Genomic DNA, 119,170 nt, shown 5'->3' with positions numbered 1-119,170 from the left:
GAATTTCTTGCACTTTGTTGTACACCATTAATATTTTACCTGGATATCAATAAAAGTTATTTTTGAGCTTATTTCCTTCATTTTTTGAAATATGTTCACACTACGTAAGTCTCCGGACGTAGCGCGTTCCGTGAATAAGCCGACGGAGACTTACGTAGTTTGCGTACAATGGAAAGTATATGATGTACGGCTGCACAGTTCACACTTAGTACGAGCTTACGCCTGGCCGGCCGGGATGATCCGGCTGGGTCACGGAACGGCCGGTCTCTTCACGTAGTGTGAACATAGCCTAAAAGTGAAAGAGTATTTAATTAAAAGCAGTATTGAAACCTGGCCACCAAGCCGACATACATAACTCAGTTACTAACCTCTTCTCTTCTACCCTGAGTTTCGAGATGTAAGCTCAGTTATGTGACCTTGGAGTGTAGCTCTGGGTCACCATAATAACCAGTCATACAAATGAATACTGTATTTTCCGATGTATAAGACGACTGGGCGTATAAGACGACTGGGCGTATAAGACGACCTCCAACTTTTCCAGTTAAAATATAGAGTTTGGGCTTTACTCACCACATAAGACTACCCCTCTTCTCATGCACACCCAATAAAAACATCAGACAGCAGCGAGATCCAAGAAGCAGAGAAGGAGGTACAGTAATACTGGTAGGATGCAAGAGTCTGCCAGACGGGTGAATAAGGTGTGTTTTTCTGGGTACAACGCCACTCTACCATATCTTTTTTTTCCCATACCCCAGACACCTGCAGCTTGCTCTTCCTTTTATATGGTCGCCGCATATGACAGGGATGTGGCCATTTTTAAGCTCCCCTGACCTTATGTGGCAGTCCAGTTCCGAAGTTTTTCAACACCCGCCCTATAAGATGACTTTTGAGAAGAGTTTCCTGGGTTAAATAGTAGTCTTATACGCAGAAAAATGCTGTATTTAATTCTTATAGTGTCCTTGTTATGCCAGATAATACGATTCCCAAAGGGGAAGTTGTTTTGGATGAAACGCCAGGGGCAGATGGCAGAATAAGAAGAGGAGGCATCTTATTGTTGGTGACTCAACAGTAAGAGAAGTTGTTTTAGGACAGAATGAGCATATGCTGAAGGGGGTGAGATGTCTCCCAGGTTAACAGATTGTAAGCTCTTGGAAGCAGGGCTGCAGAATATATATGCTATATAAATAAAATTATTACATGCCACTTTCGGCAAAGATAAGTCGATTTGGTGGTTCATCTTGGCACAAAAAGTTACAGCTGGGAGCTGGGCAAAAATAAAGGCCCAGTTACATTTTCTGAAGGTTTGCCATTCTGCTTTCAGAATACTAAGGGATGTCGCATCCATCACTTACTAAGCCTATATGTGGCTCAATAATCATGCATGAGGACTGCATGGACATCATTAGCAATGTCAGTGCAGCCCTTGTTTTTTATATAAAAAATAATAAAGTGTATACTTAGTTATTCTCACCTGTTTGTCCCACAGCAGGGGTACTCAACAACTTTTAGTGAAGGTTCACTTACTGGGGTCTATTGTCAGGTAAAGTAGACATGTTGTTTTCTTAACTTTTTACAAACGTTGTTGAACTATTTACATACAGAATTGATGCTTATTAGTTGGAAAACTGGCATTTTTTCTCTCTCACTAGCCCTTGTTGCTCCACCAGTAGTATATAGCCCCCTGTGCACTCCCCCAGTAGTATATAGCCCCCCTGTGTGCCGCCCCCAGTAGTATATAGCCTCCCTTGTGCGCTCCCCCAGTAGTATATAGACCCCCGCTTTGTGCTCCCCAGTAGTATATAGACCCCCTGTGTGATCCCACTCCCATATAGCCCCCCTGTGCACTCCCCCAGTAGTATATAGACCCCTGTGCTCCCCCAGTAGTATATAGACCCCTGTGTTCCCCCAGTAGTATATAGCCCCCCTGTCCGCTCCCCCAGTAGTATATAGCCCCTGTGTGCTCCCCAAGTAGTATATAGCCCCCCTGTTGCTACCCCAGTAGTATATAGCCTTCCTGTGGCTCCCCCAGTAGTATATAGCCCCCTGTGCACTCCCCCAGTAGTATACAGCCCCTTGTATGCTGCTTCCAGTAGTATATAGCCTTCCCTGTGTGCTCCCCCTGTAGTATATAGACCCTTGTCTGCTCCTCAGTAGTATATAGTCCCCCTGTGTGCTCCCCCAGTTGGATATAGACCCCTGTGCGCTTCCCCAGTAGTGTATAGCCCCCCTGTGCGCTCCCTCAGTAGTATATAGCCCCCTTGTGCGCTCCCCAGTAGTATATAGACCCCCTGTATGCTCCCCCAGTACTATATAGACCCCCTCTTTGTACACCCCAGTAGTATATAGACCCCCTTTGGTCTTCCCCTCCCATATAGCCCCCTTGTGCACTCCCCCAGTAGTATATAGCCCACTGTGCTCCCCCAGTAGTATATAGCCCCCTGTGTGCTCCCTCAGTAGTATATAGCCCCCTGTGCACTACCCCAGTAGTATATAGACCCCTGTGTGCTCCCCCAGTAGTATATAGCCCCCTGTGTGCCCCCCCAGTAGTATATAGACCCCTGTGAGTTCCCCCAGTAGTATATAGACCCCTGTGAGTTCCCCCAGTAGTATATAGCCCCCTGTGCGCTCCCCCAATAGTATATAGCCCCCATGTGCGCTCCCCAGTAGTATATAGACCCCCGTATGCTCCCCCAGTACTATATAGACCCCCTCTTGGTGCTCCCCCAGAAGTATATAGCTCCCCTGTGTGCTCCTCCTCCGATATAGCCCCCTGTGCGCTCCACCAGTAGTATATAGACCCCCACTTTGTGCTCTCTTAGTAGTATATAGCCACCCTGTGCTGTCCCTCCCATAAAGCATATCACATTAAAAAAAACACTTAAACTCACCTGTGTACGGGCGTCTCCTCTTCCCATTTTGTGGCCGCACTGCAGCGGTCACTAGAGGCTACTTTCCCCTTGTCCTGTCGCCGGCACTCCAGTGACATCACTCGAGCGCCTGCACCAGAGAAAGAAAGCGGCCTCTTGTGACCGGCCACAAGAGTGACTGACAGGGAGGGAGCTAATGGCTCCCTCTCTTTCAGTGCTGCTGCATGGTAACTATGAGCGCTTGTTGCGAGCGCTCATAGTTACTGTGCAGGGTGCAGCAGGGGTCCGTACAGCTAGCCTTCGTGGTCCGCGTTCAGACCGTGGGTCGCCAGTTGAGCAACCCTGTCCTACAGCTTTTTTTTTTAAAATTCTTTATTTAGAAGTCCACAAAAGAGTAGGGGCGGCAACAACGCCTCCCCTCCCACTGCCAAGCACAATACATGATCTAAGAAGGAAAGGCAAACCACTGAACAAATTCTTCGATAGGCAACAAACATTGTCAACATTAAGAAATCATTAGGTAAAGAAAGAAACATGCAAAATGTACACCAGCTCATGGGAGCAGAAAGGCCATCGCCACCCCCCCTCCTGGGACCTCATCCATTTTATTGTAACCGATAGCGTTGGCCTCCCAGATGGGGGGCCAAACCCGTCCACAGAGGGACGGGTGATAGAAAGTAACAGTGTAACGAGGTCACACGGACCCAGGAAGAAAAAAAAAAGTGCGGAACAACAGAAGAGAAGAGGGAGATGTAGGACTACGGAGAGAGAAAGGGAAGAGGGGCGAGACAAAACACACACTCACAGACAAACAAAAAAAAAAGGGGGGGGGGGTGATGGGTGTAGGAGGTCCGGTGTGGGGAGGGACGGTGGGCCTAGCAGCCCTCATCCACCCTCCCGCCAGAGCTCACTTCTCCGGGTGTGGTCACATGTCGTCAACCTGAATCAGCCCCGCTCAGTAGTGTAGGGTGCTCAGGTGACTCTTTAAATTCCATCCAGGGGAGCCAAGTGGCTGTAAATTTGGCGTTAGTGTCGCGGATAGAGGACGTCAAATCCTCCATATGAAGCAGATCGTTTACCCTAGACAGCCAAAGCGAGATGGCAGGTACTGTGTCCCTTTTCCATTCCTAAAGCTTTTTGTCCTACTCACCAGTGAAGCTCCTGGTCCAGGCTGCTCTGCCATTTACTGGCTGAGACAGGACACTGTCACCAGTCATCAGCCAATGATTTTTAAACATGTTTAAAAGACAATGATCAGCCGATGATCGTCCCTTTGGCTGATTGTTATCTTTATTACTTGGAGCAATCATCTGTTGAATCTGTGCTGATCGGGCACATTATCGCTCCGTATAATAGGGCTGAAAGTTTTGGGTATGTTAATCATTACTCTAGGAGGTGGTCTAATAGGGAGTTGTACCAGAGGGATGGTTTGCATCCATTACACAAATCCTATTGTTAAAAGTCAGCCTATAAGAGGTATAAAAAGACTGGAAGTGTAGCCGACAGAGAGATGTACAAAATTAGCCAGAAGGAGGCAAAGCAGATTATAAATGCTGCTAAGACCTTAAGAGAGGAAGAAAGGAGGAGAATAAAACCTTATGCAGATATATTAGTGGCAGAAAGAATAAGAATAAATGTGGCATTACAAAAATAAGTAATGGAGCAAAATCCTTTTATTGATGGAGATAAGGAGGTCACAGACCATTTAAATAGTTACATCTGCTCAATGCCTTTAGTGTTTTCAGAGGCCGATGTTACAGTAATAATTGCCAGTTTAAAGTTAAACCAGACTATGGGTCCAGATGGTGTCAGCACCAGAGTTCTTAAAGAACTCTGATCTGTGATTGTTGCTTCCTGATGGATCTGTATAACCAATCCCTCCTAACAGGAGATGTTCTCGATGATTGGAAAATGGCTGATGTTGTACTCATCAACAAGAAGGGTAGAAGAGTAGAGGTTAGTAACTACGGGCCAGTTAGCTTGACATTTGTAGCACAAATTAAAAAGGCCCTTCTAAAAAATCCAAACCAGCATGACTTTACTAAGTCTTTACAGATCATGTCAGACTAATCGCATTGATTTTTTTTTTTATGTCACAAAAGTGCTGGATGAAGGTGGTGCCATGGATATCAGAACTTTGATACAGTTCTGTATAAATAACTGACAAAGAAGTTAGTGAAAATTGGACATAATACCTGGATAGTTTAGCGGATTTTCGGTTGGCTAAAAAAATAACTATCAGAGGGTTGTTGTTAAAGGGGTTATCCAGTGGTACAAAAACATGGCCACTTTTGCTACACTCTTGTCTCCAGATTGGGTGGGGTTCAAACTCAGTTCCATTGAAGTAAATGGGGCTTAATTGCAAACCACTCCTGAACTGGAGAAAAGAGCGGGGCAAAAGTGGCCATGTTTTTGTAGCGCTGGATAATCCCTTTAATGGATAGTATTCTGAGCAGAGACTGGTTGCAAGTAGTGTGTCACAAGGGTCTATTCTGGGTCCAGTTCATTTTATTATGTTAGTATGTGTCTTAGAAGAAGGTTTGATATTTTGTCTGTTACTGATGACACAAAAGTACGCAATAGGGTTGATATTTATGTAGGCGTCAGTAATATAAAAAATAATTTCGTTTCTTTTCCAGATTAGTTGACAAAACAAGTGCATTTCAATGTTTCCAAATGTAACATAATGCACTTAGTTAGGAAAAATCCTATAGACAGTATGCTGAGCGGTCATTTCCTGTTCGCACGACATGTCAGTAGCAGAAGTTCTGAAGAAGAGGATAGCGGACAACAGGCAGCCTGGGAACCGGCAGCTGTGTTGTAGCTGGACAGGTATACAGCTTTGTTATGTCCCTTGCAAGCTTATAAAATAACAGTTTACACCAGACACCCCATATGAACATGCCTGGGATAAAACGAATAACCACCTATTGTAAATATAACAACAGACAGGTTTGGTAAATTATATGGTATATCACGTAGACAATTAGATATGTGCATAGCTTACCTTGTGAAGAAGTGCAAAAGGCAAAAGAATGCACATTGGAAAGAAGGCAAACAATTATAAGCAGTGTGATGTTCTTTGTAATGTTCTGTGAAACTTTGTATCCTGGCTTAATGTGGATGTTACTTTAACCCTTAGAGGACCGGGACAATTTCAATTTTTGCGTTGTTTTTCCCTCCTTGTGCTTAAAAGGCCATAGCACTTCGCATTTTTTCACCTAGAAACCCACATGAGCCCGTACTTTTTGCGTCACTAATTGTACTTTGCAATGACAGGCTGAATTTTTTCATAAAGTACACTGTGAAACCAGAAAAAAATTCAATGTGTGGTGAAATTGAAAAAAAAAAACGGATTTCTTTTATTTGGGGTTTTTTCGTTGTTACGCTATTCGCCCTGGGGTAAAACTGACTTGTTATATATGTTCCTCAAGTCGTTATGATTACAACGATATGTAACATGTATAACTTTTATTGTATCTGATGGCTTGTAAAAAATTCAAACCATTGTTAACAAATATATGTTCCTTAAAATCGCTCCATTCCCAGGCTTATAGCGCTTTTATCCTTTGGTCTATGGGGCTGTGTGAGGTGTCATTTTTTGCGCCATGATGTGTTCTTTCTATCGGTACCTTCATTGCGCATATGCAACTTTGTGATCGCCTTTTATTACAATTTTTCTGGATTTGATGCGACCAAAAATGCGCAATTTTACACTTTGGGATTTTTTTACGCTTACACCGTTTACCGTGCGAGATCAGTAATGTGATAAATTAATAGTTCGGGCAATTACGCACGCGGCGATAGCAAACATGTTTATTTATTTTTATTTATAACATGGGAAAAGGGGGGTGATTCACACTTTTATTAGGGCAGGGGGATTTTTATTAATAACAACACTTTTTTTTAACTTTTACACTTAGGCTAGGTTCACACTGCGTTTTCAGCATCCGTTTAACTGATCAGTTTTTTGCAAAAAACGGATGCATTTGTGTGCATCCGTTTTTCCATTAACTTCCATTATAAAAAAACGGATCAAAACAGATGCGTTCTTTTTGACGCACAATAAAGTACTGTTGACACTACTTTTTTGACCGTTAAAAAAAACGCAGTGTGAACCCACCCTTATACTAGAAGCCCCCCTGGGCACTTCCTGTTTTCTGACTCTTTTTTTTTTCTCTCAGAGTCATAAAACAGGAAGTCCTGTGTATCCCAGGCCATCTGAGCGCTCACATAGAGAAGGCAGTCATGTTACTGATGGACACATTGAGCTGTGACTTTCTGTTCTGGCCGGTATTCCTGTCTGTGTTTTGTCAACCAGCACAGTCAGAAAATCTGCCTTCAGGAGACTGGACCTGGATTTCTGGTAAGTTCAGTTTTGTATTACAGCATGATAACAACAAAAATAATGAATGTAAATTGCAGACTTGCTTTATTTCACATCTACTGTTGATTTAGATTTTGAAAGTTTTAACGACAGGGACACTTTAACCCCTTAGTGAACGCCATGCTGCCTTTTCACGGCGGCCACTAATGGGCTTTATTCCGATGCGTACGCCTTTTAACGGCGTACGCATCGGAACGAGTAGCCGCCCGGCGGCGGCTGCAGGACAGGGGATCAGCGGTCAGTGTGACCGCTGACACCCTCCTGTAACTGCCCGGAGCGGAGGATTCTCCGCTCCGGGCAGTTTAACCCGTTAAATGCCGCTGTCAAACCACGACAGCGGCATCTAACGGGTTCCGGTCGGCGCTGTGGGTCACTTACGTGATCGCGATGTCCCGTGGCGCCGTCCGGTCCTCCGATGTCTCCATGGTGATCCCGGGGTCTTAATGAAGGTCCCCGGGTTCACCATGGAGATGCCTCATGCTGACAGGGGTGGCTGCGGCTATTGACTGTCAGCATGAGGCATGGTACAATACATTGCAGTACATAAGGTACTGCAATGTATTGTATCAGTGATCTAAGTATTTTACACTAGTGTACAGTAATGTACACTAGTGTAAAAGTAAAAAAAAAGTAAAAAAAATGTGCACCAAACACAACACAGCCCCCCCCCATTACATTACAGATGCATTACATTCCCTATACCCAATAAAACGTGACTAGAAGTGATCAAAAATACAAATCCTATACATATTTGATATTGTTACGTCCGTAACGACCCAATCTATAAAACTATATCAATAATTATACCACACGCTGTAAAAAATAAATAAAAAAACCAGTACCAGAATAGCTGTATTTTATCAATCCACTTTAGAAAATATGTCATAAAAGAGATCAAAAGGTCATATACATATAAAACTTGGTATCAATAGAAACTACAGATCTTCCCGCAAAAAATATGCCCAAAACCAGCTCTGTCGCGCAAAAGATGTGAACGCTATGGATCTTGCAATGCGGTGACAGCTTTTGTGGGTTTTTGCTAGGAAGATAGTTTCTATTGCGCCAAAGTGATAATAGTTAAAAAATCCTATACAAATGTGGTATCGCCGTAACCGTAGTGACCCAGAGAATACATGTATTATGTTATTAGTGACCGGCGATAGAGATTTTTATGGCGATCACTAATGGGCTCTATTCTGCTGCCATCAGCTCTTTATGGTGATGGTGCAGAATAGTGCAGCAGCGCCGGTAATGCCCGCAGCCCCCTCCTCTAAGCTACCGGAGGTAGCTGAGGGGTTGGGGCAGAGTGTGGGGTCAGTCCCGGCAAGTCCCCTCACCGGCGATCACGGTTATTACCAGTATAACGGCGTCCACCGGTAAGTGACATTGCCAGTGCAGCTGAACGCTTTCATCTCTTCTCACCGTAAATCCACAGTGAGAGGAGATGAGAACATGTCCCCCCCCTGTCCCCAGAATTAACCCTAGTGACCTGGTCACTGACCCTCCCCTCCCAGAGCGACCATCTGATCCAAGATGGCCGCCGCCATCTCTGTGAAGAGACTCTGTTCACAGTGATGGATTCCTAAAAATGATCAAAGCTTCATTCTCTCCACCACCGGAGGTGGGGGAGAGCATGGGGCAATGATCGGTGACCACCCGGTGTGGTCCCAGTACAAGTGATCAGCGGTATATACTATATACCACTGATCGCTTGTTCCAAATGGTGCCGTCACTTTTTTACGCCTGTCACCAAAGTCAAGTGCCCTGGATTACTTGTAACCACCCTGGATTACTTGTAACCACCCCAGATTACCTGTAACCACTGCAGATTACCTGTAACCACCCCAGATTGCCAGTCACCGCCCCCAGATTGCCCGTCACTACCCCAGATTGCCCGGAATCTCCCCAGATTGCCCATAATCTCCCCAGATTGCCCGTATCCCCCCAGATAGCCCATAGCCATTCCAGACAGCCCGTAACCACCACAGATTGCCCATAACCACCCCAGATTGCCACAGACTGCCTGTAACTACCCCAAATTGCCTGTAACCACCTCAGATTGCCCGTCATCACTCCAGATTTCCCGTCACCACCCCAGATTGCCCGTTGCAACCCCAGATAGTCAGTGAACACCACCAGATTGCCCGTCACCACCCCAGATTGCCCGTCACTACCCCAGATTGCCTGTCATTACCCCAGATTGCCCGGAATCTCCCCAGATTGCCCATAATCTCCCCAGATTGCCCGTATCTCCCCCAGATAGCCCATAACCATTCCAGACAGCCCGTAACCACCACAGATTGCCCATACCCACCCCAGATTGCCACAGACTGCCTGTAACTACCCCAAATTGCCTGTAACCACCTCAGATTGCCCGTCACCACTCCAGATTTCCCGTCACCACCCCAGATTGCCCGTTGCAACCCCAGATAGTCAGTGAACACCACCAGATTGCCCGTCACCACCCCAGATAGCCAGTGAACACCCCCAGATTGCCCATCACCACCCCAGATAGCCAGTAACCACCACTAGATAGCCAGTAAACACCCCAAGATTGCCCATAACCACCCCATATAGCCAGTAAACACCCCAAGATTGCCCATAACCACCCCATACAGCCAGTAAACACCCCCAGATTGCTCGTAACCACCCCAGATTGCCCGTGACCACCCCAGATTAACCGTAACCACCCCAGATTGACCGTAACCACCCCAGATTGGCACAGACTGCTCGTAACCACCCCAGATTGCCCATAACCCCACCAGATTGCCTGTAACTAAAATGACACTCCTTCTCTTCTGAGCCCTGCTGTGTGCCCATACAGTGGTTTATGCCCACATATGGGGTACCATTGTACTCAGGAGATACAAATTTTGGGGTGCTTTTTCTCCCCTGTTCCTAGTGAAATTTCAAACTAAACAAACATGTTATTGGAAAAATTCAATTTTTTTAATTTTTACGGTTTAGTTTTGAATACTTTACTCCAATACCTGTGGGGTCAAAATGGTCACCACACCCCAAGATGAATTCCTTGAGGGGTGTACTTTCCAAAATGGGGTGACTTTTTTTGGGGGGGGGGGAGGTTTCTATTCTGTAGACATTACAGGGGCACTGCAAACGCACCTGGCTCTCAGAAACCTCTTCAGAAAAATCATGCACTGAAAATGCTAATTGGCGCTCCCTTCCTTCTGAGCCTCGTTGTGTGCCCACACAGTGGTTTATGCCCACATATGGGGTACCGTTCTACTCAGGAGTACCTGCGTTACATATATTGGGGTGAGTTTTCTCCCCTGTTCCTCGTGAAATTGAGAAATTTCAAACTAAACAAACATGTTATTGGAAAAATTCTATTTTTTCATTTTTACTGTCTTCTTTTGAATACTTTCCTCTAATACCTGTGGGGTCAAAATGGTCACCACACCCCAAGATGTATTCTTTGAGGGGTGTACTTTCCAAAATGGGGTGACTTTTGGGGGGGTTCTATTCTGCTGACACTACAGGGGCTCTGCAAACGCACCTGGCGCTCAGAAACTTCTTCAGCAAAATCTGAACTGGAAATGCTAATTGGCGCTCCTTCCCTTCTGAGCCCTGCTGTGTGCCCATACAGTGGTTTGCGCCCCCACATATAGGGTACCGTTGTACTCAGAAGAACCTGCGTTACAAAATTTGGGGTGCATTTTCTCTCATGTTTATTATGAAAATTAGATACTTTAATCTTAACAAATATATTATTGGAAAATTTCTATTTTCCATTTTTTTCCGGCCTAATTGTGAATACTTTTCTCCAGCCCCTGTAGGGTTAAAATGCTCATTATACCCCTAGATTAATTCTTTAAGGTGTCTAGTTTCCAAAATGGGGTCACTTATGGGGGTTTCCAGTATACAAGCCTCCTAAATCAACTTAAAAAAAGAACTGGTCCCTAAAAAAATCAGTTTTGGAAATTTCATGAAAATTTGATAATTTGCTGATACATGTCTAAGCCCCGCAACACCCTAAAAAAGTGAAATATGTTTACTAAATGAAGCCAGAATAAAGAGGACATATTGATAATGTGACTTACGAACTAATTTTTGTCATGTGACTTTCTTTTTTTAGAAGCAAAGAGTTCGTAAAGTGCAAAATTTTCAAATTTTTCATTATATTTTGATGTTTTTCACAAAAAACACACAAGACAGTGACCAAATTTTGCCACTACCATAAAGTACCATATGTTATGAAAAAACAATCTCAGAATCGCTAGCATACGTTAAAGCATCACTGAGCTATAAGCGCATAAAGTGAGACAGGTCAGATTTTGAAAAATGAGCCTGGTCATTAAGGCCCAAACAGGCTTGGTCCCTAAGGGGTTAAGGCCCTATTACACTAAACAATTATCGACCGTATTTGGCCGATATGGGCCGTTACGGACGATAATCGTCTGATGTAATAGAAGACAACAATCAGCCAACATGAACGATGTCGGCTGATCATTGCTGTCTTTTGTCTTTTAACATATTGAATGACAAATGACCAGGATAGCAACGATCTGCTGCCATTGCTCCATGGAATCGGAACGCTGCTATCTTCTATGGGCTGCCCGGACGATCTAGCGATCACCTGTGTCCCCCCCCCCAGCTCTCACCCACTCTCTGCCGATGCGAGGTGTAATAGCGGTGGCAGCTCCTCGATATCGCTCTGTGTAATAGGGGCTTTAGAGTTGTCCTCTGGATTCCCCAGATATCAATAAAATTAAGCATCTATGGGGTGTGCTAGATGAACAAGTCATATTAATGAAAGCCTCACCATGTATCAGTTCTAGATACTAGAAGACAACATATAAATCCATGCCTCAATGGGTCAAAGCAGTTTTGTAAGTGGGAGTGGGCTAAAGTATATTAAAGGACAACCATTTGCAGGCAACTATTGTTATCGCTTCGTGTAAACGCAGCATAATAGAAATCAATGGGCAATTGCGAATTTGTAATTTCAGCCTTGATTATGGGATGTGTGCATAAGGCCATAAGCTTTTTCCATGTTCTCCAGGTAGTCCTCAGGCTGTCTCCTCCTTCTCCAGACATGGGTGGTTTAAATGATGAGCATTCGGGTTCGGAGAAGTTGCAAAACCCAGACACTTTCATAAAGTTCGCGCAACACTACTCACAACTAGAGATGAGCAAACCTCGAGCATGCTCGAGTCGATCCGAACCCGAACTTTCGGCATTTGATTAGAAGTTGGATAAAGCCCTAAGGTTATGTGGAAAACATGGATATAGTCATTGGCTGTATCCATGTTTTCCAGACAACCTTAGAGCTTTATCCAAGTTCAGCAGCCCCAGCTAATCAAATACCGAACGTTCGGGTTCGGATCGACTCGAACCCGGTTCGCTCATCTCTACTCACAACACATACTCCTTTCATCTACACCATGACATAGTGCTGGTGAAAATGAAGTGAACTAAACAGGCTGCTCTATACTGGGGGTCGATTTACATAGTACACTACTATAGATGGCATTGGAAGAAGGGGTTACTGATGAACTGTCACTGCAAGGTGCTATGTAAGCAGAAACGAAAGAACTGGCAGCCTCTATACAGAGTGGTCATTGTTATACTGGTTTGCTTCTAGCACAGTGGATGGTGATAATTTTTTTTTTTTGGCTAATACAGTGCTATAATAAAGAACTATATATACACTACCGTTCAAAAGTTTGGGGTCACATTGAAATGTCCTTATTTTTGAAGGAAAAGCACTGTACTTTTCAATGAAGATAACTTTAAACTAGTCCTAACTTTAAACAAATACACTTTATACATTGCTAATGTGGTAAATGACTATTCTAGCTGCAAATGTCTGGTTTTTGGTGCAATATCTACATAGGTGTATAGAGGCCCATTTCCAGCAACTATCACTTCAGTGTTCTAATGGTACAATGTGTTTGCTCATTGGCTCAGAAGGCTAATTGATGATTAGAAAACCCTTGTGCAATCATGTTCACACATCTGAAAACAGTCTAGCTCGTTACAGAAGCTACAAAACTGACCTTCCTTTGAGAAGATTGTGTTTCTGGAGCATCATATTTGTGGGGTCAATTAAACGCTCAAAATGGCCAGAAAAAGAGAACTTTCATCTGAAACTCGACAGTCTATTCTTGTTCTTAGAAATGAAGGCTATTCCATGTGAGAAATTGCTAAGAAATTGAAGATTTCCTACAACGGTACTACTACCTTCAGAGGACAGCACAAACAGGCTCTAACCAGAGTAGAAAAAGAAGTGGGAGGCCGCGTTGCACAACTAAGCAAGAAGATAAGCACATTAGAGTCTCTAGTTTGAGAAACAGATGCCTCACAGGTCCCCAACTGGCATCTTAATTAACCCTTTGAGGTCCAGGCCCAAAATGACCCAGTGGACCGCGCAAATTTTGATCTTAGTGTTTTCGTTTTTACCTCCTCCCCTTCTAAGAGCTCTAGCACTCTCAGTTTTCTATCTACAAGCCATGTAAGTGCTTGTTTTTTACAGGAATAGTTGTACTTTGTAATGGCGTCATTCATTTTACCATAACATGTATGATGGAATTCCAAATATATTATTTATTTATGAAGATATAAATAGGTGAAATCGTAAATAAGAATGCAATATGGTAACTTTTGGGGGGTTCCTGTGTCTACGTAATGCACTATATGGTAACAGCGACATGACACTATTATTCTATAGGTCAGTCCGAACACAACCATATGCAGGTTACACAGATTCTCTAATGTTATATATATATTTTTTTATGAAATCCTTTTTTTTGGCAATTAAATATTAATAAAATGGGCCTATTGTGACGCTTATAACGGTTTTATTTTTTCACCTACGGGGCTGTATGGGGTGTCATTTTTTCCGCCATGATCTCTAGTTTTTATTAATACCATATTTGTGAAGATCGGACGTTTTGATCACTTTTTATAGATTTTTTTTAATATATAATGTAACATAAAATCTTTAATCTGCGCACTTTTTCCCCTCTTTTCGTGTACGCCGTTTACCGATCACAATGACGCTTGTTATATTTTAATAGATCGGACAATTACGCACGCTACGGTATATTATATGTTTATCTATTTATTTATTTTTATATGTTTTATTTATATAATGGGAAAGGGGGGTGATTTAGACTTTTATTGGGGGAGGGGCTTTGGGGTAGTGTAATAGTGTTTTGAACTTTTTTTTTTTTACACTTTTGAAGTCCCTTTGGGGGACTTTTACATACAGTACTTTGATATTTCCACTGACCATTGCTATGCCACAGGCATAGCATTGATCAGTGTTATCGGCGATCTGCTCATTGAGCCTGCCTGTGCAGGCTCAGTGTAGCAGATCGCCGATCGGACCGCACGGAGGCAGGTAAGAGACCTCCGGCAGTCCGTTTCAACGATCGGGACCCCCGCAGTGTGACTCCCCCTGTCACTTACACTTAAACGCCGCGGTCGCGCCGCTGTTTGCAGCCGGCCCCCACCTGCTATGAAGCGCGCTCCGCTCCGGAGCACGCTTCATAGCGGGAGAAACACCCAGGACGTAAGGTTACGTCATGGGTCGTCTGGGGACAGACTTCCATGACGTAACCCTACGTCCAGGGTCGTCTAGGGGTTAAATAGTACCCCCAAAACACCAGTGTCAACATCTACAGTGAAGAGGCGGCTGCGGGATTTTGGCCTTCAGGGCAGAGTGGCAAAGAAAAAGCCATATCTGAGACTGGCCAATAAAAGAAAAAGATTAAGATGGGCAAAAGAACACAGACATTGGACAGAGGAAGACTGGAAAAAAGTGTTGTGGACGGATGAATCCAAGTTTGAGGTGTTTGGATCACAAAGAAGAACGTTTGTGAGATGCAGAACAAATGAAAAGATGCTGGAAGAATGCCTGACGCCATCTGTTAAGCATGGTGGAGGTAATGTGATGGTCTGGGGTTGCTTTGGTGCTGGTAAGGTGGGAGATTTGTACAGGGTAAAAGGGATTCTGAATAAGGAAGGCTATCACTCTGCAACGCCATGCCATACCCAGTGGACAGCGCTTGATTGGAGCCAATTTCATCCTACAACAGGACAATGACCCTAAACACACCTCCAAATTGTGCAAGAACTATTTACAGCAGAAGCAGCAGCTGGTATTCTATCGGTAATAGAGTGTCCAGCGCAGTCACCAGATCACCACCCCATTGAGCTGTTGTGGGAGCAGCTGGACCGTATGGTACGCCAGAAGTGCCCATCCAACCAATCCAACTTGTGGGAGCTGCTTCTAGAAGCGTGGGGTGCAATTTCTCCAGCTTACCTCAACAGATTATTAGCTAGAATGCCAAAGGTGTGCAATGCTGTAATTGCTGCAAAAGGTGGATTTTTGACTAAAGCAAAGTTTGATGTGAAAACAATGTTATTTCAAATACAAATCATTATTTCTAACCTTGTCAATGTCTTGACTCTATTTTCTATTCATTTCACAACGAATGGTGGTGAATAAGTGTGACTTTTCATGGAAAACACAAAATTGTTTGGGTGACCCGAAACTTTTGAACGGTAGTGTATATTTTTTATACAAAATAATATAACTTTTTGTACATTTTTCTTCCGTTTACTGGCAGCAGTAAGGGGCAACATGAATCCCTTAGCTGCCACCGTTTGTCTGCCTTGCAGTTCTCCATCCACTGCTGTGATCTAGCACTGCTGCACAGCGCTGTACCTAGCACACCGCTCACTATGCTAGAAGCGGAGAAACAGCTCCCTCTGCCGAGGCAGATATATTTTTTATTATCCAGAGTACCCCGTGAAAGAACACTACCATAGAAAAGTCCTTGTTCACAAGGTGCATTTGCTTGAGAGATAGTATGTAGGTCACTTGCCCTTTAATGGTAGTACCTCTGTTGTAGCAGGTGAAACTGGAGAATTTTTAATATAGCACTTGAATTGGGAGGCAAAACCCCTTAAGGACGGAGCCAATTTTCACTTTTGCGCTTTCGTTTTTTCCTCCTTGTGTTTAAAAGTCCATAGCGCTTGTAGAAAACATGGATTTAGTCATTGGCTGTATCCATGTTTTCCAGACAACCTTAGAGCTTTATCCAACTTCAGCAGCCACCGCTAATCAAATGCCAGACGATCGGGTTCGGATGGACTTGAGCATGCTTGAGGTTCGCTCGTCTCTAGATGCTACATGTCATTAACCCCTAGATGACCTAGGAAGTACGAGTATGCATTGGCCGCCTGTAACTAGACGACCCTGGGTGTATCCGTATGTGTTGATGTTGATGTGTTGTGAAGCGTGCTCCAGAGCACATTCAGTGCATTCCGCGCTACAGTCAGTGTAAGTGACAGGAGCAGCTCCTGTCACTTACCAATCAGGACCCCCGCAGTTAGAAAAATTGTTATTGCGATCGTTTTTCAGATCGCTTAAAGGGGTACTCCAGCAGGGGGGCACTTTTTTGCTGGGATCGGGGAGGAGGTGGCCGAGGGAAAAGACGTCCACTCACCTCCCCGGTTCCAGCGGCAGGTCCCGCATCGCGGCGCTCCGGTGCCCAGCCGCTTCCGGGCGTCAGACACACAGAAGCGTCCGGGAACCGGAGCGCCGCGATGCAGGACCCGCCGCTGGAACTGGGGAGGTAAATGGACGTCTTTTCCCTCGGCCACCTCCTCCCCGGTCCCAGAAAAAAGTGCTCCCCCCTCGCTGAAGTACCCCTTTAAGCCCATCTCATACATAGGGTGAATCTTTGAAAGACTGTTTACACAAAGCGATCTGCGAATTTTTTGCGAACGACCAACGACGATTTGAAAACATGTTGATAGGTCACAATGAACGATTTCTTGTTCATCGATTGATCGTTCGCTGTGTTTACACAAACTGATTATCGTTTAAAAATTCGAAAATTGTGAAAATTCGAACAATAATCGTTCAGTGTAAACGCACCATAAATAAACATATTATATACTGTAGCATGCATAATTGTCTAATCTATTAAAATATAACAAATCTAAATCTCTAAAAACTAGAGATCATGGCGCAAAAAATGACACTCCATACAGCCTTGTAGGTGAAAAACTAAAACCGTTATAAGAGTCAAAATAGGGTCATTTTATTAATTAGAAATCAGCCGAAGCGCTCATCTAAGCAAATTGTTTCATTTGATCGGCGCTCTGCTGATCACGCCGCCGGGCTTCCCGCACTTCTCCACTCCATGCCACTCCTCCCAGGAGGCAGGAAAAAGCTGGACTCAATCCTGGAAAACTTCTCCCAGTTTCTCAGGAATGGATCCAGCTTTTCCCTGGCACCCGGAGTGGTGCGGCAGGGAGTGGAGCAGTGCGGGAGCGCTGATCCAACCAAGCGATTCGCTTTCCTTAGATGAGCGCTTTGATCATCTCTATTAATAATTAATTGCAACAAAAAAAAAAGATTTCATGAAAAAATTTTTTTATATAACATTAGAGAATCTGTGTAAACCTGCATATGGTTGTGTTCAGACTGACCTATAGAATAATGGTATTATGTCGTATAGTGCATTACATAGACATAGGAACTCCCCAAAATTTATAATATTGCATTCTTTTTTTCCAATTTCTCCAATTTTTATTTTCATAAATGATATTTTGGGGGTTTTGTCATACATGTTATGGTAGAATGAAAAACGACATTACAAAGTACACCTATTACTGAAAAAAAACAAGCCCTTACATGGCCCTGTAGATAGAAATATGAAAGTGCTAGAGCTCTTAGAAGTGGAGGAGGGAAAAACGAAAATGCAAAAATGAAAATTTGCACGGTCCACTGGGTTACTTTGGGCTTGGTCCTCAAAGGGTTAATTAGAAGCAGTGAGACATTGAAATGCAGTAAATAATGAATAAAGCAATCACATGTGCCACCCTAGGACACTGCACAGCAAAGAGGGGTTATAGTAAGAACTGAACTGAGGGCAGATTACACTGCAGCACTGTGGATAATGCAGCAGTGCTGTATGGGTGGGTTAGTTAGTAATAGGTTAGTGCAGCGCTTCTCAAACTTTTTCTACTGGAGCCTCACCCAACAGACCAAGGCAATGCCTGGGCCTCACCAGACTCACCAAGAGGGTGCCTGGGCCTCACCACACTGACCAAGAGGATGCCTGGGCCTCACTATCTGTGGTTAAAGTCCATTTAAGAGCTGAAAATAATGCTAGGGCCACCTTTCACCCATCTCCCAAGCTCTATATACTGATAAAGCAAGAACAAAATAAGTTAATAATGTTGCTAAAATGGAGATTTTTGCAAACAGAAAAAGGACAGTGCAGATCATAGTCACTTTTGTGAAAACTGGCTCCCCAGCTGGGCCTCACCAACAACTAGGGCCCGCCTCACAGTTTGAGAAGCACTGGGTTAGTGGGTGGTTAGTAATGAAAAGGAAGCCTTGATTTACCTTCCAGGAACAGTGTAGATCATCTTCAGGAGAGAGACCGGCTAATGCTGCGTTTACACGGAGTGATAATTCGCCCAATCAATCGTTTAACGATTTTGAAGCAACAATTTGATTTTTATAACAATCAGCGTTAGAAAATTCGTAAGAAAAATCGTTATTGCGATCGTTTTTAAGATTGCTTAAGCCCATCTTTCACATAGGGTGAATCTTTGAAAGACTGTTTACACGAAGCGATCTGCGAATTTTTAGCTAACGACGAACGACGATTTGAGAACATGTTGAAAGATCAAAATGAACGATTTCTCGCTCTTTGCTTGATTGTTTGCTGCGTTTACACAGAACAATTATCGCTCAAATGCGATCATTGGGAATATTCGAACGATAATCGCTCCGTGTAAACGCAGCATAAGGCTTTCTCTCATTGTCCTCTCCACCAAGCACAAGCCAAGCCCCACCTCTATTTTCTATGTTCTGTCCTGATTTAGCTGTTACTAGAGACAGATTTCTTTTAACAACAAGCAATGGACAGCACATAGCAGACAAAGGAGACACCTAGTTGCCCATTTGTAATAAATTAAGTGCTATAAAGATATGTTTAGAATTGCATAGGCCTTGGCATGGAAAGGGATTTTTCACCATTTAACAGTCTCTCTACATAACCCAAATTTAATATCGCAAATAATCTGAATAGTGACTTGATCTGGACACCACTGTCACATAAAGGCAAAGTTACATCAGAGTCAATCTTATGATTTCCGATCCATTATAGTAAATCTGTATTGTGGAGTGTGCACCCATCCTCTGTGAAGTTACATGGAAGCATCGGGGGGTTCCCAGGAATGTACAAGTTGTGCATGGCTTGCAAGAGGGGGACTTTTTTCTTGGCTTCTTCAGTGCTAGGCGGAGGGATACAACAGGCAGTGAGAGCAGCTCTCCCTCTGGCTTGTTGTTTCCTCCTCCCTCCGCCTGGCTTTGCATGGTGGAGAGCGGAGGCTTCTCTTTCTCCTTCCTGCTCCAGACCCTGACAGCTCCAGGGGCAGGGCCCGGGGATCCGCTCCGGCGGCGGCAGCGGGAGGAGGAGGCAGTGCAGGCAAAGTGGTGGAGGAGGAGGGGGGGCATAGCCAGCAACCCCAACATGTCCTCCTCCAGCAGCCAGCACAGCACCGAGCTCAGATCCGGTATGTGCCCCCTCCCAGCCATAAACAATATGTATGCACGTATGATGCAGCCCGCCCGGGGAGAAGCCCGTACGTGTCGCCCTCATCGTGTCTCTTTCTGTGTCTTGCAGAGCTCTATTTCCTCGTTGCCAGATTCCTGGAAGATGGACCCTGCCAGGAGGCAGCTCAGGTACGGGGTAACCCACATGAAAGGGGGTGGTGCCCCCCTCCGATCTCTGGAGCCAGCAGCCCCCCGATATGTGGGTTTAGGGGGACATGAAGCAGTGTGCTGATGCTCTTCTCTCTCTTCCCAGGTCCTGATCCGAGAAGTGGAGAAGAAGGAGGTGAGCGGGGATGCGAAGGAGGATGGGGGGCGGCTGCTGCTGGGATGGTCCCCCCCTAGTAGTGAGGGTCCTGCACCTTCATATCCCCCCTCCAGGATGGTCGGGGACCCCCTGAGATTATATCGAGCGAATTCTCCCAAGAGAGAGAGAAGATGCCGGAGACCCGGGAGCAGCTCCCTCCCCCTTCCATGCCAGGCAGCGCTTAGTAGGGGGCGTGGGGCTCCGTGTGTAGTATTGGGGGGCAGCGGGGTGGTCGGCTCGCTGCCTCGGTGGGGTGTCGGGTCGGGGTGGTCCCCGCCGGGTGTAGCTCAGGGCCCGGGCCTCACAGCTGGGCGGAGAGGAGCGGCCCAGGGCCGGGCGCTGCAGCCACCGCTCTCCGTGTACACACAGAACTATGAGGGCTTCTCCACAAGTGGACGAGGAGGTGCGGGAATCCTCTCAGACCCCTCACTCTGTCTCTCTCCTTCACAGCTGCTGCCCAAGAGGGTGGACTGGACCGGCAAGGAGCACCCCAGGACTTACCACAATCTGGTGAGTCTCCCACCGCCGACCAAAAGTTTTTATTACCTTTTATATTTCGCACTGTGAAATAAAATTGAATTTCCCGCATTTTTCCCCACTTGCCATTGATGTATAGTGCATGTTATCGGCGCTACAATGAGGGGGAGCGGGGACGGGGGTTGTGGGACGACGGGGATGGGGGGTGTCTCGGGGGCTGTCACTCGTGAGGGGAGCCGCGCCGGGATCACGGGACACTCAGGTGAATTCCATTTTTATGTGTGAGAAATAAAAGAGACGTCATGGATGTTGTGTGCGGCGGAGAGCGGGAGGCGGGGCCGGCGGCCTGGAAGCAGAAGCTGGAGGAGGGGCGGGGCTGTGCGCTCAGCGGCCTCACTGCCTCACACACATACTGCCTCAGGCACAACTCACACTGCCTCACACACACACACTCTCCATCAGGCCCAACACACACTGCCACACACACATACTGCCTCAGGCACAACTCACACTGCCTCACACACACATATATACTGCCTCAGGCACAACTCACACACACACACACACTCTGCCTCCTCACACACACTGCCTCAGGCCCAACACACACTGCCTCAGGCACAACTCACACACACTCTCACACTCCATCAGGCCCAACACACACACTGTCTCCTCACACTCTATCAGGCCCAACACACACACTGCCTCCCCACACTCACTGCCTCAGGCACAAATCACACTGACACACACACAGCCTCCTCTAACTCACTTCATCAGGCACAACTCACACACACAGCCTCCTCACACTCACTACCTCAGGCACAACACACACACACACACACACACACACACTGCTTCAGGCACAACTCACACTGCCACACACACATGCTGCCTCAGGCACAACTCACACTGCCTCACACACACTGCCACACACACACACACACTGCCTCAGGCACAACTCACACACACACACACACACACACTCTGCCTCCTCACACACACTGCCTCAGGCCCAACACACACTGCCTCAGGCACAACTCACACTGCCTCACACACACTGCCACACACACACACTGCCTCAGGCACAACTCACACACACACACACACACACACACACACACACACTCTGCCTCCTCACACACACTGCCTCAGGCCCAACACACACTGCCTCAGGCACAACTCACACTGCCTCACACACACTGCCACACACACACACACACTGCCTCAGGCCCAACACACACTGCCTCAGGCACAACTCACACACACTCTGACACTCCATCAGGCCCAACACACACACTGTCTCCTCACACTCTATCAGGCCCAACACACACACTGCCTCCCCACACTCACTGCCTCAGGCACAACTCACACTGACACACACACAGCCTCCTCTAACTCACTTTATCAGGCACAACTCACACACACACACACACACACACACACACACACACACACACACACACACTGCTTCAGGCACAGCTCACACTGCCTCACACACACACACAGACACACCGCCTCAGGCACATACTGCCTCAGGCACAACTCACACTGCCTCAGGCAAAACTCACACTGCCTCACACACACAGCCTCCTTACACTCACTGCATCAGGCACGACACACACACACAGCCTCCTCACACACTGCCTCAGGCACAGCTCACACTGCCTCACACACACTCTGCCTCCTCACACTTGCTGCCTTACACTCACTGCCTCAGGCACAACTCACAGCAGGGAGGCATTCAGCCCCATACCGGGCTCAGCTGACCTGCTGCTCTCCAGTCCTGTGACAGGCCGTGCTGCTCTGTGTGTGGGCACTAGGGACTCCTTGGCGTGTCCCTATTATATAGCACTAGGTCTGAGGAGTTCCTGCTTCCATTAGATAGTGTTTTCTGTTATTATGAAAGCTGGGCCTGTATGGCTTCTCTTTGTGAGCTGTAATCTTTACTATGTTGGTTTATTTCTGCAGTTTGGCTGTATTGTGTATATACTGATGTATAGCGTAGCGTCGGTAACCACACATTTGTATACAGCAAAATTAAACGTGATGAATTGGAAACGGTGAAACATAAATGTGGTGTGAACCTGGCCTACTTTACCTCCTCCAGGCCTTTGTATTTTGTAATTTACATGGCCTACTGACATTTGTCATGGAGACTCGGGAGGCCCCTATACACCTTATACTGGGGGTAGGGAACCTTGGCTCTTAAGCCGTTGCAAAAGTACAACTTCCATCATGCCTGGACAGCTAAAGCTTTGGCTGGCCAGGCATGATGGGAGTTGTAGTTTTGCAGTAGCTGGAGATCCAAGGTTCCCTGCCTTCTACTGATGGACAAGCATGCCGCTGGTGGCAGATTAGGCTGACTTTTGTATAAAGTCTATGAGGACCTTTTTAGAGTTGTTCATTTTCATTCTGCTCCATCATAGGAACATAAGGGCCAGTTCACACGGAGCAAAAGCAGCAGAATCCTACCACCTCAGTCTTACACATTGTATCAGGGCTCGCACGCCTCTCCTTCCGTCGCTCTTCGCTCAATTCTTTGAGCAGAGAGCGATTGAAACGGAGGCATGCAAGGCCTTCCATTGACACACTGTGTGACACTGAGGCAGGCAGATTCCGCGGCAGAGAGTTCCGTTGTGGAATTTCACTGCTAAGGGCCAGTTCACACTGAGGAATCGGTGAGGAAAGTTCCGTGTGGAAATCGCCTCTGAAAAATTTCAAAACAGTAACTCACTGCTCTATTCATTTCAATGGGATTCTGCCAGAAGAATTGACATGTCGCAGATCTGCCCTGGAAAATTCAGCACTGAAATTCCACTGTGTGAACTGGCCCTAACAGTGAAAATGTCTGGGGATGGGGCCATCATATGACAAGAACCAGAGGCACCCCACACAACACATTGCCTACAATTCTGCTAGGTTTCTGTCGCGATGTCTCTCGTTTTTGTTGGAATCTATAACAGAACATGCAATGCAGATGTGAACAGAGGAAATCGGTTATTTTACAGTTTTGGCTGTGGTAGAGTAACTCAGGCCCGTAGGAAGTCCACAAAGGCCACCGTTTTAGGTTCTGCATGGTAAACTACAGATTCCAAAAGACCCCATTGATTCTATTTGGGCATGTCAGGTTTTCCGCTTCTGTCTGTCATTTTGTAGAATCCTAACAGGACAGAAAAAATACCGCGTGCAGCCATTCTTTTGTCCCGTTAATTAAACGACATCTGAAATGGAGGTCCCAGAAGGAGTTCCTGCAGAAGTGTGAGCCCAATGTTAAATGCTCTGTCATTACAAGCTTCTATCTGGTTGCAGCCATGTCTCTCGATATCTCTTAGAAGTGCTCCTTCTAGTTTCGGTGCTAGTAAGGACGTGCTCGATCTTCTGCTTTTAGTAGTTGTTAATGTTGGATATGTTGGTCACTTATTTTCTTAAGAATGTTTCAAATCTAGAATCTGCTTCTTTACATGTTCAGTCATGCTCCCACATTATATAATTATTATTATTTTTTTTTTAAGTCTTATAAACTTGGGGTCTTGTCACTCACTTCTGGTAGAGATGTCATGACATTTTTACTTTTACTTTTCTTTCTGTGTTGTCGATTTGGCAAGGTTATCCGAATAGGGAAATAACAGCATATAATGTTAATCCCATATTGTACTGTGACTCGGTTTTCAATTGAAATAGTTTTAAATGTTCATTGAACTTTTGTATGACTCTTCTCACAGTAGTCTTTTTTTTAGATGTGTGCCTTAGGGTCTGTTTACACACACAGATTATCTGACAGATTTTTGCAGCCAAAGCCAGGAATGGACTATAAACAGGGAACAGGTCATAAAGGAAAGTGACTGAGATTTCTCTTTTTTTCAAATCCATTTCTGGTTTTGGCTGCAAAAATCTGTCAGATAATCTGTGTGTGTGTAAACGGACCCTTATACTGTTTATGTATTGCAAGATTGACCACTAATGATATGTTTTGAACGTTTGTCTAAGGACTTTCATACATATGCCTTTCAGATGGGTCCTTTTACATGTAGCGATAAATCACATAAGTGCACGTTTAGCGAATGATTTGCGAAGCATTATGAATGACTTTGAGGTTAGCTCAAAGGATGCAATCGACGTACAAACAAATGTTTGTTCGCAGTTTGATCGTTGCTACGTTTACACCAAAGATTATTGCTTAAATTCAAACTATTTGTTGTGCGATAATTGGCCAATGTAAAAGGCCCTTTACTTAACGACCCCACGTGACTGAAGAAGTAGGAGATAACCCTAGGAGTCCTAGGAAAGTATAAATACTGCCTATTGGCTGCATCCAACTTCTCCAGCTACCAGGACAAACCTGAATAGGAGTAACTTGGATTAAGAGCGCTTTGGAAGAAGAGCTCACAGTTTTTTAAAACTGTGACTTTGTTTTAGAGCTCCCTGTACTGGGTGGGACAGGGATTTGAGGAGGGGTATGGTCTGCATAGCCGGGTCTACAGTCCTGTACTCCGACCCAGGAACTCTCCCTCACCTTACAAATCATGGCAGATCCACTTCAGGCTGGGGCTTGCATCAGGGGACAGGACTGTGGAGGTAATCTCTCCATAGCTGTAACCCCTCTCTCCCCAAAGAGTGCCGCATGTATGTGTCCTGCTCATTCCTTCATACTCACTGCAGACTCTTTCAGCCCTTGTGTTTCCCATCCTCTCCATTCCTGCTATAATGTGCCTGCACTTACACTCAGCCTTTCACACTGCTGTATAGAAAAGTTTGTCACTGTCCTCCTGCATAGCTCTGTGATTCTCCCTTCCTGATTGGTCCATGCTGAACACACGCCCCTTCACCACTGCTGTCATGTGACCACACAGACCTCTGACAGCAGCCTTGCTTCTCTATTCTAGCCAGTTGTACTACGCTACTGCATTATGGGGATCTGCAGTTTATGCACTTACTATACATTATACACCACATGATGATTGCTTAAAGTGTCACTGTCGTGAAATTTTTTTTTTTTTGCAGAAATCAATAGTCCAGGCGATTTTAAGAAACTTTGTAATTGGGTTTATTATCAGAAAAATGCATTTTTATCATGAAAAAGCAGTTTGAAGCTCTCCCCCCTGTCTTCATTGTTCTCTTATGGAGAGAGCTAAAGAAAAGACCAAAACAGGACAACAAAGAGTTAATCTACAAATCCCTCACCTATTCTCTCCTGTGACAGTCACCACTGGCCTCTCTGAGCTCTGATTACAGCTGTCACCCAGCTCCGTGCCTGTAATCCTCTGTTATCTGCTTTCTGCTGCCGGCTAACTCCCTCCTTCCTCCTCCCCCCTCCCCTCTCCCTAGAACAGACTGGGTACGTCTCCTGCAACAAGTCACAATTTTCAGATTTTTCAGAGTGGATGAAAAAGAGGAAGGAGGGGGGGCCTGGGAAAAGGCTTTTTACATGCAGATAATGGCAGATTTGGCTAATAAACCCAATTACAAAGTTTCTTAAAATCGCCTGGACTATTGATTTCTGCAAAAAAAAAAAAATACGACAGTGACTCTTTAACTGTACATAAACTGATAATATGACCTATTCAGCTGTTTCTAAATGTTTGTTTCATTAGTTCAGAATAAATATAATAATTTTTGGGGTGTGGAACCAATTGTCTACATTACAATGATTTCTTATGGGAAAATTTGCTTTGGTATAAGAGTGGATTTGGATTACAAGCACAGTCCCAGAACGAATTATGCTTGTAATCCAAGGCACCACTGTGTGTGTGTGTGTGTATGTATGTATGTATGTATATATATATATATATATATATATATATATATATGCGCCCATGCATTGAACAGTAGTAATAGGGAGAATTGAAACTCCTTGTTTAGGTTGAAGTACTCTGACAAATGACTCCTGCTGCTTATCCCAAGGTAGATTTATATGAAGATCACATAAATGTGAATTTCAATTGTGGCTTTTCAGCATGGAATATCTGTAAAAGTGCACTGCATCTAAATTAGGATTTACAAAACCTCATTCACATGTGGAGTTACAGATTTTGAGGACATGATGCTGATATTCAAATCTGCCGCCCTGTGGCTGTAAATAGATTGGAGGATATTTCTGAATGCTGGTGTACAGTATGGAGATCAGCTGGGCGCACAGTATGGATGATGCCCTGTACAGTGGTCAGCCAGGTGCACAGTATGGATGATGCCCTGTACAGTGGTCAGCCGGCGCCCAGTATGGATGATGCCCTGTACAGTGGTCAGCTGGGCGCACAGTATGGATGATGCCCTGTACAGTGGTCAGCCGGGCGCACAGTATGGATGATGCTGTGTCTCCTGTACAGTGGTCAGCCGGGCGCACAGTATGGATGATGCTGTGTCCCCTGTACAGAGGTCAGCTGGGCGCACAGTATGGATGATGCGGGGTCCCCTGTACAGTGGTCAGCTGGGCGCACAGTATGGATGATGCTGTGTCCCCTGTACAGTGGTCAGCCGGGCGCACAGTATGGAGATAATGCTGTGTCCCCTGTACAGTGGTCAGCCGGGCGCACAGTATGGATGATGCTGTGTCTCCTGTACAGTGGTCAGCCGGGCGCACAGTATGGATGATGCTGTGTCCCCTGTACAGAGGTCAGCTGGGCGCACAGTATGGATGATGCGGGGTCCCCTGTACAGTGGTCAGCTGGGCGCACAGTATGGATGATGCTGTGTCCCCTGTACAGTGGTCAGCTGGATGCACAGTATGGAGATAATGCTGTGTCCCCTGTACAGTGGTCAGCTGGGCGCACAGTATGGATGATGCTGTGTCCCCTGTACAGTGGTCAGCTGGATGCACAGTATGGAGATAATGCTGTGTCCCCTGTACAGTGGTCAGCCGGGCGCACAGTATGGATGATGCCGTGTCCCCTGTACAGTGGTCAGCCGGATGCATAGTATGGAGATAATGCCGTGTCCCCTGTACAGTGGTCAGCTGGGCGCACAGTATGGATGGTATGTCCCCTGTACAGTGGTCAGCCGGGCGCACAGTATGGATGATGACCTGTCCCCTATACAGTGGGCAGCCGGGTGCACAGTATGGATAATGCTGTGTCCCCTGTACAGTGGTCAGCCGGGCGCACAGTATGGATGATGCCCTGTACAGTGGTCAGCCGGATGCACATTCATGAATGTGGTGTGGGGGGGAAATCTACTGTTAATGCTTGATGCTCTAATATATTTATGCATCTGCTGAGTGCACTTTGTTTCTGTGTCTTCCATCTTCTGAAGGACTTTCACCAGGGTATGTTTGTTGCTTATTCAGCTGTAGATAAAGCGTTTTTCTGCCAATTCCTATGCTTTTTGTTTCGTCTCCTCACGTTCTGTATGTTTTACATGATCTCCACTTACAGTGTACCAGAGATAATCGCCCTTGCGTATGAGAACTGTTTTACTACAGTGACAGTGTTGCTCATAGCAACCAGGTTTCATCCTTTATTTTTTCCACCACAGATGGTTTGCAAATGAATGTAGAGATCTGATTATTTTGTTTGAACAGGTTTTTTTTTTTTTTTTTAAATCAAATCTTTTTTATTGAATGTTTAAACATTTTCTCCCAGTACAAACAAAACCCAGAGAGGGCATACCCTCCCTCCCCCGACCTTCTGTTAAAACAGTGTTTAGTTATGCAGCCCTATGTGCAATTCAAGATGATGTCTGTGATGTTTACTGCAGGACCCTGTCAACATAAACGTTCTCAAGATGCATCCTAGTGTCTTGGTAAGGGGCATGGAATGGGCATCAAGCAAATAATGTTAGTGAATGGTGATACATTGCGACATAACGCAACAAATCCATGTTCTGACTTTTTATTTATTTTTTTATTTATTTTTTTATTATTTAAAGGGTACCAGTCATTAGAATAAACTTTTGATGTGTCACAGAGATATGTCAAAAGTTTTGATCGGTTGGGGTCTGAGTGTTTAGACTGCGAATGATCAGAAGAGTGAGCTGGAAGAAGTCTGTGCTGCCGTGCATTCCTCTCTCTGCTCTCTGGACCTGGAAAACTCCATAGACTTACATTAAGCTGCCGTCCAGGTCACACACAACTGGAAGAGAACACCCTGCATGTACGCCTCTCCTGCCTTGTTTTCAAGATCAGTCGTGGTGTGAGCATTCAGACACCGACCGCTCAAAACTTTTGACATCTGTCACATGTCAAAAGTTTTTTTTTTTTTTCTAATCGGTATGCTTTAATTACTACTTTGCCTCTATATTATTACCTGTATCTCAAAAGTTTTTTTTTTTTTTAATTTCTTGCTAGTTTGTCTGCCATCTTGCTGCTTTTTTTTACCCTTCAGGTTAGTGGTGGAAGTGGCGCCCAGCACATGATAATGCTACATCACATCAGCATTTTTGAAGATGGCTCGCTAAGAGGGGCAAATCAAATTATACTGTGTTAGGCTATGTTCACACACCGTATAATTTCGTAAAACCACGGCCGTTGTACAACGGGTGTGATTTATACGGAAATATACGTCAATTGCCTAGGAATCCCGTCCGGCGCACATACACATAGTATACGCTCCGTCCGGGATATTTCGCGGCGCTGCAAACAACTGACATGTCAGTGAATAGCGGCTGCAGAAAACCATGTCAGTGCACACTGTGGAGCGAGCGGATCCGGCTGCACGCTACATTGTGAGCAGTGAGGATGATCTGTTCAGAGACCGTCTGTTCCGTGTCCCGGCTGGGTCACGGAATGGCCGGTCTCATACGCTATGTGAACATAGCCTTATGCTGTTACTGGGAAGGAGGGTGGGAGCGATGTGGTGGAGGATAGGAGAAGCAGTTAAAAGTTATTCAGGAAAAAACATTGCCACTCTTTTTTTTTTTTTGCCATAACAGCACCACTCCTGTCCCCAGGTTGTGTGTGGTATTACAATTCAGCTCTATTCACTTTTAGGGTATGTTCACGCTGGGTAAATCAGGCGAAACTCTCACGGAATCCTGCCAGTCTCAGTGTGACACTGCTTCTTTGTGGAAGAGTGTGTGCTCCTCCGCTGCCACCGCTCTCCGCTCATAGAAGGGACATGTCGCTTCTTTGAGGGGAGAGAGGCGGCATCGGAGAAGCGTGCACTCTCCCATAGACAGGCTATGGCACACCTAGACAGGCGGGATTCTGCAGTGGAAAGATCCGCTACTGAATTCCGTCTGATTCACTCAGTGTGAACATACCCTTACCCCTTCATGACCAAAGGTCACTTATGTACAGATGTCCAGGTCACATTAAAGCAGCGTTTCTCTGTGCCTTTTAAAAGCATTTTTTTTTTTTGTTTTTCCATCTACAGGGCTGATTGGGGGCTTATTTTGTTCATCTTGAGCTATAGTTTTTATTGGTATTATATTGGTCTAAAAAAATGTTTGATCACTTTTTTTTCTGATATATAATAAAGAAAACAGCATCCTTGGTATTTTTTCTTTCCTCTTTACGTTTACGCTTGTTCACTGTGCCAAAAAACATTATTTCAATATATGCTACCGATACCAAATATGTAATTTTTTTTTACATATTTGTATAAAAATGTGTATTTGTGGGAAAGGGGGTGATTTAAACTTTTATTGGGGAGAGTTTAAAACATTTTTTTTTAAACTTTTTAAAAAAGCTGTAAGATTTATAGCGTTTATTGTATGTATTAAAATTTTAGGGGCTTTCTAGGATTAGCCTGATAAGAATCCACAGAACAAAGAAAACTGGACTGCGCTCTAGTGCGAGACAGCAGCAGATTATTAAAGCGTCTGTCGTTAGAATTAAATTTTTTGACATGTCAAAAGTTTTAATCAGATATGGTCTCAGTGTTTAGACTGAGACTGATCAGGAGAACCAGTCGAGAGGTTTCCTTTAAAAGCGTACCTATCGTTCTGTGACTGCGGCAGGATACGCTGAAAAATCTGCAGGTATGCTTTCTTTTTTGATGCAACTGGGACATAACTCCAGGAAGCACCATAAACTACATTGTAATACACTTACATTGCAGTCAAAAGCGCTCCCAAAAATTAAATGTGATTAGTCTGACATGATCTACCATCAATAAAGCCATGGGGCTGTTGATTTTAGGTGATCAAATATTACACATGTTGTACCCCATTGTTCTGCCGTGCTAAAAAAAGATAATATATCGATTTTACTGCAAAATGAACAGCATAAAAACAAAATCCCTCTAAAGTTGCTGTTTTGCAGTACAATTTATGGTAGAATAAAGGAGGTTTTTAAAAAGTACTATTGGTCTCTCAAAAAAATCTAAGTTGTCATACGGCCTTGTATATGAACCCCCCCCCCCCTTCCCCCGGCTGTGGTTCTGTTTGCAGTTTCGGACAGAACATAGGACCAATAGATTTCATTGGCCCTGTTGACACATCCCTAGCGTCCTATTACACGGAGTGATTTTTAACGACTAACGATGAACTATTGCAAAGGAGATTGTTTATCGTTAACCTAAAATTGTTCACCATATTACACAGAATGATAGTCATTAGTTACGATCGTTACTACGATCATTATTGCGATTGTTACTATGATCCTTTATTCCTTCTGATCCCAGGAAAACAATGAACAATGTGCAATTACACTGAACGATTAGTGAACAAAAACGGAACTTGAGTGAACGAATGTGGAATTACAGCAAACAATTAACAATAATTTTAGGTTCAGATCTAAATCAACAACATACGAACAATTTTTCGATTGTTTGCAATTACACAGAACGATTATCGTTTAAATTAGAACGATTTAACGATTTTTCGCACTATAATTGTCCCGCACTATGGACGTGTGAATGAAGCCTGAGAGTGGTATCACTGGAGATGACGTTTTCCCCTCCTAGGCAAGGAGGGAAATGAATGGGAGAAATACATAAAAACTGTGAAAACTAAGATTGTCTAGTTTTGCCAAGAGCAGCCAATCACAGCATAGCTTTAAAACCTGAGCTCTGATTGGTCGCTATAGACAAATCCAGACCGTTTTGTTTTTAAGTTTTTTATTTATTTCCCTCTTAATGAGGGAGTAATTTTGTTATAAGGTATACTACTAAATGACTGGAAAACTGGATGTTGAGGATATAGTAACATGCAAATGAAGTACATAAGGCATATAAAATGTAGCAATAGTTGACTCCACCCACTTGACTTTGACTTTTTGTTCTGAGATTAGTTATTGATTCCATTTCCTTTTCCCATTTATTTTCTGTGTTGAGAATAACAGAAACAATTAGATTTGATGATAGAGGATCATAACGGGAAATGTGTGCTTCAGTGGTGTTAAGTGTGAGTCATTCTTTCTTGAGAAATAGTTTAAGGAATCCTAACACTTACAATCTCCACATTTCATTGCCTGCATTTAAAAGCCGCATTAGTTAGACAAAAGTCTATGGCAGCAGGGTATACAAGACTATTTGCACATATACATACATACATACATATATATACACACTGTATACCTCTATTATATGTGTATGGTGTTAGGTACTGTTTTATTTTTTTTTGTTTTTGTGTTTGACCTTTTTACCATTGTTTCATTGGTGCAATGAAATGTAATTTCGGCTCTGAGAAGCAGCATATTTCTTCATTGTCCTTTAAACGTGTCTCCAGCATCTAGTTTTGGATGTATTTGGAAGATCTGAAAGCATTCCTTGCATACCTTACTATGTATACTGTGGCTGCCAGACTTTACTTTCTGTGAAAGTGCCCATTCAGACTGCATTGTGAAAAAACTGTTTTTTCAGACAATGTTACGGTCATCAATGTGGAAAGGAAACAAAAGATTAAGGGTGCGTTCACACGTACAGGATCTGCAGCAGATTTGATCTCGCAGATTTGAATCTGCAGCGGATCCACAGCAGATTTGATGGCCCAGAGTTACTTTGCATTGAATCTGCAACTTCAAATCTGCGCCATCAAATCTGCTGCAGATCCTGTACGCGTTAACGCACCCTTAGGGTAAATTCACACGGGCGGATCCGCCAGAAGTCTCACGCACAAAATCCTCAGCTAATCCGCAATACACGTATTTTTCTTATTATTAATACGTGTATTGCGGATTAGCTGCGGATTTTGTGCGTGAGACTCCCAGCAGATCCTCCCTTGTGAATTTAACCTTAAGGGTGGGTTTACGCGTACAGGATTTGCAGCAGATTTGATGACGCAGATTTGAAGCTGCAGATTTGAAGCAAATCAATTCTAGGCCATCAGATCTGCTGCAAATTCAAATCTGCGCCATCAAATCTGCTGCAGATCCTGTACGTGTGAACGCACGCTAAAGATTTAGGCAGGTTGTATGTATTATTTTTACGCCAAAATTATGTATGTACACTTACAGCGCTACAGTGTATGCTTAAATAATGTGCTGCTGGCAAGTAAACAATACTCTGTAACTATTGTAACAATGGTCTGTACAAGCAGTTTAACCCCTAGACGACCCAGGACGTAGAGTTATGTCATGGAAGTCTTTCACCAGACGACCCTGGACGTAACTGTACGTCCTGGGTGGTTCTCCCGCTATGAAGCGCGCTTCATAGGAGGTGGGGGCCGGTTGCAGTAAGCAGCCGGGACCTCACCGGTAATGACACGCTGCAGCGATCGCGCTGCCGCGTGTCATTAACTCCTTAAACGCCGCGGCGTTTAAGTGTAAGTGACAGGGGGAGTCCCCTGTCACTTACCGATCGGGACCCCTGCAGTGTGACTGCGGGGGTCCCGATCGTTGAAACGGACCGCCGGAGGTCTCTCACCTGCTTCTGTGCGGTCCGATTGGCGATCTGCTACACTGAGCCTGCACAGGCAGGCTCAATTAGCAGATTGCCGATCACACTGATCAATGCTATGCCTATGGCATAGCATTGTACAGTGTGAGCAATCAAACTAATGTATGTAAAAGTCCCCCAAAGGGGCTTCAAATGTGTAAAAAAAAAAAAGTTCAAAACACTATTACACTACCCCAAAACCCCTCCCCCAATAAAAGCTGAAATCACCCCCCCATCCCATTATATAAATAAAACATATAAAAATAAATAGATAAACATATAATATACCGTAGGGTGCGTAATTGTCCGATCTATTAAAATATAACAAGCGTCATTGCGAATGGCGTACACGAAAAGAGGAAAAAAAGTGCGTGGATTACCGATTTTATGTTACATTATATATTTTAAAAAATCAATAAAAAGTGATCAAAACGTCCGATCTTCACAAATATGGTGTTAATAAAAACTAAAGATCATGGCGGAAAAAATGACACCCCATACAGCCCCGTAGGTGAAAAAATAAAACCGTTATAAGCGTCACAATAGGCCCATTTTATTAATATTTAATTGCCAAAAAAAGGATTTCATAAAAAAATACATATATAACATTAGAGAATCTGTGTAACCTGCATATGGTTGTGTTCGGACTGACCTATAGAATAATGGTAACATGTCGCTTTTACCATATAGTGCATTACGTAGACACAGGAACCCCCCAAACGTTACCATATTGCATTCTTTTTTACGATTTCACCTATTTATATCTTCATAAATAATATATTTGGGGTTCCATAATACATGGTAAAATGAAAGACGCCATTACAAAGTACAACTATTCCTGTAAAAAACAAGCACTTACATGGCTTGTAGATAGAAAACTGAAAGTGCTAGAGTTCTTTGAAGGGGAGGAGGGAAAAACGGAAACACTAAGATCAAAATTTGCGCGCTCCACTGGGTCATTTTGGGCCTGGTCCTCAAAGGGTTAAGGGTGCTATTACACTGAGCGATTTTTTTTTTATTTTTATTTTTTTGACAACTAACGATAAACTATCTTAAACGACTGCTATCGCAAACGACCCAAAATCGTTCAACCAATTACACGGAACGCTGATTGTTATTTATGATTGTTCTTGCGGTTGTTTAGTCGTCGCTATTGCGTATGTTTCAGCTATGACTTATTATTCCACCTAACAATTTGCGAACGATCAAACAATAAAAATAGGTCCAGGTCCTATCAAACGATCAACTATCAATTTCTCGTTGGTCACTTAATCGTTGCCCACTATTACACGAAACGATTATTATTCAAATGATTTTTTGAACAATAATCGTCCCGTGGAATAGGGCCCTACGTATCCTCTGCAATATATGTCTATATATCCATACAGCTGAATACCTGGTAGTCTTGTGATGTAGTAAGATTGTGGGTTGCATAGATTCCTCGATTCTTCTGTATCTTCTCTGTAGTTGTAGGTATTGAGGTGGTGGGTTGGGAGCGGGCCAACTCTCGGCACGTGGTGAGTAATCTAAAGGGTTTCCACGGAGTAGCAGTGACGTCACCGTAGTAGTTACCATAGCTCATGCAGGTCAAACATCTAACATGTTTTCGTGATCAACGATCGCCCTCATCAGAGATTGTTTTGGCCCTGGTGCAGTCTCCTTATATGCACTACTTTACCCTCCTTCCTCTTTACCTCTACAGTGATATTGGGGAGAGTAGTGCTCAAGATACAAGTTTTGTTGCCTTTGTTGTCTTTCAATGCATTTAACATGTTTTATGTTGTTCAAAGAGTGAAAATTTTAAATTTCAATGTAGTGCATCATTCAGTTACTGTTACTGTTGGTTAAATATGCAGTCTTTGTGATTTACATACTATGCAAATGTTTTAATTAATTCAAAAATGCAAATAATTCTAAATCTGCATTGAGGCCATGGAGCCAGTTGTAACCACTAATGCTACATTTACATGGAGCGATAATTCGTCCAATCGATTGTTAAACGATTTTGAGGCAACGATTTTGATTTTGTAACAATCAGCATTTAGACGGGAAGATAAATTGTTTGAAAAAATCGTTATTGCGATTGGTTTAAGATCGTTTAAGCCCATCTCACACATAGGGTGAATCAGTGAAAGACTGTTTACACAAAGCAATCTGCGAATTTTCAATGAACGACCAACGATGATTTGTGAACATGTTCAAAGATCGAAATGAACGATTTCTCGTTCGCCACTTGATCGTTTGCTGTGTTTACACGAAACGATTATTGCTCAAATGCGATCATTATCACGAAAATTTAAACTATAATCGTTCCGTGTAAACGCAGCATAAGTTCTCTATATTTTGTGCTTTTCTGAAGATGAAGGCTGGTTTGACTGTTAACTTATCACCTATTGTTTTACCGTTTTTTAGTATGTCCCAATATTTATTTACTATTTGTTTGAATAAATGCTTCAAGAATTGTTTTTTTTTTTTAACTAGTTATAATTGGGATTTTTGTACATTCCTCTTCTTTATTTAGTGTTGTTGTTGTTGTTGTTGTTGAATCTTTAGATTTTTCCTTCAATAGGTCCTCCCTGTTATATCTCTAGAGCAGTTTTGTTCATGTTTTCTACCTCATAAGCCTTTGACGCAAACTTCTGTAATTGTATAGCCTCGTTTTCATATTGCTCCTTTAACCCTTTCATGACCTGGGGTCATTGATGCCTCAATGCCCAGGTCATGTTTGGACATCAGATTATGGGATCATAACGATCCCATAAGCTGATGTCCCGATGTCTGCCCTCTCTCCTCTTTCTATCTTGTAACAGCGGCAGGGGAGAGAGGGGAGGGGGCAGATCTCATGTGGACAACGGAGAGCGAATTCTCCCTCTGTAGAGGAAGAATTCTCTATCTGGAGCCCAATAGATACTGCGGTCGTGCTGACCACAGTATCTATAGGGTTAACTCTCAGCATTGGAGCCGCGCAGAGTTGCGGCGGGTCCCCGGCTATCACTGATAGCCGGGACCCGTCACGGATGACACAGACGCAGCTCCTGCGCCTGTGTCATCCAGGATCGTTAATTTGAGTCACTGCAGCATCGGGCATAGGCTGCTGCGACGTTAATTAACAGTAGGGCGGCGGGAAGGGGATTAAGGAACAATTTCTACATAGTCTTATAAATTGACCTTTTGGGATGTTAAGCAACCAGTTAGGTAAATGACAGCTTTCTCAATTGATAAAACTGTTGCTCTCTGTAGGTTTATAAAACGTTTTTGTTAAAATCTGATTATTTTTTGTATGTACATTGTTAGATCTAAAAAAAATTGTATCTCCTTTTGACTGGGGAATTATTTTTACTTCTGCAAATGATATAATAATGAGAAAAAAAAATTCGTTTCTATTAGGGGAATTGAACCCAGAAAAAAACAGTTGTTGGTTTGTAGATGGGTGATTTTACCCCTACACCTCCAGTACAGTTAGAGTCGTATTACACGGGGCGATTATCGTGCGAAAAATCGTTATATCGTTCGAATTTAAACAATAATCGTTCTGTGTAATTGCAGGCAATGATCGCAAAATCGTTTGTATGTCGTTGATTTAGATCTGAACCTAAAATGATCGTTAATCATTCACTGTAATCCCACATTCATTCGCTCAAGTTCCGCATTTTTTTCACTAATCGTTCAGTGTAATTTCACATTGTTCATTGTTTTGCTGGGATCAGAAGGAATAAACGATCGTAGTAACGATTGCAATAATGATCGTGTCTAATGACCATCGTTCTGTGTAATATGGTGAACAATTTCAGGTTATCGCTAAACAAACAATCGTTAATTGTTAAAAATCACTTATCGTTCAGATTATTGTTAAATCGTTCGAATCTAAACTATAATCGTTCGTTTGAATAGCAGTTAACGATTAACGACCGAATGAGAAATCGTTGATCGTTTAATAAGACCTGGACCTATTTTTATCGTTGCTCGTTTGCAAATCGTTCGCATGGAATAAGACGTTGTTTGGTCGTTCGCAGTAGTGAAGAACGCAATAGCGACGACAAGACGACTGCAAGAATGATCATAAGTAGCGATTATCGTTTCATGTAAATGGGTGAACGATTTCAGGTCTTTCGCAATAGCGATTGTTTGGATTGTTTATCATTAACGATTATGCGAACGATAATGGTCCTGTGGAATAGGGCCCTTAGGCTAAGGGATTTAACTATATCTGATTGCAGATCAGACACTGGCTGACAGCGTAAGTGAGCAGGAGGCCAGGCAGCAGAGATTTTTCACGAAGAAGAGGTGGTGGGGTGAGGTGTGGCTTGTAACGCACTCTGGCACAACTCCTCTTTGACTCTTCTGCAGTAGGAGACCTGAGATTGTGCATAATCCACTCTATGGATGAGTTACCAAAAGGTACCATGCTCAATAGGGAACTGCCAACTATAGCACACTGACAGCATTCCCTTATAGAATCCACAGAATTAAGTAGCTGCTTGGATTCTCATCAGATCTGGCGAGACATTTGTGCCGTAATCCATATTATATTCAACATGTGTAAACAGGGCCTCAGGATGTTTCTATTTGGTTCCATTCCACTTTTTTTTCTTTTACCTATCTCTGTACATGATTCCTATCCTTAATACGTGTTAAAATGACTGATTGCACATCTCTGAGTGTTTGTTTCATTGTTCTCTGGGATTGGTTTGTAAAATCTTAAAGGGGTCATCCAGAGAGCAGAAAAGGGCCTACATCTTCTGCTCTCCTGTACTCCACTTCCTCCCTCCGCCCAGCTGAGCTGATAACTTCTGCAGAAGAGAGGGGGTAAAAGCATATTGCAGGTATTGCATGCAGGTGAAACCACACCCGCACCCAATGTCCAATAGTTGCCTGAGGTCCCCATAACATCCGTCAGCTTTGGTCAATGCCTGCAACTCCTCGCACCCCTCATCTGCGGAAGTTATCGGCACAGATGGACAGAGGGAGGAAGTGCAGTGCCGGAGAGCAAAAGAGGTAGGAACACTTTCTGCAGATAACCCTGTTAATGGAGTTTTACTTTTGGAGTAAATTACAATTCATTGTTGCCAGGGACTAAGTTGATTTTCTCATTTAAAATATATGGAGTGTTGGCTGCAAGAATTGTAGAAATCAATACAAGGCGGTGAGGGAATTGTTTCTGTATCTAACATGGTACCTGTTACAAAGACTAGGGTACCTGTTACAAAGGGGTACCTGTTACAAACACTTGCCATACCTGAACGCTGGTAATTTGATTCCCAGTGGCTGAAGATGTTAGATGCAGACCTAGGGGAGTACTGGAAAACATGAATCTTGGCAGCCTTAGGGCTGCATCCATCTGCTGGAAGTCAAATGTCTGTTAGGGCCCTATTCCACTGGACGATTATCGTTCAGATTATCGTTAAATCGTTCGAATCGAAACGATAATCGTTCGGTTGAAATGCAGTTAACGATTAACGACCAAACAAGAAATCGTTGATTGCTTTATAAGACCTTGACCTATTTTTATCGTTGCTCGTTCGCAAATCGTTTGCATTGAATAAGACGTCGTTCGGTCGTTGCAGTAGATACGAACGCAATAGCGAAGAAAAAACTATCGCAAATACGATCATAAGTAACGATTATTGTTCCATGGAAATGAGTGAACGTTTTCAGGTCTTTCGCAATAGCGGTCGTTTGAGATTGTTAATCGTTAAAGTGTCACTGTCGTGAATTTTTTTTTTGCAGAAATCAATAGTCCAGGCGATTTTAAGAAACTTTGTAATTGGGTTTATTATCCGAAAAATGCATTTTTATCATGAAAAATCAGTTTGAAGCTCTCCCCCCTGTCTTCATTGTTCTCCTATGGAGAGAGCTAAAGAAAAGACCAAAACAGGACAACAAAGAGTTAATCTCCAAATCCCTCACGGGATATCTCTACTGACCATCACCAGTGACCTGTCTGAGCTCGGATTACAGCTGTCACCCAGCTCCGTGCCTGTAATCCTCTGTTATCTGCTTTCTGCTGCCGGCTAACTCCCTCCTTCCTCCTCCCCCCTCCCCTCTCCCTAGAACAGACAGGGGACGTCTCCTGCAACAAGTCACAATTTTCAGATTTTTCAGAGTGGATGAAAAAGAGGAAGGAGGGGGGGACCTGGGAAAAGGCTTTTTACATGCAGATAATGGCAGATTTGGCTAATAAACCCAATTACAAAGTTTCTTAAAATCGCCTGGACTATTGATTTCTGCAAAAAAAAAAAAATACGACAGTGACTCTTTAACGATTATGCGAACGATAATCGTCCGGTGGAATACAGCCCTTAGGTTTGGCTTAACTTGAATGTTTGACCGCTTTGCTCATCACTACTGTGCTTTTCTTTGAAGCCAGAACCAGATGTGATAACAAGTGCACCTAATGCACTTATGGTGCGTTTACACGTAACGATTATCGTGCAAATTTGCGCGGTAACGATCGAATTCGAACGATAATCGTACGTGTAAACGCAGCGAACGATCAAACGACGAACGAGAAATCGTTCATTTTGATCTTTCAACATGTTATCAAATCGTCGTTCGCAAAAAATTCGCAGATCGTTCCGTGTGAACAGTCGTTCGCCGATTTAACCAATGTGTGAGATAGGCTTAAGGATCGCGAAACCATCGCAAAACGAATTTTCCGTACGATATATCGTACCGTATAAACGCTGATCGTTATGAAAAAAAAATCGTTACTCCGACATCGTTAATCATACGATCGGGCCAATTATCGTTTCGTGTAAACGCACCATTAGTTCATCTAATGCATAATGATTCACACAGGGTTCTTGCCTCAACTACACAAAACTGCACTGATTTTTTTAGTTGTATTCTTTCCACAAGAGTAGCACTTCTATGTTATCCAGTGTTTTTTTTTTTTTTTTTATAATTATCCAATTATAGCTTGCACTGAATTGGTTTTTAGCTGTACTTTATAAACCAAATGTTTTGATGCAGTACTACACTGTGTAATGGTGCATTTACACAGAGATTTATTTATTAAACAAAAAGGTGTATACTCCGTGGAGTTACACACACGTTGGCGCTGCACTGCAGACAGGTAACTAATGTGCAGCTATGTAGATCTTGAAGACTCCGTATCTTCAAAACATTTTAAAAATCAAATGATAACAATATGATCTAAAGCGCTATAGTGCCCGGAGGATGTATAGTATAGTATGAATATGGTGTGGACAGAAGGATTGAATGCAGGTAATTTTAGGTGGTTCTATAAAGACAGCTGATTGTTCTAAGTATAGAGATCAGCTGTAACGCAGCCTGCAATATAGTGATATACGGCTAGTGAATTGAGTTTGTAAATCGTACCTGTTCAGTGCCGTGGCGTTGTATGGTTCACATGTATATACTTTGCAGTAATGCCCGAGAAGGGATCTTGAAGGCTTGGAGGAGAATGTAAATGTTCTTTCAATCGGGGTCGGGAGCGAGCCCCGGCCGGTGGCTCCGCTACTACCTTACCCTCGACGTGATGGAGTAAACCGAAGGAATCCACAGATCAGTGACGTCACTTTGGTGGATACGGAGGCCGATGTAAGGAAAAAAGACATCTAACGCGTTTCAGCGAGCTTACGGTCGCCCTCGTCAGCCCTCGATGCAACAAACAGCCCGAGAGATAGGGGAGAAAAACCGAGATGCATTTTTGCAAGATAAAAACACAAGGATAGAAGATGTCACAGTGAAAGAAGAAAAAGAGAAAGAAAAAGAAGAAAAAGAAAAAGAAATTGAAGAATTGTTAAAAATTCCTATCATCACCACTTACAGTAAAGATAGTTATAAATTTAAACAAATAGTACAAAAACATTGGGACATTTTAAAGAATGATAAAATAATAGGTGATAAATTATCTAAAAAACCCAACTTTATTTTTAAAAAAGCGCAGAGTTTGGGAAATCTAGTGGCCCCCACGACAAAACGAAATAATAAAGGAGGGGAAAATAAAGGAATAGCACAGGGTCAGTTAGGGGAGAAAAATGGTTTCTTTCCTTGCAAAAATTGCAAACCATGCAGAACAGTAGGGAGACAAACCATAATCACGTCAATCCAGGAAAGGGACACAACAATTCAAATCCGCAAACATATCACTTGTAAAAGTAGAGGAGTTATATATTACATAAAATGCCCATGTGAAAAAATTTATATAGGAAGGACAAAAAGACTATTATATGTACGCATCACAGAACACATATATAATATTGAAAGAAAATTTATGGGCCACCCTCTATCTAAACACTTTGCGGAGCAACACTCAGGATCTTTTAAGAATGCAAAATTTGCAGGAATAGAAGTGGTTGTGCCAAATTGGAGAGGTGGTAATTATGTGGAACAAATGTCTAGGATAGAAACAGAATACATTTTTAAATTCAACAGCCTTATCCCCCATGGTCTAAACGCGGATTTAGAACTTTTTGCGTTTTTAAATTGAATATGCTGTACGGACACTGTGGAAAAGATAATGTTGTATATTTATAGTGTAGATTAAAATGCATGGATTATATTACAGTACTAGATTATTATAGCAGTAGGAGATCAGGATATTAGCTCTATGTATGGAGTATTATGTATATATCTACCTTAGAAATATATAGCAAGAAGCAGAAACTGAAAATCCATCAGAGTATTGCGATCAGTGAGGGAAAAACCAACCTGTTTGACAAATACTACTGACCTCAACATGATTGAAATAGGAGGAGTAATGATAGGTGGAGTAATCAATATAAAGAGGAAGCATTGGAGTCCGCTTCATCTCTGACGAGGGCGACCGTAAGCTCGCTGAAACGCGTTAGATGTCTTTTTTCCTTACATCGGCCTCCGTATCCACCAAAGTGACGTCACTGATCTGTGGATTCCTTCGGTTTACTCCATCACGTCGAGGGTAAGGTAGTAGCGGAGCCACCGGCCGGGGCTCGCTCCCGACCCCGATTGAAAGAACATTTACATTCTCCTCCAAGCCTTCAAGATCCCTTCTCGGGCATTACTGCAAAGTATATACATGTGAACCATACAACGCCACGGCACTGAACAGGTACGATTTACAAACTCAATTCACTAGCCGTATATCACTATATTGCAGGCTGCGTTACAGCTGATCTCTATACTTAGAACAATCAGCTGTCTTTATAGAACCACCTAAAATTACCTGCATTCAATCCTTCTGTCCACACCATATTCATACTATACTATACATCCTCCGGGCACTATAGCGCTTTAGATCATATTGTTATCATGAGATTTATTTATTATTTTTGAAGCTAAAGCCAGGAACAGACTATAAACAGAGAACAGGTCATAAAGGAAAGAGATTTCTCTTCAATTCAAATCCATTCATGGCTTTGGCTTCCGAAATATGTCTGTGTAAACACACCATTAGCGTGGCCTAAGGGCAGCCTTGTGTTTTTCAAAACACATGGGGAGGGGGTGGATGAAAAAAGAAAAACCACTTACCTCCCAAGCTTCAGTGCTGCCGCCCGCATACCGCTGCTCCAGTTCTTGGTGTCCATCCGATTCCTGGTCTTGAGAAGGGACTTGGCTGAGCGGGCCCCGGTTTCTACACGTTCACATTTTCTTGATTTTGTGACCGGAGGGGATATGGTTTCAGATAAGCTAATTTTTTTGCAAAAATTTTGCAAAAATTCTGCCACAGTACTCCATAGAGCAGTACTTTATTAGCCAAGCTGTATTAGGCAAAAATTATCAATGTATGCGTGCCTAATGGTATATTTTGATCAAGGGAGGCAAGAAGATGTGCAATGTGTAGTAATTGACTCCTTCGCAAGAAATGAGCAGCTGCCCCTAAATATTTGTTTACATCCTGTTCTATGTCTTTTATATTTTGTGTTTCTTAGACTTCCTTTAGACACATTTTGCATGACTTTTTTGGCCTATGCATGATGTTTGTTCTGCAATTCTTTTTAATTTAGTGTGTTTATCCCTCGTGATTTTCCCATTGCACGTTGTCATATGTTTTTCTTTTATCTTTTTATTGAATAATTGGTGAAAAAATACCACACTTTTTTTTTTTTTTGCTGCTGTTTTTCTTGTAGAAGTCTATGGGAGGAAAAATTCTACTGTTTCTAGAAGGACAAAAAGGAGCCATGCTGTGATTTAGAATTATTGCCACAGAGCATAAAGTGTGAAATAACACCAAAAACATCATGTGGAAATGGCATTTCACATTTCCCCATTAAAGGGCAACTACAGCAAAAAAAAAAAAAAAAATAATTCTTTTAAATCAGCTGGGGCTAGAAAGCGCCAAAGATTTGTAATTTACTGCTAATAAAAAAAAATCCCAAGTGTTCCAGTACTTATCAGGTGCTGTATGTCATAGTCATAGATATGCAGGACACACAGCAGCTAATAAGTACTGGAAGATGAGATTTTTTAATAAAAGTAAATTACAAATCTCTGGAACTTTATGACACCAGTTGATTTGAAAGGTAAAAAAATCGTCAATCTGCTAAGTACAGCCGATGATAGTTTGGTGTACTAGGGCCTTTGGAAAATGGTCTTAGAAAATGCTTGATACCGACAGCCGTCTACCAAATACTCCTAAAGCGTATCTATCGCAATTTTTTTTATTTTTAGAGAAACCAACAGGGGTTGTGATCACAATGCGTTTTGCAATATAAAAACACAGGAAGTACCAGTCCTTTGCACGTTCATGCAAGAAAAGACACCTGTTCATCATACAGATTGTATTCCAATGCAGGGCAATTAACTTAGGCTAATTATATTAACTTTTACTAAGTATTAACTATGCAGCTAGCCAGGAGACAATGCTCTTTATTATGCAACAGTTCAGTCCGTATAATGTCTGTGTGGTTACAGAGGTTTTGGTGCTGTGCAACAGGAGAGCCAACCATACAATGCGAGCATGTAGGTTTCTGTGCTACTGAATGTGGGCATGCAGCAGCTGTACACATGTGCAGTGAACTCTTGTGAATGGCTGTCAAAGAAATAAAACTGCTTGCGATCAGATCAGAACAACTGTTGATTTGTAAATTTTAGTGACTCTGCCTCTCTAAGGGTATGTTCACACTGAGCAAATCCCGCCTGCCTCAGTGTGCCATGGCCTGTCTATGGGAGAGTGTGCACTCCTCCGCTGCCGCCGCTCTCCACTCACAGGAGTGACATGTCGCTACTTTGAGCGGAGAGTGGCGGCAGCGGAGGAGTGCACACTCTCCCATATACAAGCTATAGCACACTGAGGCAGGCGGGATTCCACCTGATTTACTCAGTGTGAACACACCCTAACACAGGATAGTGGCACTTTACAAACTGGTAGTTGCTTTTCCTTAAAAATTTTTTTTGTACTTATGAAAAACTCCTTGAATTGTTTGAGTAGATGTCACGAAAGGAATATGAATGAGCTCACACAGGGAATCATTTAGCTTCCAATGCGAGCATTTATTCTTATAACACATGGTTCTCTTAGGGCCTGTTCACACTGAGCAAATACGGCGGAATCCTGCCTGCCTGTCAAACAGCGTGTCTATGGGAGGGCTCATGCGCCTCCGCTTAAAGAATTGACATGTCTGCTGAGTTTGCTTAGTGTGAACTTATCCTTAAAGAGGACCTGTCACTCCCGGTGCCAGGCTCCTGACCCCCCACTAGAGCCCCTCATACTTACTTGATCATGCCGGGTCCCGCTTCTTCAGCTGGTCCTGGGACAGAGATATCCCCGCGGTAAGCCCGGCGCGTGCCGCTGAGATGAGTCCGACTGACTCACCATTCATTCTCTGAGTGTCGGACCCATCTCAGCGGTGTGCGCGCCGGGCTTCCCGCGGGTATATCTCCGTACCAGTCCGCCCGAAGAAGCAGGACCCAGCACGATCAAGTATGAGGGGCTCTAGCGGTTGGTCGGGAGCCCGACACCGGTGCTGACAGGTCCTCTTTAAGGTTTAATTGCTATTAACAATCCAGCTACAGTGGTGCTTACAAAAAGTAATCCACTGCTACATTGATTGATATATTGCAGTGTTACCTAAAATACCGTTGTTGCATTGGACAACACCAGCGCACGTTTTCATAAATTCATGTTTTCGTGTTAGTTTATAAAAGCAAGCAGAGGGAAAAACGAAAGATAAAAATGGGCAAATGTTTTGCTTTGCACATGCTGCCTCCTACAGTTTTAGAAACCAGTCTTCATTATTCCTATGTAAACATGTTGCTATTCCCTTGTTAGCCCTTGGAAGCAGCGATTTCATTTTTTTCCATCTAGGCTGCTGCACCACAAACAAGCCCCTTAGGACCAATGGGAAATAAGCACCTGCTACTTGGTTTTGTTAAACAATAAACTGTTCACACTCCTGTGTGATCAATGGAAGAAATATGATAGCCGTAGTTTTGTTCATACTGTCTTCACTCTAGGTTGTCTTGAAATAATTTTATGTAGCAGAGCTACACGTCAGAATAGTGCAGATATATCTGGATAACTACATCAGCATGAGTCTAGGTGTGCAGTAATGAAGTAGTAGTTGTTACTAACGTAAGCCATTGGACTTTTCCAGTAAGGATGTGGCCATATGCTGTATTAGTGTATGCTTACATATACAGTGGTACCTTGGTTTAAGAGTAACTTGGATTAAGAGCGTTTTGCAAGAAGAGCTCACAGTTTTTCAAAATGTTGACTTGGTTTAAGAGCATTGCTTTGGTTTAAGAGCTCCCTGTACTGGGTGGGAGGGGAGTGGGGAGGTGCATGGTCTCCATAGTGGGGTCTACAGCACTGTACTCTGACCCAGGAAGTCTCCCTCACCTTCTAAATCATGGCAGATCCACTTCAGGCTGGGGCTTACATCAGGGGACAGGACCGTGGAGGTAATCTCTTCATAGCTGTAACCCCTCTCTCCCCGGACAGAGAGTGCTGCAGGTATGTGCCCACATCTGTCCTGCTCATTCCTTCTATACTCGTGTACAGAAAAGTTCCTGTCACTGTCCTCCTGCACAGCTCTGTGATTTTCACTTCCCAATTGGTCCATGCTGCACTCACACCCTCCCCATTGCTGTCATGTGACCACACAGATCTCTGACAGCAGCCCTGCCTCTATTCTAGCCTGTTGTACTACACTACTGCATTATGGAGATCTGCGGCTCCATCCTGTATCTACAAACTGCTGCTGTGTTATCAGGTTTATGCAGTTACTATATACTATACTCCACATGCTGATTGCTATATTGTACAGTAACTTATATTATCACGTATTCAGCTGTTTCTCATTGTTTGTGTCATCTGTTTTACATGTTGTTCAGAATAAAAAATCATTTATATATTTGGGGCGTGGAGCCAATTGTCTACATTTCAATGATTTCTGATGGGAAAATTAGCTTTGGTTTAAGAGTGGATTTGGATTACAAGCACGGTCGCAGAACGAATTATGCTCGTAATCCAAGGCACCACTGTATGTGTATGGAGCACATTTTCGGCATGAATGTCGATGATAAAATCTAACGCAAAATCCAAAAACGAAAAAAATTGAATGCAAGACCAATGTAAATATAAATATTTTTTATTATTAGTATATCAAAAAAAGGTTATTAAAAATACATAATGGGGGGGCTGAAGCTAATACAAATCCCCATAAAAACGGTGGATCAAAGAGTTCTTATACATAAAGTGCTATATCATAGGGTAGGAGATAAATAGACAACCTACATATACAAACATATATACTGGGCACTGGGTTGGTACTACATACAGCAAATAAATAACTCCCACAGTGGGTATATGGCAGAAAAACATAAAAACACCATCAACAAATAGTAGATATTACCCATACATGTCCTTCGTATATTAAGTCCACCTCACCGTACACCCGACGCGCGTTTCGCGTGTTGCTTTCTCGAGAATAGTACTAGCCTGCTACCACTGCAGTTCTGAACGAAGCCTGTAAAGTGAGTTACAAATAAAAAGAAAACAACAAAAATCACAATGCTGTAGCAATTTTTATTAATTAACTCCCCCTCTGGAGTAAGGGTTGGTGCACAGTACAGAATCTGTGCGGATAACCCACCACTGATTCCGCTGCTCATGCCCATCTCTGCCCGTGCCATATACTCCATTCTATGGTCAGGCTGATTTCGCTGTCCGCCCGAAGAAGGAATCTGTTCATTCTTTAAACGGACGGCGGAATCCGTCTGACCATAGAATGGAGTCTATGGCACGAGTTATCCGCTCGGATCCCATTGTGTGCACACACCCTAGTGGTGTGTTCACACAGCGTATTTCACACTGCAAGTTTCGCAGCAAATCTGATGTGATAGTTGGTAACTTTACAATCTATGGCCCTTTTCATGCCGCTGTGAGAATGTAGTAGAAGCTGTATTTAAGAAATTAGCCTGCTGGCCTTTTAAAAATAAAAAATGGCAAATACTTACCTGTCCACGCTCCATCGTCATTTTCCCGCTTCAGTCTCCTGGTCCCTGCTCAGTGACAGCCCGCTCAACCAATCACTAGCTGCGGCGGGACAGCTCAGTGATTGGCTGAGCGGGGCCGTCAGTGAGCAGGGACCAGGAGACTGAAGCAGGAGTGCGTGCAGGTAAGCATTTGGTGTTTACTGGCATGGCAGCTAATTGGTTAAATATGGCTTTCACTGCATTCTCGCATTAGATAGAAAATGTGCTGCAAGAATGCCATAGATTGTAATGTTACCGAGCATTGCAGAAACCATGTGAAATCTGTTGCAAACTCCGTGTGAACGCACCTAAAGGCCATGTTCACATTCTGTAAGAACATCGGCCACTTTCTTACATGTTCACCCAGCTCATACTGCAGTATCGGCTGGATCAACATAATTTGATTTTAATTGGAATGCGTCTGGGAGCCATACTTTACACTGTGAGCACAGACTATAGGCCTTGTGCTACCTGGGCGTGGCTTCACGGATGAAGCACCACTTAGCCCCACCCCCTTGATGTCATTGCCCATAGGCCCCGCACCCTCGCCGACCATTGAAACAGGCCAGCCTAAAGGTCTAGGCCCCACCCCCTCTAGGTCGGCCCATACCAATGGCCTCTGAGGGGCCTGGACCTATGTGAAGATGACGTCACAGGTCGATGGTGTGGGGATGTGGGCAGGGCTAAATGGCGCTTCGACCGTGAAACCACAGCCGATAAGAGATCACTTTTTACTAGAACAAGCATTATGACGTATGAAAAAAAAAATTAAGGTATGAAAACTGCAAAATTTACCCTTTACACCTGTGTAGAGACGTCAAGGGGGTGACAGTGTCACTTTAAGGAAATTAATGTCTTAAAGGGGTAATGCGGCGCTAAGAAATTCACAAAACTTTGTAATGTACAACTTTGTAATGTATGTTATGTATGTGAATGGCCCCCTTCCCCGTGTTTTCCCCCTCCCACGCCAGACCCGGAAGTGTGGTGCATTATACTCACCTGATTCGTGTTGGCCCCAGCCGCCATCTTGTGACAATGATGTAATCTTCGGGAGGCTGGCCCCCCTCTGCCGCGTCATCAGCTGCTCAGCCGCGATTGGCTGAGAATAACTAGGCTCAGCCAATCGCGGCTGAGCAGCTGATGAAGTGGCAGAGGGGGGCCGGCTTGAAGAAGGCCGGTGCGGGGTCGACACGAGTCAGGTATGTATAGTGCACTACACTTCCGGGAGGGACACGGACATGGGGAGGGGGACCACTCAATAACATAACATACATTACAAAGTTGTATAACTTTGTAATGTGTGTTATTTAGTGAATAATTTTCTAACGCCGCACTACCCCTTTAAACACATCGTCCATTACTGTTGATTTATCTTTTACAGCAAAAAAAAGAAAATGCTGAAAAGGTAATGCATCTAAAATAGTAGTTATAGTGTTTGATGTAGCATGATAAATACCCGATATGTTGCTGAGAGGTCTGGAAGCTGATGACTAAGGGTATAGAGGTAGGATTGTTACCTGGTAGGGGGCTTTCATGTTGAAGGACGATTTAAAAGCAAGTCGTCTTCTTGTAAATGATTTTCTCAGATGATGGCAAAACGAAAAACGCTCGTGCATGAATGTTCCTGTTCTTGTTGCATAAGGCCTTGGCTTTGGTAATGTTTACCAGACAATATTTGCCATTTTGTGGGAATCTTGTGCTGAACTACATTGCAATATCAGAGATGGTTAAGTACAGCATACTACATCTGTTGCAGCTTTAGACCCTGCCAGTGCTGTGCTGTAGAGGCTGCTGGGGTAGGTTGGAGTATGTAGTGCAGATATTAATTATTCAATAGTAGGCGACCTGCAGGAGACGATCAAAATAATAAAAACATAAAAAATACAATGCACATATGACGAAAACTGTTCTCTAAGGCCCCATTCACACGTCCGTGTCAGTTTTTACTGTCAGGAAATCCTGATCAGGAGACCTCAAATGTCATCAGGAAAGTGTCAGGATTTCCTGACAGTAATCTGTTTTTACCATCAGGAAAAACCTTCAGGATTTCCTGATGAGATAATATGGTCTAGTATGCCAACATAAATCACAGGTACCCATGTACCTGGATGGCCACAGGCTGCAGAACTACAACTCCCATCATGGCCTGTCAGCAAGGCATGATGGGAGTTGTACGTCTGCAACCTGGATGGCCACAGACTGCAGAACTACAACTCCCATCATGGCCTGCCAGCAAGGCATGATGGGAGTTGTACTTCTGCAACCTGGATGGCCGCAGGCTGCAGAACTACAACTCCCATTATGGACTGCCAGCAGAGCGGGTGATTGGACGGCAGCAGTCCTGCAGGGTGGGTGGTGGGGGCAGTCCTGTGTTGAGGTCCGGGTCTGGGGCTGGCTCTCTACCAATCCGGAGTCGCTGGCACTTTCCTGATATACATCAGGAAAATGCCCGTGATTCTGGCGCTCCCATAGACTTCTATGGGGGCGTCCGTGCCGGATTTCCGGACGAAAATAGGACAGGATCTAAAAAATCCGGTCCTATTTTCCGGAACGGACACCCTTCCGGAAAAATCCGGAAGGGTGTCCGTGTCTAATGTTAGCCTATGAGTCCGGAAATCCGGACAGATTTTCCGGACGTGTGAAGGGGGCCTAAGGAAGGCGGCCAAGGTGGGCCCATTTCTTAAAAATGGTTCAAAACATATCCATGTATTATAGCAATAAAACATACCTCCCATCCACACCTGATTGACAGCTCTGTGCAGGGAAGCCATTCATGCAGGAGGCATTATGGGTGAGATTTATCAAACCTGGTGTAAAGTGAAACTGGCTCAGTTGCCCCTAGTAACCAATCAGATTCCACCTTTCATTTTCCAAAGACTCTTTGATAACTGAAAGGTGGAATCTGATTGGTTGCTAGGGGCAACTGAGCCAGTCTCACATTACACCATGTTTGATAAATCTCCCCCTATACGTTTGCCAAACCTAGTTGGGTTGTGGTTGTCCTTGAAACAGAAGGTCCCTTTTTATTTTTCTTCACATTGATCTGTTTTGAAATAAGACAAAAACACAGTAACACTTCAGCTCCATGACATACTACTTCTGAGAAAATCACAGGTCAAGCTTTTTGCAGCACTGTGCACACTTTGTTTTTCTAACGCACATCAGTTTTGAATTCGCTGCTGGAATGTGTTTCTGAGCACCTGTTCTCCCCGTTCCGTCATGTAGCGGCCGTTATTTCAGAACAACGGTCTTTGTTTTAAAATAACAGCAATCATTTGTCATTAAATGAAAACTATCCACTCAATTTCAACAGTGTGTAAACACATAGCCTTTCTGTGTTTTCAATCCACTCCTGGTTTTGGTTGCAAAAATACTGTGTGTGTGTGTGAACATTGCCTAAAGATGCATTCTTTATAGCTGTCTCTCTGCACAGCATACAGAATAGCCCTCTGCCATTAAAACCTTTTTTTTTTCCCTCTTCATTCACAAAACCACATAGGCAGCAGTCATCATTTAAACAAAACTCTTATTAAGATGTTTGGTTTTTTTTTCTCTTTCTCCTAGGTAAAATATTACAGGCACTTGGCACCTGACCATTTACTACAAGTATGTCAAAGAGTAGGACCACTCCTCGAAAACGAGATTCCTCAAAGCGTTCCTGGAGTCCTAACACTATTGGGAGCTGGCCGGCAGTCTCTCCTGCGCACAAACAAAAGTATGACGGCACTGTAGATCCTTCATGCTCTATGGAATTAAATATATGTTTCTTAGTGATATCATCTTACTATCTGTTCTTCCACAGGCTGCAAACATGTTGTATGGAAGGGCTCCGCTCTCGCAGCTTTACACTGCGGAAGGCCTCCAGAGTCGCCGATAAATTATGGAAGCCCACCAAACCTAGGTGAGTGTATGGGGAAAAAAGCACGCCGCTTCACAGCAGTTATAGCTTGTGTGTCAGTCACGTTGTAAGAATGTTATTTAAAAGGGGTACCCTAAGTATCATAATTGATGGGGTGTCTGTGGTTGAACTTCACTGATCAGATACTGGACACCTATCTAGTGTGTTTTAATTAGGTGAAAATTCTTTAAAGGGGATCTGCATTGATGTGTGTGCTAGTGGAACATAGAAGCTTTTCAGATTGAGGTATAGTTTTATGGGAAAAAAATTAATTAGAACTTGTAACCTCCTAACTCATCATCACAAGCAATTGACTAAGGGTCCTATTACACGAATCAATTTCTACCGATTAACGACTAATGATAAACGATCGCAAACTATATTGTTTATCGTTAACCTAAAATCGTTCACCATATTACACAGAACGATGGTTGTTAGTAGGGCTGGGCGATAATGGCCTAAATCAATATCGCGGTTTATCGTACATGTCGTCGCGGTAACAATAAATTAACCAATAATTATGACACGCCCCTTTTAAAAGCCACACCCCTTTTGAAAACCCTATTTTCCAATGGTAATACAAATGTGAATTTATTCCATAAAACGACGTTCAGCAAACTTCACAAGTAATACACAATGTTTTGGCATCTCCTACGGCATTTTCAAGTGGCACTTGAAAATAGCATAGGAGACGCCAAAACGTCATATATTACTTGTGAAGTTTGCTGCACATTGTGATATGGAATAAATTCACGTTTTCACATTTGTATTACCATCGGAGTGCTGCAGAGTATTTTTTTACTAGCTGACTTGGTCCAAGGTCCGGGATTCGTCTGCTGGCACCCACAGTTTGTTTAGTGTGCTGCCTATCTATCTATCTATCTATCTATCTATCTATCTATCTATACAGTGTATATATATATATATATATATATATATATATATATATAAAATTTATATTTATCATATATAGACAGATAGATAGGACTCCTATCTATCTATTATCTACCTGTCTCCTATCTATCTATCTATCTATCTCCTGTCTGTCTGTCTGTGTGTGTGTGTGTGTGTGTGTGTGTGTGTGCGTGTGCGCTGGATAGATAGATAATAGATAGGAGAGAGATAGATAATAAATAGGAGAGAGATAGATGGATGGATAGATAGATAGATGATAGATAAATAACAGATAGGAGATGGATAGATAGGAGATGGATAGATAGGAGATGGATAGATAGGAGATGGATAGATAGGAGATGGATAGATAGGAGATGGATAGATAGATAGATAGATCTATCTCCTTCTATCTATCTCTCTCCTATCTAATATCTGCCCCCAGTCACAAGCTGTTCTGGACCCCTTCCAGAGCCGCCCGGAAGCAGCAGCAGCGCTGAGCACACAGCACGCCTGTGCGCAGCCTGTCCAATCTCCAGCATTCCTCTTCAGGAAGACTAACTGAGGGGAGCAGAGCATGCAGCCGCAGGGTGAGGAGGAGGAGGAGGGAGGGGGGAAATACCGCAGATACCGTCCTGGCAGAGTTGAGGTCGGTTAACCGACGCCAGTGACTGTATCGGTATTTTGACGGTATACCGCCCAGCCCTAGTTGTTAGTTAAGATTGTTACTACGATAGTTATTGTGATCGTTACTTTGATTGTTTCCTCCTTCTGATCCCAGCAAAACAATGAACAATGTGCAATTACACTTAACGATTAGTGAACAAATGCGGAACTTGAGCGAACGAACGTGGAATTACAGCGAACGATTAATGATAATTTTAGGTTCCGATCTAAGGCAACTATCAACGACATACAAACGCTTTTCCAATAGTTGCTTGCAATTACACAGAACGATTACCGTGTAAATTCGAACGATATAACAATTTTTTGCATGATAATCGCCCCTTGTAATAGGGCTCTAACATTACATTATGTTGGTGCTGAGTCAGACTTTTATTAGCAGAGGCACTAAGGGTGCCTTTACACAGAGATTTATCTGACAGTTTTTTGAAGCCAAAGCCAGGAACAGACTATAAACAGAGAATAAGTCATGTAGGAAAGACTGAGACTTCTCCTATTTTCAAATCCATTCCTGGAATTGTCTTCAAAAAAATCTGTTAGATAAATCTCTCTGTGTAAAGGCCTCCCACTGCAGAAGTTTTAACCCCCCCCCCCCCCCCCCCCCCCAAATAAAATCACGTTGCAGGAATGCCAAACAGACAGCCAACAGGTGCGGCACCTGTCATTTGGACATTTAATTGCTTGAGTCATTTAAAATATAGTATAACATAGTAGTAGACCCCTGCTGTGTATGGAACGGGTTCAGCTGCTGAGACCTCTCCACACCAGGGGTTTAAAAAGTACAAATTGTTCTGTGAACAAACAAGCCCTTGCTATGGCTATTAAAGTGCAAGGATGAAAAAAGATAACTTGGCTTGGTCCCTAAAGCGTACCTGTCATTGTGAATTAGCAGCACACACACTGCCCCTTAATCTCCACTCTAAATGTTATGGTTGCAGTTGATGGAATTATAATGGAACCTATGGAACTTCTGATAGATGTGATTGCCGGAAGTTCCATAGGCTCCATTATAATTCCATGTAACATTAGTATTGAGACCAGAGATGAATGGATAGAGTGCATGCTGCTAAACGCTTCTGCTCTTTCATTGTAGTGATCGGTCCCCACTAATGGCTATAAATATAGTTATTTTATGTCTGTCATAAAAATATGCACACAACTATACTATGAGGCCCCGTTCACACCACGAAATCGGCGCAGAGATTCCTGGTGTCTGCTCCCCGGGCCTCTCCGCTCAAAGATTTGACATGTCAATTCTTTGAGCGGAGAGGCGCACGTATGATTCAGAACTTGCCAATTTATAGATGTGAACTTGGCCTTATTGTCCAGAATAGCCACATATTATTTAGATTCTTGTGCTCCTTTCAATGTTCATTGATATTCTGTCACAGAAAACTTAGCGTCACTGTCGTGTGTTTTTTTTTTTTTTTTTTTTTTTGCAGAAATCAATAGTACAGGTGATTTTAAGAAACTTTGTAATTGGGTTTATTAGGCAAATATACCATTATCTGCATTCAAAAAGACTTTCCCCAGGTCCCCCCTCCCTCCCCTCCTCTCTCTCATCCACTGCTCAATATCAGGAAATCACAACTCTTTTTTTTACATAAGTCGAGCCCTGTGTAACCTATGGAGAGGGGAGGGGGGAGGAGGGAGATTGGTCACCAGCAGAGAAAGGGAGCTGTGTGAAAGCCATATTCAGAGGTCAGAGAGGTCAGTGCTGACTTCAGAGGAGATAGCCCGGTGATGTAAGTGTAAATTAACTCTTTGTTGTCCTGTTTTGGTACCTCATCTCCCTCCACCCCTCCCCACTCCATAGAAAACCATGAAGACAGAGGGAGAGCTTCAAACTGCTTTTTCATGATAAAAATGCATTTTTCGGCTAATAAATCAAATTACAAAGTTTCCTAATCGCCTGTACTATTTATTTCTGAAAAAAAGTGACACTTTAATTTAAAATTTTTCTGTTTACTTTTTTTTTTATTACAGTTTTCTTTACAATTTTAATTTGGTATTTCCTATTGCCATACTAATAATGGAATTGTTCTTACAGCAAGTACACTATTTGCAAGGAAGCTAAATGGAAAATACAAGTTTCAGTCACTGGTGCCGACTCCTGTCTATCAGCACATGAAAATGCACAAGCGGATTCTAGGTCACCTTTCCTCAGTTTACTGTGTAACATTTGATCGGACGGGTAGACGGATATTTACAGTAAGTCAGGGTTAAATTTTTTTAAATACTACTATGAATTTAGTTTGGGCTGAGCTTGCAGCACTGACCTGTTTCTGTTTCCAAAAAAAAGTAGAGTTGCTTTCTAGTAGTTCTCAGTACATAGATCAGTCATGTCAAACTCTGGCCCGTGGTGTCATTACTTTTGGCCCGCCACACTTTTCCATTGCTGTGTTAAATTTGGCCCTCCTGATGTTGCAGCAGATTATAATATGGGTGGTCCGGATGGCTGCTCAGACCGCCCATGTTATAATCTCGTAGGCCGCAGCCTACTATATAAGAGACTATATTAGGGACTGGCTTCTATATAAGACACTATTGGGAGGACTGGCTACTTAATAAGACTATTGGAGAGGGCTGGCTACTATATAAGAGACTATGGGAGAGGGCTGGCTAATATATGAGACTATGGGGGAGGGCTGTCTAATATATGAGACTATGGGGAGGGCTGGCTACTATATAAGAGACTATGGGGAGGGCTGGCTACTATATAAGAGACTATGGGGAGGGCTGGCTACTATATAAGAGACTATGGGGGAGGGTTGTCTACTATATTGGGCACTATTGGGAGGGCTGGCTACTATGTAAGACACTTGAGAGGGGGGCTACTATATAAGACATATTGGGGGCTGGCTACTATATGGGACGCTATCAGGGGGCTTGCTACTATATTGGGCACTATTAGGTGTGCTGGCTGCTATATGGGTCACTATTGGGAGGGATGGCTCATATGTGGGGCTCTAATAGTAGGCCAGGCTAGTATGTGGGGCACTATTGGGGGGGGGGGCACTACATGGGGCACAATTATGGGATTACCTACTGCTTGAGGAATATAATGGGTAACTACTATGTGGGGAAAATTACTTTAGGATAGGCAGTGCCAGAAATGCCACATGCACTTTTCATTAAATATCAAGGTTGGCCCATGACTTTGTCCAATTTTTTTATTTTGGCCCACTGTGTATTTGATTTTGACACCACTGGTCTAGATCTTTTACTTTGCATGAGGCACCAGTGGGGAGACAGTACGCTATGTCCAGTTCTGTATAGGGAAACATTTTCTTGTATGTTGCAGGGCTCTGATGACTGCCTTGTTAAAATATGGGCTACAGATGATGGTCGTCTTCTTGCCACACTACGAGGACATGCAGCCGAAATATCCGACATGGCTGTGAACTATGAAAATACAATGATTGCTGCTGGTAGCTGTGACAAAATGATCAGAATATGGTGTTTGAGGACATGTGCACCGCTGGCTATACTACAGGGTCACAGCGCATCCATCACATCACTACAGGTAATATGTTACTGGTGAGAGGACAGTCATGGTGTCAACAATAGTTATGACTCCTCTGTGACCAAGGTCATTGATGCCGGGATGTCGGGGTCAAATTAATGCAATGTTCCATAGCGCTTTTATTTTCCCCCCCTACAGGGCTGGTTGGGGTGTCATTTTTTGCGCCATGATCTTTAAAGGGGTTGTCCAGCAAAAATCTTCTTTCAAATTAACTGGTGTCGGAAAGTTATATAGATTTGTAATTTACTTCTACTAAAAAATCTCAAGTCTTCCCATACTTATTAGCTGCTGCATGTCCTGCAGGAAATGTTTTATTTTCAGTCTGACACAGTGCTCTCTGCTGACATCTCTGGCCAAGACAGGAACTCCGTCTCGGTTTTCTATAAATCCCCAAAGAAAACCTCTCGCTCTGGACAGTTCCTGTCTCAGCCAGAAATGTCAGCAGAGAGCACAGTGTGAAAATAAAACAATATTTCCTGCAGAACATACAGGAGCTAATAAGTATGGGAAATCTTGAGATATTTCTAGAGCACACTACATTCCAATTTGATTTTGCTAGATCCCACGTGACCACTCTCTTCTTTGACTGCTCCTTGTTGTTAGATATGTCAACTTCATTAAAAATGTGATTTGGGGGGGGGGGGGGGGGGGAGTATATTGGTGTAAGCATTCCTGTTGTTTTTTTTTTCTTTGCGTTTACGCCGTTTATTATATTTTTTTTAATGTGACAATTCCACATGCTACCATATGTTAATTTTTTTTTTACATATTTTTATAATGGGCAAGGAGGTACTTTCAATGTTTTTTTTTTTTGGGGGGGGGGGGGGTTTATAAGGGTTTTTTCAATACTTCTAAAAGCCTTTTTTTTATTTTTTTTTTACACTTTTATGTTTAGCATGCAATCATTAGATTGTGTATACTAAAGAACGCTATGCCATAGCATAGATGAGTACGATTGGCGATCTCTACATAGTCTCTGCTCTCAAGCAGACTCTATCTAAAGAACGACAATCCGACAGGATGGTGGCTTACCCCCACCCGTCGGCATTGCTGCGGAGGTCCCGATCAGTCAGTGACAGTGCTTAACCTGCCACTGACTTCGTTAAACACCACAATCGCTACAGATCACAGCGTTTAAGGGGTTAATGACAGGCAGCTGCAGGATCGCAGCTGCCTGTCATTATCCTCTCCTCCAGACACACTCATGTGTACGGGGCCGCTCACACTGCAGTAGACTCACGCACACTCACACAATGACGCAAGTTGGCTCTGTTCACTGTGTAGTGGCTGTGTCTGGATACTGTAGCTCATCTGTTTATTTTATTTTTTAAAATTTTTCAGTTCTCACCCTTGTGCAGTGGGTCTAAGAGGTACCTCTCTTCAACTGGAGCAGATGGAACGATTTGCTTCTGGCTTTGGGATGCAGGGACCCTGAAATTTAAGTAAGTGTTCTCTAAAACTTCATTAGGTTTATTTTAATTTGTCCTGATCAGTTTGCACTAAAAGTGAAGTGTGCAGCACGATTGTGTCTTCACTACTGTGTTAGGAGATCACTATACTTACATTATAAAGTCCCAAGTAAGCAAAGATGTTCCCTGGGTGCAAAACGGAGCAAATATTCTTCATTGAACTGTCCCGTCATTATAAAGATAATTTTATTTTAATTATCTTATTTTAATTAGTCTTAATAAATATAATGAAAGAAGAATCTAACCTGCTGATATGTCGCTATAGGACATGGGGCTCTGAGGATGGAGGTAAGTTTCTTACCTTCATCCTCTGTGCTGTTACCGGGCTATTAGGAGTTTAATCCTCATACTAATTAGGTTACCAGCCCTAATGCATTGATCTGACCCGCTGAATACTTCTAACCTGCTGATAGTTTCCCTTTAATGATTATATATTTACATATATATATATATTTTTTTCCCTCTTCTAGCCCTCGACCTACGAAGTACACAGAGCGCCCCCGCCCTGGAGTTCAGATGATTTGTTCTTCATTTAGCTCTGGTAACCCCTTCCCCCCCTTTTTTTTTTTTTTTTTTTTATTTCTAAGTGCATACTTTTATATTTGCAGTGTTTTTCTTTTGGGGTTTTAGGTATTTTGGCTTTAATATAACAAAACATTCTTTACTAAAAATTAAATGGTTTCTTTTATATTCCCATAGTGCAAGAGTACACAACCTTTTCTGGTCTAAAGGCCACTGCCTGGGTTTTCTTTGGAGTGACAAACCTATTGGACATTTGGCCCCGTTCACACTGAGCAAGAATGGTGGAATTCCGCGGCTCAGTGTGGATGAGAGGGCGCGTGCTCCTTCGCTGCTGCGAAGTGACATGTCATGTTGAGAAGATTCTATCAGTAGTCATTCGTCACTAATTGCTAGCCCATTTTTTAGGGCCAATTATTGGGAACAATAGTCCCAGCAAACACTCACTTGGCCGTTAATAGGCCGGTGTAAAAAGGCCTTAAGGCTGGTTTAACACAAGTTTAAAGATGCAGTTTTATTTTTGCAAATCGTAACTTGATTGCAGATCTACTGTAAACTGTGGATACAGGTCATCAGACTGGCCTTAGTCGTATTACGTTAGCGGTTATGGAAATCCTTCTCATAATCTGATAAACATAGAGGGACTAAAGTTGAGCTCTGTAATGTGTTTCATGTTCTGTAGGCAGAAAAAAAATCTCTTTACAGGTTGACTTTATTTCTGTTTAAAACAAAATTGCTTATTTTTTATTGATTTATGTTTCTTATGCTTTTAGGCGGAATGTTCCTTGCCACTGGGAGTACTGACCATATCATTAGGGTTTATTACTTTGGGTCTGGTCAGCCTGAAAAGTTATCTGAACTTGAGTTTCACACAGTGAGTATTTGTAGCTTGGAACCTGAGCGTATACATCTATAATCCATTTTAGCATTTCTCTTCTTATTATCTTATCTTAGGATAGCTAGTTATCACAGGCAGGTTTACATTCAGTTGTTGTAGTTTTTTATTAAAACACTTCCCTCGTGACCCTTGTTTAGTCCTTAAACATATTTGTCATGTCCCCCCTTTCTCTTCTTTCCTCCAGACTATACAGATTTAGATCCTTAAGTTTTTCCTGATTTGTTTTATGCCTCACTCCCTCCACCATTTTTGTAGCCTGTCTTTGGACCCGCTCTATTTTATTAGTTTCTTTTTGTAGGTGAGGTCTCCAGAACTGGACACAGTATTCCAGATGTGATGTCCCCAGAGCTCTATACAGCGGGATCCCAATCCCCCTGTTCCTACTGGCTATACCTCTAGCTATATAGCCCAGCATACCATTATTTATATATACACACACACTGGCATACCATTAGCTTTCCCCACCGCCTGATTGCACTGGTGACTCATTTTTATTATAACTGCATACATTTTACAAATTTTCTTTTTGTCTAGGATAAAGTGGACAGCATTCAGTTTTCAAACAACAGTAGTCGGTAAGTAGTGGATATGGGTAATTATACAGTAAGTTTGTTGGATATTAATGATCTGAATGCCCGAAGAACCTGCTGATATGCCTCACAAGCTGTTTACCTTGCCACTCGATCACTGTTGATAACTTTTTTTTTTTTTTTTCTTTTTTCCTTCTCTTCATTTTGAAGCAATTCCCTAATTGTCCCTATGCTAATTAGGGGCTTAGGAGCATTTGGGGTGTTGCACTGTGACCCGGAGCACCCGCTCGTCCTGCCCAGCCTGCCCCTTCCTGTCCCCTCTCGTCCACTATACATATTCATATATGCACAGTGGCCTCTTTACCACTCATGTGCAGATAAGGTGTCCCGTTGTGCGGTAAAGAGGCCACTATGAATATATGAATATGCATAGTGGGTGGGACGAGTGGGTGCTACGGGCCATAGTGCGACGCCCCAAATGCTCCTAAGCCCTTAATTAGCATAGGGGCTGTTGGAATCGCTTCAAAATTCGGAGGAAAAGAAAAGAGTTAACAGCAGCGATCAGGTGGCAAGGTAAACAGCTTGTGGGGCATATTAGCAGGTTCTTTGGGCAGAAACTGCTGTAAATATTGCATAAATCTTTAAACTTATGAACTGTTATGACTTACAAATCTTTGTAGTTTACTTAGAAAACATGGTTATATTTGTCCCAGGTCTTGTTTACATTTGTTACTGGGTCCTTCATTTATATGTTAAATGGTACCTACAGGATACCTTCGCCAAACTCTGACAGACACACAGTCCGCTCCTAAAACTGCATGAGGCTCCATGTGGATTGCTATACACTTACAATAGTCTATCACCCCTCCGGCTTTTCCATACACTGCCCGATTTAGGAGCGGACTACGTACCTGTCAGAGTTTGGAGAAGGTGTGCTGCCTTGCTGCCTGCTACCTTGTCCATAGGCATAGTGCTGCACGCCATGCTAATCTTCCCATCAAGTCTGATAGAATTGCAGAGGAGGCTCCAAATGAAGTCTTGGATATAACTTAGTTAAAAGCTTATGTAGTTTAGTTTTTCCTGCAGAGTCTTTAATAACTTATTTTATTTCTTAACAGATTTGTAAGTGGAAGTCGCGATGGGACTGCTCGCATTTGGCAATTTAAGAAAAGGGAGTGGAGAAGCATTTTGCTAGATATGGCTACTCGCCCCTCCGGGTAAGTTTGGATAATGGTTTTGTTTAAAAATTAGACAAATAAGAACATTTTCATTAAATTACATTGCCATGTATGCAGGCATGGTCTCATCAATTTAACTTACTGACACTTTTCCCCCTTCTTCTCTGGAACAGTACTCAAGGTGTAGAAGACAAGGTCACAAAGCTAAAAGTGACGATGGTGGCTTGGGATCGTCACGACACGTGTGTAATCACTGCAGTCAATAACATGACTTTAAAAGTCTGGAACTCGTACACTGGACAGCTCATCCATATCCTCATGGTAACAAGTTAAACTATGAATTATAAACTTGACAGTTTCAGTAAAAAAAACACTTCCAGTATAAAATTGGAAGTTAAAGGGGTATTCCTACTTCAAATATTGGCCCGTATCCACAGTCAATATTCGAAAGCCCCTTAGAGAATGAATGTGCACTCCACTCATTTTGAGGGGGACCAATTGGTTGAACATCCCTTGATCAGCTTGTAATCCCTTATCCTGTTAGGGTTTAACTATTTGATACAGGAATAACCCTTTAAAGACCATGTACACATTTGCACAGATTTTTTTTTTTATTTAGTTCAGATTTTTTTTTTTATAGTTATCTTTTACTGCTTACCTTACACAGTGCCATACATTTAGTAGTGGCTGTTCATGGTATTGCAGCTCATTCCATTAAAGTAAATAGATTGGTGAGAGGTTACGAACTGCAGGCACGATTTTTAGCACACAACCAATCTGATAATCATGGCCTATCCTAGTGAGAGGCCATCAGTATCCAAAAAAAACACCTTAAGGGTACAAACCCACTTGCCGGATCTGCAGCGAGTCCTCTGTACATCCCTGCTGCGAGTTTGTCCCCAGCCCGCCCCGTTAACCCCCCCGGCCGCCGGAGCATATACTTTACCTGATCCCGGCTCTGGCTTGCTTCGGCGGTTCCCGGTGTCTTCAGCAAGCCAGAGCCGGGATCAGGTAAAGTATATGCTCGCTCCAGCCGCCCGCAGCCCCGGCCGCCCGATCGCCCTCCTGCAGCCCCTACCTCCTCCCACCCCCGCAGCCCCGGCCTCCCCCCTGCAGACCTGGCCGCCCGATCGCCCGCAGCCCTGACATCGCCCACATATCGGAGCTTTGTGTGTGTGTGTGTGTGTGTGTGTGTGTGTGTGTGTGTGTGTGTGTGTGTGTGTGTGTGTGTGTGTGTGGGGGGGGGGGTGTTGGACACCGATCAGGTGGCCGGGGCTGTGGGGGAAGGGGGGGGGGGGGGTGATCAGGCGGCTGGGGCTGCGGGTGGGCGGCTGGAGCGAGCATATACTTTACCTGATCCCGGCTCCGGCATGCTGAAGACACCGGGAGCCGCCGAAGCAAGCCTGAGCCGGGATCAGGTAAAGTATATGCTTCGGCGGACGGGGGGTTAACGGGGCGGTCTTGGGACAAACTCGCAGCAGGGATGTACATCCCTGCTGTGATTTTGTCTGCCATTGAAAGAATAGGGCCGGGATCCGCAGCGAGAGGACTCGCTGCGGATCCGGCAAGTGGGTTTGTAGCCTAAAATGATCATAAAGCTCAGCAACACAAAATTTTGTAAACACTGTTTTGTTTGTTCTCAGTTTTATTTTCACTTATTAAAGTGGTTTATTATACCAAATGTTTTTTAGGGTCACGAGGATGAAGTTTTTGTGCTGGAGTCTCATCCATTTGATCCACGAGTGTTGTTTTCGGCAGGCCATGATGGCAATGTCATAGTTTGGGATCTAGCTCGTGGGGTCAAGATCCGGTCTTACTTTAACATGGTAAGCCAATACCTACTTATTGACTCGGTGCAGTTTAATGTTTCTACTTCCTGAGAATACTGACAGAATTAATAATCCTCTATTGCTTCTATATGTTTGACATTTGTATTTCTGGTTTATATGACATGCTCGGCCTCTGTTGCACACAATAGGACACTCTTAAAAGAATGGCATATATTACACAAGTCACATCGCTGAGGGTAGTTGGTGAAGCTAAAAGGCACAGACTACCTAATACATTGGTACAGCTCTGACTGCTAAAAAATAAATCTTATAAGGGAGGGGTCTTAGATTTGTGCCATTTCTCTTCACTCTAATACATTTTGGCAATAATTATGCCTCCTTAATAACCATGAACCCATTTTAAATTAGATGAAAGTCTAAGAAATTGTGAAATCTGAATCATATTGTATTGGAAAAATAGCATACTGTGCAGTACTGTTCTTCCCATGAAAATCACAAACTGGGGTGGGGTGCTGTACTAGGATCACTTCAGCGCCATAGAATTTGAATGGCGCTTAGTATGCATACTCGACCACCACTTCATTTACACAGGAACGTGGATCTCTCCCCCCCCCCATCCTATACTAGTGATTGGTAGGGGTCCCTATGGATGGACCCCTGTCACCTAGCCAGTGGATAAATGAAAACCTATTTTAACCACAATATACCAATAAGTCATAACTCTAAGCTATTATATATTTTTTTCTATCTAGTTTGCTTTTGTGCGAGTCTTTTGTTATTTATGTAGGCATCCCTTACTATGAATTAACAGCAATTTTCTCTGGTGTACTTATTCACACGTTTAGGATATTTTTAACCTTATGTGATATTTTTTACAGATTGAAGGGCAAGGGCATGGAGCAGTATTTGACTGTAAGTGCTCTCCTGATGGACAACACTTCGCATGCACCGACTCTCATGGTCATCTCTTAATTTTTGGCTTTGGATCAAGCAGCAAGTATGACAAGGTATAGTGTTTAAAAAATTAATGTATTTACATGCAGGACCAGTGACTTTTTAGCAGATAGATAAAGTTTTTGCTACAGTTAAAGGGGTAGTGGGGCGCTAAAAAATTATTTACAGAATAACACACATTACAAAGTTATACAACTTTGTAATGTATGTTGTGTCTGTGAATCGCCCCGTTCCCCGTGTCCCACCACCGCCACCCTTGTACCCGGAAGTGTTGGTGCATTATACATTACCTGATCCGTGTCGAGGGCCGTCCGCCATTTTGTGCCAAACGTCATCTTCGGACGGACGGCCGAATCCCTGCCGCCCGTCCCCCCTCTGCCGCGTCACAACTGTGCTCAGCCGCGATTGGCTGAGCATAGTTATGCTCAGCCAATCGCGGCTGAGCATCGGATGACGCTGCAGAGGGCGGCCGGCATTCGGAACAGATGGAGCTGTTCGCCGGCCGGCCGGCCGAAGAAGACATCACCGAATGAAGATCAGAGACTGGTGTCGGCACGTGACAGGTGAGTATAGCGCACCACACTTCCGGGTACACGGGTGGGGGTGGTGGGACACAGGAAGGGGGTGATTCACAGACATAACATACATTACAAAGTTGTATAACTTTGTAATGTGTGTTATTCTGTGAATAATTTTTTAGCGCCGCACTACCCCTTTAAATACAAAAAATTTAAGTTGACACACTGTTGAGGGTTTCCATGGAAGTTTTTTGTTGTTTTACTTAATGTTACATTTTCTGCTGCAGATGTACACATATATGCATTTCATTGTATTTAGGCATGTATAAATATGGATATTGATTTAAAGTGTCACTGTCCTTTATTTATTTTTTTGCAGAAATCAATAGTACAGACGATTTTAAGAAAGTTTGTAATTAGATGTATTAGCTTAAAAATGCATTTTTTATCATGAAAAAGCAGTTTGAAGCTCTCCACTCTGTCTTCATGGTTTTCTATGGAGAGGGGAGGAGGGAGATGAGGCACCAAAACAGGACAACAAAGAGTTAATTTATAGCTACATCACCGGGCTATCTACTCTGAAGTCTGTACTGACCTCTGAATACCGGCTTTCACACAGGTCCCACTGTGTAATCCTTTGTTCTCTGCTGTCTACTGGCAACGAATATCCCTCCTCCCCCCTCCCCTCTCCATAGGTTACACAGAGCTCGACTGATGTAAAAGAGTGAAGATTTCCTAATAATGAGCAGTGAATATGAGAGAGTAGGGAGGGGGGACCTGGGGAAAGTCTTTTTGAATGCAGATAATGGCATATTTGCCTAATAAACCCAATTACAAAGTTTCTTAAAATCACCTGTACTATTGATCTTGCAAAAAAAAAAAAACAACAACAAAAAAACGACAGTGACACTTTAATTAAACTTTATATTTTAATCAAATGTCCTCAATATTTTGTTTTTCAGATAGCGGACCAAATGTTCTTTCACAGTGATTATCGACCTCTTATTCGTGATGCAAACAATTATGTTCTGGATGAACAAACACAGCAGGCGCCTCACCTTATGCCACCGCCATTTTTGGTGGATGTAGATGGTAATCCCCATCCCGCCAGATACCAACGTCTTGTTCCAGGACGTGAAAATTGCAGGGACGAGCAACTCATCCCTCAGATGGGTGTAACCTCATCAGGTATAGTAAGGGCTTGTTCACACAGTAAATAAAATTTTGGCACCAAAATCTGCGTGGAAATCCTTGTGGGTTTTGATGAGGATTTGCAGTTATTACATGCAGGAGGAGACGAAAGTGTTATCTGCCACATTTGTATTAAAGCCAAGTAGAGATGTATTTTAAAGTGGAAACACTCCACTTTGAATGCAGAAATCAGCATGGATACTAACATGTACATGCTCTAAATGGGCAAACCTTACAGTATATGTTATCGCAGATAAGATAATACTGTGTGAGTATATTGTAAATTTACATTTTTGTAGTTGACAGTAGCCAATTGAGATTACCATCTTTTTTTTCTCATGCCTGTAATTTATAATAGTAAAATAATATGCTGTATTGTGTTTTTTGTACAGAACACAATGTATGTGGTTGGGGCTGTAACTGCATTAAAGGGGTTGGCCACTCTATAGTAAAATAGCTCAGTGTACAGAATTAGTAAGTGTATTCACAGCACCCTGTGTACCCCATAGAGCTAAAATCAGGCTGTGCTGTGGTGAGTCTGTCCATAAGGTGGCTGGGCAAAGAGGGGCATGTGACCATTGTCCACCACTAAGCCTGCCTATGTGGGACACAGAGGGCAGGGCATGGTCTCATGCTTCTCTATGCTCGGCCATATTATGGACAGAATCACCACAGAGCAGGAAAGTATCTAAAATAATAACTAAAGATTTAATTGAATATTGTCTAGATCTTTATGGTGCGTTCACACCTACAGGATCTGCAGCTGATTTTCTGCAGCAGATTTCATTTAAATAACTGAACACAGCATCAAATCTGCTGCAGATCCTGTAGGTGTGAACACACCCTTATAAAATTTTAGTTTCAAATATTTAATATGTATTGGAATAAAGTAGACAGGTACAAAGTACAATTGTACAGAAGTATGAAAATAGAACTCTAAACCTTAATTTCATTAAATGTGACCTAAAGCGAATCATAAAGACACAGCTCAAAAATAAGAAAATATCAGTACACAATTAATACCTGCCATCCTATTGGCCGATAAGAATAATTAAATTAAATTAGACCAGTAAATTTAATAAGTCCATTGTGTCTTATAAAATGAATGGCAAAGGAATACCATTTAAGCGGTTGTCCAGGATTGGATTAGAAAAAACACAGCTGCTTTCTTTGAGAAACGGCATCTCTATTTGCATTTGGTTTTGCAGCTCTGTTTCATTAAAGTGAATGGAGCTGAACTGCAATACCTCACAACTCCTTGGGACTAGTGGTGGTGCTGTTTTTGGCAGAAAGTAACTGTTTCTAATCCTGGATAACCCCTTTAAGGAAAGAAGCAGGCTCAGAGTGGCCCATTAGGGAGCTGGGAAATCCCAAGGTGGGTTGTGACATAAGAGTGTGTTTTCATCTTTACAGCTAAAGTATGGCCAATGTTTATAATGTAAAAGTGTTTAGTGGTATTTCTTTGGGGTGATGATTTTGTACTCGTCCCTGTTTCTATGTCTGCTTTTATACACAATTCTGTGACCTGAACCAATGGGAGTGATCAACGGAAAGGAAAACCAGTCCACTGATTGTATGTTCGGTTGTGGTGTCCTGGCTGCTAGAGATGGAGAACACATAGGGAGCCCCCTAGTGGCATACTTAAGTGTTTCAGCTGTAAAATATAAAGGTTTTTGAAAAGTTGTTTCCAGGTGTTTAGCATGGGATGGGCTGTTCATACAGCAAGTGTATGAAAAGTTCCTAATGATTACAATATGTCCTATTCTTGATTTACTGCTATATGTAGGCCTGAATCAAGTTCTCAGTCAGCAGACTAATAATGAAGGAGTGAGTCCCTTGGATAGCCTGATCCAGCGATTACAGCAGGAACAAGACCAGCGAATAAATGCCGAAACTGGGCACAGCAGCAACCGTTCAGCTAGAGGTAACTATTTCAATCTAAAAATTAAAGTAGTTGTGGTTTGTGTTTTTTTCCCCCTGTATGCAGAGGTATGCATTTGTAAACTAATCTTAAACTCACTTTATAAAGTCTAATGAACTTCTTTTGGTAAATGTTTACATAAGCAAGATGAGACATTTTTGTGTACTGCCCAAGGAAGCCTGTGCCAAATATTGTCTATACGTAGCTATGTAATATTAAGTAAGTACATATAGGAAATATTTTAAACGTTTTGACACATCAGGCTGTCAGGATGTGATGTCATGTTTTGACTGTGCTTAATTTATACTTCACAGCTTCAGTGAGTTCAACTTCTGAAGTTCATTCTCCGCCAAATATTGGCTTACGACGAAGTGGTCAAATTGAGGGTGTCCGACAGATGCACAGCAATGCACCAAGAAGCGAAATGGCTACTGAACGTGACCTTGTAGCTTGGAGTCGTAGAGTTGTGGTCCCAGAGCTTCCATCCGGGGTAGCCAGGTAAAAAGCCTGTTGTGTGACTTAAAGGAGTAGTGCGGCGCTAAACAATTATTGACAAAATAACACACATTAAAAAGTTATACAACTTTGTAATGTATGTTATGTATGTGAATGGCCCCCTTCCCCGTGATTCCCCCCACCCACGCCAGACCCGGAAGTGTGAAGCACTATACTCACCTGATTTGTGTCGAACCCCCTTCCGCCATCTTGGGACAATGATGTCATCTTTAGGGTCTGGCGTGGGTGGGGGGAAACACGGGGAAGGGGGCCATTCACATACATAACATACATTACAAAGTTGTATAACTTTGTAATGTGTGTTATTTTGTGAATAATTGTTTCGCGCTGCAATACCCCTTTAAAGGGTTATTCCCACCTCCCCTTTTTACCTTGCACATTGCTTGAAAAGGAGGAGTTTTTACTCACCGTAAACTCTCTTTCTCGTAGTCTTCATTGGGGGACACAGACACCATAGGATTTCTATTCTCCCCCTGCAGCCTGTCACCAGTCTCCGGGTACTCTGCTGGAATCCTTCCACACGACACCTTTTTTTCTTAAGCTGTCTGCCTAGGAGATAAAGAGAAAAAAACACAAGTGCAATCTCCTAGGCAGACAGCTTAAGAAAAAAAGGTGTCGTGTGGAAGGATTCCAGCAGAGTACCCGGAGACTGGTGACAGGCTGCAGGGGGAGAATAGAAATCCTATGGTGTCTGTGTCCCCCAATAAGACGCCCGAGAAATTATTCCACTTCCTGGTTTTATCTGTGGGTGGGCTCCTTCACTGTGATTGGTCTCTCCACCAACAGCACTAGGGCTGGTAATATGAAGGCTGCTGGCCTGTGCTCTGCTCTACTATTCTCTGCTGAGCTCAGCTACACCGACTCATACAGCTCCACAGTGCTGGTGGCAGGCAGAGGAGCCTGTACACACACTGATGCATCCCAACCAGGGAGCGAGTATCAGCCAGGGATCGGGAACCTCGACAACCAGCTGTAAACGGAGCAGACACATTATATCAGGGAGCCAGAGCTAAAAAGGTAAAAAGAACCAATTGCAAACTAATTTTTAATCACCTAGTGCTTTTATATAAAGTTATGGCAATGGGAATACCCCTTTAAATGGAATGTGTTGCCTACATTGTTCACATTTTGTATATAATTTGGTAAATATATATATTTTCTACGCTTGTCACGAAATATCGATTTCATGGTAATTTAATAAATATATATATATTGCTGATGTTCTCCCAATTTTGCCCTTAGCAAACAGGAGGAATGGAGAACAGCAAAAGGAGAAGAGGAAATACATCTTTACAAATCGGAGGAGAAAAGGAAATCCCTTACAAATAACATTGTCCGGGAAAATAAAGCAGTCTCTACCTCAAAGGTGGGTTGCTCCAGTCTAAGAAGCTGAACGTATAAGATTGGGGGTACTGTAGGTGCCCTTTAGCAGGCTGTTTTGTGGATTTGTAGACTTTACATGAGCATTCAAGCATGAGCTTTTAAAGTCCAAAAAAACTAATAGTCGGCCCTGAGCACCACTGCTCCTCCCTTCTAAGTTAAGGGCGAATTAATTTGATCAATCATCCAGCCCTAGTATGTTACAATATTCTTGTATTCATGTGTGCTGTGGTTTTAAAAAAACCTCCATTGTGAAAATTAAATTCCATAAAAGCGATATGTTTAGTTTACTATTAAAGGGAACCGATCATACAAAAATTGGCCATAAAGCTAAGGAAAAGTGCTGGTACATCAGCCAGCACGCTTTATAACCATCCCCCTGTACCCTCCGTCCCATGAACATTCAGGCTGGGTTCACACTACGTATATTTGAGGCTGTATATTTGAGGCTGTATAGCAACCAAAACCAGGAGTGGATTGAAAACACAGAAAGGATCTGTTCACACAATGTTGTAATTGAGTGGATGGCCGCCATTTAATGGCAAATATTTGCTGTTATTTTAAAACAACGGCTGTTATATTGAAATAATGGCCGTTATTTACTGTTATATGACGCCATCCACTCAGTTTCAACATTGTGTGAACAGATCCTTTCTGTGCTTTCAATCCACTCCTGGTTTTCGTTGCTATGAGGACCTGACAAGAGGACCAAATACTGCCTGAAATATACGTAGTGTGAACCCAGCCTCAGCCCGCAAAGTTAGTTTAATCGTGTCCCGCGCTCTATGCAAATTACCATACATATAGTCACGGTGGGCGGGCGGCTGGTCAAGTAGTCACGGTGGGCGGGGGCTTCATCAAGTAGTCACTGGGTCCTGGGCCGGAGCTCTAATCATGCCCCTCCGGGCGTGTTGTAAAGTGGCGCCTGGTGACGTCACCCGGAAGGGTGTGTGGGGGGGGGGGGGGGGGAACACATTGCACGTCGGCAACACCGGCGTCTTTATTCAGCTGCGCATGCGCTGTACAGTGGGTGAAGCCGCTACTGTACTACGCAGTACAGCAGCGTCTTCACAGGCTGCACTGCGCATGCGCAGCTTAGTAAAGACGTCGGCGTGGCCAACGTGCAATATCCGCGGTAACGATAATTGAACTATAATTATGACACTCCCCTTTTTGCAAGCCACACCCACTTGGCCGTGCCAAACTGGCAATATTTTGATTCAATAAATCAAAAAATAAATAAGGAACTCACTGAGCAGCAACACAAGACTGTGCCATTTAGTCTATAGTCATTATTATCTCAGCAGAGACCTGGACGTGTATACAAAGGTATAAAGTTATGTTCACACTACAGGATGTGTATACACAGGTATACAGCGATGTACATACTACAGCTGTAGGAGCAGTGCAGACTTGGAAAGTAATAAACCCTGTTACTGTACAGGACGTCAGCTCTCTAGACCGATAGTAACAATCCTATAACTGTACAGAACAACTGTACAGAGCATTCTCACAAAAGATAATAGTCTGCAGAACATTTTGCTACTCTCCTTCATTGCAGACCATTGTCCCACATCACTGTCTTATATCCTCCCACATGACAGATCTTTGCAGAACATTTCCTCCCTACAAGGGCACCCTGCAGAGCATACCCATGCAGCACATCTCTGCAGAATATGCCCAACCTCCCCCCCCCCCCCAGTACAACTCCCTGCAGAGTATTTATTACTTTGGAGAATTCCCCCACAACACCTCTCTCTAGCGCACTGTACCCTTAACAGCACCTCCTGGCATAACATTCCCCCCATGACACCTCTCTGCAGAAGATTCCCCCTACGACACCTCTCTGCAGATTTTACATGGGACAAATATTACCACCTCTCACTATTATCACTACATACTGAATAATGCTACCACTGCTACGGAATAAAATCCACAGTCCAATATCACCAGTGGCCATATAGTGGCATAAATAAGCTCTACACACCATAAGTGATTACAGTGCAGTTACAGTTGTAATTAACCCCCTCCCCAATGAAGCTATCCTCCTCCTCCCCTTCATGTCTGCATCCTCATGTTAAAACAAAATAAAAAACTTTTACTCACCCAACTGCAGCGTCTCCTTCATCCTGCTCTGAGTATGAGTGACGTCACTCATGCTCCGAAGCGCTGGGGGGGGGGAGAGCGGCCTCTTGTGACTGGAGGCAGAATGCTGTCTCCGGACACAAGGGTGATTGGCAGGGTCAAGAGCCAATGGCTCCTGACCTTGTCAATCAAAGCCCAGCATTTAACTGCAAACGTTCATCAGGAGCGCACGCAGATACTGCAAATGATGTGATGTCAGGGGGGCTGCGTCACCCGGGCCCCCTGATGCCGCCAGGCCCCGCAGAGCATTCCCCCACCTGACACCTCTTGCCCGCTTTCACGTGGAGCCCGGGGGGATCCATATCGTGCAGGAATCCCTAACTCCCAGCATCATCTATGGGACAGCATGAAGTGCTGGGGGTCCCGGGCTGCGCTCCCTTCCCTCCATCCTGTCACAGAGGAGGCTGGTGGTGACTTGGGCAGGTTATCCTCCTACCCGACTCAGCTCGCGCAAACACACTCCCCTCCCGGCGGCTTGCATGTGGATTTCCTCGGTCACTGAAGAAGCAGGGGCCGCGGGAGCGGGTGATAGTGTCGCTGCAAGTGCTGCAGCTGTACAGCGTGATCGGGGGCGTATCGACGCTATCACCCGCTCCCGCGGCCCCTGCTTCTTCAGTGACCGAGGAAATCCACATGCAAGCCGCCGGGAGGGGAGTGTGTTTGCGCGGGCTGAGTCGGGTAGGAGGATAACCTGCCCAAGTCACCACCAGCTGCCTCCTCTGTGACAGGATGGAGGGAAGGGAGCGCAGCCCGGGACCCCCAGCACTTCATGCTGTCCCATAGATGATGCTGGGAGTTAGGGATTCCTGCACGATATGGATCCCCCCGGTCTCTGCTGTCTATGCCACCTGCTCCTTCAGACACCGAGGAGCTCTGTGTGTGAGTGGCCGGAGCGGCTGTCAGTGTTCGTCTGACGGGGAAGGGGGAGGGGTGAAAATACCGCAGATACCGTCGGGCAAAGTTCAGGTCGGTTAACTGACGCCAGTGACTGTATCGGTATTTTCACGGTATACCGCCCAGCCCTACTTTATGCCCAATTTTTGTGTGATTGGTTCTCTTTAAGTGACAACAGTTTGTTTCCCCACACAGTTTTACAGCTACAGAACCATTCATTTTTGTTATGTTGTTACAGAACCTTGAGCCATTATTGGAACCTGTGGATGCAAAGAAGCAGCAAGGCGGACAGCACAACTATCGAACAAGGGCGACTCTAGAAGAACAAGCTGGACCTTCAGAAGATCTAGAGAATGAAAATAGCTCATCAGATGTAAGATCAATTGGTATTCTGTTGTCCATGGTATCTAGCAATTGCATAAGCCTTTAACTTTTTGCGTACTTGGCTACTGTTGTGTGGGTTTGGCACTTGACTTTTAATTTATATAATGCTGGATGACTGATCAACACGATTTGTCTATCCGGCCACTATGAGGTTCACAATCTGCTCTTCCAAGCTTGCATGATCTAGTTCTTTATAGAATAGCAGCTATTATTAACATGTCCTATTGTTGAAAGGAACACTTCAGCACTAAGCAACTTGCAGGCTCCCTGCTGATGTCACCCTAAACTAGCTTTTTATTTATTTATTTAATTTTGATATGTCTTTTTTTTAAACTAGGAAGCAGATGCTGAAAGTGAGGCAGTGGCAGCTAGTGGTGCTACATCCGAGGATGAAGACAAACCTAACTGGAACAGTGATGACAGCAGTTCAAGGTAAACTTAACCTTAGATTGACATTGTCTGTAGATTTTTTTTCCAGTTGTTAGGCAGAAAATAAGCCAACTTACAAGTTGAGGGAAGACAAAGTATAGCACGTGAGGGAAGAAAGACCTTAAAGGGAATGTAATGCCTGGATTTATTTTTACACATTAGAGCCATATACCATATTTTTATAATATGTTTCTGTTTTCTCATTGTAATTTTTTTTTATATTGTTAGGCTTGGTAACACTATCATTTTTTTTTAATGGTCTGTTTGCATTTTGGCTTTAAAAACTTTTGTACATCAGTTTGCTTCGGTCGTCATACCTTTGCATATTAGTTTATTTTTCTTCTTTTGGTTTCTCGTTTCTGAGCATGCTCAGTGTAAAAACTGATGAAAGCTGATAACTAGCAAACAGATGTGAATGTAAATACCTTCTGTTTAGATCCATCCTCGTTGACAATAATGCAAAAAAGAAAAACCATAAGTGCATTTATCATTTGTGTGACGTTTTCTTTTCCGTTCATAAAAATGGAACACTGACGGAATACATGCAAATGGAGCACAATAAAAAAAATAAAGGGAAATATGCCGTTGGATGGATAAGTCAGATTCCGTTAGAGGCTGCCATTTTGCCTGAGCTGTTTTTAACAGCATTTAATGACATGCTTTACAGCAGGGATGGGGAGCCTTTGGCCCTCCAGCTGTTGCAAAACTACAATTCCCATCATGCCTGGACAGCCAAAGCGAGGGCCGAAGGTTCCCCATCCCTGCGTTACAGGAAGCCTCATGGACATAGAGTACAATAAGAGGATTTTTTACTCACCGTAAAATCTCTTTCTCGTAGTCTTCATTGGGGGACACAGATACCATGGGTATAGGCTGCTGCCACTAGGAGGCGCTGACACTAAGAGAAACAAAGAAAGTGACTCCTCCTGAGCAGGATATACCCGCCCACAGGCACTGAGCTAAACCAGTTTGTACAAGAGCAGTAGGAGAAGTCAAGAACAGGTAAAGTAGAAATAACACCAAAAACGGAGAAAACTACCATACCGAGGAAAAACCCCAAAAGAAAATGGGTGGGTGCTGTGTCCCCCAATGAAGACTACGAGAAAGAGATTTTACGGTGAGTAAAAAATCCTCTTTTCTCGTGCGTCTTATTGGGGGACACAGATACCATGGGACGTCCAAAAGCAGTCCATGGGGTGGGAAAGATAACCGCTAGACAAGAGCGCTTGGCGAGAAGGCACAGAATAGCACCAACACAACCATCAACTAGGAAGAGAGCAAGGGATGATGCTGAATGCATCAGAGAAAACCCCTACAGGTCCGCAGCAAAGGAAAAAAAGAGTGTCTATTCCCTGGAGCAATGTGCTGCACAGCAGACAAGAGTGGGTTGTGTCCATCCTGGAAGCCAGCGACATGATGTAACATTGAGTCCAACAGAACTAGTAGGCTAGATGTGGGGGGAAAAAAAATAAGCAGACGCCCAGCCAAGTGGGTGACCACAGGCAGCAGGGACTTACTCTGAGGTAAAACAGAATAAAAGGCAAATACAACCAAGACGGGAGAGACTGGAAAATGTTTCATGGCACATAGAGGTCTAAGGCGTCAAATAAAGGAGAGAGGACTGAGCGTCTCTCATAGAAGGTGCCACATGAGATGCAGGAGAAGCTGCGTCCTTGACTATGGAGCTGGCAAGAATGGCCAGGCTGGAAACTCCATAGGCCTAGGAGTACAGTCTTCACTGAGAAGACAAAACTTGAGCACAAGAGAAGCCATGGCCTATGATATGAGTTATCCCATCTGAGAAACACATGTTAATAAGAAGAATAAAGCTGTCCAAGCATAAAGCAGTCCAGGGAAGGAAGGAGCTGGAGGAAGGAAAAACCGCGATCAGAATCTTGAGTAAGTTGTCCTGGAAGGAGTACAGTAGTACCTGGTATCCCGCAGTGCCCAACAGAAAAGAGGAGCAGAGAAAAGCTGGTAAGCCAGGGAAAAAACAACTCCATGGGCTGTTAGAGCCTTAGAAGGGAGGTCGATCATATAAAACACTCTGCTCCAAGAAGCCTAGAGGTACTCGAGAGCCTGGAGTCCCAGAAGAAAACTGTGAAGGGAGGTCAAGGTAAGGCTGATGGGCATGGGAGTTGTCACAGGACAATGGGCACAACAGGTAATACATAGACTAGAGTCCATATGTAAACTAGATCCAGAAACCAACGCCTCAAAGGGTGAGCGGAGACGTTGCTTGGTAAGAGCAGAACAGCAAATGTAAGTCCTGCCAGAATGCGATAGGTTTGGAGACGATAAAAGGTAGGGCCAGACATGGGCCAGTGAACAACCCTGTTTCCAAGGAGAGGAAACCTTTAAGGGAATAAGTTCTCAAGGAATCCACATGGGAGACAAGATAAGGGAGGGGGACTGGGAGCCCCGTCTGGAGAGCATGGCCGGTCAACAAGAAGACCAAGGACAAGGAAGTCAAGCAGGAGTGCTCATAGAGGCCAGTGAGGGTCGGAAACCCACACCCACCTGTTGGAAGAAGCAATTACGGAATAACAGTCGTCTGGAGGATACTTATACTAAATATTCCATCCTCCTGGAGGAGGGAAGGGCTGCTTGAAGATCTTCTGACTGAGTGGTAAAAACCCAAACCCAGGATAGGGGGGGTCATGCACAACAGTGCATTACTCCAGGGAGAAGGAGTAATGGTGTAAGCGGGAGCACTGCAAAACCCTGAACTGAGAACAATGCTTCATAGTCCGTATGGCCAAGCAAGGACACCTGGAGAAGCTAGACCACGAAGAGACCATACACCTATGCTTAGGACGGTAGAGAAACCGTATAGGCAGTAAACAGGAAATCCTCACCCTGTGAGACTGCAGCTGCCTAAGAGAGAAGACTAAATACTTGCCATGTTGGCCATAGGCAGATGCAGAAGGAGAAGTCCTAAAGTAGCACTGTGATAGACATGTAGGCAATTGATGTCATACACACACCAGGGGTAAAAGAAACCCTTTACTGTTTTACCTGAGGAGCCGAGAGGCCTCACTTCACCCAGATCAAAGAGGGGACGGCCTAAGCAATACAAGCCATACTACTGGGGAACAGCCAGCGAGACAAATGCCAGAACATGGTAGTTATGCCCAGACCAAGGACAGAAGAACCACCCTGACAGTACCAGGATGAAAGTGACCGGATCTGTATGCTGCCGGCCACTCAGAGGACCAGAAAGAACCACCCTGTATGAGAGGCCAACAGTCCGGGGGCAGGTAAAATGAGGGGTCCTGTACCTTGTGTAGTGGGACACGTAGCAGGATGCTTGGGCTTTAGAAAGGATACAGCCCAAGAGGAATACAACAAGGTTACGCTGCCTGAGAGCAGGTAATGAGACTTGTTAGTGGAAACATATAGAAGACAACATGGTGTAGTAACAAGTTACCCTATGATGATCCCCTGAAGTGACAGGCACAGATCATGGAAGTCCTACGAGGATGAAAGGTAATATACAGGGTAACACGAGCAGAGTAGCTGCAAGCAGTAAGTAACAGAGGACCAGCATTCAAGAGATACAAATACCTGGACTGGAAGCAGGTAACGTGCCTGGTCAGACCTGTAAACAGAAGCCTACAGTGTGTGCTCTGGGAGCAGGGAAGAGAACAGGACTGTGTCCCTATGTAAATGAGGACTGGATACGAGAACTGCCCAGCATCACCAGGATAGTGAGCAGACCTGAAGGTGGTGTATTACATCGTGTAACAGGTTACCACAATCTGCGCACACAGAACTACAGGTAATGTAGTTGGAGCTATATCGTGCAGCAGAGGGCAGAGCTCTGAATAACCTTGTACCACCACCTGGGAGGGGGTAACATGTCCAGTTCTATGTCCGTGACATCATGTAGTAAAGGTATCTATGTCATGAAGATGAGAGGCAGGTCTGAAGCACCGCCCGCTAATGGGTGATGTGAGTGACAGGACTGGAAGCTCTGAGTAACACCGGAACAACGACTGGCAATGGGTGATGAGTCTGGTCCCATAACCTGTCTGACAAACCATGTAGCAGACTGTTCTGTTGTGAGAGCCCAGGAACACAGCATTGTAATAGGTAATGTGTCTGGTTCCATGTCCTGCTTGCGATACCATTTAGCAAAGGATTCTGCCTCGAGAATACATTAGTCCCCTTAGGAACGGTAATGTGTCTGGTCTCATGTCCTGCTTGTGAAACCATGTAGCAGAGTGTTCTGCTCAAAGATCGTTTGTCAGCGAGTAACATGTCTGGTTCCATGTACTTACCGTGACACTGTGTAGCAGAGGGTTCTGCTCAGGGCACAGATACACTGTCTGGAAACAGGTAACGTGTCTGGATCAGTGTCCTCACCGTGACACTGTATAGCAGAGGGTTCTGCTCAGAGCACAGATACACTGTCTGGAAACAGGTAACGTGTCTGGTTCCGTGTCCTCACCGTGACACTGTATAGCAGAGGGTTCTGCTCAGGGCACAGATACACTGTCTGGAAACAGGTAACGTGTCTGGATCAGTGTCCTCACCGTGACACTGTGTAGCAGAGGGTTCTGCTCAGGGCACAGATACACTGTCTGGAAACAGGTAACGTGTCTGGATCAGTGTCCTCACCGTGACACTGTATAGCAGAGGGTTCTGCTCAGAGCACAGATACACTGTCTGGAAACAGGTAACGTGTCTGGTTCCGTGTCCTCACCGTGACACTGTATAGCAGAGGGTTCTGCTCAGAGCACAGATACACTGTCTGGAAACAGGTAACGTGTCTGGTTCCGTGTACTTACCGTGACACCGTGTAGCAGAGGGTTCTGCTCAGAGCACATACACCACCCTGATAACGTGTAACGTGTCTGGGTTTATGTACTCCTCGTGACACCATGTAGCAGAGGGTTCTGCTCAGAGCACAGATACACCACCTAGATAGCGGGTAACGTGTCTGGTTCCATGTACTTCTCGTGACACCATGTAGCAGAGGGTTCTGCTCAGAGCACTGATACGCCGCCTGGATAGCGGGTAACGTGTCTGGTTCCATGTACTTCTCGTGACACCATGTAGCAGAGGGTTCTCAGAGTACAGATACACCACCTAGATAGCGGGTAACGTGTCTGGTTCCATGTACTTCTCGTGACACCATGTAGCAGAGGGTTCTGCTCAGAGCACTGATACACCGCCTGGATAGCGGGTAACGTGTCTGGTTCCATGTACTTCTCGTGACACCATGTAGCAGAGGGTTCTCAGAGTACAGATACACCACCTAGATAGCGGGTAACGTGTCTGGTTCCATGTACTTCTCGTGACACCATGTAGCAGAGGGTTCTGCTCAGAGCACTGATACACCGCCTGGATAGCGGGTAACGTGTCTGGTTCCATGAACTTCTCGTGACACCATGTAGCAGAGGGTTCTGCTCAGAGCACAGTAAACTCCGTCTAGTAGCAAGTAACGTGTCTGGTGCAGTGTCCTACTTGTGACACCATGGAGCAGAAGGATCTGAGGGCACAGAAACACTGTATGGTGATGGGGAATGTGTCTGTGCGTATGTGGTTGAAGGGGAACCAGAGTGTCTGTATATAAGTATTAATGTAATCTTATATATATATATAAAATCTGACACAGAGGGGTCAACCAGCACCAAAAATGCTGGATCTGCAGACCAAGGGTTGCTGGAACATTATATGGAACATTGGCCATAATAAAACATGATGCAAGCCATTCTCATATATGTAATGGTGTAATAACACACTTCCACACACACATGGCAGGGGGAGGGGGAAGCAGCATCCCTCAGTGCAGGCTCTGGAGAGAGCCAAAAGGGGGGATGCCACGGTCTGCGCTGCACCCGAAAAGGGGCGGGGCCTACCGGGAGGGGGCGGAGCATCTTACTGTGAAGGCTCCACATAGAGCCACAGGTAAGATTAAGGTGGGATGCCCACCCGACTCCCGAAGGGGGCGGGGCCTACCGGGAGGGGGCGGAGCATTCCAGTGCAGGCTCCACAGTTGAAAAAAGGCGCAATTCTCCGGGCCGTGCGGCACCCGGAAGGGGCGGGGCCTATAGAAGGCGGGGCATCCTCAGAGCAGGCTCCAGTGAGAGCCAAACATAAGTAGAAATGAGGCGGGCCGCGCAGCGCCCGAAAGGGGGCGGGGCATATCGGGAGGGGGCGGAGGTAGCCCTGTGTGTACTCTGGAGAGCCACAATATAGGGAAAAAAAGGCGGGATGCCGCGGCACCCGGTAAGGGGCGGGGCTTAGGGAAAAGGGGCGGAGCATCCTTTAGTATGGTCTCTAGAGCCACATGAAAGGAAAAGTGCGGGAAGCTGCGCAGCACCCAGTCAGGGGAGGAACATCCCTCACAGTGCGCCCCATGGCACCCAGAGAGCGACACTAATAAGAATAAAATGGTGGAGGGGCTGGGCTGCTACCGACTGAGGGGAGAGGAGTATCTGCCTGGGGAGGGCTGCAAGTGACTGGAGAGGGAGAGCTGCCTATGTGGAGTAAAATGGCGGCCTGGGAGGGAGGGCAGGGGGAATATACTCACCATATAGGAGCACATACTCACCATTGTCGTCTTCAGCCGGTGGGTGCCTCACCTTAACGCGCCAAGCTTTGGGGGGCGAGGCGGGAAGGGGCTGTGCGGATACAGAGTCCGCAGAAAGGCGACCAGATTGATCTGGGGCCCTGGTGTCACGTTGCCGGCCGGTGGCGACCGAGGGGTGACAGCCCATTTACATTTATGGTCTGTTCCCTGGTCGCATAGTGGGGGGATCAGGGTGAGTTTTAGATAACCCACCGTGCCCAAGAATCCATAGAACCTAGAAGGAAAAAGAAAAACCAACTAACTAAACATAAAGGAAGAAACTGGTCTGGAGAACCCAGACCTGTGTCTGCCTCCTACTGACACTAAGCTAAACTGGTTTAGCTCAGTGCCTGTGGGCGGGTATATCCTGCTCAGGAGGAGTCACTTTCTTTGTTTCTCTTAGTGTCAGCGCCTCCTAGTGGCAGCAGCCTATACCCATGGTATCTGTGTCCCCCAATAAGACGCACGAGAAAAACAGGACCTATCCCCTTGAGAGTAATGTTTCCCATTAATTAGCTTACTATAGTTCTGTAAAATGGGGAACCCAGCAGATGGGACTGCATGTTTATGTAGTTAAAGGGAATTCTTAGGGAACTGTACAATATTGATGGTTTGTGGAGCACGAACTTACTCAGACAGAAAACCTGCTTTGACATTTGTGCAATTACCCAGGACCCTATGGATTATATATCGATGGGATATCCAATCATAGCTTTTGCCAAAGTCTTAAAACTCTTGTCTTTTTTTGAATGTATGAATTTATTTAAGCTACAAATAAGTCCTGTTATAAAATAGGACCATCACTTTTACTTTTCCAGTGACTACTCAAGTGATTACTCCGATTGGACTGCCGATGCAGGAATAAATCTGCAGCCACCAAAGAAAACATCGAAACTTAAAAACAAGAAAGCAGAAAGCAGCTCTGATGATGAAGAAGGCAATGAAAAGTTCAAGCAGAAGCAAAGTAAGAAAGAGAGGAAAAAGGGAGCTGAGGAAAAAGATGTCTCACCTAGGAAAATGAAACCAAAAGAAAGAAAGAAAAAGGTAAAAAAAAAATTAAAATTTTCTCCAAAAATTATTATTTTTTTTTTTATTTTCTACAGGAAATTTTAAGGTTCAGGTAACATGGGTTTTAACCCATTTCCAGGCTTTCCTGTATACACGTTGTAGACTGCAGCTGCATTATTACATCACCCATAGTTATTCAATTCAGTTTCTTCACTACATCTAACTAACAGCTTTTTAGCTGACATGACATAGGTATTTTTTTGCAGGGCCCTCTAGGGTAGAAGAACATATCTTTCTTATGTAATTTGCTTCATTTAATTGCTGACATTTTTATAACTTTACATGTGTCCATGAGAATCCAATTCTATTTTTTTTTTTTCTTCACCAGCGTTTACCAGTGGCAGCACTAGCAGAGCAAGGTTTGACCTTAGAAGACTGGTTGCCTTCTGTGTGGATTACTGACACTATGCCAAGGCGATGTCCTTTTGTTCCACAGATGGGTGATGAGGTATCTACTTTTGTTTTTTTTTATTGATTTTCTATTTTTCCTGACTTTTAGAGAAAATTTAACTTTTATTGTTTATTTTACCATTTATTTACTACCAGATTTATAAGATGATGACAGTCAATCTATAATAGCAGTAAGAGATGATTCAAGGTATACTTAAGCAGCATGCTGTGGCTCAGCACTGCCTTCTGAGCTTGGAAGGGAAATGCAGTTTTGCAAATTTGCAGATGGCCACTGTCTAATGGCCCTATTACACATAGCGATTTGTTTAGTGTATTAGAAGGCAACGATCAGCCGACACGAACGATGTCGGCTGATCATTGTCTTTCAGCATGTTGAAAGACAAATGACTTAGATAGCAACGATCTGCTGCCGCCGATCCGTTTAAAAGCAGTGGCACAGCAGACCGCCGCTAACTCCTATGGGCTCCCTAAAGAAAGTCATCATCTGCTTTATCATTTATTTATTGGAAACATTTCTATTAAGATGGGACTTTGATTGCTTGTTTTTCTGTTTTATTTTTTTTACTGTGTATGCTGTGAAGGACTAATATTATATTTTTATACTTTGGTCAGCTCCACTTGTGGTGATTGCAAATGGTTATTTTTATTTGTGTTTACAATTTTATTGAAAAAATAAAAAGGGGGAAGGGGGGATTTGCCAATCTGACCCCAATACCACTAACAGACTTTTTTTGTTTTACTTAAACCACAGCATGGGGGATGATAAATATATCCCCCCCCCCCCCCCCCCCCCAAAAAAAAAAAAAATAAAAAAAAAAAAAAAATCATGTGTAACAGCCTTCATGGCACTGAATTCAATGTTGGCCTTTTTTTATTTTATTATTTCTGCATTGTGCCGTTTTAGAGGAATCTGCAATAATGGTACTATGTAACGGGTTATTTATGCATTGGGGCCAATATGTAGCCCCCAATTGCTCCATTATGACCATGGCCATTTACAGTAGGGACATTTTAATAATCATTTGCTTCCCCTGCAGTGATGTAGCGTAAACCAGTTTGGAAAGCTCATGCTTGTGCAGTAAGGTTTTTGGCATGGCAGCCCTGGGTTGTTACAGCTTGAGCAGGGTAGGCCAATGAGTATTTATGATATGGCAATCTTACTTGAGCAGGCAGGCATAGCCGTGCACAAATTGTGTCCAGATAACTCCTTGTAAAATATATAGATGTATGTTTTGTATTCAAATGTTGAATAATAATATTACTGCATCAATTTAAAATGTTTATTTTACAGGTATACTATTTTCGTCAGGGCCATGAAGCATATGTTGAAATGGCCAAAAAGAATAAAATTTATAGGATCAATGCTAAGAAACAGCCATGGCATAAAATGGAGTTAAGGGTAAGTTTGTATATTTGCAGAGTTGCACTATTACGTATTTTGTGGGGGGAATTAAGGTTTTCAATAAACTTATCCCCTAGCCTCAAGTTGTCTTCATTTTTATTTTTTTGAAGGAACAAGAACTCATGAAGATTGTTGGAATTAAATATGAAGTGGGCCTGCCTACCCTCTGCTGCCTTAAGCTAGCGTTCCTTGATCCAGACACTGGTAAACTGACTGGAGGCGCCTTCACAATGAAGTAAGTTGTTCAGTTCCCTTTATTTTTTTCCCCAGACAAAATAAAACATGATGTTTTACAAACATGTATGACTCACCTATGCCCTTCCTGCAAAGCTGATGGATTTAGACACATTCTAAGCTGGCCAATGTACAGCCCATCCATATAAAGTGCAATTGTAAGTGGGACACCTGTATTGGAGGGAACACATTCAGACAGATATCTTTCAAGACATTCACACGATTTACCTGGGACACTCATGTCATCGGAAGCATCATAGTTTTACATTGCTTAAAGGAGAAGTCCGGCCAAAAGTAATTTTTGATATGTTATTACTTATGGAAAGTTAGACAATTTCCTAATGTACATTAATTATGGAAAATGCACATATACTGCTATTTCCCTTAATTTTGTACTGTATTGAATTCTATGGGAGATGTAATGTAATGTGAAAACTACAGTTTATTGGTAGACTAGGTGTATGGGAAAATGGACTATGTGTATGGGATAATTTGGGGAGCAAGGACACTTGCTCCCCAAATGAAAGGCACCGAGCAGGGAGGGAGAGAGGAGCCGGTACATCTACCTCCTCCCTGCTCAGTGCTACTCCTCCTCCCATTATCTGCTCATAGTATGAGCAGATGATGGGAGGAGTAGTACTAGGAAGACCCCCACCCCAGCCGACATCGCCCGCACCGCCGCCGTTGCACACTTTCTTCCCAATACTATGAGCAGATAATGGGAGGCGTAGTAGTGTGTATCTGTCCCACAGCACTGAGCAGGGAGGGAGGGAGGAGGTAGTTAGATGTACCGGCTTCTCTCTCCCTCCCTGCTCGGTGCCTTTCATTTGGGGAGCAAGTGTCCTTAGTCATAGGGATTGGCTTGGCTTGTTCATTAGGGGGTTTCCAAACATGCACGCTAAACGAAGGGGAAAAAAAACAAGTGTGAACCCAGCCTTGGATATCATTTAACTTTTATTTTGCCCAGAAAGCTAGTTTGAAGCTGTTAAATTTTCTCCGTAGTGCATTTAAAATAGTTTCTTCCTGTGTCTTAATCCACTATTTTATTCTTATTCTTTGATCAGTAATATGGCTGCTAATGTTGTATTACTGTTTCGGTTCAGATATCATGATATGCCAGATGTGATAGACTTCTTGGTTCTTCGTCAGCAATTTGATGAAGCGCGACGCAGGCAGTGGAGGATAGGTATGTACGGTCCTAGTTAATAAAATGAAAACTTGAAGAGGCGTAGGTCTGCTCGTGAGCTGTAGATACAAAACTGTACATTTGAAAACGAATCTATACTGGAATGATATATAAACTCCTATAGTTAACTGGTTTATTTTGACGCCTTTTCTGTAATCGAGCAATAGTGAGACTTTCCCATTAGGGCATGTTAGCATGTGTCACAGTATTTTAATCACAACGTTTCTGCAACATTTTCGTATGCCCAGTTTAAATGAATGGGACAATAGAAAATCTGTCTGCAACATATATGACTAGTTTTTCTAGCACTTTTTTTTTTCCTAGAAATTGATTATGTAGTAGTTGAGAAGAACCGTCTTTTGTTTTTTTATTATTTACTGGGCTTGAATACCCCTTTAACATTTCTTACATTCCAGTAATACATAATATGTGTATCTTGTAGGAGACCGATTTCGGTCTGTAATTGATGATGCCTGGTGGTTTGGAACTATTGAGAGCCAGGAACCACTACAACCAGATTATCCAGATAGCCTTTTTCAGTGCTACAATGTGTGGTATGTATATACTGATATTAGGTTCTTGTAGTTTTAGTTACTGTTCTCTTTAGATTTTTAGTATGAAAATTTAGTTATTTACACTGTACAAGCTGTAAAGTGCACGTGTGGCTCTAGTTTCTTTGGGTCTTGCAGTGCTCATTCTTACTTTGTCTTACATTGTCTGAGAAGGAAGACTTAGGGTTATTATTATTTTGCTAAATGTTTGGGGGTCTGGGTGTTAGAAGCAGCTGGTGGAAGTTATTCACTGCTCTTCCTGTCTTGTTGCAGTTGGGACAATGGAGACACAGAGAAGATGAGCCCTTGGGATATGGAAATTATACCCAGTAACGGTTTGTATTTTTTAAATGTTTTAAATGTTTTTTTTAATGTAACCAGTGGCAATATGGCCAGAAATAAAAATCCCAATGGAATCGGTGTCTAGGTGTTCGGACTCTTGACCATTTGCGGCACAGAGCAGGTAGAGCATGTGCTCAGTGCATGGTCAGACCCCGACCATTCAAAACTTGACATGTCTGTACACCATGTCTAGCATTTTTTTCAAAAGTGATAGTGCCCATTTAAAGCGAAACACAATTTCAGCAATTCAAAACACAAAAGTTTATATTTGTTTACTTTTAAATTGTCACTTAATGTTATTGAAACTAAACTAATGAGGTCATTTTCTCTTTTTTTTCTTTCTTTATTTCCTCCTGTTTTATGACTATTAGCAGTGTTTCCTGATGAGCTGGGTAATAGCGTACCTTTACGAGAAACTGAGGTTCGATCCCTGCTATACAGGCCCCTTGATGGAGAATGGGGAAGTAGAAGCAGAGATGAAGAATGTGAACGAATCATTGGTGGAATTAACCAGCTGATGACTCTAGGTATTATTAACGCTGTCAGGTAGTGTTGCTGTAGTGTAATTGTAGATGAATTACTAATGTATTTTTTTTTTTATTTTTTTTATCATTTACCTGTTTAGATATTGCTGCTGCCTTTGTGGCTCCTGTAGACCTTCAAGCTTACCCCATGTACAGCACTGTTGTGGCCTATCCAACTGATCTCAGTACAATTAAACAGCGGCTAGAAAACAGATTCTACAGGTAATTTTTTTTCTCTTACTTAACAAGGTGTTTTAACATTGAAGGTTTTTCTCCATCACCAGTTGAGAGAGTAAACCTTTTGAGTTTCTCCCTGCAAAGTGGTGCACCTGTCCACCAGAATGCACAAATGACTGCTGTCTTCCCTTATTCACTTAAAGGGGTACTCCAGGCTGGGGGGCTTTTTTGTCTATGGCCGGGGAGGAGGTGGATGAGGGCAATGATGTCCCCTTCCTCCCAGTTCCAGTGCCGGGTCCTGGTTCGCGCTGCTCTGGTCATCGCTGCCCGGCCGCTTTCTTGTCACTGACGCGGGCTTGAGACATGATGTTTCAAGTCCGCTCAGCCAGTCAGTGGGAGAGGGATTGTGTCATCTGAAAATGACCTATTGTTTAAATTAAGTTCTTATGTTAAAGGGGCACTCTGTGCAAATGTAAAAAATCTTGGATGGCAGTGGGTGATGGCAAAATAAAAATCACGGGGGAACTTACCCATCCCCGTGCCCCCACAGCTCCACCATTCATAGTCCACCACTGGTCTCTTGGATCTGCTAGTCCTGTGATGTAACAACATGGATCAGCCAGTCATTGACTGGCATCTCTGTAGTCACTGGCTGAGCGGGTAGTTCCTGCCAGGTTGTGACAGCACAGCAAGATTGGAGACCAAAGGCTGACCGTGAGCGGTGGTGCTGCAATGTCACAAGGACTGGTACGTATCCCTTGATTGTTATGTTCCCACCAGTCACTGCCCTCTGTGATTTTTCTTTTCACATTTGAGTTCTCCTTTGAGCATATTTGTGTGACTTTGGATGAATTTTTTAATTTTCAATCTTGTCTATAAAATAATAGGGTTTACTCCTACCATGATATTGACCTCCTCACAGGTCACAGAGCATGCCTAGAAAGTAGTTTTTCCAAATATGCTGTGCAAAAAGCTTGGGCACTATAGTTGCCCTATATATAAAAATACTTGTATTTTTCTATTTGAATTTTAAGTTTCAGTTTGTTGCTTTCCCTTTGGGCATAATTAGCCATTCTCCTACATTTCAGTATCTGTACATTATACTAGGGAGGTTGTGTGGCTCAGTCTGTCCTCTTATTCTCCCCTTTCTCTCCCTGCATGACACAATTGTGGTTAATATGGCAGCTGGGAGCCTAGTGAGAGCTCCTTGACCTGCCATTGTAGTTACCCCCCCCAATTTATGAAAAATAACTTAATTTTTTTAAATTAGAAAACTAAACAAACAATATACATCTACATACTGACCTGTTGAATAAATATAATGTGTTTTTTTTTTTACTACAGAGGTCTTATCCACACACTTTTTTTTTTTTCTCTTTCAAAAAGTAGGACCTGCACTTATAGGGTCTATTTTTTTTACAAATGTTGTAAAATAAAAAAAAATGTAAAGTGTTATGTTTGAATTTTTTTTATTTTTTCCCCAGGCGTGTCTCTTCACTTATGTGGGAAGTGAGATACATCGAGCATAACACTCGCACATTTAATGAACCAGGAAGCCCGATTGTTAAGACAGGAAAGTTTGTCACTGATATTTTACTGTACTTTATCAAGTAAGTGATTGTGATATTATTAATGTGTACAGCCCTGTCCGCTTTCATAGCACTGTGCATAGAAATATATTGGGATAACACCATGTAAAATTACAGAAAGACATGTTGGACAGACAAATGGAGTTCTAAGAAGATACATATACAGGAAATGTCTTTTTGTTAATATGTAAATAAGTCTTAGAAGGGGGGGAAGCATGGGACGAGGCCAGGTATATCCAGTCCATGTCTGCTTCTTTACCACCTCTGCACTTGTATGGTAGTACCCATTTTGATTAACAGCCACTAGATGAAGGGGACATAGAATGGACTTGCCTGGGCTTTTACCTTGCTGGGGAGCATCCCTTGAACACTTAAGTCTCATTTACATATTAACCTGGCTTATTGTAGTGCTGAAAAGGACTATGGAAAAATGTGTGCCCAGAATCCTGATGAAATGCCCTTTCTAGCCATGGGCTTATTTCTACGCACGTTTTTTTTTTTTTTATCAGAAAATTTCACTTTAAAATTTTAAATAAAATGAAAAAGATAGCAGTGTTACATTTAGCTTTAGTATGCAACCATTAAAAAAACATCGGTATCATGATGACCAGCCATATCTAGTCATGTGCTTATTTACATCCCTGGTTTCCTATTGGCAGATCAGTTTAAAAGCAAATGGAAAGCTTGTTGCTTGTTGTATGTTCTGGCAGAGAATTCGTGGTCTGATATTTTAATTAGTATGTTTGCACACAGGGATCAGAGTTGCTATGACATCATTCCTCAGTACAACATCATGAAGAAGAAGCTCTTGTCAGACTCTGATGAGGTAAAGTTTTAGATTGTAACAATTAAAATCTGTATAAAGCTAGCAAATACTGCAGTGAATTGAAAATAAGGAAAGATGAGCCCAAATCTTTGGTCTGTAGGACCAACCCTATGGGTAGTATAAAGCGCAGAGTGATGCGACCAGATAATTGCTATCCTAAATGTCACAGTTGTTATAATTTTAAAAAACTAAACAGGGAATGTGAAATTAATGTAAATTACAAACATGCGTTAATTTTTTTTTTTTTTATAGTTTTCATGCTTCAATATAAAGCTAGACCTGCTTCGAATCCAGGTCCAATTTCCTGAAGGCAGCTTTTTAGTCTTGTGATGTTTGAAAAAAAAGGGACCAAACACAGGAAGCCCCGGTCATCTGGGCGCTTACAGAGAAGGCAGTCCTTGAATTGACAGACATATTGAGCTGTGACACTCAGTACTACTTGTCTCAAGCACAAGACAAAAAAAAAACTGCCTTCAATTTAGATTTTGAAAAGTATAATGACAGTGACACTTTAAGGTTAACCTCCTTAATGTATGACTGCTCCTTTGCAATGATAAGGACTATAAAGGAGCTAAGTGGTTTGGTAATAAACCTTTTAAACTTGTATCCTTATGACTTTGGTTTTACATCTTAAAGGAGGAAGAGAAAGATGCTGATATGCCAGGAACCTCTACAAGGAAGAGAAAGGTAACGTTAGTAAATAAACTGTCCAGTATTGCATCCGTTATTGCTTTCCCTCTTATCTTGAGGGTAGCTTCACACGTACCGGTTCCGCAGCGGATTTCACGCTGTGAGTTTGCAGCGAAATCCGCTGATGATCCTGTACTGTGAAGCTGTATAGGACCCGACCCCTCTAACCTCCCGCCGCCCCGAGCATGGGGTTAAAGGGGCCGGCGGATCACTACAGGATCCGCAGTGGATTTCGCTGCAAACTCGCAGCATGAAATTCGCTGTGGATCCGGTACATGTGAAGCTACCCTGGCAAGAGATTTTATTTTTACTCACCTAAGCTAATTTAATACTAGAGATGAGCAAACTTTCCAAAAGTTTGGATTTGCACAAACCCTTACAAACAGCATTTGACTCCTGCCTGGAGAAGGTGGATACAGCCCAGTGACCACCTGGAAAACATGGATACACCGGAATTCCAACGGAATTCAATTGCTGATCTTTGTGCAAACTTGAATTTCCGCACGTTCACTCATCCCTGTTTAGTATTCTTGCACTGCCTATATAACTTTACATACATACTTTACGTTTTATTTGTTGATTACAATATTAAAATGTAACTCCCTTGCTCTCCCACCTGTTGTGTGAAGAGAGACTGCACATGCTGGGGGAAACTATACGACCTAGATACTTTTCACGTTCAAGCCTCAGGACTCCTGCACGGAACTAGCTGGGTGTCGTAAGGTGCTTTGCCAACCTGACAGCCCAGCGTTTGCATCTCTCTATGTTGAACATTGCCCAACGGATGTTAGAGCAATGTGGCTGTTAACCTTTCACAGTATATAAAAAGTTTGAAATATACAATAAATAAATGGAACATATATCAAGCTTGTCGTGTTCTTATGGAATATAGTGTTCAACTCGTTCAACTCCTACTTGTTGCTGACCTTTTCTCAGGAATACCAGCCAAGACGCAAACTACGAAGCAGAGCGCACACTTACGACCTGCAGTCTTGGAAGAAGCAGTGCCAGGAGCTGTTAAATCTGATCTTCCAGTGTGAAGATTCTGAACCTTTTAGACAACCAGTTGATCTTATAGAGTACTCAGTAAGTCCGCATTACTGTCATAGATTTAAAGCTGTTCCTGTTGCTCGCCTCTAAACTAGTGTTCGTTCCAGCATTCTTTTATTTTTTAAATCTGAAGTATGTATGTTTGTGATGTTAGAAGCCCTAGCGTCTGCTGCAAGTATCTGTGCTGGATATTCAGTTTCTGAACTTTTCTGCAACATATATTTAAAGTGAATGTACCATCACCAGGAATGAAAATATCTTTCTGCAGTACCTGTTCGGTGCCATTTTCTGCTTAAGCAGTTCGGAACACTGGGGACAGGCCCGACGCCTCTCGGTGTGACAATAACCCCTCCCCTCTGTGACACATCCCTGTTTGATTCAACTGGAGACACATCACCGGTGGGAGTGGTTATTGTTGCACCGGCCCTGCCCCCAGCGCTCCAAGCTGGTGCTCAAGCTAAAAACTGAGCAGAGTGCGGGAAACAGGTTGCTTTTTGTAAAAAGAACCAGACTACTAGGATCCCTGTCGGTGCCGAATACTGTTTGAAAAGGTAAAATTATGAACCAAATTTGTTTTTTGTAAACGCGCAGATCACGGTTTGGCCATGCTTCTGTGTATTTGTATTTCTATGTGTAAGGGATGTTACATGTCACTACTGAATTTCTAGAAGGAAAAAATGCAAATATGGGTGCCTCCACCATATTGAAATTATGAGATCTATCTTATGTATGAATTTGTGTCAGTCTCTCTTTTACATATGTTGAAATTCAAAGCTCTCTATTTACAGTTTATTGCCTATCCATTAATTATTATTTAGTATTTAGCCTTTGCTTTGGCATGCCGATCACTTGGTCAGCGTGAAGAATGGCTACAACATGACAAATTTAAGAGCACACACTTACTAATTTTATAGTGATCAGAGGTAGCTGTAGTTTTAGCAGTCTTGGCACCACTGACCCAACAGCTTGTAAATATGATCCCTTGAGCGCAAAACTTTGGTGATTTTGGAGTTCATTTAGGCAACCAAAATGGTGTTTTTTATTATATTGATCTTTCAGATTTTGCACACACAATGTTATTTGTCACGTCATTTAATTTTTATTTATTTATTTTTTAGGACTATAGAGATATTATTGACACTCCAATGGATTTCGGAACAGTTAGAGAGAAATTAGAGGCTGGTAGTTATGATTCCCCAACCGAACTGTGCAAGGATGTAAGGTTGATTTTCAGCAACTCCAAGGCATATACTCCAAGCAAAAGATCAAAGGTGTGCCTAATTTTTACATTCACTCCAGTTATCAAATTTACCTTACTCAGTCTCTCAATATAGATGTTATTTACCTACAGAAACATTGATACTGATATATTTATGGTTATCATGAGTAACATGTACTATAAGCATCAAGTGAACATGCATGCTGTTTGTAATGAATACAATTTACCTTTTTCAGATATATAGCATGAGTTTGAGGCTTTCGGCTTTCTTTGAGGAGCGTGTCAGCACTATACTATCAGACTACCAATCGGCTATCAAATTCCATCAACGGAACACAATAACAAGGCGCAAAAAGAAAAGGAGTCGAAGCAGCTCCTCCAGTAGTAGTGCAGCATCCAGGTAGTAGGGAACTTCTTTGTCTTATAGTTGTCAGCTTATCTCATGAAGCAACGGTTACTTGAGCATGCCCTTATTTCTGGCGTTGTATTAAAAAGTTTTTTTTTTCTTCAAGCCCCGAAAGGAAAAGAAAATACGTACGACATCAGCAAAAACAAGAAAGTACAGTATCGGTACCTCCTCGATCAGCTCCTCAAAAGGTGATTGCTCAAGTGAACGGAAAGGGATCTGACTCAAGTACTATAGCCCGAACGAGGAGCTACAAACGTCATATAGATCCAGCTTCTCCTGGTCAACCATCAACATCTTCTGCACCTAAGCTTCTAGCTTTGAAACCCAGTAATACTGCTACTACAGGTAAGACACAGTGCTTGTAGTCATATGATCATGCACTAGTCCTATTACATTACCTTATACCTGTCTATGGCTATTATTTTTAATGTCTCACGTTGCTCCTCATAGAGGATTTAATATTAACTGCATGATGTGTTTCATTGTTAGTATTGGAAAACCCTACAAAACATCCCAGAGGTCAGACTGCCGCCACCAATGCTAACCAGCCAACCAACAGCCAGCCGGGAAAGAATGCTTTGCCCAAAGACACTTTGGAGAAAGAAAAACCTTTGAAGCGCAGGGTCAAAGCACTGTCCAGTCCATCTCAAGGTTGGCAATGGTTTTTAATCATAAATTTTCAAATTTGTCCAGTCCCATAGGATTAAGTGATCACTTTTTTTTTTCTTTCTCCCCCTTACAGCAGAAAAGAAAGACATTTTGCCACCATCGGGTGCTCAGGTGAATGGACACAGCAGCCTACCAAACAAGCCAGCTGTGAAGGGACGCCCTGGCCGTAAACCAAAGGTAGTTGTAGGTAATGTAACAACAAGTAATAGTGACCCCAGCAACGCAGTTCAAGTGGTACCCAAGAAAAGAGGCAGAAAACCAAAATACCCTAGGAATGATGATCAATCACAAATTGTGCCCCAAAACCCTAACAGGCCTGCTGAATTACCAGGTAAAAAGATTAAGGATCAGACTACTACTTCCACTGGTGAGACTAATACAGGACTGAATATTAAAAGTGAAAATGAGGTACCCAAAAAACGTCGAGGTAGAAAACCAAAAGTAAGACCTGAGCTATTGGAGTCAACTGCTCCTCCTCTTCCTCCTCCGCCTTCACCTCCGCCTCCTAATCCTGCTCCAGCACAGACCAAGTCAGAGCAAGTACCCCAAGGGAATGTTAAAATACAAACAAGAAGTAAATGTAAAAAGCCTGAAGAGCCAATGGATGAATTGCCAAACAATGCAGAAGGACTTAATCATTCTGAAATCCAAATGAAAACTAGAAATCAGGGAAGAAGAACTGCATTTTACAATGAAGAAGATTCAGAGGAAGAGCAAAGACAGCTGCTGTTCGAAGACACTTCTTTGACTTTTGGTACCTCAAGCAGAGGCAGGGTACGAAAACTAACAGAGAAAGCTAAAGCAAATTTAATAGGCTGGTAAGGGTACTTGAGTGCAGCGTTACTGAAGTATATCTACTTTTTTTTGCTGCTATAATGGAATGAAAACTCTTCCAGGGGAAGGGGACATTTTCACAGGTGTTTCTTTTCTTATTTTTAAAATTTGCTATTTATTGCCTATGGATATAGTGTAAGCATTTCCGTATTTGTCGTCCTGAGCCTCCGAAAGATCAGGCAGAACAAAGCCCATCCTATCTATATACTGCCCTTGTGAATGCATTTTTGGGTTCTGCACACGTTAAAAAATGAGAAAAACAAGCCTGCTGTTTACTAAATTTTGGACGTATGAGGCGGCAATCGAATCAGAATATAAGGAATGACAAATATACCATAAACCTCAAGTGGGTAGAATAATCTTTACTATCCCAAGGCTCTGTGCGTTATCCTGTACATAGGCAGTGAAAAATCCTATATCTATATACCAGTATATATTGATATATACTTATATATCCACATTGGAAGATATTGCATTTATGTCTAATTTTTCAGACCTCTATTCTAGTACCAATCAATAAATCAGATTAGTGTGCCAAAGACTGAGACTGAATGCAGTTAAAGCCTACAATTTCTGATTGTCAGAATTGCGCACAATCTCTGTATATAACAGACGTACAAAATAACTTGTATATTGCATTGAAGATAGTGTAAGCTGTGCTCACTTCCTTTTTTTGGTACTTTTGTTAATAAGTTGCAGTGGCAGGGTTCTTTCAAGAGACTTTTTAAAGAATTAGTAATGTAATAGCATGACAGTTAAATGGGAATATATATATATATATATATATATATATATATATATATATATATATATATATATAATCCCAATAGCTGGGAATGTCCAGCTAATGTGACTTTTAGAAGTACTGGTTTATTGGTATAACTGCAGTTTTATTTTACTGTTTATTCCTGTATAGGCAGGAGGAAGAGAAAATATATAAATATATAACAAACATGTATATTTAACAGAACAGAATAAAGACAATTGGGAAAACTTTTTGATACTTTTTGGCAACATATTGTGATGATCAGTATTGTGAGCATTTTAGGGTTTGAGATTGTAACTGCTTTGTCGGTAAATTTACCATATTTGTTTTTGAATGTTTATTTTCTCACGTTTAACTGCAAAAGTGTGTACATAAAAGGTGTACATATGTGTATACAAGTGTGTGTAACACAGCATTTTACACGTTACACATTTATAATCCAAGTATCAAGACTTTTACATGATTTTTTTTAGACACTCTTAGAATTAAAAAACTAATTTTAAAATGTCACTGTGTAGTTTGATTCTAAAGGCTGAGTAGTAAGAATTTCTAAAGTAACGTCAATGCACACTGTTTCATTTTTTATTTCTTTTTTTTGTAATGCCTTTCCCCTGCATTCATACCACACTGACAAGTAAATAGGGTTTCAGCAAAATATAATTTAATTTGTGTGCCTTGTATTTTTTTTTTCCTTTAAACCATGTATATTAAAATTACTTCTATATTTTAACTAAATGTATTAAACTGTATGCTGTTGTCAAACAAGGAACACTCTTTATCATTTATGATACATTGCAGCTTTAAACGTATTGTTTAATGGAAATTATCCCATTTGTTGTGTATGAAAAGGGCAGACTGTTAAGTAAATGTTTACAACTTTTTTTTTCTCTTTTTATTTAATGTGAATATATGCAGGTTATTTACAGTTAGAATTATACAGGCCTAGATTGATACAAACTAGTGTAGCTGCTCCTAGCAAGCAATCACAGCTCTGCTTTAATTTTACCAGCGTTTAAAGGGGTAATCCAGGCAAAGACTATAAATTAATATGATGCCTATAATCCCAAGTTATATAGCTTTGTAATGTAAGTTTTGGATGCAAACCCAAGTTTCAATGCTGTGGCAAAAAGGCACAGCAGAGACAACTTCTAGGAGATCAATCCATGCCTTTTCAGGTAAGTGGAAGCTGATAGGGATTCAATGGGGTTCTCAGCTGGTGAATCACAAAACGCTTCAACTGGTAACAGAAAACAACGTAGAGAAATTGCGGCACTCACCACGTTTGTCGTAAATACAAAGTTCCTTTATTGATAAAAATGAACCATAATACGCAGGTAGGACGCCAGTGAAAAAGCAAAGTGTGTTGCAAACCACTTTGCTTTTTCACTGGCGTCCTACCTGCGTATTATGGTTTGGTTTTATCAATAAAGGAACTTTGGATTTACTACAAATGTGGCGAGTGCCGCAATTTCTCTACGTTTACATGTTAACAAGTTTCAATGCTTGCATCTGCCTCTGGAAGCACTGTGTAGTCCATGATAAATTCGGGTTGGAGTCCTCCTTTAAAAGCAATAGGGCAGTTAAACAAGTTTTTGTTTTACACATTTTGATTGGCATTATTCAGGACCAGGAACACTAATAGGCTTTATGAGGTTTTATTTTATTAGAAAACAAAAGAACAATGTTAACTGGGCAATTCTAATAAGTTGATAAAGAAAAACAAAAAAGACCGAACATCCAAGAAAGTAAAGACCAAGCGCGACTCCATATGAAAAACGTGTGTATATTTAAAACTTACCTGTCATTATGATTTCTCCCCTGATTGGCATGCAGTCACTCTTACTGCTTAAAGTGACACTGTCGCCCCCTATTTACATTTTGACTGCTCTCTACAGGTGTAAAGGGTAAATGTTACAGCTTTAATTACTTATTTTATATCACACCTCATGGTGCTTGTTCTGGTAAAAATTTGTTTTTATCACCTGTGAATTGATATACTGTATGTGGGCAGGGCCTCGCACCCTATGTGTCACATCGCTTCGCCCCTAGCGTCACTTAGCCCCATCCGTGACATCATCGCCACAAAGGGCCCGCCCACTCAGCAGCCATTGGAAGGGCCAGCCTAAAGCTCTAGACCCCACCCCCTAGATTGTCCCACACCAATGGCTGCTGAGGGGGCGGGGCCTATGCGGAGATGATGTCACGGGTGGGGTGAGGCTAAGTGGCGCTTGGGGCGGAGCGCTGTGGCACATAGGCCACGAGGCCCTGTTCACATATACCAATCCACAGGTGATAAAAACAACTTTTTACCAGAACAAGCACCATGAGGGGTGATATAAAATAAGTAATGAAAGCTGTAACATTTACCCTTTACACCTGTGGAGAGATGTCAAACTGCAAATAGGGGGTGACCGTGTCACTTAAAAGTTTGGGTAACAATGGATGCAATAATTTCTGGTTGGTTCCAGACATGAGTCCTGTTGAATCAGTAGAACTGCATGATTGCATCCATAGTTACCCGAACTTCCAGCAAGAGCAACTACACACTGATCAGGTGAAGAATCAAAATGATAGGTATGCTTTAATTCTCATTGCATATTATTCTTTCTTTGTATTCTATGAACTATGTAATATTTTCAATTGAATTAGACTATGGGGGTGGGGCTTTTATTTCTGAGGCCTATGTGCCTGCCAAGCATCACACCGGGGCCACCCATGGAGTATTTCTAAAAAGTGTATGAATGCAAGGTAATTAAATGTTTTTTTTTTTTTTCCTGTTAATACCTTCTCTGTTACAGAAGAAAAATGAATTAAAATTGAAAATTTGTACAAAAAGTTGATTTTTAAAATTTCACCTCCAATTTGCTTTAATTCATGTGAATCACCTAAAGGGGTAACAGTTCCTATAGCTTCTTGTGAATTCTTTGAGGGGTGTGGCTTTTACATTGGGGTGGCTTATGGGGTTTTCTAACTAACAAGCCTCCCATATTCACTGCCACAGAAATGAACCGGTCCCACATAGTCAATTTTGGAAATTGTCATGAAAATTTGCTGCTCAACTTCTAAGCTAGGGGGTGTGGAACCTTCGGCCCTCCTGCTGTTGTAAAACTACATGCAACATGCCTGGAGAGTGCCCTAAATTTGTCCACAATTGTGGATAAATTTACGGAACGTGTGCATAAGGCCTTAAAGGGGAACTATAAGCATATTAGATTAACCTACCGAACGTCCCTTAGAGCCCAGGACACTGGGGAGGAAGATATGTGTGTTACCTTCCACCTCAGTGCCAATCCTGCACTGTTAGTCGGAGTAATCTTCACTTCGGTGCACTGCTGCGTCATTGGCCAGCTTCTTTTAAGGATAATCAATGGAACGCACAGGCTGGATGACGCGGTAGTGCTCCTAACTGTCCTCCAGAGTGAATATTACACCAACAGCATGGGACTGGCGCTGAGGAGGAAGGTAGTACACATACCTTCTTCAGTGTTCTGGGTGCTAGATTTGTCTATACTGCTTATAGTTCCCCGCTGCATTTATATGTATCCTATGGCACCTGCACAACTGAAGATTAGAAGATTTTATTTTTGCCTGGTTTAACTTCCCGCTGTCAGTCACCACATTGAGTGGTTCTGGAGTCATAGGGGTAGAGTGTCATTCCTGTTTGCATTTTCTCCCATACTGCCTGTTTATGTACAGTATTTTCCGGGGTATGGGACGACTGGGCGTATAAGACGACCCCCAAGTTTTCCAGTTAAAATATGGAGTTTGGGATATCGCTGTATAAGACTACCCCTCTTCCAATGCACATCAAATAAAAATGAATAAAAAACAGCAGGCAGCAGCGAGATCTGAGGAGCAGAGAAGGAGGTACAGTAATACTGGTAGGATACAAGGGCGGCCAGACGGGTGAAAGAGGTGTGTTTTTCTGGGCACCGCCACTTTACAGTATTTATTTTTTCCATACTCCAGACGGTTGCAACTTGCTCTACCCTTCATACGGTCGCTGTATATGGTGGGGATGTGGCCATTTTTTAGCTCCACCCATCATATGCAGCAACCGCAGATTCTCCAGTCTGCCTCAGAAGTTTTTCAGCACCCGCCCTATAAAGACGACACCCGACGTATAAGATGTCCCTTAACTTCAGTGAAGACTTTCCTGCGTTAAAAAGTAGTCTTACACACAGGAAAATACTGTATATCACAAATAGATACTTAAATGCCATCAGTGAGATCTGACCAAGAAGAATAATTTCAGACCTGTCTGAATCTTATCAGCATGGCACATCTAGGGCCCTATTCCATGGGACAATTATCGTTTGGATAATTGTTAACGATAAATGACCGCTTTGCGAGCTTCTAGAGATTATTCAAAAGATCCAAAGGAACGATGGTCTTTAATTCTAGTTGTTCTTGTGGACGTCCCGACCTCGTTGATTGTTCGCTGCAGAGTGATTCCACGGAACGATGAACAACAGATTATCATTCAAGTAGGTGGGACAAGTAATCCCCCCCCCCCATTCTCTCTGCCTCCGGTGGGCATATTTTTCCTTTTATATTAGTACGCAATCTATGGATATTATAAATGTTCACATGCAATAAATGCTATTATATTAAAATTTTCAAAGCTTTATTTTTATCAATTTAGATTTACAGAAAGATGAGCGGTGGGACTTCCTTCGTATGCAGTATATCCCATTGGTCAACATATACATTTTGGAAAAAAAAAAAATACTTTGAGCGAACTTTCTGTTGCGTAGCTAAACTGCCGACACTCCCGGTTGGCGCACGCGCCGGGATGTGAATTTTCTTCCCCTTTTTAAGTTTACATTGTATCCCATTGCTCAACATACATTTTAAAAAGAGTGAATAGAAAATGTAAAATAAAGTTTTAAATGGAAGTATGGTCCCTGTCAATCAATATGTTTAGCCAATAGAATATGTACTATTAAGCTGTTAAACGCACCCAGTAACGACCGAACGATGTTTTATTACACCGAACGACTTGTAAACGATGTACGAACAAGCAACGATAAAAATAGGTCCAGGTCTCATTAAGCGATCAACGATTTCTCGTTCGTCGTTTAATCATTAACTGCAATTCACTTGGTTCCGAACGATTTTCAGAACAATAATCGTCCTGTGGAATAGGACCCTTAGACTTGGCAGTCTTTGTCCACTCTTCCTTGCAAAAGTGGTCTAAATCAAATTAAGGACATCTTGTGTATGGCTCACAGACTTAGTTTTACAATTGTACAGATTGCGTCAAATAATACATGCTACCAATTGTTCAAATCGGGTTTTCACGCTATACAAATTACCATGTAAAACTACAGCCCTCACTAGCCAAACTCTGTCCCCTGAAATTCATTACATTACATTACATACACCCATCAAGTTTGGTGATTGATTGAAATGTGTCCTCGATGTCTGTTTCTGTGTATGGTTTTATGAGGATTGAATAAAAAAACCATGAGCCAAGTGCTGAACATCCTTTCCCTTTTGCTTGAAGTTGGACGTTTTCCAGTCCTCACTCCATGTGCTTTCTCCGACTGGCAGATGAGATGAGGATTGTGTGTTGTTTGAACCTTAAAATTTGTTAATACACATTTGGCCCCCTGGCACTGTACAATATATTACAAAATACACTTGCACTAGGGCTGGAGCGGTGCGCATCCATCCACTTTGACCATCCTATGTAAGTGCTCTCTCTTATATATCACCTCTTAGCACTATAGCCGAGCGGCATGTGCGGTGTATGGATACTTACGATTTTCTGTCTGTACTAATACTGCTTGCGTGGGCTACCTATCATGTACATAGGACCCACACTTGTATATACAGCACATAGTATATGCCCCAGGGTTACAGGTATAATACTAATCTCCCCCTCTCTCTCTACAAGGGGACAAACAGGGAGATCAACCAACCCCGGGACCTATATCGGACACCAATATCCTGCTGTATCCCCTACACACCTGGACGATACAGGTACATCCGGAGTAGTGATTCTACTGGGCTTTATACACCTGAAGTGATCATAGCCTTAACAAGCTCTGCACAATGTTGTATTCATTTATGTTTTACAGACCACCTATAATCCTACTAACAATAATCGTGCAATACTGGGTTAATACATCTCGACCTATAAGTGCTAACCATTCCCTGACCGCTCCATTGCACAATCACCACAAGTGACCTGGTCTTACATAGGAGACGAAATTTATTTACACGTCTATATTATTTACAATATCCAAAGGGACTTCTTATGCTCTGCAAATGAGGTACGGTAGTGGTACACTCATACTATCTAACAATCCATATGTACAAGTTACCTCTTAGTTCATGTAACTGCACTTCTCTTACTAGATCACGCTCCACCTATGGCTGTGTTACCCATGACCGGGCCTTTCTGATCCATGATCATCCCTGATGAACCCAGAAGATCGTTATCTCTGTTGGGGGAAACGCGTCGGATGACATTCTGGACATGGAGCTTATATTGACTCATTGACAGCTATTAATGACCATATAGTGCACACTTACAGAAGCATCACTGAGATGCATGATGGGAAATGTAGTTTCTTGGCCGGCGCAATCTTGCTAACCCCCTTTTACATCACATACCATATAGACCCTATAAGAGATTACAGACAATTACATCAAATGACTCACAGTTGCTATCTTACCTGATGGGAGTCGTTTACATTCCCTTTTCTTTATCTGTCTCTCAGGTTCAGCAGAGATGAACCATGAACTGGCAAACATCTAATGGCCCTATTCCACGGGCCGTCTAGAGGAGCAAACGAGCGCTCTCAGCACTCGTTTGCTCCTGGTTCCCCGCTCACTGCCGCCGCTATTCAAAGCGGCTGCAGCGAGCGGGTAAGTGCAGGAGGGGCGGCGGGGAGGCTGCCCGGGTGATCGCTGATCGTCCGGGCAGCCCATAGGATACAGCAGCATCTGCTGCCGATGCTCCTATTCAATGTGTTGAAAAACAAGCGACTGCAACGATCAGCCGACATGAACGATGTCGGCTGATCGTTGCACTCTATTCCACGGGACGATTATCGTCCATAGCGGCCGATAATCGTTCCGTGGAATAGGGCCTTTAGGCTTCACATTCTTCCAGCTCCTAACTTACCTTTTCCTACATATAGCGCCCCATATCTCCCACAGTAAAGTGGGTTGGGGCAGGCGAAGCTTGGGTTGGCCTGGTTGTCTTTGTGCCAGGTTCCCGATTTGGTAGGGTGCAAACAAAAAAGAGAACTTAAGGATGCAGAGGGTACATTTGATGCTTCTGAGAAGGCAACAGTAGAGTGGAGTCCTGTGGTCTATTCCTTATTCTTTATGCATTTGGCCCTAAGGTTGTTTTGTAAGCTAGGCTTGATTTGTGTTGCAAACACACAAAAACACAGAGAAATGCAACAGCTCACCGCAATGGCAATATACAGACCCAATACAGACATGGAAATCCCCAAAAGCAGCCCCCTCCAACTGCCAAAAAACTCCATAAAGATAATGAGGCTCTTGGTTACCATTTGCAAATGGTACAAACCATCCCACCAACGATAAGGTGCTGGGACACCTGGCAGCTGCATTTAAATGCTCTGCTCCCAGTGTCCCTGGTGTCTAGTGAGACAGTTCCCCCCCCCCCGTTCTTCTGCCCGGGCCTCGGCTGGTCCAGGTTCGGCAATACATTGCTCCAGGCTGCAGCAGCCCAGAGCAATGGATGAGTGCTTTGTATATACACAGCACTGATCTCTGAGAGATCAATTCTGTGTATATAGGGGAAGTCCCAGGAGGACTTCTTGTTAAAGTAAAAATGTTTTTTTATTGACAAAAAAAATCCCCTCCCCTAATAAAAGTCCAAATCACCCCCCTTTTCCAATTTTATAAATTTAAATAAATAAACAAACATACATATTTGATATCACCCTGTGCGTAATCGCCCGAACTATTAAATTATTACATTCCTGATCTTGCACGGTAAACAGAGCAAAAAATTTGCATATACGTAGCAAAAGTCGTATATACGCAATCTAGGTAACGATAGATCATGGTGCAAAAAATTACGTCTCACACAGCAAAGGGTAAAAGCAGCATAAGAATGAAAATAGAGCATTTTTAAACACATTTAGTTTTTATTAAAAAGGTTTAAATATTTTAAATGCCATCAAATAAAAGTGATACAAGTTACATATCGTTGTAATCGTACTGATGTAAGAAACAGAGAACATGTCACTATTACTATAGGGCGGACAGTGTAAACACAAAAGGAAAAGGAAAGGAAAACAAACTCCTTTTTTTTTTTTTTTTTCAATTTGACAGCGCAAATTATTTTTTTTCCGGTTTTGCTGTATATTTTATGGGAAAATTAAAGCAACTCTGTACCCACAATCTGACCCCCCCCCCAAACCACTTGTACCTTCGGATAGCCGCTTTTAATCCAAGATCTGTCCTGGGGTCCGTTCGGCAGGTGATACAGTTTTTGTCCTAAAAAAACAACTTTTCAGGTACGTTCACACCTACAGGATTTCATGCTGCGAGTTTGCAGCGAAATCAGCTGTGGATCCTTTACTGTGAAGCTCAATGGGTCCCATACACGCAGCGGATCCACTGCCTGCATGGGACCCAGCCCCTTTAACCCCAGCTTACAGTCCCGGTCCCCCCCCCCCCCCCCGGCACGCCCCGGCCCCAGTTGTTTTTCAGAACAATAGCTGCATCACCTGCCGAACGGACCCCAAGTTGGATCTTGGATCGAAAGCAGCTATCCAAAGGTACAAGTGGTTTGGGGGGGACAGATTGTGGGTACAGAGTCACTTTAAGCCTGTCATTGCAAATACAATTGGTGTAGCAAAAAATAAGAGCTCATGTGGGTCTCTAGGTGAAATAATGAAAGCGCTATGGCCTTTTAAACATAGTCTATGCACCTGGCAATGTTGTTTACAAAGAGGCTTTTTATAAAGTCTTATAACATGACATCTCAGTTTGGCTATTGGGTATTTAGAATGTTAAAAGTTTTTAGTTTATTTCTAACGTGCATAAAGTTACAATTTACATAAACAGCGTATAACTGTCGGGGTATATAGGGTTTCTAGCGATTTCCCTGTAAACAAAAGAAAAAAAAACAAGGGCATTGATTGACCTCCTGGGCACCCTTGGAACAAATCTAACACACTGACACTTTATTTCAAAGTGAGTAGGATCCCGGAACTGCTGCTACCATAGGGCAAAGTGAGCAATTAGCTAGATTCACTGCAGCCACAAATGGATATACCAGTTAACCAGATAGTGGTTGCTCTGTTCCAATTCAGTAAGCTTTAATTCACATTAGTGCAGAAAAAAAAGAGAGATGAAGTCATTGGTGAGTGCCTCTTTTTCACCTCTTTTTTTTCTGCACTAATGTGAGACTGACACTTTATACCCAGGGAGCATCGGGTACATTTTCTAGTATCCTTATAGTTGAGTGCTTCTAAAAACTTGTCAAGTATGGACAATAATATTTCTCTATATTTTAAAAATATAGAGAAATGGAATATAGAAATATAATCTGATAAACAGTAATAAGTACAACTCTGGATAATATTGTATGCACTATGTACAATCTTGGAGCATGAAATCATCAGCAACTCTTTTTACATCGTTCTTTTCCTTTAATTTCAAAGGTGGCAGATACTTTTGACGCTGCATAAACTGTCGCACTTTTTATTTTATGCTGAAGGGAACACGATGCAGGGTCCACTTGATCCTCCCATTCTTTCATTTCCTCTTCTCTGATAATGACAGCCTTTCCAAGTGAGTGGCCAACAAGACGACAAACATCCTGGGCCTTGCGTCGTGCATTGCTTACTGCATTAAGACACACTTGCCGCCTGAAATATATAACTTCACTAGTCAAGTATTGTCAAGCAACGCTGTGTAGCACAAAGATTATAATTTAACCACATAAACAGTCAATGAAACAATGTTTAAAACATACCTTAACTTTTCCATGTTCTCGGGAGAATGATAGAAATGGGGTGAATGAATGCAAACTGAACTGTCTAGTTTTTCAACAAGCATATTGCAAATGTTCTGCAGATTTTCAAAATCTTCAAAAACTACACAAACCTAAAGCAAATGAATAAACAAGTTTCAATAAGAAACAATGACCATGTATGTTATAAAACATTAGAGGATTTACGCGTTTACAATACTTTCTGAAGATCCACTATAATTTTGATATATCAAAAGATAAAAAGTAGATTGCAAGGGGGTGACCCACAAAATACATTTATCACAATTCTGTGCTTGGCTGTATCCTTTCCTGCCATAATCTTTGAATGGAGCAGTAGTATTCATGCTTCAACTGCAGCTACATTTAAACGGGATATCCAACAACATAGCCACTTTCTTTCAGAGACAGCACCTCTCGCCTTCAGTTCAGGTGAGGTTTGCACTTGAAAGTTTTGCTTATGCTAAGGAAATTTTTTGTTATATCACCTGGTCGGTGCGGGGGCAGACATCCCGGTGGCGGTCATCTATGCCATCTCTGCTGGTTTCTTTATATGCTCTATGCACTGAAGGTGAGCCCACAGTGCACCGATATCTCTTCCCCTCAGTGACACCCCCTTCAAAATCAGGTCGGGCCGCATCACCGAGGAGAGAGGGGTTATTGGTTTACTGAGGGCTTGGGGCCGCCTTCAGTGCATAGAGCTCCCTATTTGCATATGAAGAAACCAGCACAGATGAAGGTAACTGGTTAGCGAAGGTGCAAAACCCCACCCAAACTGGAGAGAAGAATGGCCATGCTGTTCTAATGCTGGATGACAAGTATTCGTCAATCTGTCGCAGCTCTATAGAGGACGCTCCATTCAAAACTAAGGGGTCAGGATGCGAATCTGGACATCATAGGTGAGGACCCAAGACCTGTTCACCCATATTCACACACTTTCTCCCTACCCTGTGATACTGAATAAGGTAAAGGGTTATACCCATCTGGGACACTTACGGCCCATGCCTCAACACCTATCTTCATATTGAGGCCCCCCCCCCCCCCCCCCAGGAAGCCAAAAACTGCTAAATCCAACTGATTTTAATGGGAGTCGTGCATATGGCATAGCCCTTGACCAATAAAACCTCAGCTTGTTTTTGCATTTTTTTATTTTTCCACTAACTGAGCCATATGAGAGTTTAATGAGTGGAAAAAAAATATTTCTAAACTGTTATAAGAGTCACAATAGGGCCTTTAAAATATTAATTATGTGCAACAACAAAAAAAAAAAAACATAGAAAAAATCAGTGTAAACTTACATATCCTTATGTTCGGACTGACCTATGTCACTTTTACCGTTAGGTGCATTAGGTTGACAAGGGACCCCCAAAAAAGTTACACTATTGCATTTTTCTTTTCCCAATTTCACCAATTTTTATTTTCATAAATATTTTTGGTGTTCCCTAGTACATGTTATGGTAAATTGAAAGGCACCATTACAAAGTACATTTGTTCCTGAGAAAAAACAAGCCCCTATATACAGTAGCCCTGTAGATAGAAAAATGAAAGTGCTATAGCTCTTAGAAGGCAAGGAGGGAAAAATGAAAATGCAAATATGAAAATAGATCAGCTCATTAACGCCATATTGGGCTGGGTCATGCAGGGGTTAAGACACCAGTACACAAAGGAAAAGCACCACAGCCCCCCCCCCTCCCTCCCCTCCGAAATGAATGGGGGGAAACAAAGAAATTTGGGAGGTGAAACAGAGAGGAATGCACAGACACAATTTTTTGTGCCTTGGGCAGAAGGGAGCACAGCCAGAACTTGAGGCCCTATTACACCAACAGATCTGACGACAGATTATCTGCCAAAGATTTGAAGCCAGCCCCAGGAACAGACTATAAACAGAGAACAGGTCATAAAGGAAAGATTGAATTTCTCCTCTTTTCAAATCCACTCCTGGGTTTGGCTTCAAATCTTTGGCAGATAATCTGTCGTCAGATCTGTTGGTGGAATAGGGCCTGGGAAGGAGGCTGATAAGATAACAACTATTGAACAGATTGTTCATCTCCAGAATGGGAGATTATTGAACATCTATGTTACTTAACTGGATAACCTCCTTAGCACACAAGCTTATATTAGTGCATATAGAAAGTATTTATATTTTTTAAAGATGAAGTAGGTTAAACGTAGAGTACGAAGAGTACAGATGGTTCCACCAAAGGAGATGTCTGTAAAGGCAAACAATGCTTGGCATTCATACCTCGGCATCCATTTGATATGAGTTTGCTTTTCTTTCAATTTCTTTGGAAATCGTAATGTGTTCATCCTGGGGAAAAGGACGAAAACATCAAATTACAGAGACACTTTATCATACTGTCACTTTACGATGTCTTGCTTTGCTGGTTGACATGAAAAAAAGAATCCTAAGACTGCATTCACCTGGAACATGGATGTGGAAGGCCTGTAACGGAGTCCCCCCTGCACGGACAGCACCTCTGATATGATGCTGTGAGCGGAGGGAACTGTATGAATATGCGCAGCGCTGTAATGACACATTCATTTCTTTTTAATAGGAATGCGGGCACATTTGGGTGTGCCTGCATTTCAATTACTCATAGCAGACAATGTAAAGTGCGGCCGGAGCTGCATTGTCAGTTTTGTGTGGCTGCTATTCAATGAATGGCGGCCTCATAAAACTGACAAGTCAGTTTTTTTGTGTGGCCGCATGGAATCCCGGCCAGAGTGTATAGAGAGTGTATATTCTTTAAATAGCAGGGCTATCAGACAAGTTTGTCTTGGAAGTGGAGACTTGGCAGTCAGCAGGGGACACTGCCAACACCAGAGGAGGACACTGAGGGAGCCTTAGTGTCTCTATGGGATGGCTCGTGCTTCTCCACTCCCGCCTCTCTCCGCTCAAAGAATTGGCATGTCAATTCTTTGAGAGGAGAGTAGGGCTGGGCGATATGGTCAAAAAATAAAATCTCGATTTTTAAAAATTTTGGACGATTCTCATTTTAAATCTCGATTTTTTTCCTGTATTGCTTCCCAGTGTAACAGTGCTCCCCCTGTTCCCCCATGTAGTAGACAAGCCCCCTCTGTGCCCCCATATAGTATAGGAGATCTTCTATGTGCCTCTATCTAGGTAGGGTGTAGTAGTGGAGGTATAGTGGATAAGTGGTGTAGTAGTACAGGTAAAGATGCGGGGTGCGGTAGTAGTACAGGTATAGATGAGGGGTGTATTAGTAGTACAGGTATAGATGAGGGGTGTAGTAGTAGTACAGGTATAGATGAGGGGTGTAGTAGTAGTACAGGTATAGATGAGGGATGTAGTAGTAGTACAGGTATAGATGAGGGGTGTAGTAGTAGTACAGGTATAGATGAGGGGTGTAGTAGTAGTACAGGTATAGATGAGGAATGTAGCAGTAGTACAGGTATATATGAGGGGTGTAGTAGTAGTACAGGTATAGATGAGGGGTGTAGTAGTACAGGTATAGATGAGGGGTGTAGTAGTAGTACAGGTATAGATGAGGGATGTAGTAGTAGTACAGGTATAGATGAGGGGTGTAGTAGTAGTACAGGTATAGATGAGGGGTGTAGTAGTAGTACAGGTATAGATGAGGAATGTAGTAGTAGTACAGGTATATATGAGGGGTGTAGTAGTAGTACAGGTATAGATGAGGGGTGTAGTAGTAGTACAGGTATAGATGAGGAGTGTATTAGTAGTACAGATGAAGGGGATTAGCAGTACAGGTATAGATGAGTGGGGACTGGGGGTTACTGAGGGGGACTGGGGCAAGCTGGGGTGACTGGGGCAGACAGGGTTGGCTGAAGGGGGACTGGGGTTGACTGAAGGGGGACTGGGGCAAACTGGGGTTGACTAAAGGGGGACTGGGGCAGTTGGGAGTGATAGGGGCTGGAGTGCACATAGCCTTCCTCCTCCTCTCACCGCAGCACACAAGTTCCCCTCCCGGCCACACATGCAGGTGCCCGGTCTCTGGAGGAGGCTGCAGGGACTGTAGTGGTGATCGTGTCACTGCCATTACTGGAGCTGTATAGCGGGATGAGGGGATGCAGATCCTGCTGTACAGCTCCAGGGCCCACAGCAACGCTATCACCACTACAGTCTCTGCAGCCTCCTCCAGAGACCGGGGACCTGCATGTGTGGACGGGAGAGGAATGGGACGATAGTAAGGAGCGGGGGCAGGTTAGTCACGGCTATGTTAAGCGGACTGCCCGACCGACCTGCACCTCGACGCACTTCTTGCCCTGCACCTCCCCTCCGGCCCGACACGGCGAGCGACGGAATCTGAGGCACGCGAGCGCTCCCATAGAGACACTGTGTGACAGAGGCAGGCAGGAGTGTGAATGGGACCTTAGGATGTGTTTGTTGTCCATAGCAATCAGCGGTGATAGGTTGCTATGGGAAACAAGGCCAACCTTACTATAAGACAGCCTGATAAATGTCTCCCCCCCCCCCCCCATGTGTTTTACAGGTTACCTCACATCCATGCTACACGGATCCCATGCAAAATCTGCAATCTGCAGCAATGAAATGCAATTCTACAGAGAAGGATATATGCTGGTGTACTGTGTCCTCCATGGCTTATGTGGTGATGGGATAGTAACCCTGTGTGGGGGATGGGGATGTGGACCCCCCTCTCGTGCTCACCGTGAGCGCCCTCTGGCGGAGAGTCTGCTCTATGTACTCCAGCCGCCTCAGGACACTGCTCTTCGCCTCCGCCGCTGTCGCTTTGCTGCTGGATAGACTTATACACACCCGGGCCCGGTCCGGAGCGGCACTAAGTTCAGCTGTGCCCGTCACTTGCACTTCTCGACCTCCTGTATGTTTAACCACAATCCCCGGTTTGTTCTCCAGCTCGTCTGGAGTCATATCTGCCGCGTCTCCCGGCTGCAGAGACGCGAAAAGCCGTGAAACCGGCAACGGAGCAGCCATAGCTTACTGGTTGCTAAGGAAACGAAACGTGAGCACCGCGCGTACGGCTGTAAACTGCGAGGGGGGCGGGGAGAAGGTGACGCTCTCACGTGATCGGACAGTAAGGGGAGGGGCGTAGTGGGGATCCTTATAAGGATTCCTTATTAGTGTTTATGTGGCTGCGTTTATTATCTGTTCATGTCCTCATGTAATTTTATGTTGTATCTTCGCTCCAATCCCAGAACAAGAGACAACATGATGCAAAAGAGGGATTAACCTCTTCAGGACTGGGCTAGCATTAGTGGTACACTGAAAAAAAAAAACACATTTTTTTTTGTTAGTAAAGTTTTTTAAAATGTACTTTTCCTTTAAAAAAAAAAAAAAAAGTTTTGATTGTTCCGGTCCTGGGCGTTCGGATCTGTAGCAATGAAGAACAAGCGGGGAAAGAACCACACTGCAACGCTTCCTCTCCCGCTCGTTCTCCTGATCACTCAGATCCGGACCGATCACAATTTTTGACAGGTACACTTAAAGGCAATGTTCCCAGTACATACTAACAACGGCCGTTCTTCAGTGAACGGCTGTTGTTTAACGCTAAACTTACACTAATACTACTGACGGATTTAATGATCATGAACATTAATTCTGGCTGTGGATTTACAACAACGGCTGTTGTTTGCGCTCATCTGTACGCAGTGGGAACATAGGCTAAAGAGGTACTCGGAGCCTTTCTCAAGCACTGCTCCATATAGCCAAAACAATGCGTACTGGTGTGATATTAAACCACTTTGATTCACTTGGAAGCACTTGGAAGTGCTGTTATATTACCACTTTAGGCCATGTTCCCACGTTGCAAAACACTGGCCGGGTCACGGAACGGCCGGTGTCAGACAAGATCATCCGGATGATCTTCACTGCTGCTGAATTCAGATGCGGGCTTATCCGTGCGTGCCCGCCTCCGAATTTCCGCTGCACACAATGGACAGTATGGCAGGAGCCGCGCACTCCATTGTGTGCACTGACAAGTTTTCTGCGGCCGCTATTCACTGAATAGCGGCCGCAGAAAACTGACATGTCCATTTCTTGTGGCACCGCTAGGGATCCTGGCCGGAGCATATACTATGGGGGAGATTTATCAAACTTGGTGTAAAGTGAAACTGGCTCAGTTGCCCCTAGCAACCAATCAGATTCCACCTTTCATTTTCCAAAGAATCTGTGAGGAATGAAAGGTGGAATCTGATTGGTTGCCAGGGGCAACTGAGCCAGTTTCACTTTACACCATGTTTGATAAATCTCCCCCTATGTGTATACACTCCTGCTGGGATTCCGTAGAGGGCAGCACTATGTAAGTCACATAGTAATCACGATCGCAAACGGGATTGTTTATTGTTAACCTGCAATTGTTCACCATATTACACAGAACGATAGTCGTTAGTTACGATTATTACTGCGATAGTTTCCTCCGTCTGATCCCAGCTAAGAGAATGAACAATGTGCAATTACACTGAATGATTAGTGAACGATTGACAATGATTTTAGGGTCAGATCTCAATCAACGACACGCAAACGATTTTTCAATCGTTGCCTGCAACAGGACGATTATCGTTTAAATTTGAATGATATACCGATTTTTCGCACGATAATCGTCCCGTGTCATAGGCCCCTTCGTTTGGAGTAGGAAAGTATACTCTAGGTAATTCTAGTGCACATTTGTATTTGTTCCATGTTTAATGCAAATAGTTTCTGTAACATTTACTACTTTATAATATGTTAATAGTAAAGCGTTAATTTTTGTAAGGCAAAAAAATATATAAATGAGAGTAATATATGTACTGCTGTTGTGCCATACACATCTGTAAAATAGTGTTTGTATACTCACCATTAGGTGGCAGTATAACATATAGTATGAACTAGAAAAGGTGATCAATATTTTAGGCTTTCAGGGGACAGGAAAAAGACATGAAACCTGGTAAAAATGATTTACATTGCAACTCAAGCTTGGATCTAGAATGCCCTTAAAATGGTCTATAGTATTTGGAAATCTCTTGAGGCACAACAGAGAAACAAGGGTGAGCTAATCAGATTATAGATGCATCATGTTTTTGTTCTGAGCCTCCACCCTAGTACCCCGTACACTGTAGCATCTTTGTGATGTGAGGGCAAGCAGTGCTGTGTTTTTGTAACTGCAGAAGCATGGATAAATGGATGCACATAAACTGTATTTTAAATACAGTAGACATCAGTAGATATTTTTAAAAAGTTCAAAAACAAAACAAAAAAAATTTGAAAAATACTTTTTTTAAAAAAACTCTTAATAGTTATAAAGGGGGGCAGCTGGTTATTGCAGCTAGGGACCTATTCCACAGAAACGATTTGGACGATTATCGCTCGGTGGAATAGAGAGAACGATGAGCCGATGATCGTGTCATCGGCTGATCGTTCATTTAGGACCAGACCTAAAATCATCGTTCCTCCACAGCGCATCGCTATGGTGAAATAGCGGTGCGCGGCGGGCGACTGACGATTTGAGAAGCGCAGCATACATTACCTGCAGGGCTTCTCCTCCGCTCTGTCTTCCTCCCCGGGTCCCGCGCGCTCTAGCTTCAGAATGGCCGGTCAGCTGACGGAGCGCTCAGCTAATCACAGGCCGGGACCGCCGCGGCCTGTGATTGGCTGAGTGACCTGTCAGCTGACTAGTGTTGCATGATGCACCGAAATATCGATACTACTATCGATATTCGGGGCAAAAAAAACGGTTCGGTACCAGGATTTCCTGGTATCGATACTTTATATTAAGCTGCGCAATAGCGCAGCTTAACATAAAGTATAGTGCAGAGAACATGGCCAGCAGCTAGCTGAGCGCCGGCCATGTTCTGTGTGCTGCCCGCCCGGCTCACCAGCTCTTGCTCCGTGCTGCCCGGTCCCGGGTGTCGTCGTTCCCCAGCTCACCAGCTTCTGCTGCCCGGTCTGTGAACAGGAGCGGGGCGCTGCAAAGTAGGTCAGAGTGGTTCAGCGTGCCACAATCCATGTGACACGGTCGGGGGTTAACTCACTACCCACTGGCCGACCTCTCCTCTGCAACCCGCCGGGTCCGCCCGGGTAGGGCTGCATGCCGCTGTCACCATGGGGCGGTATTCATACTGGGCTGTGTTCCGATGTGACTCCCGGCCCCCGCACACAAGCCGCAGCCTCCTCACTACTTGCTTCTCGTCACTGTACACGGAGCGGCTCGGCTGCTGCTGACACTTGACAGCGGCATCTACACAGTTAAATAGCGCTGTCAAAAGTGTCAGCAGCATCCGAGCCGCTCCGTACACATCAGGCGATGTACAGTGACAAGAAGCAAGTAGTGAGGAGGCTGCGGCCTGTGTGCGGGGGACGGGAGTCACAGTGGAGGGGGAAGGGAGGGGGAGTGACGCCGGGACCGGGCAGCATGGAGCAGAAGAGGCTGAGCCAGGATGTGAAGGTTCTGCTCCACTACAGCTATTACTATCCCCAACATACTATACTAGTGCTATGGGTCAGCACTAGTATAGTATGTTGGGGGTAGTAGTTGTATAGCTGACACATAACACTAGTATAGTATGTTGGGGGTAGTAGTTGTATAGCTGTGTGTCAGCCATACAACTACTATCCCCAATATATTATACTGTGCATCTGCCATACTATTACTCCCAACATACTATACTAGTGTTATGTGTCAGCCATAGAGCAAATTCCCCTAACATACTATACTGTGTCAGCCATACAACTACTACCCCTAACATACTATACTGTGTCAGCCATACAACTACTACCCCTAACATACTATACTGTGCATCTGCCATACTATACTAGTGCTATGTGTCAGCCATACAACAAATACCCCCAACATACTATACTGTGTCAGCCATACAACTACTACCCCTAACATACTATACTAGTGCTATGTGTCAGCCATACAACAAATACCCCCAACATACTATACTGTGTCAGCCTTACTACTACTACCCCTAACATACTATACTGTGTCAGCCATACAACAAATACCAAATACCCCCAACATACTATACTGTGTCAGCCATACAACTACCACCCCTAACATACTATACTGTGTCAGCCTTACTACTTCTACCCTCAACATACTATATGGTGTGTCAGCCATACAACTACTACCCCTAACATACTATACTGTGTCAGCCATACAACTACTACCCCTAACATACTATACTGTGTCAGCCTTACTACTACTACCCCTAACATACTATACTGTGTCAGCCTTACTTCTACTACCCTCAACATACTATATGGTGTGTCAGCAATACAACTACTACCCCTAACATACTATACTGTGTCAGCCTTACTTCTACTACCCTCAACATACTATATGGTGTGTCAGCCATACAACTACTACCCCTAACATACTATACTGTGTGTCAGCCATACAACTACTACCCTCAACATACTATATGGTGTGTCAGCCATACAACTACTACCCCTAACATACTATACTGTGTGTCAGCCATACAACTACTACCCTCAACATACTATGCTGTGAGTCAGCCATACTACTTCTACCCCCAACTACTATAATAAAAACAAAAAAGGGGGAAATATTGGCATCATAGCCTGTGTAAATGCATGTAATGCGTGTAAGTTGTAAATTAAAAGGAACATATATTGTACCTTTGTAATAGTACCGACCTGAAGAATATAGATGACATGTGAGGTATATTACATGGTGAACATTGTATCTGCAGTCGGGGGAGTGGGGGTGGGGCACTTTATAGAATTATTATGGGCGGGTTATACGCTAAGTATCGAAATCAGTGGCGTAGCTATAGGGGTCGCAGGGGTCGCCATGGCGACCGTGCCCCGACGCTAGGGGGGCCCGCACGGCCCCCCCTTGCCACTTCTGGACCTCTTGCCGCCGGACCTCTTGTAAATTCAGTGAGCTTCCGGGGTGCCGGCCCCAGCCGGAAGCTCACTGATGCAGGACCGCGGCGCCCGGACTTTTCCTCGCTCCTCCTCGGCAGCTGACATGTGACGTCATCACGTCACATGTCAGCTGCGTGCAGTAGAGAGGAGAAGTCCGGGCGCCGCGGTCCTGCATCAGTGAGCTTCCGGCTGGGGCCGGCGTCCCGGAAGCTCACTGAACTTAAAAGAGAAGCTGCCAGGCCTGAGGGAGATCAAGGATCCAGGTGAGGTGAGTTTATTTATTTATTTTCATTTTTTACATAAATGTTGTAATGTGGGGGGCTGCACAAGGGGTCTATACAGGGGGGGGGCTGCACAAGGGGTTTTTACTATGAGGGGTGGCTGCACAGGGGGTCTATACAATGGGGGGGGGGCTGCACAGGGGGTCTATACAATGGTGGGGGGCTGCACAGGGGGTCTATAAAATGGGAGGGGCGGCACAGGGGGTCTATACAATGGGGGGGGGCTGCACAGGGGGTCTATACAATGGGGGGGCTGCACAGGGGGTCTATACTGTGAGGGGGGGCTGCACAGGGGGTCTATACAATGGGGGGGCTGCACAGGGGGTCTATACAATGGGGGGGGCGGCTGCAAAGGGGGTCTATACTATGAGGGGGGGCTGTACAGGGTGTCTATACTATGAGTGGGGGCTGCACAGGGGGTCTATACAATGGGGGGCGGCTGCACAGGGGGTCTATACTATGAGGGGGGCTGCACAGGGGGTCTATACTATGAGGGGGGGCTGAATAGGGGGTCTATACTATGAGGGGGGCTGCACAGGGGGTCTATACTATGAGGGGAACTGCACAGGGGGTCTATACTATGAGGGGGGATGCAAAAGGGGTCTTTACTATGGGAGGGGGGCTACAAAGGGGGTCTATACTATGAGGGGGGTTACACAGGGGGTCTGTACTGTGGGGGATCTACACAGGGGGTCTATACTGTGGGGGGCTACACAGGGGGTCAATACTGTGGGGGGCTACACAGGGGGTCTATACTGTGGGGGGGCTACACAGGGGGTCTATACTGTGGGAGGGGGCTACATAGGGGTCTATATCTACATTATCTGTACTCAGAGATATCACTGTGTTATCTGTGCTGTTACATAGGACTGCAGGTGACATCTACATTATTTGTACTCAGAGATATCACTGTGTTATCTGTGGTGTTACATAGGACTGCAGGTGACATCTACTACATTATCTGTACTCAGAGATATCACTGTGTTATCTGTGGTGTTACATAGGACTGCAGGTGACTACTACATTATCTGTACTCAGAGGGATATCACTGTGCTATCTGTGGTGTTACATAGGACTGCAGGTGACATCTACTAGATTATCTATACTCAGAGATATCACTGTGTTATCTGTGCTGTTACATAGGACTGCAGGTGACTACTACATTATCTGTACTCAGAGGGATATCACTGTGTTATCTGTGCTGTTACATAGGACTGCAGGTGACATCTATTACATTATCTGTACTCAGAGATATCACTGTGTTATCTGTGCTGTTACATAGGACTGCAGGACACATCTACTACATTATCTGTACTCAGAGGGATATCACTGTGTTATCTGTGATGTTACATAGGACTGCAGGTGACATCTACATTATCTATACTCAGAGATATCACTGTGTTATCTGTTGTGTTACATAGGACTGCAGGTGACTACTACATTATCTGTACTCAGAGATATCACTGTGTTATCTGTGGTGTTACATAGGACTGCAGGTGACAGCTACTACATTATCTGTGCTCAGAGATATCACTGTGTTATCTGTGGTGTTACATAGGACTGCAGGTGACTACTACATTATCTGTACTCAGAGATATCACTGTGCTATCTGTGGTGTTACATAGGACTGCAGGTGACTACTACATTATCTGAACTCAGAGATATCGCTGTGTTATCTGTGGTGTTACATAGGACTGCAGGTGACTACTACATTATCTGTACTCAGAGATATCACTGTGTTATCTGTGGTGTTACATAGGACTGCAGGTGACAGCTACTACATTATCTGTGCTCAGAGATATCACTGTGTTATCTGTGCTGTTACATAGGACTGCAGGTGACTACTACATTATCTGTACTCAGAGGGATATCACTGTGCTATCTGTAGTGTTACATAGGACTGCAGGTGACTACTACATTATCTGTACTCAGAGACATCACTGTGTTATCTGTGGTGTTACATAGGACTGCAGGTGACATCTACATTATCTGTACTCAGAGATATCACTGTGTTATCTGTGGTGTTACATAGGACTGCAGGTGACATCTACTACATTATCTGTACTCAGAGATATCACTGTGTTATCTGTGGTGTTACATAGGACTGCAGGTGACATCTACTACATTATCTGTACTCAGAGATATCCCTGTTATCTGTGCTGTTACATAGGACTGCAGGTGACATCTACATTATCTGTACTCAGAGATATCACTGTGTTATCTGTGGTGTTACATAGGACTGCAGGTGACTACTACATTATCTGTACTCAGAGGGATATCACTGTGCTATCTGTGGTGTTACATAGGACTGCAGGTGACATCTAATAGATTATCTATACTCAGAGATATCACTGTGTTGTCTGTGCTGTTACATAGGACTGCAGGTGACTACTACATTATCTGTACTCAGAGGGATATCACTGTGTTATCTGTGCTGTTACATAGGACTGCAGGTGACATCTATTACATTATCTGTACTCAGAGATATCACTGTGTTATCTGTGCTGTTACATAGGACTGCAGGTGACATCTACATTATCTGTACTCAGAGATATCACTGTGTTATCTGTGGTGTTACATAGGACTGCAGGTGACATCTACATTATCTGTACTCAGAGGGATATCACTGTGCTATCTGTGGTGTTACATAGGACTGCAGGTGACATCTAATAGATTATCTATACTCAGAGATATCACTGTGTTGTCTGTGCTGTTACATAGGACTGCAGGTGACTACTACATTATCTGTACTCAGAGGGATATCACTGTGTTATCTGTGCTGTTACATAGGACTGCAGGTGACATCTACTACATTATCTGTACTCAGAGATATCACTGTGTTATCTGTGCTGTTACATAGGACTGCAGGTGAAATCTACTACATTATCTGTACTCAGAGGGATATCACTGTGTTATCTGTGCTGTTACATAGGACTGCAGGTGACATCAGGTGACTTATCCAGGTTGCAGAAGTTCAAACTTCATCGTGCCCTGCTGATAGTTTGTTATGGGAGTTTTGCAGCATTTGGCTCTTCAGGTTGCAGCACTACAACCCCCATCGTTTCCAACTGGCAGTTCATGATGAGAGTTGTAGTTTTTCAGTTGGAGAGTCAAAGATTGGAATACAATGATTAGACAATGACACAGTACAGTCCATTAATTATAGAGGGCAGTAGTGCAGTACATGAGGTGGAGGCAGTGACAGGGCATTAGAACATGGTGGCACATTAGAGTAATTGGATATAACGTTAGATAGGACTTTGCCTGATCGGGGTGAGATGGGGGGCCCCAAGCTAACATTTTGCACCAGGGCCCATCAGCCTTTAGCTACGCCCCTGATTGAAATGGTATCAAGTATCAAAATAAAACAGTTGGTATTGGTATCGAACTCAAAATTCTGTTATCGTGACATCCCTACAGCTGACTGGCCATTCTGAAACCAGAGCGCGCGGGACCCGGGAGGAAGACAGAGCGGAGGAGAAGCCCTGCAGGTAATGTATGGTGCAAGTGTAACGATGTCCCTGCAGCCCTCGCTCAACGATCATCGGGCCGTGGAATAGGCCCAGTAAACGAGCGCCGATCTGCTCGGCCCGTGGAATAGGGCCCTTACACACACACACTCACACACAGAACCTCTGTTGCTTTGAAAGCTAAATAACAATATACCAACAGCACTCTAATTTACCTCTAATTTATTCCTTATCCTTAAAAAATATTAAAAATATTACATGATATATTATTGAAACAAATCTGTAAGGTGTTAAATTTTAGTTTCAGAAGCTGTCCAGTAATTAATAACCCAACGCGGACGATTCGATCTCCATGACCTTCATCAACAACACTACAAACATGACTGACACGAGATTAATATTCATTGGATTCTATAAGTATAAGATAACATACGTGCATGTAATACACATAATAAAAAATAAATCCATTGTTACCATCACAATATATGTCTTATTATGCATGGATATTGTTCCAAAAGTGAAACCACAAATTAGTAAAACATATATAATATAAAGAAAAGCAATCAGATTGTGATACGTGTGGCATACATACAGTAGTACATGAATAATCCAATGATCAAAGGGAAGAAGAAAGACCAGTTTCAGGATCCTAGAAGATACATTGTTGATAGGAATAAGTCTATGGAATTATGTAACACAATAATGAATGAAGTATATAACAGCAATAAGAGTTATCAGAAGAGACTACATGCAGGGAGTATTTAACAGCCACTTTCCTGATCCCTAATGAAATATTTTGTTAATGAGGTGGTGGGGGTAGTGTACTATAATTAATTAAAGGGGGTTTTCATCATGTATTGCATCTTATTAAAGGTGGGGATGCACAGTGCATTAAGGGCCCACATTTCACTTTATCTTATTGGGGGGCACAGTGCATCATACCTCATTGGGGAGAGGAGGTTGCTTTATACCTCAAAAGGGGTGTGGGGGGTAGCACAGTGTATTAGGGGGAACAGTACATTATACTTCATTATGGGTTTGTAGTACATTATACCTCATTGGGGGGGGGGGGGCGTAGTGCATTATACCTCACTGGGAGGGACACAGTGCATTATGTTGGGCGCCAAACTAAATCTTTGCCCCGGATGTCAGTAAAGCTAGCTATACCTCTAAGTTACTCAGTTCATTCAGTTACAAAGAGTTGGCACGGAAAGGACCGTCTGTTCTGGTAATGACAACCAATGGGGCAAATTTACTATTGCAAACATTCAAGAATTCAGGTACCAGCAATGTGGCTCACATACCTTATAGCACATTTATTACATGTTTTCGACATTTTATTTCTTGGGATACTTTTGCAACTGACTACATAAATTGGTGCTGATTTACCAAGAAAAGGTCATAGTAAGGATGGTCCGAACCTGCGGTTCGTATGAACCCGAACTCTCGGCAATGATTCCCGCTGTCTGCCCGCTCCGTGCAGCGGGTGGATACAGCGGGAGAACCGCCTGAAAAACTGGGATACAGCCTATGGCTATGGCT

At 43.3% G+C, this 119,170-nt stretch overlaps 2 protein-coding genes across 6 annotated transcripts; one reads left to right on the top strand and one right to left on the bottom strand.

Moving 5' to 3' along the window:
- Positions 1 to 19,600: 19,600 nt before the first annotated feature.
- PHIP (pleckstrin homology domain interacting protein) lies at positions 19,601 to 94,819 on the top strand. 4 transcript variants are annotated; one of them, XM_069974669.1, is made up of 40 exons: positions 19,601 to 19,824; positions 19,935 to 19,993; positions 20,118 to 20,147; positions 20,619 to 20,678; positions 51,377 to 51,527; positions 51,615 to 51,713; positions 55,336 to 55,496; positions 56,590 to 56,811; positions 58,153 to 58,253; positions 58,751 to 58,821; positions 59,573 to 59,673; positions 60,232 to 60,272; positions 61,346 to 61,444; positions 61,579 to 61,726; positions 63,097 to 63,231; positions 64,074 to 64,202; positions 65,630 to 65,855; positions 67,645 to 67,782; positions 68,094 to 68,277; positions 69,538 to 69,661; positions 72,953 to 73,087; positions 73,436 to 73,530; positions 80,926 to 81,151; positions 81,504 to 81,623; positions 82,878 to 82,985; positions 83,099 to 83,223; positions 84,326 to 84,408; positions 84,851 to 84,962; positions 85,233 to 85,294; positions 85,676 to 85,828; positions 85,927 to 86,047; positions 87,487 to 87,612; positions 88,345 to 88,417; positions 89,054 to 89,104; positions 90,044 to 90,193; positions 91,276 to 91,428; positions 91,613 to 91,776; positions 91,889 to 92,130; positions 92,275 to 92,436; positions 92,531 to 94,819. In XM_069974669.1, the coding sequence occupies exons 1-40, from the start codon at positions 19,623 to 19,625 to the stop codon at positions 93,274 to 93,276; spliced, it is 5,688 nt and encodes a 1,895-aa protein (XP_069830770.1). In that variant the 5' UTR covers positions 19,601 to 19,622; the 3' UTR covers positions 93,277 to 94,819. The 4 variants fall into 4 exon arrangements, with proteins under 4 accessions (XP_069830770.1, XP_069830769.1, XP_069830767.1 ...); XM_069974668.1 differs by having other exon boundaries at positions 85,673 to 85,828; XM_069974666.1 differs by having other exon boundaries at positions 85,673 to 85,828; positions 92,528 to 94,819.
- An 8,304-nt stretch (positions 94,820 to 103,123) lies between these two features.
- On the bottom strand, positions 103,124 to 109,021 carry IRAK1BP1 (interleukin 1 receptor associated kinase 1 binding protein 1). 2 transcript variants are annotated; one of them, XM_069973499.1, is made up of 4 exons: positions 108,697 to 109,021; positions 106,288 to 106,353; positions 104,031 to 104,161; positions 103,124 to 103,923 (listed from the first exon to the last, which is right to left on the bottom strand). In XM_069973499.1, exons 1-4 carry the CDS (start codon positions 108,979 to 108,981, stop codon positions 103,674 to 103,676), a joined length of 732 nt encoding a protein of 243 aa, XP_069829600.1. In that variant the 5' UTR covers positions 108,982 to 109,021; the 3' UTR covers positions 103,124 to 103,673. The 2 variants fall into 2 exon arrangements, with proteins under 2 accessions (XP_069829600.1, XP_069829601.1); XM_069973500.1 differs by having other exon boundaries at positions 108,805 to 109,021.
- Positions 109,022 to 119,170: the final 10,149 nt, after the last annotated feature.

This window comes from Dendropsophus ebraccatus, chromosome 6 (genome assembly GCF_027789765.1).
Source record: "Dendropsophus ebraccatus isolate aDenEbr1 chromosome 6, aDenEbr1.pat, whole genome shotgun sequence".
In the NCBI taxonomy this organism is placed as follows: domain Eukaryota; kingdom Metazoa; phylum Chordata; class Amphibia; order Anura; family Hylidae; genus Dendropsophus; species Dendropsophus ebraccatus.
This window is presented reverse-complemented; position numbering and strand designations above follow the sequence as displayed.

Excerpts from the sequence above, each read along its gene's own strand:
- IRAK1BP1 (XM_069973499.1), bottom strand. The coding sequence starts at position 108,981 with ATGGCTGCTCCGTTGCCGGTTTCACGGCTTTTCGCGTCTCTGCAGCCG. Across the intron at positions 104,162-106,287 it reads CATATCAAATGGATGCCGAG|GTTTGTGTAGTTTTTGAAGA; the intron begins GTATGAATGCCA and ends CATTTGCTTTAG. Across the intron at positions 103,924-104,030 it reads GAGAACATGGAAAAGTTAAG|GCGGCAAGTGTGTCTTAATG; the intron begins GTATGTTTTAAA and ends TATATATTTCAG.
- PHIP (XM_069974666.1), top strand. The coding sequence starts at position 19,623 with ATGGTGGAGAGCGGAGGCTTCTCTTTCTCCTTCCTGCTCCAGACCCTG. Across the intron at positions 20,148-20,618 it reads GAGAAGTGGAGAAGAAGGAG|CTGCTGCCCAAGAGGGTGGA; the intron begins GTGAGCGGGGAT and ends TCTCCTTCACAG. Across the intron at positions 87,613-88,344 it reads ATTTTACTGTACTTTATCAA|GGATCAGAGTTGCTATGACA; the intron begins GTAAGTGATTGT and ends GTTTGCACACAG.